The sequence below is a fragment of the Galleria mellonella genome, unplaced genomic scaffold (assembly GCF_026898425.1).
Source record: "Galleria mellonella isolate WM207_F2 unplaced genomic scaffold, CSIRO_AGI_GalMel_v1 utg139, whole genome shotgun sequence".
NCBI lineage: Eukaryota > Metazoa > Arthropoda > Insecta > Lepidoptera > Pyralidae > Galleria > Galleria mellonella.
The window spans coordinates 7684558-7828736 of NW_026441995.1; the positions used below are offsets into that span (position 1 = coordinate 7684558).

At 30.8% G+C, this 144179-nt stretch overlaps 13 protein-coding genes and 1 long non-coding RNA gene across 18 annotated transcripts in view; 6 read left to right on the forward strand and 8 right to left on the reverse strand.

Moving 5' to 3' along the window:
* Positions 1-26986: 26986 nt before the first annotated feature.
* On the reverse strand, positions 26987-34554 carry LOC113511199 (aldo-keto reductase family 1 member B1-like). Its single transcript, XM_026894820.3, has 7 exons — positions 34395-34554; positions 32194-32345; positions 31061-31202; positions 30569-30763; positions 30021-30220; positions 27898-28053; positions 26987-27362 (listed from the first exon to the last, which is right to left on the reverse strand). Exons 1-7 carry the CDS (start codon positions 34467-34469, stop codon positions 27323-27325), a joined length of 960 nt encoding a protein of 319 aa, XP_026750621.2. The 5' UTR covers positions 34470-34554; the 3' UTR covers positions 26987-27322.
* A 591-nt stretch (positions 34555-35145) lies between these two features.
* On the reverse strand, positions 35146-36841 carry LOC113511214 (uncharacterized). The gene is made up of 2 exons (XR_008253886.1): positions 36559-36841; positions 35146-35888 (listed from the first exon to the last, which is right to left on the reverse strand). It is a non-coding gene; the product is annotated as an uncharacterized LOC113511214 (long non-coding RNA).
* A 499-nt stretch (positions 36842-37340) lies between these two features.
* On the forward strand, positions 37341-38551 carry LOC128202622 (glutamyl-tRNA(Gln) amidotransferase subunit C, mitochondrial). The gene is made up of 2 exons (XM_052903557.1): positions 37341-37758; positions 38392-38551. The coding sequence occupies exons 1-2, from the start codon at positions 37466-37468 to the stop codon at positions 38549-38551; spliced, it is 453 nt and encodes a 150-aa protein (XP_052759517.1). The 5' UTR covers positions 37341-37465.
* Positions 38552-38561: 10 nt separating this feature from the next.
* Positions 38562-40757, forward strand: LOC113511250 (DNA polymerase subunit gamma-2, mitochondrial). Of its 2 annotated transcripts, XM_026894871.2 has the most exons (6): positions 38562-38963; positions 39231-39365; positions 39568-39724; positions 39862-39974; positions 40245-40349; positions 40434-40757. In XM_026894871.2, the coding sequence occupies exons 1-6, from the start codon at positions 38562-38564 to the stop codon at positions 40488-40490; spliced, it is 969 nt and encodes a 322-aa protein (XP_026750672.2). In that variant the 3' UTR covers positions 40491-40757. The 2 variants fall into 2 exon arrangements, with proteins under 2 accessions (XP_026750672.2, XP_026750680.2); XM_026894879.2 differs by lacking the exon at positions 39231-39365.
* Positions 40758-42383: 1626 nt separating this feature from the next.
* LOC113511896 (ER lumen protein-retaining receptor) lies at positions 42384-46790 on the reverse strand. Its single transcript, XM_052903556.1, has 5 exons — positions 46650-46790; positions 46301-46560; positions 45783-45929; positions 44781-44886; positions 42384-44115 (listed from the first exon to the last, which is right to left on the reverse strand). Exons 1-5 carry the CDS (start codon positions 46738-46740, stop codon positions 44081-44083), a joined length of 639 nt encoding a protein of 212 aa, XP_052759516.1. The 5' UTR covers positions 46741-46790; the 3' UTR covers positions 42384-44080.
* A 155-nt stretch (positions 46791-46945) lies between these two features.
* LOC113512522 (protein SDA1 homolog) lies at positions 46946-50304 on the forward strand. Its single transcript, XM_026896425.3, has one exon. The coding sequence runs from the start codon at positions 48054-48056 to the stop codon at positions 50232-50234; it is 2181 nt and encodes a 726-aa protein (XP_026752226.2). The 5' UTR covers positions 46946-48053; the 3' UTR covers positions 50235-50304.
* A 1160-nt stretch (positions 50305-51464) lies between these two features.
* On the reverse strand, positions 51465-52162 carry LOC113512568 (ragulator complex protein LAMTOR2 homolog). Its single transcript, XM_026896471.3, has 2 exons — positions 51936-52162; positions 51465-51860 (listed from the first exon to the last, which is right to left on the reverse strand). The coding sequence occupies exons 1-2, from the start codon at positions 52001-52003 to the stop codon at positions 51551-51553; spliced, it is 378 nt and encodes a 125-aa protein (XP_026752272.1). The 5' UTR covers positions 52004-52162; the 3' UTR covers positions 51465-51550.
* Positions 52163-52708: 546 nt separating this feature from the next.
* LOC113512325 (WD repeat domain phosphoinositide-interacting protein 3-like) lies at positions 52709-57772 on the forward strand. Its single transcript, XM_026896141.3, has 6 exons — positions 52709-52905; positions 52988-53269; positions 53839-53990; positions 54317-54520; positions 54986-55223; positions 56223-57772. The coding sequence occupies exons 1-6, from the start codon at positions 52839-52841 to the stop codon at positions 56324-56326; spliced, it is 1047 nt and encodes a 348-aa protein (XP_026751942.1). The 5' UTR covers positions 52709-52838; the 3' UTR covers positions 56327-57772.
* Positions 57773-60690: 2918 nt separating this feature from the next.
* Positions 60691-67322, reverse strand: LOC113513408 (translation factor GUF1 homolog, mitochondrial). The gene is made up of 11 exons (XM_052903555.1): positions 67149-67322; positions 66898-67078; positions 66479-66601; positions 65153-65666; positions 64523-64733; positions 64110-64241; positions 63853-63968; positions 63424-63656; positions 62284-62412; positions 62007-62090; positions 60691-60841 (listed from the first exon to the last, which is right to left on the reverse strand). The coding sequence occupies exons 1-11, from the start codon at positions 67220-67222 to the stop codon at positions 60716-60718; spliced, it is 1923 nt and encodes a 640-aa protein (XP_052759515.1). The 5' UTR covers positions 67223-67322; the 3' UTR covers positions 60691-60715.
* Positions 67323-68675: 1353 nt separating this feature from the next.
* Positions 68676-79403, reverse strand: LOC113513429 (intraflagellar transport protein 140 homolog). Of its 2 annotated transcripts, none has more exons than XM_052903471.1 (11): positions 79112-79403; positions 77107-78327; positions 75464-77026; positions 75181-75355; positions 73544-73722; positions 72387-72572; positions 71077-71319; positions 70418-70490; positions 70247-70339; positions 69556-69672; positions 68676-69329 (listed from the first exon to the last, which is right to left on the reverse strand). In XM_052903471.1, exons 1-11 carry the CDS (start codon positions 79256-79258, stop codon positions 69235-69237), a joined length of 4092 nt encoding a protein of 1363 aa, XP_052759431.1. In that variant the 5' UTR covers positions 79259-79403; the 3' UTR covers positions 68676-69234. The 2 variants fall into 2 exon arrangements, with proteins under 2 accessions (XP_052759431.1, XP_052759432.1); XM_052903472.1 differs by having other exon boundaries at positions 71077-71315; positions 72383-72572.
* Positions 79404-79822: 419 nt separating this feature from the next.
* LOC113510975 (nibrin) lies at positions 79823-82061 on the forward strand. Its single transcript, XM_026894527.3, has 2 exons — positions 79823-79949; positions 80040-82061. Exon 2 carries the CDS (start codon positions 80067-80069, stop codon positions 81972-81974), a length of 1908 nt encoding a protein of 635 aa, XP_026750328.1. The 5' UTR covers positions 79823-79949; positions 80040-80066; the 3' UTR covers positions 81975-82061.
* On the reverse strand, positions 82007-85770 carry LOC113510986 (ribosomal L1 domain-containing protein CG13096). The gene is made up of 5 exons (XM_026894538.3): positions 85248-85770; positions 85035-85173; positions 83852-84278; positions 83006-83156; positions 82007-82163 (listed from the first exon to the last, which is right to left on the reverse strand). Exons 1-5 carry the CDS (start codon positions 85625-85627, stop codon positions 82094-82096), a joined length of 1167 nt encoding a protein of 388 aa, XP_026750339.1. The 5' UTR covers positions 85628-85770; the 3' UTR covers positions 82007-82093.
* Positions 85771-129513: 43743 nt separating this feature from the next.
* On the forward strand, positions 129514-132297 carry LOC128202615 (uncharacterized). Its single transcript, XM_052903546.1, has 2 exons — positions 129514-129639; positions 130164-132297. Exon 2 carries the CDS (start codon positions 130169-130171, stop codon positions 132038-132040), a length of 1872 nt encoding a protein of 623 aa, XP_052759506.1. The 5' UTR covers positions 129514-129639; positions 130164-130168; the 3' UTR covers positions 132041-132297.
* Positions 132298-137064: 4767 nt separating this feature from the next.
* The window catches only part of LOC113512412 (uncharacterized), a 23496-nt gene continuing 16381 nt past the window's right edge, over positions 137065-144179 (reverse strand). The window contains exons 4-6 of one of the 3 annotated variants that reach the window (XR_008253883.1): positions 140548-140663; positions 139930-140467; positions 137065-139823 (exon numbers count right to left, since the gene is read on the reverse strand). Coding sequence is in view for 2 of the 3 variants with exons in the window: in XM_026896298.3 (XP_026752099.1) it covers positions 140346-140467; positions 140548-140663 (238 nt within the window). In the remaining variant the exon portion in view is untranslated. Of the gene's footprint in view, positions 140468-140547; positions 140664-144179 lie in introns of all 3 variants that reach the window. The other 2 variants (XM_031909376.2, XM_026896298.3) reach the window with 2 other exon arrangements.

Consider the following 144179-nt stretch of genomic DNA (forward strand, 5'->3'; position numbering starts at 1 on the left):
ATACCTATGGCACTTCTCATACGTTACTGTACTTTATAATTTCACAACCATATACTATTGTTCAAACTATAGATATAAATAATGGAATAAATTGGTTAGAATAATTAAAATTAATGGATAAGCTTATTGCCTAAACAACCTCTATAAAGACACAATTTGCAAAAAATGTGATGACTTAGCAAAAAACCATACATTAAAGATTAGGTACATTCTTTTATTTCCCCTCCTGCAGTGTAAAGGCACAGAATAAAAGATGTATCTTCAAAATGATAAAAAATAAATAAAATATAACATAAAAATTTATAATAGATATTTATACACTTACAGTAATACTACTAACAAAAACTTAAATATTTGCAAGAGTTGTTAACTAAAATCCGATAAACGCACTAACTTTATTTGAGTTTCAATTAATTATTTGTTTCTATTTCTCTCTTATATATACGAGTATTAATACAAAAATGTACTTCACTTTTCTTTATCCGTTAACTATCAAAAGGAAGATTCAAAAGTCTTCGGTATCGTGTATATATAACATGTCGTCTCATGTATAAAAATGAATGAAGCAAAAGAAGAATATTTAGATAAAGTTTTTGGAAATCTGTTCTCTCTGTCAGTCTTACACCATAAAAGACTTAGCGTAAAAATAGATATATAGGTTTACATAAACTATATTCATTATGGCCATTGATATTAATACGATTGAAATCATCCTAAAATTAAAAATAGAATATACACTAAATGATATGTCAAAATAATTAAAAATTTCAAATACTAACGACTTTATAAAATGTTTAATATAACATATAATTGAAATAAATTACAGAGGAAGGGTGAAGTAACAGGTAAATTTCAAAATCGAAGAGTCACAAGGGAGACGAGGGCCGGTAATTGACAGTGGTTGTATCAGCGCTGCAAACTTTTTATAGCGTCATAAACACGAGATGAAATTATATCCTAACGACCCAATAAACGGGAAAAACTCCTCTCAGCTACCAGTTATTACATGAACGGAAAGGTTCAGCTTCGTATTTGCCTGCTGGCTGTATTCATTTTTACGTTATTACCAATTAGATATTACTGGACCTTCGTAAAATCAAGGCTTATGAAAAGACAGATCCATTGGCTGCATAAGTTATAAATTTATTAAACTAATCTAAATATATTCTTTAGAAATGCTTCAATCTTTTTTTTATAATAGCATGACACAACCACCAGTAAGTGCAGAGCAATGTAGTTTAACATCCTTATTCTTATGGTTTAACACCACCGAAGATATATGGAGTTTCCCTCTCGACAGTAGGTCGGATTATGTCAGCTTACCATGTGCATTTATATCACTAAGTATAATAAAACATTCGCCTTGATGTACTGTAAAACTTGTGAAATTCGCAGACTGATACCTGCCGACAGAAAAGGACTCGGTTAGGTGAACCTAAAAACTTTTTAATAATTCCGTTTTAATATTTGGTGTATAGAACCCCAAATAATAATGTCACTTATAAAGTGTAATTTTTAAACATAAAAAATATTCATAAAGATAACAATCAATTAATTCAACTAACACCAATATATATATATATACATTTTATATATGTACATAAAGATATAAAAGTTTACCACAACCATAGGATTCCTTGCCAAGCCACTGTTGAATCTCCCAATTAGCATTTAATTTAGTTTTTATCCCTCATTTCATTTCGATGCTGAATAACACCGAGCGACCCTCGTCACGAAAGGCTTTCGCGGGGAAATAACAAGACCTTTGTTTATTTTCTTTATCTTTTTCCGCGCGAAATGCAGCTACTAAAGCAACAATTACTCTCGGTAAATTAAAACCCGATCCTTAAAAACAACACTCTGTGCCTTATCTGCGCGGCGTCCACTCGGAACATAAGCACGGAACCCTCGGCTAATATCGTTCCTGTTGTAATTAACGTGGTGATTAATTAAAAGAAGATGTAGCAGGGATACTAATTCCAAATTACACTTCATTAAATTTTAACGTACTCCAAATGGAATTTAATTAATATCCAGCAACTATATGGAATAGAACAAATGACATAGTGGCAACAGTGCATTCGAACTTTGAGCGTCATACTGGCAAACACGGAGCTCAAAGACAAACTTCACTTAAGTTAGACGACTCTTTAAATGAACTGCCAGCGTTTTGTTGGAATTGTCTCTCAGCCATTATTTGATATTTATTTACCAATGTTATTTACCGTAACATTTGGAATGTTACGGTAAAATCACATTGGTAGCTGATAACTTCAAAAAACTTACATCTAATCATTGTCCTTAACAAAAAATACCACAGAAAAAATAATATATAGTGTAAGTACATATAAACTTATCATATATAATAGTATTACAGACGTGAATATATAAATTCACTTATTTTAATTTTTGCATATATACATACTTACAAATTTATTTAAATCTACAAAATACTTTAAACAAAAAAACTGATAAGTTTATTTAATGTATTCGACAAAATGGATAGATAAAAAAATCCCCACTAAGTAGAATCTCATTTTTCAGAAAAACGTGCGCTAAAGGTTTCAATCGTCAATTATATCCTTCAATTTCTCTCATATATATTCACTCATCTTTGTCTCATATATACTCACTAGACACAAATAACTATGTTTGTATCGTCATCCTTTCATTTGACATTCTTTCCACATGTTGAACCAACGTAGCGTGCACGTCTTTTATCATTTTTATACAGACACTTTCTTTTAAAATAATTCGCTCCCGCACATATAGATACGAATGCGGTCTGTCAACCTTACTTACTCTGTAAATTCTCTACAAAAGGCTACACGAAGACTAAACAGTCAAGTAAGCATTTTAATCGAAATTATCAAATGGATCGTCACATTCTTTTAAAAAAGTTTTAGGTAAAAGACCTACATATATCATGATTCATTGAAGTAATAATACACGTCATCAATGGCATGGCGTGGCGTAATTGAAGCATCAAAGTAACTGACATAGCTCGAAGAATAAGCAAGCTGGAGTAACATTGGACTGGTCACATAGCTCGAAGAACCAACAATCGATGGGAAAGAAAGGTTCTTGAATAGCGACTCCGTAAAGGTAATCTTAGTGTAGTACAAGCTCCTACTTATGAAGCGACGACCTCAAATGCTTTGCAGGAAGTCGGTGGATGCAGGTGACTCGAGACCAATCCGTATGGCAGTCTACGGGAGAGACCTATGTTCAGCAGTAGACAGTTAATGGCTAATTTAATGATAATGATATCACTGATTGTATGTTTCACTATATATATATATATATATATATATATATATATATATATATATATATATATATATATATATATATATATATATATATAATCTATCTATATGTATCTAGCTAAATTCTCTTTTTTACCATTAATTAGTAATATTAATATGAAAATTATCTTTTATTTTTACATAAAAATTAAAACCGCAATTAATTGGTTACAAACCACCAATCAGATTAAAATATTTTATCGTCACGAAAAGCAATTTACAGAGTTCACCGCAACACAATACGCGTCAGGAACAGCTTGGATCTGCAATATCTGATCGAGGTAGAAAACACTGCACATTTTACCTCGAAAATAATTTCAACCCGTAGCCATTTTTGTTAATTTCCTGATGTCACGCTATATTTGAGTTGGTAATTTGCCAAATATTATAAACTGTAAATATATTAGGTACTACACGTTTCTTCTGTTTTTCTTCTATTTCTCTGACGAAAGAATCACAAAAGGCGTAATACTTATTACAAAAAAGTAATTAGGCGATATCTCATACTTAGCTAAATGAGTTTGTACAATTCATTATACATATGAACTACATACCTTTCTACGAGTATAATTAGTAATTTTGCTAGAACTTTTAAGACAGGGTTGTATATCTCGAACGCAGTAGTACGAGTATATACCCAATCTTGTGTAGGCGTCACCATCTAAATAAAAAATTAATATAATAAAGCGATTCATTATTTATTAAGCTTTCTTCTTTTTAATGAAAGATATTTATCTCCGCACATTATGTCTTTTGAGACGAGTTTTAAAAGTGGATAAAACAAAGTAAGAATTTCTGTCTACCCCGCAAGAATCTTAGTATAAAAATAGACAGATATAAAATGCGGGAAAAATATTATAGGTATATCAGTATACACTATCTGTCGAATAAAAACAAGCGATCTTATTGCGCTGTTCCAAAAAAAAACTGAAAAGTTGATAAATATTATCTAAAGCCTATCACAAATAAACGTGAATAGGCAAAAACGGGAAGAATTTATCGCCATTTTTATATCCTAATACAACTTTACCCAAGTTTTGTAGCAAATTGACATCTTAAAACAGCTATAAAATGTGAGTTTATTCAATGTTACGGGACCGATCCGTATTCTAAGTTAAGGAGTGAAGATACTCCGCGCAGTCCAAAGATTGCCTGATTTGCATTGATCTGTTATAAATTGATTCCTTTATAGACAAGATTATTCAGGTCTATTCTAACCCTATTACGAACTAGAGATTTTGAAATAGCGCTCAAGTGAGAGTGAATAGCGCGAGAAAGCGACGCTCCTATTTATCTCGACTTAGATAATTCCGCTGAACTGACGTGGGATAAGGGTAAACATCTTGACGTGATTAATAGTAATCCTTAGTAGTTTAATAGTGTAGGATTTAGTTGTTTGAATAATATTATCTAAAGCAGAGAGGGCGGTAATTTGCAAAGCCGTGATGTAAAGTCAATCCTTTGCTAGGCAGTCGAGTTATTTCGCAAATCAAATAAGCAAACTTTATTATTATATTGCACTTATGAAATGTTCATTTTATTTGTTTATCTGTATCTACATTAATTCTATTTATTTACCTATTTACTATGTCTATATACTTAGTAAAATATGTAAATATTCTATTTGTGTATATTACATTAATATTAATGAATTATATAATTCAAATATTAAAAGAAATCCAATTTTACTCAATAAAAAACAACAAGTATCAAAAGATCGTTCTCACTTCTCCTCAAACTTATTTTCTTAGTTAAATCACGAGAAAAACCCATCCCAGTCATAAGTACCAAAGTTCCACGATTATGCCTTTAATGAATCAACCAAGATTTTTCTTATAAAAAAATTTCTTCTAAACTTACTTAAAATTTTCAAAGTGGTAAGCTAATAGCGCATGAATAAATTGTTTGACGTCGGTGAAAGTTCGCCACTCTTCACATAGTCTGACTAATATCATAGCCATGAAAGTCTGTTAAACATACTTCCTCCTAAATAAAGCATGATTTATACTAAGATATACAAGGTCTACTTACGGAAAATAAATTGGTGCGTAATTTAGTAACATGGTGCGCGACAGCGGAACACGCACATTGCGCATTAAACCCTAAAAGTAATCTGCGACAGGTTGAACAGAGTTGTATTTGTCGTCGTGTCAACAATTCAACACATTGTAACTGACAAGGTTATCGTTCAGCTCACGGCGCAGGTGCTTTTTCTATTATAGATTTCACCTAACTCTTTAGGAAATAGATCGTGCATAAATAAGTATTAGCTCCATTATCATTAAGACCAATACAAGCGGTTTGTTTTCTTTTAATCAATAGTCTAGACATATTTTTTATACAGGACTATATCTCGATAACTACTTCAAATACATTAGATAATTTTATTTCTTTACATTTTATCTGTATAATTCCATACTTCTGAAAACAGATTTTTTCAAATGTTTGCAAAACTGCAGACTAAGCAAAAATATAGTACCTTTTTAATTCGTTTAAAAACCGCTTAAGTTGAATTTGGTTGTCCTCGAAGTTTTTATATCTCAGCAATATTGGTACTTACGATGGGTCCGTGATCCATTTTTCCCCTTTTTTCCGGTTTGATAGATCTGCATACATCTGCCTTTGTTCTTTCCATTGTTATTATATACATATATAATGAAGCATATTTTAATCTTAAAAATTTGGCACCTACAAAGTCATTTTAGTCTCGGCGAAATATGGATGACATTTAATAACCTTCAAACACCGAATATCGTTTAGTATTCAAGTACAGTTAAAAAGTAGTTGCAAATATAATTAATGGAGATAGATAATGCAAGTACTTCAATCTTTATAAAAATTGATCGTGTCACTATTAAACAATATACATACATATATATAGAAGTATACATACCATATATGTTAGAAACGATATTTGTTGATGAAAAAAACTCGTTCAAAAATACTATACTATATCAATCCTCTAAACTTTCTTTTATGTAAAGTTTATGTTACAATAAAAGTTTATGCAGTTGTATATTGATAGAAGCAATAGGAATAAAATTTGAACGAAATATGTATTGTAAAGACATTTTATTTATTTATTTTTAACTATAACATTTAAGTCGATTGGTACTGGTATTGGTATGACTGTAACTACTAATGAACTGTCAGTTTTCTCATATTGGGTTTGCTGGAAGAAATCTCTATTGGAGATAAGCTCGCCTTTATGCACTATTATGTTTGTTTTTACATTTTAATAACCTTTTGTGTACAATAAAGAATAAGTACTAGGATAGAAATTATGTTTACGATATAACACTATTACTATCATAACTTAGTAACTCATTACCATCTTACTGCTAAACATAGTTTTCTCCCAATAAGAAAAGTCATTTAAGATTTTAAGAAGTTGGCACATAAAAAAGGTCTCAATGCTAGTACCATTCTCTACTAGTCAACGTTTTTATAAATAGTGGATCACGAACACGGTGCTTAACTATTAAGGTAGATAAATGATATTACACTGAATTTATTTTTAATTTTATATAAAATCAAAACATTTAAAAATAATAATATATAAAATAGTAATAAATCAATTACCATTGATTATGTCTTATTACATCAACAATAAAACAACCAAGTTACATTCGACGTTGATTCAATAAAGTTAGCTTTGTACCAAACAAAACCGGAAACGTGTCTGTTCTTTTGTTACGCTCTGAAACTACATTAGTTAGTGTAATCAATCAATAAACTAATTGAATTTGGTACGCGGGGGATGCTTCGAAATACCACCATGTTCGTACGATACGATTGGGTTTGCGAACAAGCGGTTGCTTAGATAACACTGCAACACAAACAATTTCGTATTAACATTTTAAATACAAATAACTATATTTTGTTTGAAAAGTTATAAAAAAGTACATAATATTTAAATACTGATCATATTCTTCGCCAGAAACTTCTTTCTTCTCATACAAAATTAATTTAATTGTGCTGTAAACACAAACAAAAACCCAATGTCACATAGAGTATTTTACAGTGACAACACATTTACTTATTTACGAACGTGTATAAGCTATTTTGCCCCCTCTGCCGCCTTAATTTTTTTCTTAACAGTATCTATATAAACCATACAGATTACAACTATAATAAGTTTTTTTAAGCTGTTTGTTATTATTATTAAAGCTTTCATTTAAAAAGTACCTAATTATAATCCACAAGATGATGTACACAAATATTTTATTTTTATTACCTGTTTATGTCACAATCAAATACAATTTTTTTATTACTGTACATAAAATGATACTATTCTAGGTAGGTACCTACTAGAATAAATTAAAAATTTCACCGCTTATTACAGTAGTTGGTATAGTTCTCGACAATATCTTTATAATAATCAGATTGTATTGTTTCTCAAACGTGTAATAATGTAAAATTATAGAGAAAACGTGATACGACTATTAACGGTCAATCATATCATTCATATGACAATAAGTACACACGATAATTATTTGTGTCCCTGAATTTGAATGTCCCTTATATCGATTTTTTATGTATTATATACTTTACATTCATATTTAAACCAGATTTTTATATGTAAAATATAAGTAGGTATAAGAAGGTACATTAATGTAACAAAATTTTAAACTGTCATATTAATCAAATATCGTTAAGTAGCATATTTATTTACAAGATTTAACTGGCTTATAAATTCTGGATTCTAAATGGGTAGTATGTAATGTCATCTTAAAAATTTTCACATTTAACCTTTTGATCAATACAACTTCATCTAGCTCTATCTTCTAATTCCTAAATATATATAATATTCACTCAATTAAAAATAATATCCAAAAAGCAGGTATTATTTATGTATAAGTTATTAAAAGATTTACTACTAGTCAAAAGATAAATAAGTTCCACACGTTCACTCCAAATCCTCACTAATCCTCAAACTAAGTACGCAGATATTGTATACTAATACGGGAATATAGACGATAAACATTGAAGGACATAGTCCAGATTATTTGAACATATTAGATTTGATATCACAAAAAAAACAGCAAGGGACTAACATGGGAGAAAAGCCTTTCGATTGCAGACAATAACAGCACTATGAGCCTTAAATAATAAAGTTACTGTGAAACCTATGGTAATACATTATATACCTGCCATGCGTTATAATTCCAGAAGACTATTACCTCTGTCATATTTTTTTTTACAACACAGGGAATAAACAAGCACGCGGCTCACCTGATGGTAAGTAACTACCTGGATAGATAGTATATTATATTGAGACGCGCTCCCTGATACCATCAAGATACTTTCGTCTAAACCTTAATTCAAAAAAAGTTCATGCCCAATTTTATACTTTATCCGAGCAGTATTATTTACTATTCTCATTTTTGTGTCTTATAATATATCTTGTATATGTGTAAGTAATATACTTATTACTGTTATTTATACATATTTATCTATGCATCTGTATCTGTATATCAATAAATACATACTGGCATTTACAAATATATTATATAGTTGATATTATCACCAGTACCGCATTCGAGCATTCTGACACTTTCCTAACGTTGACTTGAGGAGAACGCTTTTAACATTAAGTCCGCCTTATGCACATGTCCTGTACTAAATAATAAATAAATAAAATATATCAAAGCTTAGAAAACAGGATACTTTATATACTGATTCACGCGGGCGGAACTGTGGAATACAACTAGTAACATATTTTTTTTTTATTGGAAACGGTTATCGTGTCCACGCAAACAAAAATCTTGTAGGTATGATATATATTTATGTCATAACATGTAAATATAAACCTTGGTATAAACAGGTATATTATAGTATATACGTATAATACATGTATGTTCGCTGGAAGCACGATATGAGGGTATACAGTGCTATTTGATGTCAAGAGCTTCCTATAGATCACATTCTTTATACAAAAGCATCTGAATTGGCTTACCTTATAAATTTTCTTTTTCTTTTGGTGTCACCAATTTTCACCATAAATACAGTAATCCTCAATCCTCATCCTTTGTGATGGAAATTATCTGCACTAGAGATATGCACATTTTTGGCTCACGCAACAAACTCGCAGCATTGTAACCCTTTACCACGTAACATGACATTTTTTACTGTATTGTTCATTTAACCCTTTGTTTGAGCAAGGCCAGCCCTTTATTTAATATATCAGCATTTTGCAACTCCACGTATTTAATGCCTGTTCATTATTAGGGTCCTATCTGTCACAAGGCGAGTCAAAAATAATAAACAAATTTCATTCGCAAGCTAAAAATAATAAAAGTCATACGTTAATGTAGATTTATACTTTTTGTTAATTAAAAAAAAATAATTTTCTACTTATTAAAGTACCTACAATTTATTTTTGTGCCTTTCATATGATTTCATACAGCATATAGGCAGTCCTTATACTAACTGATATTTTTTTGTTCAAGTAAGAGTTTGAATCCAGCTAATTGCTACTAATATTTTCAAGTAATTATATTTAATCGAAAAGTTTTGCTTCCTATAGGACTCATTCCCACTAATTTTGACAACACCTTTTTCATAGCATTAAAAATCACCTTTGGTTATACATAATGAAACAACAAAATCATTAGCATCCTTTTGAGAGAGCGGTCTACTAGTAAAACTGAATATTTCTCATAAAGAAATATGTATCAAAAGGAACAATATTGTTTACCCTCTGATTCCCTAACTAATACGGTATAATATTAATTCTGATTCATTTTAAATTTAAATTAAAATATAAAAAAAAATATTAACGTTATACGCATACTATCCTGTTAAGTCGTCAGGTAATAGATATCCCTTAAAATTTTGGTAACCACTCAGTATTAATTTACGAGTTAGAAAAATAAATATTTTTATTGCATTAATAAATTTGAAATTGGTTGTTTTATAAGATTATAAAGTTATAGATTTTAGACGGTATTTTTTCTGAACACTTTTAACCCTTCTTGTTAGAATGATTATAATTGAGTAATGGACGACCGAAATTTAAACCGTTCTTCATTATTTTGTAACAAAAATTATACCGTCTTTATATTCTGTTATTGATCGCTAATGACTCTGTATACCTATTTATAAAACATTCATTAAGAAGTGGAGACTTGTTGGTTACTATAATTGTGAAATATTCTTATTACTTTTATTCACTGTTTATTTCCCAAAAAAGATAAAATTAAATTTAAATTTTTAAAATTCAATTTTCATTTTGTTTTGTCGAGAAAGCCACCTACATCAATTTAAACAAGTAGGCACACAGGTGTTGTTGGAACATCCCATAGACCACAATGACGGTGGTCTGTAGCCGGTGGTCATACCCTTGCGACCCTACCTGCTAATTAGGTAACGTATCCTTGTTACAGCTACAATAGTATACAACAACATTCGTGTATACCTCTTAATTAATAGTTTTATAATGATTGTATAGCATTATTTCAACAAACTATTATGTGACAGAAAGACTATATTTACGTACCTACCTGTATTCTAATATTTATTCCAGTGTAAAGTCATGTGTTCTACTAATCCACAATTTAACTATTATATCTCGAAAGTATCTAGATAAAAACCTACTTAATAAATAGAAACTCATTCTATTTTAAGAACGTGCCTATTCGTATGTATTTTTTTTTTAAATGGATGATAATGGAATGGTAACCCCACCCGCGCTATCGGTATACACCGGCGGGGAACCAGTGAAGGATGATAGGTGAGGATGAAGGAGGTCAGTTAGCCCATCGTGACGAATTCAACAAGAATTATTCACGATGGTTTCCAGGGGGAACCACGTGGAGGTTGACCTAATAAGGTATATTACTAGCAATGGGGCTGTCAAACTCCATTGCTAAAAATCCTTTTCTCCTTTATTCGTACGTATTAAAACAGAATATTCTTTAAGTATTTTCATATAGTTATTATAGAGTTAAAAGAGCAGTTATTATATATAATCGAACCATAACATAATTCTAAAATATGGAGGAACAATTAAAAATAATTAAAAAAATAAAGTTCTATTTATCTATGTCATATATAAAATATTATAGATATTTTTTACCCATTCATTTAATACAGGGAAAATTTACAAAACTATTACAAAAATACAATAGAGTACCGATAAAATAAACATTACACAAATATGTGACAATTACTAATTAGAACAATAAAGTAGCTGTAATTATCAAATGTTCTATAGAAATTCTAATACGCTTTCCTCAAATAAATTTTGTAATACACATTTGAGGACCTGTTATAATTTTGTAATTATTTTTTTTTTAATTACACGTAGTGTTCCATTTAAATAGGTCTATTTTTAAAGTGTACACTCAAACCATTATACATTTTCAACCATAAAGTACCCATTACTGTAATAAAAAGCACGTTAAACATTTTGTTACGACTGTGTTCATTCATAAGTACCTATATATATAAAAGTATCATCGCAATATTATGACAAATGTAAAGGTTTGTCCGTTTGAATGTAGAAATAAGTATTACTTTGCTGCTTAACTGCATACAGCACATAGCATTGTGTCAAAACTTATTTGTTTAAAATTACACATTTATATGGATTAAAATGCTTGAAATTCTACGATTTTTATGTATGTACTTACGTAAACAGGTTTTATGTAAAGATGTAATGGCTAGCTACTAATGGAGGATCAAACGATGATAATGAAATTAAACTAGTTAGCCCATCCTTATGAATACGATAGGAATTAACCACGATGGTTTCCAGACAGGACCGCGTGAAAATTGACTTGACAGGGTATATTGTGAGTAATGGATACGTACTAGCGACAATATAATCCAAGAGGGATTAATACTCCACCTGAACAAATTGGATAATTGAGACTTGTATATAAAAAGCATACAATTAATAATTATGGTTAGTAAGAATGAGACATGATGAAACCGATTAGAGAGTTGATCGTTATCCAATTAAATTGTGTAAAACTATTTACAGAAAACTATAGAAAAAATATAAGCAATAAAGGGACAAATTTAAACATAATTGTAACAATAGTGAATTACTACTATTACACAGCCACTTGACAAACAATAATAAATTACTGCTCAAACTATGCCTTGTAGTAGTTTAGAAAAAGAGGTAAAATAAGCTAGGAATCTAGGATATTAGATTTACATTCATAATTGTTTACAAATACCGTCTAATAAAGGAAGAATGATTAGTTTTAATAAAATTATCATTTTTTTTATTTTCAAGGAGTATCATAAGATAAGGATTCGATAGCTTAATGCAATTCCATACCTTACTAAATATTTTTTTTTTATACAACTTAGAATGGCAAACAAGCTGACGGCCCACCTGATAGAAAGTGGTAACCGTCGCCTATAGACATGAGCAGTACCATGGACATAACAGAATATACTGTCTCGCCCATGATACCCCCCCTCCCTCATGCGTTGCCATTCCTGAGGACTCAGGTGTTATTCCTCTGTACCTAGTAAATTCACGCTATATCCCACCCTTCAAACCGAAACACAGCCATGCAAATACAACTTCTTCACGGTTGAAACATGAATGGTACAGAGGTACCCAAGCAATCGAATTTTGTACAAAGTCTCCCTCTATCTTACTAATATAATCTAGTTACAACTAGACGAAGTCTATATATGGTAGATATTTAAGAAAAATATTATTTATGATTATTAATATGAAGGACTTTAATAAGAACAACAGAAGGCGAAACAATAATATTTAGACATTTTGTCTCTCTGTCCATCTGTCAGTCCATCTATCTGTTCCGTCAGTTTGTCTGTCTGCCTATTTGTTCCAGCATCACGCAAAAACTAATACACCAAATTAAATGCGATTTTCATAGTTATGTTTATGAAGATGTAACTTAATCTGGTTTATATTTTATCGTAGTACGTTATTTAGAAAAAGTGTATATCATTGGTTTTCCTACTTCTGAAAAATTAATGCATAGGAAGTAGCGGATAAAAAACAAGTAGAAAAGTAGAATATATACGAGATAGAAACCATTGTAATCTAACTTTATAATATAAGAGACAAGAACAATAAAGCTATAGTTATAGATTTTACCAATGTTATATACTTTTAGAAATATAATATGTACATTCTCTTAAAACTAAAACTAGGAAATATCCTTTGTATTACACTACATTCCAAAATAAAGTAACTACTGAATAGCTATCTATAGCTGAAACTGTAAAAGCAATAAATGTTTTCGAAAGCTAATTCAGGAAACTAAAATGTTATAGAACTACAGCATTACACACGAGGATATATTTCTGAAAGATTAAATTTAATAATTTCTATAATTTACGTTATACATCTTTCATGTACCAGACATACAAAAACGCAGAAACTTCCTTTTTTTTAATCTATCTCCCTTTTACTCCATGGTTACTGTTATTAGAATGTTTGTGTTTGTTGTGCATTTACCTGTAATAATTCATCATTAAACTTCAATGCGTAGACGAATTGAAGTGAAAGGCTTTACACAAACTAAATATACTGGAATTGTTATTCATTAAGCATAGATACTTGCCTAATATTCTTGTTATATCAATATACATTCACCATCATCATATCAGCCTTTAACTATCCACTGTTGAACGTAAGCCTCTCTCTTGAGGACTTTTGCCAATAGTTACCACGCTTGGCAAGCGGATTGGCAACCGCAATCAGGCTTTAGAGACGTTTTAAGAAGGACGCTGCTGCCCATGCCTTGCCCTTCCGTAGTCGGCTTTTACTACACCCACGGGAAAAGAAGGGGTTGGATATTCTATGCTGGAACCACATGGCCAATATCAATGGGATTGAGTATAATTATAGATTCTGTGAAAAACAAGATTTTACTGTAACGTTTATGTTTATTGACAGCTTACTATTAAAATCATATAGGTACGTACACATATTTAATTTTTTGCTCATTTTAGTGCCTAATTGATTACTGCTTGTCACAAAAAAGAGCTATATAAAATTCAACTAAATTTTAAATTTTCTAAGTCCTTCACTACTTTAATTTAATACTCATATTTACATAAACCCTTTAAATGTTTCAATTAAACGCTTTACGAGTATATTTTTGAAGAACTTCCAAAAAGAGGAGGATATCAATTCGTCTTTTCCTCGTTTCTTTTTTATTTATTTATTTTATTTATTAATATATACTTTTGCACACATTGAAAAATGTCTACAGGGTGGACTTAATGCCTGATGACATTCTCTACCAGTCAACCACCACGCCAAACAGAGAGAGCAAATGGCGGTGCACAGGTGCATAGTGCGTTTCTTTTTTACAGCCATGTTATGCCTTTACGTTCGTAATTTTTAACCGATTAATAATTATTAATTGCATAAAATATTTTCTGTATAATATCACTACAAAACATTTCATTTTTAATAGTTTTGTCAGGAGTAAAGTGGCTAGTTTTTTTTTTTTTTTTTTTTTTCAAAACAAAATACCTACTTGGTATGAGTTCAGAATACCTTGTAAGCGAACTCGTATGGTGTGAGCACAATCAACTAGATGTAATATTTATCTATCCTTGTAGGATATTTTTTAATTAGATACATATATATTCTATCCACTTATTTTGGAAGCTACTTTATCTGTATAATCAAAGAAATTGAGATCTTGAACGTGATCTAGCAAAAGTAGCTATCTTTCTTATTTCTTTTCCAGAAAAATAACAACGTACCCTCGTCAAGACGGATTTGTTAACTGAAAAAAGATGTACAATTTGGCTTTTTATGCTTTGTTGTGTCACCTGATCAAGATACGGGGCCAGTGAAAATCGGCCCGGGGTAAACTGCTTTCGGATACCGCCAATTTTATATCCTACTGATGACCGACGACAAATTATATTGTCCCTTTTCCAATGCTCTATTTTTCTATAATATTTTACCTTATTATATTCATTATTCACTGTTTGTGTAGTGATTTCTTCATAGAACTTCATGATGTATACCTCCGTGATTTTTAGTATGCTTGTTTGTTATTTTGATTTCTATGGGAAAAATAAATAAAACATTAAATATAAAAAGTAAATATCGATTACATAATATTTACTTCATTGTTATAATACTTTGTTCCACTGACTTTAATAAAATATTTTTATTATTTATAAACATGATTGATGTTTCAATTTAACTTATAATTACAAGGAAAACGTTTCAATTTCACTGATATCAAGTTTAAAACTAAATTCTGTCTTTCAACCTCGCCATTTTTATATTTTACTTATGATCACGAATTCCCTTGTCCTTCTTCCAATGCTTTATTTTTGTATAACATTGATCTTACTATATTCTATAAAATCTATTATGAATCTTTATTTGTGACTTACGAAAAAAGTTTTTAACTGTTTCAAAAACAATGTAATGTTAAATTATAAATACTTACTGTTTTTTTTATATAATCATCGTTGTAATATTGTATATTAAATGTAATATAAATATATATATTAAATATCTTTTTTATTATAACGTATTGGCATAAGTGTTGTAGCTGTTTAAAAAACTATATCACCTTCCTTACTACCTTATACGTACGGTTGTATTAATGTACGTTTTTTCTATGTATACGTACATATGTACAAAAAATCTAGTCTTATGTCTGCTACTTCATATGCGTGGACTCCAGAAGTAGGAAAACTAATTGAACAGACCACTTCCAAATAGCGTATTAAGATAAAACCTACACCATATTTTAAGTTACACCAGACCGCATTGATTTCGTGAAGTGGTTTTTATAAGACATGAGAGCAAACATATAGACAGACAGACAGATAAAATTTTTAAATATTATCGTTTTGGCTTCTATTGGTCTTATTAAGTCTTCTCACACTAGTTTTTCTTATATATCTTCTATGTACAAACATTGTCTAGTAACCATTTCATTATATTAATAAAATCAAATCAGATACGTTTATCAAAATTGTCTATTAGTCTCAATATAGTCTTTTTTTATGCAACTTAGAATAGCAAACAAGCTGACGACCCACCTGATGGAAAGTCGTAACTATCGCCTATAGACATGAACTGTACCACAGACAACAGTGTATACTGTGTCGCCTATAATACCCTTCATGTGTTACCATTCCTGAGGACTAAGATATTATGCTTGTGTGTCCTTTGTTTTCACTGCCATAACCCACCTTTCAAACCGAAACACAGTCATGCAAACACAACTGCTTCACGACAAAAACACGAATGGAACAGAGGTTTCCAATTAATATATATGATACAATAATTATATATACTTATTATAATGTACTTATATATTTATATATTATTCCTATTTATTTAATAGGAATAATATATATTATATTTAGAAAGATATATACTGAAAACCATATAATAACTTTAATGTTTGAGTATTTCAGAGAAAGATTCGTATAGCTGCACTCCACTGTATTACTTGTACTAAGTAAACGCATTTATAAAATCTCCGAGGTAATTATTCTAGATACCTATCCACTACTGCAGCGCTTCCCCCATCTGATCGTAATAAACTAACTTGATATAAACCGTTTCACTATACTTTAATGCTTCTCGCTTCTTCGTTTTATCATAAAATAATATAACATTTTATTTATAATACTTCAAATTTCAATAACTCATAAATTGAAACAGACAATAAGGTCCCTTTACGACGAAACGTCAAAGACTCTACCTCTGGATGACTTGTCAAAACACAAACCCAAATTAGAGGCTTTTTCGTTTACAAATCTTCCTTGACAAGGGTCGCCTTCCGGCAATACTAGAAATCTACGTAGAACGTATTCACGATGTTACCCCTTTCTGAGAACGTCATGAAAATCCTTACGATAAGGAATAAGGAAACTGAGTATCACAATATTTTATTATTTCAAAGTAACTGAATATTAAAAAATACTCAATATGGTTGTCATAACGAAATATAACTCTATTTAAGACTTCTTTATGAAAGGATGCAGGTACCTAGTTATTTTATATCTACTAACTGAAGAAACAATAAAGAGAAGATTCTCGATTAGACCTTGTTTTATATAGTCATATCTTTGGCAACTGTGCTAGACAAATTTTGATCATTTTTTTAACAAAAATATTTATTCCCGATTTGACACTATAACAATTCTAATAAGTTTCAAATCAAGTTGGCTTTTGAAAATAATTTTAATATTTATTATATAAACTAGCTTTTACCCGGGACTTCGTGCTCGTGGATTTTAGAAGTATATAAGTGAATATTTTGTCTTTACGCACACGAAATAACCGTGTCTAATTAATTTTAAAACTATAATATTCCATCATCATCATCATATCGGTCCACTGCTAAACATAGGCCTCCGCCGTAGATTGCCATAATAAACAGTCCTGAGCTACCTACATCCACCAATGCCATGGAATACATTTTAGGTCTTCATACTATTTAGTGGGGGATCGTCTTACACTACGTTTGCCCGTACGAGGTCGCCACTGAAGAACCTTTCCTCCCCACCGATTGTCGGTTAGCAAAATATAGATCAAAATATAGACTCAAAAGAATAATAATGTTTATCGGCGGCTATTTAATCATTGACGTATTTGAGTTCATGCTCTTATGGAGACCGGGCCCCTAAAAAAAGACGCTAAATATACGCCTTTTTTAAGATATACCTAAGACATACCTTTAAGAAACTTCACTCGCAACCTGGGGTGGGCACCAGAGAATTATGGAATACCCCGGTCCGTCTGGCATCCCCTGAAATACGCCTATGTATTTAATAAATCTATGGAGACAATCATGTTACAACATTAATTTATCGATTATATCTCTCCTCAGCCCTAGTTTTATCGCGTAAGAAAAAAAAATTAAGATCTCTGATATTGTAATTTTTTAATGTTTTCTATTTGTAAATATCTACCAGTTACAATTTTATGGTAACAGTCAGAAAACCAATGACCATTGCATACACAAAAATTTAAAGGAAACCTTTGACTTGTGAAAACCTCAACCAATTTGGTAGATACAATAGTTGTTGGGTAATGATGAAATATACAGATAAACAGACAGACAACAAATGATCTAAAAATTATTACTTTGGCTTATATATATATATATATATATATATATATATATATATATATATATATATATATATATATGTGTGTCTATCTTATTAAGACCCTTTATATTATTTTTGTCTTTAATATCTCTTATGCACAAGTATTATACACTGCTCTTACTTAAAATGTCATAATATAATATTAGCAAATAATGTCATAATATTAGCGTCCCTCTTAAAACATCACCAAAAGCCTAACTGCGGTTGCCATACGCAGCAACTACTAGCACAACTCCCTTTAGTGGAAAGGCAATATTCAGCAGTGGACAGTTAAGGACTGATATAATAGTAATAAATTAATAAATTATCTTACCGTTTTTACAGTATAATTAGGAAGATTTAGCTTTAGATTACCTTCTGTATCATATTAAATCTAAATTCTTCTTGTGCTGTCTGTCACAATCAATAAATAGTACTTCTTTAAATTTACTTCAGTTATATAATATATACTGTTTGCATCAATGAAAAAAAAAGAATATTATTTAATGGTATGATATGGTGAAATTGTAAAGAAAATAAGATCTTGTATTTATTCCACTCAGTGTATTTTAAAAATAATTATAAACAGAAATTTATATTTATTAACGTAAATTTGAAAGAAAATTATTAACTATTCCAAGTTTCAACATATGCGTGGAATTCAAGTGATATTTCCCTATCATTATGATATGGTAAAGTCGACACGAGAAAACGCGGACGCTCGCAAGCTCGCACGCAATATTTACAAGCTCCACGGAGACGTCGTCGTAAAGTTCGCCCAGAGAACGATAAGAAAGTTGCGAGTGGCCCGCGTCGCTGCCACCCGCGATAAACTCCGAATATCCATCATACTTAATTACCTTACTCTTTTAACAGTTTAGAAGCTCGAGAGTAAGAAATTAACGGGAGCTTGTCACGTCGCGTCGCCCGCTGTTTCAGCGTTTCCTGACGTCCTGATAAATCTCAGTTCATATTCAACTTCTTTGCGGTGTCTTAATGATTTTAGACGTAGATTACATTAGGTTACTAAAATGTCCATTAAACAGAATCCATTATTAAAAAATAAAATGATTAATGGAGTAGTAGGAAATCGGTTGAACTCTTGTTGTTGTGTCAGTCTGTCATGACTTGAGACAAGGACTAATGACCCAATTAACCACGTCCGATTGCCTCTCAGTAATCACCCTAAATTCGTATAGACAGGGAATATCCAGATTATAACCAATACTTAATATCCGTAGCAGAGCCACGCAAGCATTTTATAAGGGCATGAGTGATTCCGTTAATCACATTCGGTTGATTCGGCGCAGGTAATCCAGGGTGGGTAAGATGGATAGCGAGACCATCAAAAGCTTTCGTACAACTTACCCTTTACAGCCATAAACATTACTCTTTTTAATACCAACTCATGTTTATTAAAACAATATGTTAATTCTTAACTCAATAATTTATTTAATTTTGGTGTATTCGAATTTTTTATCAGACTAATGTTATAAATTATAAAAAAATTTAAAGTTATAAATAGTGAACTGAAAAATACTCAGTCTAGTAAATATTCAAATGTTATTTCATTTTACTCGTTACCACATTTTACTCGTATAATGTTCAACTTTATTAAAGCGATTTTTTTCTTAATTACTAAATTAAATATTTAATTACGAAACCATTTCCTTTCATTTATAATCTGTATTAGGAAGTATCATCAATTTCAATCCGCTTACTTTTTTCTATTGTATATTACGCGATTCTACTTTAGCGTCGATACCATATATGTTTTAAGCCAATTAAATTATTGTTTTATTTTTATGCAACTTAAAGTGACAAACAAGGAAACGGACCACCTGATGGAAAGTAGTAACCATCACCTACAAACATAAACAGTACCATGGACATAACAGTGTATACTATGTCGCCCATGATACCCCATGTGTTGTTATCTTATTTCATTTAATAAACTCAGTTTTTTTTTAATCTATATAAGTCTATCTCTCTATTATATAAAGACTTAATAGTCTTATCACAAATATATTTACTTACATACAATCATCATCATCATCTTCCTACCTTTATCCCAATTATTATTTGGGGTGGGCGTGAATATGTTTATACATTTATTTATAATAATTACGTGAAATAAGAAATTAACCTATATCTATATTTACTTATCATATAACTAACTACTTGTCTCTGTTTAATAAATGAAACATAATTCTCTTCATTGCTTATAGTACTAGCATCTGTTAAATAATTACGCAAATATTTTATCTATTCAGAACATACATATACAAATCAGTCGCAATCAGATGTAATATTAAAATAAAATAAAAAATCATTGTATAAAAATAGGCGCACATAGGGTAAGGCGCATATAAGACATGAAATGAGTATGAATATATATATCGTCATAGTCGTAGAATACTGACGGATCTGACAAATATTACATATAAAGATCTGTCAGTATACTATGACTATGACGATATATCCATATCTGTACTTACATATAAACAACAAAATAAAAACCGTCAACAATAAGGTATTTTATACAAAAATCTGACTACAAAAGGAAACTATAACTGTAATTTGTATAAAAGCGTAAGATTTCCTTATTCCGACGAAAACTCTTGGTGACAAATTGCCAAAGGACCCTGAGAAAGAAACAAGACGATATTAAAGCAATGGGTCATTTCTGTCCGGAAGAACTTCAACGATCCATCACTCGTAATTGCCACAGTTCTCTGAATGTCCATCTCTCTTGTTATTTGATTATTACTTATCCAATTTCTTTATAATACCTACCTACGTTTTTTTCGATGACTAACCAAGTAATTTTTAAGGTACTACACTTCAAGTAACTTTACATTCAATTTCCGCCTTCGAATTGTACAAGTTAGTTACAAAGCTTCACGATTCGTCAGCACTTTGATGAATTTTTAAACGCAAACACCAGAAATTTGTCGAGAAAAGTCACAAAATTGGCATACAGAAAATCAGGATGTTGGACATCCGTCAGGCAGAAGAGAGAGCACACAAACTTTGAACGAGAACAGTAACCGGATTCACTAACGAGTCTCTGCACGGGTGACGGCGCGACTGCCTCCATATTCCATCCCACCAATCTATAATACGTACTTACTTAGCTTGTTATTTTATACCAAATACTTTGTATCTGTAATATGTAATTTATCAAATATTTTCAATATACAGTTTAATAACTCTGTACAATTAGGCATTCAAACTAATTACTACTAAGTATGATTAATTACTTGATAAAACAGCTGAATAAACATAAGCAAACAACAACAACAAGTTTAAAATAACAAACAACGAGGTCTTCACAGCATGGAAATGCACAGTCCGTAACTCTATATTTGTTGAATCCCGTTGGAGCGTTATCGTGTGCACACAGTGGTCGCAGTTAGGACTTAACGAATTATCGGGCCAGCTGTCAATGGAAGCCAATTGTGAATAATGGAGCATTGAATTTATAATCTCGCGGCCGACCTATCCAGCGGAGGGGGCGCGCGCGCCGCCCTTACCGCCCGCCGTCCTCAGTCCTGACCACTACAAAGCATGGTAGATTAGCGCCATTGTTTGAAAGTGGGCTTAGCAATATAATTTGCATTCACAATAAGTTCTTTGAAATAGAAATAGACGCATGGGTTCAAGATACATATTTGCATTGTTTCCACTATTAATACTGTTCATAAATTCATATAAATTTGATCCACTGCAAAGGAGCCCCGGAGGGTTTTGAAACTGATACTGTATCTGAAGCTTTGATAATTCATGATTATAAATTATTTATGCATTCCTTCGAGCCTTGTAGTTTTGTAGTAATATGGCAACGGCGTTTTTGTTCTTTTAAGATATTAAAATATAAAGAAAAAATAAAATATATTACCAGATATTAAACATATATATATATATATATATATATATATATATATATATATATATATATATATATATTCGTATTAAGTAAATGCATGTATCAGAAAATTAAGAAGGAATTTAGGTTAACCTATAACAGTCAGATAGCAATTTCGCAAATAATTTTCTACTAAATTATACCTAATTTTATATTCTACTTATTTTCAGCCTTTCCTCAATAATGCTGAGGCAATTAATTAATCTGTAGGTAGATACTCCGTTCATTTTACAACATCATAAAACTTCATTATACACATTTCATTAGGTAGGCACTTTATGGTTTCATCTTTTTTGATGCTAATAAATGTCTACAAATAAAATATACAAAAACATTAAAACTTATGTTTAAAACAATATTTATTAAACTAAATACTTACAATGTTGGGTATTCCATATACAAAATTTTAATACCTATATACTATTGTCAAATGTAAATCGCAAAGAATGAAGCTGCGAAACATAATATGAGTTTGTCCATTGTTCTGGCGAAGATTTCTGTATGGATCGTATGGGTTGATTGTCGTTCCTAGTATTTAATACTAAAAAATATGACTTAGATATCCTAATACAAATAATAGTAGTTTATTACCTTCTACATTGTTCATCAATAGAAGCAACCTGTTACCATTAATTTACTGACGTGCGATATTTGAAACACAAACCGCAGGCGAGAGCTTCAAATCACCCGAATTGTGAATTGTATGATTCTCAAATGATACATGTGATACGTACTATACCTAAAAAGGAAACGTACCATACCTAAAAAGATTTGTAATTATAACACAATTTACTTACATATTCCAATGATTATCTTAAATTAATAAAAAGTGATAGGAACTTCTATGCATAATAATAGCGAAGCTGCATAACTATGTTCACCTATAACGCAAAACTGTTACTACAAAAGTTTTTAAATGACTGAAGATTACTAAAAAAAACTTTATTAATAAAGCAATAATAATTTAATTATACTCGATTTTATTATTTATTACACTTACTTACAATAAATTTTATTTTGATATGGTTTAATATAAATTGGGTAAAGACTTATTTTCTTTCCTTTGTTGAGAGAAAAAGCAGACACGTTCAGAAGAAATATAAACGTTATTTCGGAAGTACAAGTACCCACTGGGATTGTTAATAATGGTACTGCCCATAGCTAGCAATGTACCCTGGCAGGTAGACCTCCACGTGGTCCCCCCTCGAGACCATCGTGCTGAAGTCCAAGTGCATTAATCATGATGCGCTAACTGGGCTGCCTTTTCATTCTCACCTATCATCTCTCACTGGTGCACCGCTAGCGTATGCGGTTAGCGCAGGCGGGATTACTATTACATTTTCAACAATAAAAGAAAATTGTAAGGATAAGACATATGACTCATTACTCTATCTTTAATAAACGTAAAGATATGGTCACGAATTTTCAATCAATTACGCGCACGCACGAAGTCAGTGCTTGTACCAAGGCGTGTAATATCTTTAGGAGAAAACAGGTGAGGTAGTAATAAATGGCTAGATAGGGCTGGTCACGTGCAGGTCGTCCCATTTATGCTTCTTGTGAACACTGAAGGAAGTGCTGCAATTACCTGTGATGGATAGTGAGAGTTAGATGCGGCCGTAAGGGTCGCGCCATCCATATAACTTTCTTATCTACCTTCGAAGGGAAACTTTATGACATCTTTACGAGAATCGAAAAATATGGACGATCCTTGACATTAAAACGCTATCCTCGTTTACACAGATCCGCGTAGAAGATGAAGTTTACCGTGACTAGCCGTCGGTTATCGAGCACTCGATCTCGAGTGCATCTAATTTAACTTTCAGTTAAGTTTGTGAATACGATATAAATTTATCTTTGAAGATATTAAACATGACATGGATATTAAGGAAAAATGTATAAAGAACATACATCATACATATATACAAGAGAAACTGTTGATATACAAGTACAGTGTCCATTTGACTTTAAAAAAGATTCAGCCGTAGCTTTTTTTGCTCTTTGCAACCGACTTCAAAAGAAGGTTCTCGATTTGATTGTATTTTTTTATGTTTGTTACCTCATAACAGTGGTAAACTGATTTGGATTTTTTTTTATCTGAAAGAATATTCTTACAGACTTTCCCATGGATATTTTATAAAAATCGGTTCAGTAATTTAGTTTTAAATAAAAATAACTGGTTTTGAAACAACTGAAATCAATTTTTTTTTTGTGAAACACAATCTTAATTATACAACATAATGGTTGACTGGTTAAATGCTGTCATACATTTTTTTATAACATATTAGGCAAACGAGCACACGGCTGACCTGATGGTTAGTGACTACCGCTGCCCATGATCACCCACAACACCAACAGCATTGCAGGTGTGCTGCTAGTCTTTTAAACGGAATATGCTATTTTCTTGAAGGTTACGATATCATATCGATTCGGAAATACTACTGCTGGAAGTTGGTTCCAAAGAGTGGTTGTGCGTGGAAGAAAATGCCATGAAAAACGCATGATGGAAGATCGTCACTCATCTAGATGGTTAGGTTGAAACTTTAGTTTGTGGCGGATTGTACGGTGGTAAAAATCATCAAAAAATTCATTCTGTATAAATATTTAATAGTGTGTAAAAAATATAGAGACTTCCATTTTTAAATATAGGACTTACTAGCTGCCATATTACATTTCAATATTCTATTTACACCAAGTCGCTTGCAGGGTATGTAGAGATAACAGCGTGCCAAAAGCCTCTATCCTTTTATCTGCATCCAACCATGTCTTGCTTTATCTAAATAGATAAATAACTCGTCACGTGCAAAACAGCCTTGTCTGCTCTATCATATAACATACAGTTTATCAGATCGTTGTAATATTAATTAGGGATTACTATCACCACAAATCCAACATATTTTTTAGAATTTTATAGCCGAACTTTATTATCACGTCATCTCTATCACTGTGTCTGTCTATTTATGTGACGTTGTATCCATATGTAATAGTTTCATACTTTTCAGCTAAAGTGAAATCTTCATATTTACATAAAGTTATATTGATAATGGTTTTAAAATATACCTACATAAAGATGATAATAAAATATTTACAATAGACCTTCCCATACCTACATCAAACGATATAACATAAAATTCATCGGACCCTATCCGAAGAAATATCATCGAAAGAATCTTTTTAAAAGTTTTTGATTATGCTGACTGTGATAAAAAGTTTGTTCGTGCTCTCACATATTTTGTTGTCTGAACTCTCACGACACGAGTATCCTAGTTTAAAGTTTGCAGGATAAGTATGATTTTACTTGCATATGTTTGTATTTGAATGAAACAATAAACAAATACATGAAAGTAAATTTAAGCTTAATACAGACTTAGTTGTAACCCACGGCCTTGCCCATGCAACTAGGATAAAGATTGGGATTTTATGTTAATTTAAGATATAATACTTCTGTGACTAAATGTCATTCAAATCTGTTTAACCGTATAAGCTCGTTTAAATATCAATAGCATTGTTCTTTATAAATATTTCCATTCTATTCTATGTATTATAACTTATAACTTTTTAATTTAGTATATATATAAATGATGTATCTTATGAAGCAAATTCTATTTAAACTACTTACGTTTTATAAATAAAACCAAGTTTATTTGTCATACAAACTGAAGTATCAAGTAAAAATATATGTAAGTGCTCCAAATGAAAGGGCCTTAGGGGATCGCGCCGTGATATACAATTTGTAAAATTACATTTCTTTTCAAGTTCTTTCATTCCAACTTCAGACAAAAAGTGTGTAATAGGATGGTCTATTACCAAAATGGATTTGCTTACGAATATACCGGAAAAAATAATCTCTTCTGTAAAGACAAAATAATGTACCTACTATATCAAAAATATTTTAAAATTTTTAAACTCTTAAGTAACATTTTTATGAAATTTACATTTTCATAAAAGTATATTTGAAATAGTATATTTTGATCTAGAAATTATTTTGATAAATAAATTATTGATGTGAAATATATGTAAATATATTTCACATATAGTCATAATTATTATCAATTATAATTAACTAGCGGCCAGCCCTGACTTCGCACCGGTAAAAAAAAAGTAATATACGTGTATTGTATAACCTGTTATTCGCTGATAATATAACTTGCTATAGGTGAAACAATTTTTAAAATCGATTAAATAGATAGATAGTTAAAGAGTTCATTCATTTATACAAATATAAAATATTATACAAACCAATTCACATGCAATTAATCAAATCCTTCCTTTTTATAATATTGGTATAGATGTGTAAATAAGGAATCGACTTTAACTTATTTTCTCTCTGCCTACCGTAGGCGCTTTGCCTAGCCTGAAGATAATTAGAAAAATACTAAAAGATTTTTAGTTTAATTTATTATAAAATCAAAAAAGTTTAATTCTCTAAGCATTACCAATTATAACTAGGTATTTTAATTTTTTTTTTAACTTGAAATGATAAATAAGTTGACGGACGGCCTCTGATGGAATACATATTAAACGTTGTAAAATACGTTACATTGCGACACTCGTGGTAACTCACACGCTTTGCGATTTGTAAAGCCTAGAATGTCATACCTACGTACATATATTGTAAATATATACATAGTGGCTTTGGCACCAAGTATTAATAAAACAATAGTTAAATAATATTGGAATAAATTTATTGCAGAAACACATGCAAACTAACCATTTAGAATTCTGGACATTTACAAAAATTTTAGATGCCTTAGGTCCTTGTATTAGTCATGTAGCATAGAATAAGTATTACCTTATTTTATTTTTAGACAACCCAGTCACAGTCCTCGCTTTCTCCCTTGGTTGATAATTTAAATCTTTAAATGAGTATGTATCAAATATTTACTTATAATATTAAATGATATTGTTCGAACTGTTTCCTTATAATTTATATACACTAATACTAAGTTTATTACGCCATTTTTAACAGGTAGGTATTCTGTTATAATATCTTCATTTATTACTCTTGAGAAAAAGGATAATCTTTGTGCTCCCGACCACTGTGAACGAAGAAAATGTTATATAAATACAGAGTATTTTCGTTTTAGGATTCTATCAAAGGCGCAAGTCGTAAACCGTGATTTCTATATCCTTTCACAAAATGGATAAAGTCGAATAATTTATTAGTCGAAAGAAATTAGATGTTATATCTATAAGATTTTATTATTAAAGAGCACTTTAGATATTTTAGATTTTAGATTCTGTTTAACATAAGGTGTGAAAACACATATTGCAAAGTCGCACGCTTACTAATACATACTTATAGTATCAAAAACAAACAAAACAAAAAAATAATACGTATATAAACTTTACAAGTTACAACTATTTTAAAATATAAAGCTATCAAAGTTCAATTAAATCAAATTTTATGATTACATATTACCTATAGCGAAATCGCTCTTAGCGGTAAGGCCACCCATTATTTCCTCAATGTAATCTTTTCTTGCAATTATTTGTATTTATAATAAGTTTACTATAGTGTACTATATATCTACTTATATCGTAAAATCCAATTAGTAATATCTTTTAACTTACTGATCATGTGGTATGACACGGAAGTTGCGATCTAGTCTGCTAATCTCTTTCTGATCATCGTTACTCAATTTAAAATCCCATATATCGAAATTTTCCGCAAGGCGTTTCTTACTTGCAGACTTTGGTACAACAATTATACCACGATCAACGGCGCTCCTGCAATATAAATCGTGTGTAAACATATTATTATCATTTATCAGCATCATTACAGCCATTTATTTTCTTAAATAACAATATAAGCTGAAAATAGGCCTCCACGCATATTAGCTCCCACGAGTAATATTTTGGAGCCACCTACGTTTTTGAGCCACAAATCCAAAGTCTAGTATAACATATTAACATATTAAGTATTTACATAATCATATCTATTTATATCTTTCAGCCAGATTTTTATTAAAATATTAACATTGTATTTTTTTAATGGGTGGTAATGCAACGGTAACACCCCGCTTGCACTATCGATATACACTGGCGAGGCACCAGTGAAATATGATAGATGAGGATAAACGAACCGCGACGAATTCCACAAGAATTATCCACGATGGTTTTAAGGGGGACTCGAATATATAACAGCATCATTTAATTCTGTTGTTTAATAATTTGTATTTTTTTTAATGGGTAATAATGGAATGGTAGCCCCACCCGCGCTATCGGAATGCACCGGGGTGGGGGGGGCGCCAGTGAAGGATGATAGGTGGAGATGAAGCAGGTCAGTTAGCCCATCATGACGAATTCGACAAGAATTATTCACGATGGTTTCCAGGGGGAAGCACGTGGAGGTCGACCTAATAGGGCATACAATATGGCCCTATTAGGTCCTATTAGGTCGACCTCCACGTGGTTAGTACCAGTGGAGGTCGACCTAATAGGACATACCAGTACTACCTCCAGTGGTAGCAATGGGGCTTTTTTTTTGGTGGATGAAAATGGAATGGTAACCCCGCCTGCGCTAACGGGATACGCTGGCGGAGCACCAGTGAAGGGCGATCGATGAGAATGAAAACAGGCCAGTTAGCCCATCATGATGAATTCATCAGGAATGAATCATGATAATTTCCAGGGGGAACCGCGAGGAGGTCGACCTGGTTGGGTAATAATTTGTATTAGATTACCAGAACGAGACTTTGTATAAAAGTCGTTTGCTTGGGTACCTCTCTACCATTTGTGTTTCTACCGTGAAGCAGTTGTTTGCATGGCTGTGTTTTGGTTTACTCGTAAAGGGTTCGATATAACAGTGAATTTACAGGGTACAGAGGCATAACATCTTAGTCTTCAGGAATGGTGACGCATGGGAGGTATCATGAGTGGTACCTCCCATGCGTCGCCAGTGGTTATCATGGAGTAACAGTATACTCTGTTATGTCCATATTACTGTTTATATCTATAGGCGACGATTACCACTTTCTTATTAGTTATCAGGCGAGCCGTCAGTTTGTTAACCATTCAAAGTTGCATAAAAGAAATTGCGAATGAGAGATATACTTAATACAATTTACAACGATCCGTTTCATTTTATTTTCACCATCTTCCTTCTGATTCGTAAGTTATGCAAACTGAGTCATCTTTTGTAAGTATGCCATCGATGCGAACTCTTTTCCAACTTTGACACCATTTCATAAATCATATTTCAACACATACCTTTCTGCTCACAAGTACATTTAAAAGACTCATATAATACGTAAAGTTATTTATGAAGTTTATTGGTCCATGTCATTTGAAAACTCGAATATTTTTTAATTACATGATTTTTTTAGACTGTGTTGAGCAATACTTGCCTAATTAATAGAAATAAACTAGCTGTGACTTACGGCTTGTCTTATGTGAATTAAGATAAAAAAATATCCTATGATATTAAATATCTATTAAAATTCGTTGAGTGATATCATGTTTAAAAACTTTTAAAAGTTATATTCTTAAATCAAATCTAATTCTTAAAACCTATGGCCTAAGGTAAATATTTTAGATAAGGTGACCGTCTTTGTCATTGTTATTATTATCTGTGTAATTAATGATCAATCAAAACATGTAACTTTATTTGGTAGTAATTTTTTATACGTCTCTATTGAAAATAAATAAATTAAATCAGTGTTGAATGTAAAAAAATTAAATCAGTGTAGTCGTACCTGATAATAACCTGAGCAGGTGTTTTACCGTGCTTGGCAGCTATCTTCTTAACTACAGGATCTTCCAAAACATTAGGATCTTCAGCCTGAGCCCAAGGTCGCTGAGGACTACCGAGTGGACTATATGCTGTTAATACTATGTCTCTCGTATTACAGAAATCATATAATTTTTGCTGATATAAATATGGATGTACTTCCACCTACCAAAATAAATACATGGATTGACTTATAACATAGTATTAAATGTAACATCACATAGCGTGCATTTTAATAGTACCTACCGATCTGAATGAGCTATGTCAAAGTATTATACAAAAATACACCACAAAAATGCTCTTTGTGTATTAGTTTAAACATCTGACTAACTCTCCTGTGATATAAAACATCGTTAATAAAGAAAGTAATAATTGGGTTTATGAACTAAATAATAACATAGTTTATTAACGAGTAATAGCTAGATTAAGTACAATCTTAAACATATTTATTTTCATATTTAATGAAAAGATGTCTACAAAATAGTTATAAAAACTTAATAATAATATATTTACCTGGTTAGTGACGGGTTTAATCTTGGCTATTTCCAAAACACGGTCAATCTGTTTCGTATTAAAATTACTGACTCCAATACTTTTTACTAAGCCTTTTTCAACTAATTTTTCCATCGCTCTCCATGTATCGACGTAATCTACATCAGAAAATATTGTTTTACCGTTTTCATCTACAGGTTCTAGATCATAACCTTCCTAAAAACAATAAAGATTTGTTTATCATATGCGCCATTTATATAAACTCCTCTAATATTAAAGCTTCTATTTTATATCACAACAAAATCAATTTTGTAAGGACAATATAAACTCATTTTCTAATAGATTTAAGTTACAATTATTGTGATTTTAGTTTATGATGGCCCATAAAGCAGTAATTTTGTACAATTATTAAGTTAAAATTAAAAATTTAAGAAACAGGTTTAGAGAAATAGGATCTCAGAATCAACCTTACAGTTTCTTTATTATTATAGTTATGTAGAAATTTAATTTTACCTTATATGCCATTGGCCAGTGTATCAGATATAAGTCGAGGTATTCCAATCCGAGATCGGACAAAGAAAGTTTCACTGCCGTCTCAACCCAATCCGGACTATGAAATGTATTCCATAGTTTGGAAGTTACAAAAAGGTTTTCCCTGTAGATAAAGCGAGAAACAAATATTTAGTAAGTCCCAGATCTCCGACTACCTGGGTTACGTATTGTTACATATTGCTCTATTAAACATTGGCAAGTAGGTAGGCATATTGCTCAATTTATATGTGTCAACATAAACTTGGTGAGATCTCGATTACATTTATTGGTTAGTGCCAAATTGTTAAGTAGTAAAACGACCTTTTAATCGATCATTTTTTAGATAATTTTGAAATTTAACTATTACATTCATGTTGGTTACAATTGAGATAAAAAAAATCTTTCTTAATATCTAATGACAGCCTATCAATCCTCACTGCATCACTTTAGACTTCACAATTTTATTTACAAGATTATAATTATGCATATGTTTCTATATAGATATTTAAGACTATTTTTTTAATGGATGATAATGGAATAGTAACCCCTGCGCTGCGCTGCCCCTAACCTGCGCTATCGTTATACACTGGCGGGGCACCAGTGAGGGATGACAAGTGAAGATAAAGCAGGTCAGTTAGTTCATAGTGACAAATTAAATAATGAATTAATCACGATGGATGGAAACTTGTGAGAAGGTTTACCTGATAAGGTATATTGCTGGTAATAGGGTTGCTATCCCCATAACTAACAATCACTATCCCCCATTTAAGACTATTACGTACATACTAAGATTATTTATCACCAGTAAAAAATAATACTCTATCTTCTACTAGCACATAAAATACATGTACGTATTATTTAATAATAGCTTGTGCCCACGATGTTATCCGCGTGACCGGGATAAAAATAGTAGTATATAGCCTCCCCGGTTCCATATCGTACGTGTACACCAAATTTCATAGTAAATAATTTTACTTTTTTTAAATTTGTAATAATTAATATACCAATTGTATAATTTATTAGTATATACTAAATAGTCATACTAGTAACAGTTAGTAAAAATAAGTCTAATAAATTTATACTAAAACCCTATAAAATAAAATTGAGATAACTACCTCTTGACCACGCCTTGGCTTATCTTTTCCTTAATCGCTTGCCCAACTTCCTTCTCGTTACCGTAGAGATGGGCACCGTCAATATGCCGGTAGCCTATATCAATAGCATCACAAACAGCCTCATAGACCTTGCTTTCTTCGCCGCGTATTGCCTGATAATAGGTTTAAAAAGAATTTTAATGGTCACTGTCTTCAATCTTCCGACGGGTACTTAGTTCAGTCTATAATAAGTAATCTACCGTATCAGGCTCATTTCTCCGTTAATCTCCTAAACTGCTTGGGTTTTAAGCTTCAAGTTATTATAGTTTTGTCCGTGTGATTAAATCCAAACTACCAATTTTCATTAAAATCCAAATATCTTTATAAAGTTTCCCATTTATAATATTGCTACCATTCACCCTCGACCACGATAAATAATAGCCTTTGTCCTTTTTCATCCCTAATAGTAGGTACATACGTATAAACCTAACTTCACGCTTTTAACACACTTAAAGGTAACTAACCCATTTTCACATTTGTATATTAGTAAGGATTAGTAGAATAAAATACCTAAAGAATTTCGTACCAATAAAATATTTAAAAAGAAAAAAAAAACGGTATAGGTGTTTTATGATATTGTCTTATGTAAGTGGAAAACTACGACAAAAACTGGGTTATCAAAAAAATATTCGTAGGTATTGCAATTCATTAATGATAAGTCAGCTAGATATCACTTTTAATGATCATCTTTACTTCGTAGCGATCCATTGTAATTCGATGTGGAGATAAGTACCTACTTGTATAGGTAGTAAGTACGTAATATATCTAATACCTATATCACATATATAACGTTTAATACCTACAAATATAGAAAATTATAAATTTTATATGTCATATACATAAATAAAACATTTATATTTCGTATTTTAGACGTTTTATACTTATTCTCTAGTTTATGGTAAAAACATGTAAAATCATTTAAACTTAGGTTCAACCTTAAAACCTGAATGAATTTAAATGAAATTTAATACACAGAGGGACAAAATTTAACATTAATACTTCTGCCTAATTCACGCTAGCATACGTGTATTTTGAAGATAATTTTAATAAAACCTATCTACAGTTACTATTGTCATTTTTCCAATCGTCATATCAGTCTCGGGTAATAGAAATCTATCAATCAGCATTAACATACCAAAGTCTGCGGTAGACTTGTAAACTATTTCAATTCAAATAATGAACTCGAATATTTTATTAATGAGTATATTACCTATTGTCCCAGGTAATTGTTGCTTCTACTATGTACTAAACAACTGAATGCAAATATTTATATTGTACAGGAATCGAACCGCAGCCATCAGTGGCACGACAGTGATATAAAATCCTACATTAAAATCGACAGCAAAGTTGTAAATTAATCATCCATATAAAAACGAACAATAATCTGTAGAATAATTAAATATAATCTAACAACTAAATTGACATTCATGCATATATACCTATTGGCTACCTATCAATAAAATTTAACTATGCCGCAACAGGGTTCATGTACTTACTCTTCATAATAACACTATAGGAACTCTATATTATATACATAAATGCATTATAATAAATAAATAAATATAACCATGCGATGATCTCGATACGATAACGATATTAAATAAATAAATAATTAATAAAACAAATCATATTGATTTGTATCAAACACTCGTGATCGGTTGTACGTCAATGGATTTGTTGTCATTTAATCTTTCCTCATTCGGTCCAACTTAGGGTTCATTTGTGCCTTGTATTGGCATTTGGTGTTATGTACACCAAATGCCTTCTATTATTAACCAACTTAAAAAAGGAAGAGGTTCCCAATTAAGTTGTATTTTTTATGTTTGTTGTAGTATACGAAACTCTTTCCAAATACTAGTTCGTTTTTCTATCACTGACTTAAGATTGTGACATTCCCTTTCTAACTACTAATGGTTATCATAATACTAATGTATCATTATTTTTAATTGAATTAAACCAATATTTTCCTATGGTCTATATCGTTTTGTATCGACGTCTTGACTCTGTCAGATGTAAACCAATTTGAACAACTCTTTTTAAATACGGGGTTTTACCACAACTGAAATCAGTGTGTCGTGTGTATGTGTGGAATTGGAATTATTTGCATGAGTATGTTAATTTAAAAAAAAATAAAAAATTTATTGAGCAAATAAATACCTTACCTGCCACGTGCCCAATCCCAAAATAGGACAATTTAATCCATTATTGAATCTAACCAATGGAACCTTTTCCGCCATTATTCACAAGAAAAATATAAATAATATAAAATAATAATTTGTATGTACCTGGACAGGTAATAATATTCACTGTTTAAATAAAAATACAATGGTATACGTTTTATGATTATCATGAAGATATTTTATCACTCTTACCAATAGATAAGGCTGCTATTGATTACACCAATATTATAGATGTAACATAAATGGTAAAATAGCCTAGTTTTCCTAAGAAATGCTGTTAGAGGTCTGAAATATATAGTAGAAAAAAAAACGAAAAGCATTATTATTATTATTACCATAAAAATCTAATATTCAGTTTTAAATACTTATTTTTTTTTTGTTAAGCTTTATGTAACCTATAGAACTATTATAATTCTATATATTTCTGGCAAATAAGTCACAGTATTTTATATTAAAATGTGTAATAATATACAAATATTTATTACTTAATTATGCTTATATAATTACTTAAGTATACACATTACTTATTATGCTAATTTGCATGTACAGGTTGCAACAAATCCTTAGTAATATTATAAATGTGAGCTTTATCATAATCTATATATTTTGTTTACTCTTTTTTGTGTATATCGATTATTATTTGTGTGCTGCAAGTGATGCAAATAAATCATATATCTATCTATCTATATGGTATGAAGATGGACATATTTATTTCAATTAAATAAAAGATTAATTGCATAAAAAAATGTTTTTAATTACATTATCATGATACAGAGTACTATTCTATTATATTACATCAGAAATGACTTAGAACTCAAACTAAGATTATTCTACAATGCTTAAAATGCACAATAACAAAGTACATGTTAAATCAATACTAATCAGCAACTTACACTAAATTCTACATAAATATTTTTAATAATATAGTTGAATTATTCAATGTATTTAAAAGAATTATTGAATCTGTTTAAGAGGCTTGTATGTTATAAATTTATCAATAATAACACAACTTACTTTCACAACATAAGAACAGCATGGGGAGCAAAATCTTTGGATTGAAAAAAAAATCATAATTAATTAAGAACTCATAAATCATCAATATGTAACAAATGTTACACATCATTAAAAAATCAATGACATCTAATAAACTTGAAGCAGTACAAATCAGTTTGAAGAGATTTGTAGTTTGAAGATGCCTTCTCATCTATTCTCAACATATATTATTAAGAACTATAAAAACAATAACTCTGACTACCTATTCTTTTAACAAAATTCTATCTGAAGACCCCTCTGCTAGTAACTCTTGCTCAGCTGCTAACTTTGCTGTTTGTATTTGAGGTCTGACATATTTGTAATACTTGTAGAAATGATCAGCAAGCATAACTGAGCCATAAATCGTCAATCCAACACATATTAATACACCCCCTTTGTGTAATCTATCATATAGCAAATTTCGGGCAGATTTCTTCATAGTTTCTGAAAGCGAGCATGTAAAGTATGCATGTAATATAATTGATTGGGGGGAGAAAGGATTGTTAGTAATTGAGATTTTTTATACAACTTAGTAACAAGCTGACGACCCACCTGATGGAAAGTGGTAACTGTCGCCTATAGACATGAGCAGTACCATGGACATAACAGAGTATACTGTTTCACCCATGATACCCCTATGTGTTGCCATTCCTAAGGACACAGGTGTTATTATTCTGTATCCTGTAAATTCATGCCATATCCAACCCTTCAAACCAAAACACAGCCATGCAAACACAACTGCTTTAAGGTTGAAACACGAATGGGACAGAGGTAGCAAACGACTTTTGTTCAAAGTCTCCCTCCCATTAACAACCCCATTGCTAACAATACGCCTTACCAGGTCGACCTCCACGCAGTTCCCCCTGGAAACTGTCGTGATTAATTTTTGTTGTTGAATTGGTTACGATAGGCTAACTAGCCTGCAACATCCTCACCTATCATCCTTTACTGGTTCTCCGCCTGTGTAAATCGTTAACGCAGGCAAGGTTGCCATTCCATTATTAACCATTAAAATAAAATATACATAATTGATTTTCATAAGATTAAAATCTGACTGCACTTGAGGCAATTGTATATAATCATTACATTCTAACAATTTTATAAATATACTCACAATATCGTTTCAATTTTTAATGCAAAATTTGTTGTAATTCTAATATTTATAGTTTTTAAAATTGAAAAAAAATTATATCTAAGCAAAGGAATCGTAAATATATTTAGCTTAAATCAATAGATTACTGTGTATTATTATAAAAATTACCTTCAAATACAATTATTTAGTACAATTTTATAAGCTATTTTCTATTCTTTAAAGGTTATAATCAAATCAAAGAGCAAAAAGTCACTATGTTATAAGAGTTGGCACTGGCCTTATAACAAAGGAACCTGAAAATTCAACTGCATGTTACCTTTTCCAAATAACAACACAAATAAAATTAAAAATAATATTCAAAATGCTATAATTGTATGTATGTTTTTAAGATTATGTATATATATATATATGCCTTCATTCGTTTGCTATAAAAAAAACCTAGCTACTCCATAATACAAAATGTTCAAATTTTACGAAAAACATATACAATAAAACAAGTACTTATGTTTAGTTACTTTATTACAAATTTAAATGTTTTATTTTACCTATATATAGATCTTTTCAAAAATAAAAAGATATTATTATTATTAATCTGTCAATAAGTTGTCAGTTATATTTCAATACTATTACATGATAGTAATCAAGCAATGAAATTTAATCAAAACTTTTATATTAAAGCGACAAAAATTTAAAAAACATTAGAAAAATAAAATTCCAGACAAATTATCATATTGAAGACTAGGCAGCATGGTCTCCGACCTTAGCCTGTTCCACAACGGAACAGACGTACTAAAAAAACAAAACTTTTTTATAGGTTACTTTCATTTCTTTCTATATCATATCTTCATTTGGTTATGTGCTATTTGTCCTGTGTATTTTTTCAGATTTTCAAATATCGGCCTTATTATTTATTAGCTAAATTTTAGCGATGAAATTTAAATTTGCTTTCATAACATTTTGTAAAGTTAAATATATCCAAATATTGTCAAGGAATATTGGAGGGAAAGTACCCACTACGCCTGTAAATACATTGGAAAAGTACCAAAACAAAAAAGTTGTAGTGGACAAAAACACACTTAACCTCTTGGAAAGGCTTTCCTTGGTAAAATGCGACACTACAAAAGGAACTAAAGTATTAGAAGATTCTATTGCTTTCGCCGATAAAATTCTTCACATAAACACCGATAATGTGGAGCCTTTGTATTCTGTTCTAGAGGAAGAGTGAGTTTTATTTTATAACATCGTAATCTAAAGCAGACAATCTCTAAATCATCATAAACAAGAGTAAAGTAAAATAATCGCAGTGATTATCTGCATTGGCATAATTCGTTCTCATTTCAATTGCAATAAATTTATAAAATCTTTTAGATTTAAAAATAACCATATTAAAACTATGTCATCTGTCTCGATGTTTATCCCACCAGTGTTCCTGCTACATTTTAATTTAAAATGTAATATTGTTGTACAATTACTGAGAATATAACCATAACACTGATCCTCAAATACAGTTACCACTCCATTAAGTGTCCCAGTTTTATAAAAAAATAATGTATATCTATTTTATGTGGATCGTCAATTCATGATGCCTGTTTATTACTATTCCTCTTTATTTCAATTTGATTTTGCTTATCAATTTTACGTGTTTATAAATAAGATTTATTAGAATTCTACCATATAATATTGCCAATAATTTTATATTTACTAATAAAGTGTCAAACTATCCATAAGCTCCTACCATATTCTTGTGGTTCTACAATAGCTATTGTAAACTTGTGATTATGAGTAGATTACACATATCTGATAGAAGATTTATCATAAAATTCCAATAATAAAAATAGTAATTATTACTTACAGAAATCTTCATCTACGAACTGATAAAGTTACACAAGGAAATTGCCAAAAAGACATTTTAAAAAATGCTTCTATAACAGAGGATGATTATTTTGTTGCCCCACCAGGGAATATACCATTACAAGATATCAAAGCTGAAGAAATATGTGAATTGACAAAATAAGCAACAAAAAATGAAAACTAAAATTCAAAGAATTCTCTATATGGATATGTTTTTTAAAGTTACACAATCAACAGAACACTATGTTAATTATATTTATAAGAAACCTAGTACAATATTAATGACAAATATTAGAATAAATTGGCTTAAATATATTAACACCAAAACACACAAACATTTACCTGTATTTATAAATGAAAGGACAGCTCGAAAGAGAAATCATCAGACTATACCATTTGGGATTCTTTGTCATGATCACATAAGGTACAATGAAAGTACAATAGTGGAGCATAATTTAAGTGACTTTGCACCTAATACACAATCAAAATTTAATTTCAAATTAATAGTACCACAAGAGGATGTGATGCAATATTTTACACAGTGGCAAAGGTATAGAAAATTTTGGTGGAGTTCTGTAAGTATATAAAAATATATTCATAATATTGATTATTTTGAATACCTGGCCACATATAATATTAAACAAAATATATGCTGCACAGTTTTATTTTGGAAAAAAGTTTATTACAATAAAACATATTGTAATAATCGTTTACAATACAAGTAAAACAAAAAACTGAAAATTTTATCCTTCAATCTCTTCAATTTCTCTCTATCAATTTTTAATTGTAAATGTCTCAATTAAAAATTGATATGATCAAAAATAGGTCATTTATTGTTACAGATAACTACGACTCCTGGTCTATTTTCTATAAATGATATGAAGTTTGGGGAAAACGCAGCAGATGTAAATGTTATAGCTCAGTTCCCATGGGGCCATCAAATTGTGGAAACAATCAACATATATCCAAATACAAATGTAATAATCAATTTATTTCAGTCCTATGTTAAAAACTTTTCTAAAGTTTGGGAAGCCCAAGATCAAATCTCAGTCTCAAGCTAAGAATTTTGCAACTACATGATGTTTTAAAAAGTTATTTTCATTTTCTTCATACTACACACATTACATTAGCTAAGCAATATAACTAAACTATATATAATAATAAAGTATATTTTTTTAGATACCAAATTCAAGTTGTCTCAGCTGCACAATGTCTTTAGAAAATGCTTTATTTGTTTTGTTAATGGATGGATTAATTGGACAAAATAAAACAAATTATTTAAGATTACATAAAAATCTGGCACCTTATAAAATTTCATTTGCTCTTAATTGTAAAGGTATAGTAATATTTTTAATATTTTACTTTATTACAAATATATGTAAATGTATAATTTATTACTAGCTATATATGAAAATAATTATAAGTACATATTCAACCTGTAACTTTTGTTGTAATCATATATTACAATTGCAGATACAAAAGATAAACAAACCCTAGAAGAGCTATCAAAGCTGCTATCTTTAAAACTACAGATGAACAAAGTATCAACATGGGTTCCAGATTTTTCTCTATCACCAGAATCCCAAGTATGTATGAATAATTAAATCACAAAATACTTTTCATTCATTAACTTTAGCTTAAAATGAGAAGCCAAATTATATTACCTTTTTTGTCTTATTGCAAAAAAAATGTAGAACACACAAGTTAAAAATGAATCAGTTAAATTAAGCAAAATATTTAAAATCTTACTAGAGGGAGTAGGTTTCAATTTTTAAACAAAGCACTCAACATTATATATGTAGAGCACTCTACCTATGCATCTATTGTCAGAAACTCTAAAATGTATTATTTAACAGATCGAAAAAAATCTAGAGATGGGTGTCCCTTATACAGCCATCCTGAATGACAGCACGCTTAAAAATGGAATATTTCAATTGATGAACAGCAGTACTATGTTACCAGTAAGTAATAGATATTTTCCCTAACAGTTATTTCTTCATGTTTTTTTTCATAATGGTATTTCATTAATATTTTTTTTATTGCAGGAACAAGTGCATGTAGCTGATTTTGATTCATATGCATCATTATTGTGTAATAAATAGATTATTAGTAATATTATAAATACAATGTCGAGACTTAACATAACGTGATTACAGGTAAATAGTACCTACATACTTGAATTTTATTGCCTACACGTGTCGAAATGGATTGCATCACTTGGTGTTCATGGCAGGACTAGTTGTATTATATACCTTTAGGTACATACTATTTAACTGTAGTCGCCCCGCGTTAAATCTTTATAGTGTACTTAAAATATGTGTCAACAATGCGAAAGTAAACTATTAATAATATTAAAAGAATGAACAACATATAGTGACTTTAGCTTCTCCAAAAAACCTTATGATTTCACACTCTTCGTCCTCGTTACCGGGATAAGTTTATTAACCAGGAGATCTACCATGAAATGAAATTCCAAATTTCGGACTCTTTTTCGTGTTTTTGTTCATACCGAAATCGGCCCAGTAAATGGAACTTAACGTTTCGTTCGTCATAAATCCTACCATAAAAGACCAAAGAAACTATATTTTAACATTTTTAATATTTTTAAACGTTATGTATCATGTAATTCTAACATTTAATTTTTATTTTATTCGGTCCCGAAATTTCAGAAAACGTTTCATGATAGGCCCTCAGGTACATTTTCACTACTACCGCCACCTAACGGATCCATCGTGTCTTATCTGGACAAAACTACCCTCCCGACGCTAAGGCACCGGCTGCAACCCCAGCAAAATATAGCTCTTCGCTTATGCGCGGCAGCGGGCAGATACGCCTGTAATGACGTTATCGCCCACAACTGGTCCCATCGGTCGAGGAGTTCATCGTCGGCATGGTGAGCAAAATGTTTGCTCGTGTCGACGGCGGACCGCAACTCCACCTAAGGGGCCTAACGCCGCTACTTGCGCATCCACCGGACGGCCCTCCCACGTCTAGAAACCTCTTGTGCACAGGCGAAAAGCGACCGTAACACCTCGTCCAATAAGACAATATTCCCATCACCCATCTCCCTCACTCTCTTCTCTTTCCGCCTCCCACCCGTTCCTAATGTGTAATTATGAACACTAGGAACGAAAACAGTTTTGAAAACAATATGATATATAATATTTGAATAAGGATTTAAACAGAAGTATAACATGATGTAATTTTGGTCGGTATTTCTATCAACTTTTAAAATGTAAAAAGTGGTTATTGTGACATAACGATAATAGTTGGACATCTCTATGTCTATACTATTATCGCGAAGTTTTTTGTATTTATTGATATTTTCTTCAATATTGTAGAACATACTTTTGTTCTATCACCAATAGTTTCCGCAACGCACGCGACGATAGATATTTTATAGCATTTTTTTACATCTTGAGTTACTTACTAAAGTTTTACTAAGGATCCCTAATCTTTTCTAGCAATAAATAAAGCCTATGTTACTCAGGGTGAATGAAGCTTTCTAATGGTGAAAGAATTTTTGAAATCAAAAAGTTTTTAAGTTTATTCTTTACAAACATACACACAATACAAATCTTTCCTCTTAAATATTATAAATATTAGTGTAGATAAAAAAATAAGGAGAGGAACTACCCACACCCCTTCCAACACATCCAAAGAAGATTACATGTCGACATACACATACCACCAATATATGTCGGCTTAAAAACCAGCGACCCGGAGTTATTAACCTCCGGGGAAGATGTCGGGGCAATGGGATATACCCCAAAGCCCTCGTCTGCCCTTACCATCTGGCGGGTGTTTACAAGATTCCTCGTAAACTACCCTCTCTCAAATTGAAACAAATTACTTGCTAAAAAAAAATAGGTTAAGTGTATTCCATAGATTTAGTTTTAGGTACAAAGGTGTATTCTTTAGGTGATCGTAAAACACTTAGTCTCTATTAAAAGGAGGCATTATAAAATAATATGAATTTGTTTAAAAAAGGCATATTCACTTCGTAATTTTTATTTATTTAGGAATACTTATTGCAAGAAATTACATTCAGTTCTTAAAAGTATATTAAAAAAAATTTTGTTTGATCTGTTTTACTGATTACCATCAATAGCAAACATGTTTTTAATAAATTGACACTTTTATACCAATAATTTGTCAATACAAATAATATTTGTAGCAATACCGAAATGAAAACAATTATTGAAGTTACTTTCATACTAATCCTCACGTAATATTTAGTGACACAATCATTAACCAGAATCAATAGTTTGTCTATTAACGTGGGCAGAATCTAAACTACTAAGACCTTTTATATTTAGAAAAATTAAATATTATAAAAATGACTTGCCCACATGTCTATACACAATTGCAATCGCCTTCATTGGCTTACATTATAAATAAGAACTTAATTCTTATATAAATATATTTATTTATTGTTGTGTGACAATGTATGGAAGGAATGTGGATTAAGAAACATCCCATACATTGTATGACAGTACTTGCAAAGCATGTCAAACACCATACAAATGCACTCTGATAATATTATAGATAATACTAAACTTATTTATGTATAAACTTATATTTTTACCGATTCAAGATACGACAATAAAATTTCCTTATATAATTTTTATATCGATTAATTATAGGAAAGACATCATATTAAAAAATAAAAATGTTTCAGTAATAAATATATTAAAGATTTATACAAAAGCAGGGCTGGTATGTTTTTTTTTAACTGAAAATTTGTACAAATCTATTTATCTGAAATATACGGTTATATATAGCCGACGACCTGAAGACGTGACTGAGTTTCGAATATTCAACATTATTAAGTAACCCTTTTCCTTGTCAATCTATACAGACGCTAATAAATTGTAAAATTCTTTTATATAGATCTATCTCATTAGCATTATCAGTGATTTTTATAAGCGGATTATTGTATGTCAATGAATTCGAAATTAACAGCCACTATCTTTATTGGTGTTAACACCCTTTCTATTCATATTGAAATTAATAATTCCTGTCACAGGAAGTAATATGCAAAACATCAAGTTATAGCTGCATATATATTATCGCACATCACAAGAGTACACATTATATTATCAATTAATTCAGTTTTTAGAGCAAATTGTGTGAATAAAAATAATATCTACGGGAGTACGGTTTCTTTAATTTTTGAACATCATTGTAAGCCTATGTACATAAATCAGTGAAGAATTACTTTTTTTTAACTACAAATATTTATATGAAAAAATATTTAATGTTACATATTGTAAACAAAATCAGAATATTCTAGTGTTAGACATTCGTTATAAAATTATACACAACATGAATTTTTCTCAAATAAAAAAATTATATCGTCACTAGAAGACATCAAATATTTAATGGAAAAAAATTCAATGCATGTTAGTAACCAGATACAATTCAGCTGTATTTATCTAATATTTATTTAATCATTGGTTTCTCATTATGAATATTGTGCTAGAAACTAATATAGTACATGGTTAGGTTAGACTATTAATTCATCATCATCACACATAACTAACTGCCTTTAGTAATCAACATTTTCACAAGTGTACAGACAATGTACATCTAGATCTTAGGTAATTTATTGGCTAATTATAAAACACCTTCACAGATATTTTCGTCATATTGTTTTTTTCTATTTGCAATGCCTTACATTGCATATAACTTAAGCTGGCAGCTGCAACTTCTTTCCTTTGAGAACTAGAAACAAAAAAATACGCTAAGTCAAAATAATCCATTACTATATACCAGCACTATATGCAATAATTATGATTTGGAAATGTATTTCAAAACATTGCCCAAAAAGTAGTCTCTTACACCTATTTCAGATAATTTGACACATGATTTTTTAAAATACAGTAGTATCTTGACATATGAATTTAATTCATTTTCTGTTAAGTGTTAGTTTGAGGTGGGAGAAATTGTTAGATACCAACATCCTTGTATGTATGGGCTCATATGCAGCAGTGTAATGTGTGATTCATCATATCTCAAATCTTGTTCTCATCTCAAAGCTTACTTGGAGGCTCGCTCTCAAAACACTTGTATATTAGGGCATTTGAATATTGAGGTACCACTGTACTACATTATTTTAAATATACACATTCAATTGCAGCAAATTTGAAATATATAAATAATTCCATTGTAATCCATTCATGTCTTTCACAGAGAAAATAAGAAGTGGAACCCAAAACACTTTTTAAGAACTTTTTTTTTAAATAAATTAAATAATAATTTAACTCTTATGATATTACTACAGTGTAATAAATTGGAGATTCAAATTATAGTTTTTACTTCTATTTCGAAGGATAGTAGAATTTTCCTAAAATCCTATTTACAAATTACAAATAAAATAATTTACCTACCTTTTGTAATATAGAGATAGAAAAAATCACAGTATAGTACAGTCTGCACAATTCCAGCAATAATAGCAATCAACTCATAATGCCCCTCAAAAACGTAGCGGTATACCTGTAAATGTGAAATGTAAAAAGTAAAAACATGGTATAGTAAATAACAACATATAACTTGATAAGTAATAAATAATTTTTTGTTTTGTTATATTTTTTGAGTATATTTCATTTTGTGTATAAATTAATTAATTAAACTATATACTAAGATTAAAATAGATGTCTAGTATGGAATTAAACACAGAAATGTAAATGGAATAGTGAATAAACCTGTAACCAAGAAATACTACTTAAAAAGTACCTTTGATCTTCAAAGATACAAAATATCATACAAACTAAAGATATTAACAGGCTATTTGCACACATTAACCAGTTGCATTAGCATTAGAAATGAAAATTAAAAATATACCTACCCAATTAAAAATTATACAAATGTTCACAAGTATGAATCACCAACTTTACTACAGGTGTTATCATTTCTCTTTTTTTTTCCTCCAAGTGTATAAGCGCACTTTTTTATTATCAATTTAGTTAGTTACCTACTTTAAAAAGTGTTATAAAAGTATTTACAGAGCATGATTTAAAATTTAATGACACAGTTAATGATACAGATGTTTAAAATATTTATTACTGTCAGCTTTTAGTATAAAAAAAACTGTACACCTCATATATAAAAATATAGGAAGCAATTTTTTTATCCTTGTTTAAAAAATTAAGCTCTTAAAAAAAACTATATATATATATATATATATATATATATATATATATATATATATATATATATATATATATATATATATATATATATATATATATATATATATATATATATATATATATATAATTATTCAAAGAATATTAAGTATGGATTTAATATACATATTTATATGTTAAACATTTCATGTGTGTCAAAATAGAAATTTAAACCATATTTGGGTTAATGAGATATTAACTTACCCAATTGAATAGATAAAGTGTTCTGTACATGCCAAGAGCAAACAAATAATGTGATGTGATACTTTCTGCCTCTCCTGTTTTCGATACAAGGAACAGCTGAGGTAAAATAGCCACTGCTTCTAAGTAAATTGAAAATGTCCATAAAACCTGTAAATTGATAAATTTTCAATATAATAAATTATACCAAGTTAATATTTTTTAAAGTACATACCTCCTAATAACTATCAGGTACTATCATACTACTAATATGGATGAGTTTCTATATGTCTAAACTAATATTATAAAAAGGGAGGATTTGAATTTTGTTTGTATTGGATAAATTTATATTATACTTAACCAATTTTCTTCTTTCACCTATAGAGAGGTCTAAGTTAAAAGAACAATCTTAGTAATATAAACTGTATTTTATTTTTCAGAAATAAAAGATCTATCATTCTGCTCGTGCGAAGCCGGGGCGTGTAGCTAGTATACAATATATGGGATAGTTTACAAAATAACAACAAAATCATTCAACTAACCTCCATAACTGTAAACTCATGATGAATAAGTAGTGCCAGAATAAGCGATGGGATCAACAAGAATTCAATCCTGAAGGTATCATGATTATGGTCATATGTCGCTTTAAACTTAACATACATCAAATAAACAGTCGCGTAGGAAGCAACGATGAAGACCACCTTCATTATAGTGTTATACGGCGAAATGAATGTCGTCAACAAATCAACATATCTGGTAGTATATACTACAGAGAAAAGTATCTGAGACTTTCCAGAAATGCCTGAAAACATAAATAAAAATGTTACACTTAGTATAGATACTATATGACTCGTGCCGGCATAGGTGTAATGATAGGAGTAGTCAAATCACCTGCACATGATCTTGTTTTCCAGATTTTAAGTAATAATATTATTACAGCTAATAGGTGAGATAAATCACCACATAAACGAAATATATTCATGATTCTTATTTAACAAAACTTCACTCTAAGTACGCCGCGTATACTTTTTCATTCAAAGCAAAAATGACGTGGCTGTATCATTTCGTTTGACATGACATAAATAACAGTGTTCCCCTACTCATCAAAACAAACCGTAGATCGAATATGAGTATCTATGTTAATTCATATTGCTCCGAAAACCTATTTTGGAAAAGAGTAAAGATATATTTCGTAAACAAGTTTCTAAGCTTTTAATAATGTCTGAACATTATTTAAAAGGATTACAAACGACTAAGACTTAATCAAGCTATAAAACAATCAAGCTAAATTATTGTTTGTAACTGTAATCTAAGTTTATAACATAATAAAAATAGAGCAACTCTGTCTCCATCTTTGTTATACACATAAATACAGTATAACATACTTTCCTTCTCATTTTCCCTCTAAAAAATAGCAATAGATAGAATTAATTCATGATAATAATTTTAAAACTTTTTTTAATATTTTTATATAATTTTAGTAACCCACACTGTAATATCTAAGTTGATAGGTTTTCTATCTCACAGCCATTTTATTCAATTTATAAGCGTGCCATTTTATTTCAAATTCTAGGCAGATATAATCTAAGATAAATATTATTTCAGTCAGCCTAAATAGATATAAATTTTTATTGTGTTAACTGTTTGCCACAAAATAGATAATATATGTTCTATGAATTAATCATGTCCTCTGAAGTGACTATAAATAAGCAGTGCACGTATCAATATGATTTTTTTATTTTAATAATTATTATTCTCTCATTATTTAATTCATCTCATTATACAATTGTGTCGTTATATTTATTAATTGTCTTGCTTATTTTTTATATTGTATAATGCAAATAAACTTCAACACATTTCATAGTTTCGATAACTGATAAATATCAACAATTGCTAATTTTTAGTACATATTCTAAAAATTATCAAAAAGTGTCATTATTTCAATGGTACCAGTGTAGTGAATGAATAAAATTAAGAGTTGAATTAATAAAATTGGTAGTTGATTTAATATAAAATATAGTAATCGAATGGTTTGACACTCATTTGAACTAATCAGGCGCTTAATTCAATTGAATTCAAATTATTAGTCATATTAGTAACTGCGCGCATCGCTACTGCAATTCCACCATAGATTAAAGACCTTATTGGATTCATTATGTCTAAAATTTTATTTGAGGTTATTTTTCATTAAAATGCACGTTTTTTATTGTTGGTTGAATAAAAGTATTTTAATTTTCTAACCAAACAAATAATATAATATTTGTTAGTGCTATTTATACGAAAGATTAGGCCAAAATGGTGCGCCATAATAATCAACTACCCAATAATTTGACGCAGTTACAAAATTTAATAAAAAGGGACCCTGGCTCCTATAAAGAAGAATTCCACCAGCAGCTTGCTCATTTTGAAACAACATTGGAAATTTTTAACTTAAATCCTACTCAGTATAGTAAGAAATTGGATGAACAGGCTATGTTTTTAGCTCAAGTGTCGCAATGTTATCTAAACGAAATGAAATTCTTTCCACAAAAAATTGTAGACGTTCTGAAAACGCACAATACAATTTTACATAATGACATGCGGTTATCGTTGTGTAAATGCTTAATTTTGTTAAGAAACAAAAATTTTATTACCCCATTCGATTTATTGGAATTGTTCTTCCAGTTACTAAAGTGTCAAGATAAATATCTAAGAGATTTCTTAAAGACACACATCATAACTGATATTAAGAATATCAATATGAAACATAAAGATATGAAATTTAATTCAACCTTGCAGAATTTCATATTTTCAATGCTACGAGATTCGAATGCCAGAGCAGCCAAACTTTCTCTAGATATTTTGGTAGAACTCTATCAGAAAAATATTTGGAATGATCATAAAACAGTTAATATCATTGCTGACATTGGATGTTTTTCTAAAGTGACTAAAGTAATGGTAGCATCTTTAAAGTTCTTTTTAGGTAAAGATGAAGAGGAAAAAGAAGACTCTGATAGTGATGATGAGATAGACCCAAGAGATACAATGATATCTAATAAGTTTAATAAAAAAACACGTAAAAGAGAGAAGATGGTAGAAAAGGTGAAAAAGGTAGCAAAGAAAATGAAAAAGAAAAAGCAGAAAGCTCCTTCATTCAATTTTTCAGCACTTCATATTATCAATAATCCACAAGGATTTTCTGAAAAGTTATTTAAACAACTGGAGTCGTCAAATGAGAGGTTTGAAGTTAAGTTAATGATGTTAGATGTTATATCTAGACTAATTGGACTACACAACTTATTTCTATTCAATTATTATCCATTTATTGCTCGGTTACTCATGCCACATCAAAGGGAAGTTACTCGTATTTTACAGTTTGCTGCCCAGGCCTCACATGAGCTGATACCACCAGATGTAATTGAACCTGTTATGAAAGCTATTGCAAATAATTTTATAACGGAAAGAAATTCTACTGATGTTATGGCTGTAGGCTTGAATGCAGTAAGAGAAATTTGTTCTCGCTGCCCTCTTGCTATAGATGAAGATTTACTTAGAGATTTAGTTCAATACAAGAGTTATAAAGAAAAATCTGTAATGATGGCTGCTAGGTCACTAATACAATTATACAGACAATCAATGCCCAATCTTCTTCATAAAAAAGATAGAGGTAGACCAACAGAGGCTTCCTTAGAACTGAAGTCTAAAAAATATGGTGAAATAGAAATCAAAAGTCACATACCAGGTTCAGAAATATTACTTGAAAAATCACAACTTAAAGATAAGAAAAAAAATATAAAAAAACAAAAGAAAGGTGACGATTCAGACAGTGAGGATTGGATTGATGTTGCATCATCAGATTCAGAAATAGAAATACCAACAGACAGTGAATATAGTGACAATGAAGGCATTGAAGAAGAAGAAAGTGATAATGAATGTGGTAATAATGAGGATGAAAATATCAATGAGTCTAGTATAAATAATGAAGACACTCCACAAGAAAATGAATCTGTGAATTTAAAAACTAGAAAAATATTGAAAGCAAAGCATAATAAAACACATGAAAAAGAGGAAAAAACAAAACAGGCTCGTGAAATAGCAATGGAAACAATATTTACAGATGATGATTTCAAACGTATAGAAGCAGCACAAGTAAAAAAACAAATTAAAGGAATTAAACGAAAAAATGTTATTGAAGAAGAAACTGATAGTAATGGCGAACTCGTACAACTGTCAGCAATAGAAAATATACACAAAAAACGTAAACATGATAAAAATGCTAGGTTGGAAACTGTTATGAAAGGGAGAGAAGAAAGGGAAAAATATGGCTACAAAGATCGTAGAAAAAGTATTAACTGTTCTAAAACAAATAGAGAAAAAAGAAAAACAAAGAACTTCCAAATGGTTAGACATAAAGCTAAAGGCAAAATCAAAAGATCATTCAAAGACAAACAAATTGCTTTCCGAAATTACTTGATTAAGCAAAAGAAAATGCGTTAAAATTAGATGATGTATATATGGAAATATATATTACACTAGTAGTATAATAAAGTTAAGAATATATAAACTATTTCGTCTTTTTATACTCTACCTACTCTGTATTTTTTTTTTTTTTTTGTATTTTATTGATAAAACAATATAGTTTATATTCTTTATCTAAAATTAAAACTATTTCAATATTTTGTATTCCTCTTATAAGTTAATAACATTAATACTCTTATTAATTTGCCCCCTTATTCATAAAAACTAAAATGTCCTACAGACCTGTTTTAACTATATTGAAAGCATTGTGGCAAATAACATAAAAGAAAATAAAAATATTTGTTTTTTTTATTATTTCGTTGGATTCATATATAAACTGTACATTAATCCTCAAGAGGTTTGTTTGAATCGAAGCATTTGGCGTTCCATTGTTTCTGCCTACCCTAATGGGAGACTGGGCGTGACAGATATGTATGTATTATTATTATGCAACTGTATCTTTCTTATATTAAATATTATTATTTATTATTATTAATCCTCAGATATCAAGAGCAGTTTGTTCTCTTACTTGAAAAATTAACACACAAGATTCAATAGCTACAATAGTTTTATAAGAGGTTTGACATCTTTATGAATTAGGGGTTTAGTTTATACTTGTTATAAACCAAATATGTAATCTAATAATGAATAATACACCAATAAATTAATAATATATTTGTTTGTCTTTTCCATATAGGTAATACTACTATTGCCACTATTAATGGGAAAAATATGTCAGCTTACTATTCATACTTAAACAGCTGAATCAATTTCAATTATATTTGGTTGGGGAAATCTTAAACATTGATAAAGAATATTGGCTACTTTATTAACTCTAAAAGAATGATTTTTAACATTTATGTTTACAGGGGAACTTCCCAATTTGCATGTGAAATTAAATACTATATTTAATTAGCTCACAGCTCATGTTATTAAACTTAAAAAAACTAATGATATTCAAAACTTCATCTGTAATACTAGTGACCAGACTTTACAAAAGACCAAAATCTGTGTTCTTACAACTTAGTATTCCTTGTGGCATCAAGTATGAAATTGTTTATGTTGAAAACTCAATAAATTATGTCAGCCCTTAATATCAAGATAATGTGAAGTAAGATTGAGAGAGAATATTTAATCAACAACAATTTACATCTTCAGTTTTACCTGTCATTTTATAAATACAAATTAGAGAGAAATAAAACACTCCAATATGATACCACTTAAATATTTAATAAATGATTAGCATTGTAAACCATGTGGGTATTTTCAGTTAAATGATAATAAATATATATTAATCATGAACTCGCAACCTGCTTTAGCGGTCCTTCTAAATACTGTGCTAATGCATTGATCTTTTCTTTTAATATTCCAAAACCCACAGTTTCTTTAGCATATAGGCATAATAGTAAACTGGCCACTTGTGTTATAGCAATTTTTCCATTTAAACAATCCACGAATATAAAATGCAATTTATCTTCTTTAAATACATTACGTCCCTGCTTTTCATAGGCTGACCAAACATTGCTTGCGATAGCAGCAGTGACTCTTGCGTCTTTGTCATTATAACCTGAATAAGCTAAAAGCGCCCCTTGATGATTTAGTAATCTGGAAAAAAATGTTATAATTAATTTTATTACAAAATTAATAAGATAAATATGAAATATATAGTCAAATAAATACAGTGTATTTTCGACGCCTCCAGTATTCGCTTGACTTAACACTTGCGTCAATGCTTTGGGCTTTAACATAATTATTAGTATCGAATAGAGACTATATATCAGTTATATAATTTCCTTTCAATCAATAACAATTATAAAGAAGATTCTAATTTGTTTAAATATTTTAAATCATAAAAGTAAGATGTATGAAAACAATGAAAATAGTAATTGTCAATTCAATGACATTATTGACATAATAACAACATTGACATTGAAGTCGATTCTGAGACGCCATTTCTCTATATTTAAAACCTTAATATCACAGCGAAATTTTTACCATAAGGACTAAAATGAATTCATTTTTTAATAGGTTTAAGTCAAAATTATTATAATTCTGGTTTATAATGGTCTATAAAATACAAATTTTATGAAATAACTAAATTTAAACTTAGCGCAGATAGTTTTTGATAAATGGCGTCTCAGAACGGACTTAGTGATTGCAACAATCTTCATATTTATCTCATTCTCTTCAAATGAATCAAACCATGGTCTTTTAATTATACAGCTTACATCGTCTTATTTAGTTATTTTCTTCTTGTTATAAAAGACATAAAATCATCCCTTTTTCCTTTAATATGTCATGAATTGCTTTTAAATTCTGCACTTAGCCGGAATAATCCTAATAAACTCTGCACCAAAGAATTAATTACAGTTAATTTTCTACAGATTAACATTAATATTTGTCTCCTTGTCATAGATAGATAATATTCCATTCTAAAACTATTAAATAGTCTTATTGTCATCAAGTGTCAAAGTGGTGTCAAATTGCCGCAACGCAAAGATAATTGTTCGATGATGAACTAAATTTTATTTTGTTGTTTCAACAATCAACAATTTTTACAATAAACTTTTACAACACTTTATAATGAATTTATCAGAAGAAAACAATTTTGGGAACGGACTTTTATATGTAGGATTTAATCAAGATCAAGGTAAGTTAATACGCAGATACTGTGTTTACCAATGATTTTTATTAACTGTTATTTTGCTCATTTTTTCTTTCTGTTTGTATAGGCTGTTTCGCCTGCGGAACGGAAAATGGATTTCGTGTATTCAATAGTGACCCACTAAAAGAAAAAGAACGCCAGAATTTTTCCGATGGCGGATTGTCTTATGTGGAAATGTTATTCAGATGTAATTACATGGCTTTAGTTGGGGGTGGTACGACACCAGTCTATCCACCCAACAGAGTAATAATATGGGATGATTTAAAAAAGGATTCAGCTATATCACTTGATTTCAACAACCCTGTAAAAGCTGTAAAATTGAGAAGAGACCGCATTGTTGTTGTTTTAGGTAATATATATTTATTTGATTCTCTAACTATAAACACAAATACTGGAATGATATAATAGGTATACAATTGTATTTTATACAAAATTTAATTAAATAAAGTAACATTTTGTTGTTTGTATCTGCAGGTTCCATTTTCAGTTGAACATTGTAAAGACTGTTCTAATGTTTTATTAATTAAATGTGAAAGTTTGTGTTAATTAATATGTATTATATACGACAAACGAGGTTGGATCAATTTTGTTATTGTACTATAGACTATGTTACATGAATATTATCTATATATAAAATATTGTCACAAAAATAAACAATTTTAATGTGTTAATAATACAGTGAAACATAAAACATTTAATCATCATATTGGCCATTAACATAGGCCTCCTCCATTACAGGAATTTTGCCAATAGTTGCCTTCCTTCTTTAGGCAAGTTGGTATTCACAGTTAGGTTTAGGTGATGTTTTAAGAGAGATGCTGCTGCCCATCCCTTGACCATTAAGTTCCTTTAGTAGCTTCTTACAATAACTTAACATATAGTATCAATTTCACAAAAACTGAAAATTTTCATTTTCAGAAAATCTCATAAAGGTATACACATTTACGGCACAGCCACAATTATTGCATGTATTTGAGACATGTCTTAATCCACGTGGTTTATGTGTAGTTTGTCCAAACAGTAATAATGCTTTACTTGCTTATCCAAGCCGAAAATGTGGGCATGTGCAGGTAAGGTGTTTCAATTATGATTTTTATGTTAATTAACTTTTTAGAAAGTGCATATATTACAAATACTATTAAAGAAGCAGTTAACAGTGTTCTGAAATTTTAATAATAATGATATTTGTTATAAAAAATACTGTTATTAAGTATTTTTTGGAAAAAGTTATATCCTTTGATTTTTATGACTACTTTGTCTCTCTAATTAATCATTTATAATAACATTAATTATAATAAAATAGTTGTTACAATTCTTTATTATTGACTAACATTATTTATAAGCGATATAAATTTGTATTAAATAATAACACGAGAAAACCTTATCACCTTTACAGTTGGTAGAATTGAATACTCAAACAGGCGCAAGTGCTACTCCAGATGGTCATCTTATAAGTGCACATGAAGCACCATTGAGTTGTTTAGCCCTGAACGTTGGTGGGACCAGGCTAGCTACAGCTTCTACAAAGGGCACACTTATTAGAGTATTTGACACAGCTACTGGTCAGAAATTAGCTGAACTTAGAAGAGGTGCTAATCAAGTAAGTATTGTAATTCATAATATTCAATGCCAACCTCACAAGTTGTTAAGATATTAGAGTACTTCTTATGAGGTGTGTTATTAGATACTAGCTTTTACCTGCAATTTTATCCAAATGATCAGAATATGTTTACTGACTAGGACAGAAAATAGCCTATAACTTTCTCCATCCCACATAGTATGTGAATACCAAATTTGATAATGATTGATTAAGATTATGGCATTGTGAGGTAGCCATTAAACTCACATTCACAACTATAATATTAGTAATGATTAAAATTTACTTTTGTGATAAAAATTATGTTAGACCAGCTTTTGTATAATATTTAAAAAAAGTTAAATTGGTCAATTAACTTATTATTATTATGACCTATCAGTAAAAACTTTGAGTTTCATCTTAATTATTGTATATATACAATTACTTTTATGTATTTACTACAAAGTTATGCTATTATTTTACTTTTAGGCAACTATTTACTGCATAAATTTCAACCATACAAGTACCAACTTATGTGTGACATCCGACCATGGCACAGTGCATGTATTCAGTCTTGAAGATGAGAAACTGAATAAACAGTCAAGTCTAGCCACAGTGAATTTTCTACCAAAGTACTTCTCCAGCAATTGGAGTTTCTGCAAATTTACTATTCCTAATGGTCCACCTTGCATTTGTGCATTTGGAGTTGATAAAAGTTCCATTATTGGTAAGTAACTTCAATTTTTATTTGTGCCAATATCAGTAAAGAAAGAGAAGAGGATTATTGGTTATTACCAAGACTATAGAGTCTAAGTCCTATTGTGAGCAATATACCTGCCCAAGTCAACATCCATATGGTGGAGGGGGTTGTTAGTAATGTGAACTACCAGTCCCATTAATCAATATACCCTATCGGGTCGACCTCCAAATGGTCTCCCTTGGATACCATTGTGATCAATTCCTGGTATATTCATCACAATAGGCTAACTGACCTGCCTTTTCATTCTTACCTATCATTCCTCACTAGTACTCTACCACAGTATAATATCCATTAAACAAACCTCCATGTGGTTCTTTCTGGAAACTGTCATCAATAACTCTTAACAAATTTGTCACAATGGGCCAGCTGACCTGCTTTCATTCTTATCTTTCATCTATCACTGGAGCCCCGCCAGCGTATACCGATAGCGCAGGCAGGATTACCATTCCATTATTACCCATTAGAAAAATCAGCCTCATTGTTAGCAATATACACAGGTCGACCTTCATACAATCTTCCTAGAAGTTATTGTTGTTAATTCCTGGTAAATTCATCATGATGAGTTAAATGAACTGACTTCAACTATTATAGCTTGCTGGTATCCCACCAGTAGTAGTAGTAACGTATGAACTTTGTGTCTTCCTTCATTATGCATATGGCCCAGGAGTGGAATTCTCTCTTTGCTTATGTTTTTCCAAGCACATTTAATCTAGACCAATTTAAAGCAGATGTGAATAGGGTCATCATTTTCCATCAGGTAAAATTGTGACCAGTCGTCCCCGTGATTGATCACAATTTTACCTGTTGGACCAATTTTATTTTCAACAGTAAAAAAAAGCATATGCCAATAGCATAAGTGGAGTTACCGCTGCATTTTCATTATTAAAAAAACGTCAATTTATATTTATTTATGTACTTAGTAAAATAATTATTTAAATGTTATTTACATAAATATTATTGTTTCAGTTATCTGTGCTGATGGTTCTTATTACAAATACAAATTTAATGAGAAAGGTGAATGCACCAGAGATGTCTATGCCCAATTTCTGGAAACATCTGAAGATAGATAAATGTGATAATTACGCTGAGGATATCACTGCAAAGAAATTAGTCACTACCTCAGCAGTAATGCACTAATTTCTTTTATTTGACTGGCACTATGCTGTGACATGCTTGCCCTGTTCTCGTTTCTATGAATGGCAGCCAATTTACTAAAATGTTAAAGTTTAAGTAATTAAATTATTAGATTGATGATCCTTTGGCTCTATAGGAAATGTCATAAGAACTGGGTGAGTGATATTTCTTTCATACCTGCTACTCTTAATTTTGAAGGAAGTTCAGTGTTATTTAACAATTCACGACGGTCACATTCTTATCAGTGTAGCAGGTTCTAATATTTCTTTTTTGTGATTTCAATAATTATATTATTTAATATGATCAAACAAATTTTATAACTTTGTATCAATAAAATAATATTTCCTTACATTTTACTATTGTTGTCAAAATTATTTTCGAATCTTTAAAAACAAACTCAAAAAATATATATTAGGTTATAAATGTGACTGTTAAATAATTATTTATTTAAACTGTATGTTTAAGATTATAAAATTGTTGTGATCTAATTTAAATCCGTGTTTTTCGCATGTATTTCTTACAAATAATTTTCTCATCGCATATGATTTCAAACACAAATTACTTATATAAATTTTTTGGAGGCCATAGGAATATTTACACATCTCTACAAGCGACTTTTATATGACGGACATGTGTTCTTTGTTAATGACGTCTTGCATGCTATCTTCGCTTCGTCACTCCATATCTTTGTATAAAACCGCTAATACAGATTGGAAAATTTATCTAGATAATTTAATAATTAAGAGATATCCATTGCTCCATTGATGAAAGAATTATAGTGAGAAAATTCATATAGTACTTACCTTTAAACTTATATACTGTAGGCTAAAACAAACCTACCTATCTTTATCATAAAACGCTGAAAGGAAAGGTCTCAAAATTTTGTTTATAATAAGAATAATTTAGCGTTTTATTGTTATGATATTAAATAAGTTACAAATATTAGCCAAGAAATACTAATAGTTACAATAATGATAGAGATAAACAAAATAAACATACTGTCAAAATTGTCATAATAAATAGAATGCCTATAAATTAACAGATGGGGTAGCTAGAGGACTCTTGCAGATGTGATTGATACAATGTGGCAGGAAACGAACTTACCGATATTTCTCCTTTAAATAAATATGCTAGTTTTCTTTATTATTCTCTGCCTGTACTTGATTTATATGAAGAAAGAGATAGTAATATGAAACAAGTAACATTAGTAGGCAATAACGACAATAATGGGCTGCGTTTATTTATAATAATTGCTCAAAAATTAAATTCAAACTTAATTTAGACTACACAAATTGTTACGAAGTGTTAAAAAATGTGAAACAATAAATATTCTTTGTGATTACAGTAGTGCTATCTCTAAAAAACTGATATTTCTAGGAATTGACGATCGAATCTATTAAGAGACAGTGACGTGAAACTTGAGGTAAGAATTAAAAAAAATTGTTAATTCTAAGTAATTCTTATGAGAGGGATTTTGATTACATTATTTTGGATATACGAAAAGGGCAGATGACCATAATTTACTATGTACTAGTAGAATGGGTTAAGCTTAAACAACCGCTTTTCCTACCCAAGTTTTATACCATACTATAATGCCACGACCGAATATCACTGTCTCCCTTTTTATAATCATCAATAATAATAGTATATATGATAAATTGTTGAAATTGGGCCCGAATATTTAGACAGTGAAAGTAATTTATAAAGTCCAAGACTGATGTTAGCAAAGCGCACGAGAATTCAGTGCAAATAACTTAAGCAAAGTTTTCTATTTAAGGCAGCTGTGGGTCTGATGCAAGACAGCACTTTGAAGTTTTGAACCGAGTCCAATTTGAGTTACACCCGTGGTAAGGCAAATTTAGTTATCTCGGGTTATGTCATATTTTATTGATATTGTTATTGTCAATTGTGTCACGTCATCGTCGAACTGAAACATTATCGATATCTACTTTGAGGGTAAACAACATCAACTTGTTTTGTATCTAAGCACCCAGCAGCAGCTCAAATAGAAATCTTGCTTTACTGAGCAGTAAAAACATTTCTATAATTAAAACTAGTTATGTAGAACAGCCATCTCTTTTAGAAAGATCGTGTATATCATTTAAACATATCCATTAATTTATCAAGCGGTTTCTGTGATCATACTACTTGAAAAATTTTACATCAACTGTAATGAAAGAAATCTACATATTAAAATATAACTGATAAATTTAATTTACGTTTCGATTTCCATATCTATTTGTCACTCTATTATATTGGTGAGCCATACCTACATACCTAGAAAATCGTATAGTTGTAACGCACACACGATACATAAACATCAGCGATTTAACTGCTCACTTGATATCGCGTCCAAATCCGCACACGTCGAATCACAGTCAAATCGACTTTTAGAATCTCGAAATATTTATTAAGTGAATTGCGAAAATACATGTTTTTATTAAGTATAATAAATCGCTAAAACCAGGTGGTCTACCATGAAACGAAAATCCAATTTTAGGGCTCAATTTCGTGTTTTTGTTCGTACCAAAATCGACCCAGTAAATGGAGCTTAACATTTCGTTCATCATAAATCCTATCCTAATAGTCCAAAGGAATGATATTTTAACATTTTTAATAATTTTAAACGGCATGTAATATGTAATTTTAACATCAAATTCTGTTTCGTTCGTGCCCGAAATTTCGGAAAATATTTCATGGTAGGCCCTCTGATGTGTAGCTTCGGAGCAATCGTTAAAATGCAGAATTCTAGTACAGCAACCGAAAACAGTAAATTCGTTATGTAGCTAGTAAAATCGCTGATGGTATCATGTGTAGCTATAAAATATTATGTTAAGCCGTATGAGGCTAAAAATATAAATTACTAAAATAGTTACCTTAAGTATGTAAATAAAAATATATATGAAAATATATTTTTTCATAAATTACAACATATTCTTTCTGGGTAATTTATTTAATGTATTGTCATATTAAATAAATGACTTATGTTTATCGCAAAAAACATGCCAAAGAATACGTATAATACAACTTATAGCCTTGTATCTTATGGATGTAAAATTTATCCAAAAGTAATTTGTAGTCATAGAACACGGCTTATTATATATATGGATAAATTATGGTTATCCATATATTGGTAATCTGTTTTTTTGAGACTTGCAATTTGCAACCATTCTAGTTGTTATAAATTTGTAATTACAAATATGTGAATAACAAAATAACCCAAATTCAAGTTCCATTTCAGTTATTACTTGTTCACTACATATAAAAGCTATAAGAAACGGCCCTGGCGCCACCTATATCTAATGACTTGCTGCAACACATTAAGATCGCCCTACACTACCTGTAAAGTCGGCAGTTGGAAACCTTTTTTCTCAATCGATATAAATTTCATCATCATCATCATCAATCAATCACAGCCGTAATCTGTCCAATACTGAATATAGATCTCTTTCATAGACTGCCACAAGGAACTATGCTAAGCCATCTGCATGCACTGACTTCCTGCAATGCACTGCGTTCGCCCGTACCAGGCCGCCATTCAAAAACCTTTCTTTCAGATCGGTTGTCAATTCCTCAAGCTATAAGACCAATACAAGTTTACATGGCGATAATTTAAAGACCCGATTCAGTCACCAAGCCAAGATTTCTTGTTTTTTTTTTTTTGTATTATACATATTCCATTATTTGTTATCATAATCAATGGAATCAATTATCAGCATTTCAGATAATTGACAATTAATCAATTATAATACCAATTTTAGAAAGCAATAGTTTTGTATCAATGTTTTCCTTTAAAACTAAACTAGCCTTAAGTTTTTACGTTATACTTTCAATTGCCTATAAATACTTAATAATTACAATAAAAACAAATTATGTAAAGTGGAAGTGTTCCACTTAATGAAAGGCTATAATAATTTTTGTTTAAAATTTAGTTGCCCTATAAATTACTAAGCATAGAATGGTCACTGTGAAGTAGTCGTAAGGATCATAATATGTAAATCATTCCTTTACATTTTCGAGATTGTGTTTGAATATGTTATATCGTTTGACATAAGAAATTATATATTAATTGCTTATGAAATTACGTAGTTTTATGTTGTTAGCCATAAAATGACCCTATTATAATCAGCCTTTTTAATAAAAAAATATATTTTCTAAGTTGTCATAATTTCTGACCCAGTTGAACCCTACTGTGCTATAAGAAAATTTACTCAATAATGTTGAAAATCTTAGATTATCTAAAATTGAATTTATAAACTAAGTTAATTGATATTCACTTATGAATAAAGTAAAATCCCACTTACTACTATTTACATTTATTGATTTTATTTCTTTAATACATCAATGAAAGTATTTCTAGGTATTTTAATATTAGCCACGCTTCGCATTTTTTTCTTTCCTTCTGCTTGTTGTTTTAGCAACTTCTTTCTGCGGGTCACATCTCCACCGTACTGAAAATATATGATAAGTAATTAACAAGATATTCTAACTTTTCAAATAAAGATTTATTTAAATAGTTAATATTAATATACAGGTGAAATCGTTAACGGTACATAAAACTTATATTACCGTTCTACATAATATATTAAGACAGAAAGATCGTGAATCAATAATTAAATTTTAAATATCAATATAAATCAAACAATTTATTTATATGATCACTGGGTGGGATTTGCAATCTCCCAATACGCTTACTCAGGAAAGCATCAGTACAATACACATTATTTTATAAATAAAAGAAATAATATTAATAAAATTATAATACCATAATATCACACTATAATAGAAATAACATATCTTAAATATCTGAACATAAACACCGACGAAACTCCAGCATGTTGGAGGCAAATACGTTTAATTATGGATACTGGCTCAAAATATCAATGAGTAGTTTTAATGCAAAAGAGAGGGGAGTTTGCTTGACCAACTCTGTTCTTCGTAACGGAACATCAAATAAGTGTTGCCTACGTGCTCGCATTTAATTACTAGGTGCTTGTATTGTTTTTTTTTTATACAACTTAGAATAGCAAACAAGCTGACGGCCCACCTGATGGAAAATGGTATCCGTCGCCTATAGACATGAGTAGTACCATGGACATAACAGAGTATACTGTTTCGCCCATGATACCTCCCATGCGTTGCCATTCCTGAGGACTCCGGTGTTATTCCTCTGTACCCTGTAAATTCACGCCATATCCCACCCTTCAAACCGAAACACAGCCATGCAAACACAACTGTTTCAAGGTAGAAACACGAATGGGACAGAGGTGCACAAGCAATCGACTTTTGTACAAAGTCTCCCTCTGGTATAATACTAGTACAGTTTGGTTACAGTTTTACCCTCATATTAATTTTAGCAACTTAAATTTTATTTCCATCTTCTAGTGTATTATAACCCACAATACCTAATTTACCGAAATACCTATTTTTACTCTCCTATATTAATCCAACAGCAGGATCTGTTAGTTCGAGAGGCTAAATTTTTTTGTGGTTTTTAAATTTATGTCTTTTGGTTAATATTTTCAGTTGCAATAGTTGAACGCTCTTCAAAGGATTCTATTGATTTTTAATTTCACCTGTATAAAATTTCTAGATTCTTGAGTAACTCATACTTACTAATTTTGCTGTGACATCTTTTCTGTATGCCTTTATAGTTTCCCTTGCGTAAACTTTTCCACCCACTACAGCTTGAACGGCGACCTTATAGAAAAAAAATCAATAATAAAAAAATAACCAGATACTACCTTATTTTCTAAGTAAAACATTGTTTTAAATACAAGCTCGAATTTACAAAGTCACGCTTGAGTTGCCGTAATAAATTATTGCAATCCTTTCATATAAATAAATGTTATAAATTCAACATGTTAATCATTAATCAAAATAAATAAATTACCTGCACCATTTGTCGTGGAATCATTTCTTTTAACTTTTCAGTTAATCTTCTAGCATTGTATTCTAAACGACTAACATGTACTATAGTAGATAATTCTTCAACTAAGACACCGTTCAGCAAAATATCCATCTGTCAACAATTTATTTATTTATATCTACATCATATATTTTTATTATTTATATACAATCTTAATTATACATAAATTGGCATACATATGTACAAAATGTAATGCCTCACTGCCATTTTTTTTTAAAGAATGATAATTTCTGCCTGCGATAACGGTATACACCAGTGGGGCACCAGTGAGAGATGATGGGTGAGAATGAAAAGACAGTAAGTTAGCCCATCGTGATGAATGCACCTGGACTTCCGCACGATGGTTTCCAAGAAAGACTACGTGGAGATCGACCTGATACGAAATACTGCTTGTAATAGGGCCTTTAATCTCCATTACTAACTACCCCCCGCCCCCGCCTGACTCCCAATAGGATAGACAAAAACAATGAAACACCAAATGCTCCGATTTAAATAGATCTCTTTCGCTTCCTTTACATTCATCGATGTATTCACATATGTTCACCGGTAGTATTAATTCTTTTTTTTTTTAGTATGTCGCCCTATTTGATCGACATAATCTAAAGCATTAATAAATATATAATATATAATAAATATATTTAATTTATGATGTAGGGGCCCTACATCATAAATTAAATATATTTTAATTGAAATATTTCATTATTATTGACAGAAAAATTTAAACGACTTAACGCGAAGTCCGTTTCAACTATAAACAAGTATTTATAATAGACACTGCAAACAAGTTTTAAAATCATTTATTGATAAATACGTTTTCCTAGCATTAGCATAAGATAGAATAATTTACGAATTACGCTGTTTTATTCTCTTTTATGAACGCTTTAACAAAATTAAATTCCGAATAGATTCGTTTGCCATTTGTACTACTTACTGCCACTGCATTGGTTATTATTGAAAAATTAAAACTTTGTTACCTCCCTACGAGAAATAAGTATCATTCCGGAATTCATACCCATTAATTTTAAAGTTTTAGATCATTTCTTAAGCTCAAATCGAAACCATTTAATTGAGTTAAAGGTCCTCAATCGATTTATATAAACTTACTCTGATTAATGGGCTAGGATGGAAACCATAATCTTGATAGTCGAAGCTAGCAAAGCCTGAGGTAATGCTTTTGAGAGTATCATGGAAATCAACAACTACTTCAGACAACGGCAATATATATTGCAACATAGTCATTCTATCATCAACTGCGTTTGAAGGAAGTGGTGTGCCTCGTCGGTCTATGCATAGTGATGTCACTGCACCAATATATTCAACAGGAGTTATTATGGTACCTAAAACAATGCAAATAGTGAATAAACATGGTAGTTGTAAATTTTTCATGTTAAATATAGTTTAAAGATATTGGCATATTTAAACAATGCACCACAAAAGGAATGTTGTGTTGATTAAGACCAAAAGAATTTTGTATAAACATAAATTATTCTAGTTTATTACATATATAAGTAACACAAAATACATAATACTTACCTATTACAAGAGGTTCGTAATACTCAGCTATGTTATTAGCATCAGGTAATTGTAAAGGATTTGTGATTATTACTTCTTCGCCTTTGTATTGTTTTATTATTTTTGATCCCTTAACTCTGAAAATCATGAAATAGGTAGGCATACTGTATTATATTCATTCAAACAAAATGTATATTTGCAAAAATACAATAGTCACTTCTTTAAACAAATTAAAATAACTGAAAATGCTTAAAAGCTTATGAATGAAATTTACTTACTTGATTTTGTATGGGACAGATGGCGCAGTGAGAATAGCTTCAGCTTTATATTCTTGCAACAGCCTCTGTGTAAACACATCGAGATGTAGAAGTCCTAAAAATCCAACTCGCCATCCTTGCCCCAAGGCTGGACTGAAATTTTTTTTTATAAAAATTTTAATTTATAGTTCTGGCGATGTCGTTCGCGCGGCGAATATTTTTTATATTTGTCTATGGGTAGAAAGATACCACGTTATCATCATCCTAGAAGTCAAATTATCATCATACCATTCATCAAAATCTATTCACTGGTAGTTTAGCATGATACAAATAGAGACATTGTTTACTTACAATGTTATAAAAATTAATGTGTAATATGTAATAATTTCTTGATGTATGTGTAAACTATTTTAATATTTGGGTAGGAATTTTACCTGGAATCTGGTGTAACAGAAACTGCAGAGTCATTTAAAGCTAATTTCTTTATGGCATCACTCAATTGGGTATGTTGTGACTGATCAGCAGGAAAAACTCCAGCATATACCATATGTCTTACTGGAGCTACTGTTATAGCATCTCCAGTATCAGCACAATCTATTGATAAAAGTTGATCTCCAACTGAACCCCCACCTTTGGGCCCACAACCTTAAATACACATAATACCTGAGCATTGTTATTTTTATGTAACTTAGAATGACTTAATTGACTTGCCCACTTGATTTTTGTATGTTACTAGTCATCTGCTCCAGCTTTGCACAGACAAATAGAAAGATCAATTAATATTCTATATTAATTAATTTTAATAAGGACATTTTTGATACCTTCGGTTACATTATCATAATTTTCATAGGAATTTCTAGTTTTATTAAAGAATATGTAGCCTATGTGAGTACTGATAATGTATAAATTTTTTAAAATATGTTCAATAGTTTTTAAATTTATCCAATACAAACAAAAAACCAAATTATTTCTCTTTATAATTAGTTGAAATTTCTTTAATATAAGTCTTTTCATAGTTTTATTTCTAAATGCACCTTACTACAATTGGTAAATACATCACTTACCTACCATTATAACTTGACCAGCTCCAGCTTCCTCTATAGGTTCTTCCTGAGGCCGTAAAAGTGCCAAGAACTTTACAGTATGCTGTTTAGATCCTGATCTCCATTTAACTGTCTGACCTATTCGTACCTTTCCTGAATGTATGTAAGCCAAACATAGTACTCCTCTGTATTTATCATGCCATGTATCTATTATATGAGCTTTAAAGTGATCATCCAGCTTAACTATTGGTGGCGGAATTCTCGTGATCACAGCTTGTAATAATTCTTCAACACCCCACCCCTTTTTGGCAGATATACTTAAGACTGTAGCTGGATCTATATCAAATACTGTCTTTAATTGGGATTTAACCTTGTCAGGATTAGCTCTGGGAAGGTCCACTTTATTTAGTGTAGGTATAATGAGCAAATTGTTCCTCTTGGCAAGGGAATGGACTGCAACTGTTTGTGCTTGAACACCTTCATTAGCATCTACCAACATTATTACTCCCTGACATGCAGACACACTTCTAACAACCTGTTAATATTATAATATTAAAAAAAAAACCAACAATGTATCAAGATGTATTTTAATGTAGGTTGAAATTGAATAAAATATGTATATATTTATTATATAACAATTTATCGTGAATTAATAAAATTTTAACTTTATGATGTTTTAATCTATTATTGAAGCTGTAAATTGTAATTTTTGTGATACTATTATTACAATAAAATACATTGTGATATTAACCCCTTGAGAGTCAGTCCTTGATGTCGGGGGGAAAGAGATTGTTAGTAATGGGGTCAAATAGCCCCATTACTAGCAATATACCCTGTCAAGTCAACCACCATGTGGTTCCCCCTGGAAACCATTGTGGCTAATTCTAGATGAATTCATCAGGATAGGCTAACTGACTTGCCTTTTCATCTTTAACTATTATCCCTCACTGGTGCCCTGCCAGTGTATACCAATAGCGCACGGGGTTACCATACCATTATCACCCATTAAAAAAGTCCTTGATGTCTAACATTTATCATACTCTATTACAAATATTGTCTGGCATCAAATGTTAACCTTTATAAATATAAAGGTGAAATTTATAAACAATAATTTACAAAACCACAGTGAAAAAAGAATTACATAATACAACAAAACTTTATATTATATACATATATATATATATATATATATATATATATATATATATATATATATATATATATATATATATATATATATATATTAGCTTTTTGTAAAACTTTTTTCCATATCCTGTTAAGAATATAAACAGGGGTTAAAAGAATCTTGATTTTCTCAATTCTAAGAAGTTATATAAAAATTAATACCTCATTAGCAAAATCCACATGTCCTGGAGTATCTATAAGGTTAAGTAAATATTGTTCATTGTTGTGGGTGTAATTTAATGATGCTGTAACAGCTTTTACAGTAATTCCTCTTTCTCTTTCTACCTATAAGCATTAATGTAAAAGAATAAGATAGACATAATTAATTAAATATTATATTAGCAGTAAATTAAATTATAAAGATAAATTACATTAGAGATGAGTTACTTTAGTATTATAAAGCATTGGATGACAAATTTTTAAACTATAAGAAAATTTGTATTATTTATTTAATGTTTGCATATAATAAAAAAGAATGTTTAATCTAATAATATAGCAACCGATAAGATAATTCTTACAAAAAAATAATTATATAGTAATACAATGTTTATAAATTAAAAAAGATTAATCGATAAACATACTTGTAATTGATCTAAAACTTGAGCATGTTCAGTGCCAGGTTTTATAACTCCCGTTATTTCTAATAGTCTGTCTGCTAATGTACTCTTGCCGTGGTCCACATGAGCCACAATACTGAAGTTCCTAATTCTCTTCACATCTGGTATTTTGGTGTTTGAACTACTTGTTCTTTTGATAAAAACTCTAGAAAGAAACCCATTGTCAACATTAATGATAAAAATCCATAACATTAGTAAAACTATTTATCGCATACCTTTGATATAACTTTGTAGAATTGAATGAACAATAATTCTTTATACCATTAATACTACTTATTAATGTAACCATTATTATAATTTTATTTAATTAGTAATTTTATACATAATAACCTCTATTTTTTTATAGACACAATAGAAATTTGACAGTTATCACTTTGACGTCTTTTAACACTGACAAACATGAAAGCACCTGTTGAATGTCATCTCAACTTTGACGTTGAACGGTAGCTGTTTTTTTTTTATTTTACCTCTATTCCGAAATCTTTGGTTTTACCCCCTTATTCAACAAAACGTCAAATTTCTTATAAACTTATTTTAGCTATTGTTCTCTTTTGTCTTTTTCTTTTACACTGAATTATCAATTTGAAAGAAAGTGACAAAACAGTTTAATACTAGGGGGAAAGGGATTGTTAGTAATGGAGATTGAGAATCTCATTGTCAGCAATATATCCAACCAGGTTGACCTCCTCGCGGTTCCCCCTGGAAACTATCATGATTAATTACTGATGAATTCATCATGATGGGGTAATTGGCCTGTTTTCATTCTCAATTATCACCTTTCACTGGTGCTCTGTCAACGTATTCCGTTAGCGCGGGCAGGGTTACCATTCCATTTTCACCCATCAAAAAATAAAAAATAAACAGTCTAATACTTTCCTCAACCTATATCAATGTGCATCTCACCCCTATCATATTATGTGCCCCGACGACTGCTAGCACATTCTATTAGCTCACCACATTTGTCTCTAGAAAATATGATAAAGTGAGATAGGAAAATAGGACATTTATATATTCAATATAAGTAAGAAACTGATTTAGCAGGAGTATCAATGAAATCCTTATTTATTATATAAGTAGTAGGTTCCAGTTAAATGTGCTATTCTTAGAACAATACGTAGTACGTTATACTACATCTCTGAATAAAATAATAACGATAATAATACCAATTGATTATATTAATAAATTGGAATTCGATCTTGAAAGACGAATAAATCTATATGACAATATAAAACATGCAAATTCTTGATCGATCAATAGTTTATAAATTGAAAGTTTAGGGGTAGGTAGGTTTTAGTTTAACACGTTTATATTTATTGGGAACTTAGCTGAATTATTAGCAGATATTTTGCAACAGAATACAATCACATTTATCTGCACAATTCGCACTAGGATCGATCTTAAGATTATTCGATCTATAGAACATAACTCAAGTTTATAAAAGTGTGATAACCAGGTGAATATATAGGTATAGCGAAATCTGTGCAATTTTCGTCGTCATAGGTAGAAGTTTTATCTCAAAAAATTAATTGATATTGTACCTACGGGTTTTATAGTTATGAAACCATTATATATATATATATATATATATATATATATATATAATATTTCGCTATACCACAGGTTTTGCTATACCTATATATTCACCTGATTATCACACTTGTATAAACTTGAGTTATGTTCTGTAGATCGTATAACCTTAAGATCGATCTTAAAATATATATATAGAAAATAAAATCATAAAATTGTGATGAAACATTTAATCAATAATGAAGATGGACGAAACAGATAATTAGTTTATTACACATATGTAACTATATATATATATATATATACATACGCATTTACATTGATAAATATTTAATGTAAATGCTGGCAATACTGATAATAACGTATTGGCAATATTACAACTTGTGAGAGTGGGGTCGAATTCTGAGGCATAATTTCTCTAAACTTATCTCTTAACCTAGTACTTTAATGCTTTCGCGAAATTACCATTTAATAGACCATTATAGACTTAATTTATAATAATCTGCCTTAAATCTATTAGAAATTTAGTTCATATTAGTTAGTTCTTAGTATACAAATATTGCTGTGATATCAAGTTGAAATTTAAATTTTAGAGATAGGTTTAGAGAAGAACCGACGCCAGTATTTACATTGTTATTCTTTACGTCATTATAATTATCCTAAGCAGTCTACTGCTACACATAGACTTCTCCCACAGCAAGGCACTGTACGCGAACATCGTCTCTTAGCATTACATCACTATAATCATTTAAATATTGCAGGTACATAAATGATTTATATTATTTCTTCTATACTTTGTTCAGGAGAATCAGTGGAGTTATTTTCTTCTTCAGGTCGTTTTTGTAATGCTCTTAACTGTTCTTCAAATTCTAAAAAAAAAAAGTTTTATGTTGGTTTAAAAGGTTTACTATAAAATTTCTTACTGATAATAAATAGCTAGCAGCTTGTAATATTGATATATAGCCCCAATGACAAGGTTAAAAATGGCTGAGAAATATGCAAATTAAGAGATATGAGTCTGCATCCTGTTAGATTGTGCTAACTTTTAAACTAATATTTAGGATTTCACAATAAATTATATATGTAATAACATACTTGTGGCATCTGGATGAGTAGCAGCGAACTGTAGGAGTAACTTAAGTACTTTCACTTCGGTGATCAGTCCAGATCGACCGGATAGCGCGCGGAGTAATTGTTGTCCACTTGTCACACCTGAATACAGTAAAGAATACATTTATTAATGATGTAAGACATAATAATATAATTGGACAATTTTTTAAATTCACAAATAGGACTTCTTTTAAATGGCTGTTACCAATTTTTGTAACCAACATCAACACACGGTAAAATAATCTTATTACTGTGAAATCTGAAGATATTGTTAACAATATCACTTGAGTTCAGACTGTATGCTAAAAACAAATGATTTTTATGTTCAAAATAAATTTATTGCATAAAATGTGGTAAAATGATACGAGATTAGGTTTCACACATTTTATCACTATAAAGTGACATGCATTAGTATTTTAAAAATGAGAAATCACCAAGAGAATGCTTTAAAAAAATTTATATGTAAATTTTTTTACCATATTAACCATTGTTTTGAAAATATTACATAGCTATTTATCAAATAATTATTAGTTCAAAGCACAGTTTATAATAAAAGAATTTTAAGCATTGAAATTGTTAAAACTTAGTTTATTTTTTTTTGTAATTTGATTATCATAGATTAAATCTTGAGTTTGTTGTAAGTCGTATGAACACATTAAGAAAAAAAAAAAAATACCAGTATTAATTTCACCAGCCTCCAAAGTCTTCTTCACATCTAAGAATCTTTTAACCAACGTGCTTTGTTCTTGAATTGCGACCGTTTGCGCTCCTATAAAATGAATTAAGTCCTTCAGTTCTTATTATCCCTATATACAGAGCTTAAATCTGTATTAGAATGTTAAGTCACCTGATTCAGGGTCTGATGACTTTGCTAAGCATTTGGCAGCTTCCTTAAGAGCTTCTAGCGCTTTTTCATAATTCTGTAAATTATATTAATCAAGTTAGTGTAACCGAATACTGTAAATAATTAATAATTATGCAAGAGGATCTCAATCCCACTTTTTTGACTCATTAGAAAAATACTTTTCAGTCAAAACAACATAAAAAAGTATTAAATGAAGTACTAAAAATGCAATGATACTTATATGTTTCTTGTGGAATCGTATAACAAAAACTTTTTAATTGGCAGAGGTAGAGTACATACTTGTGATCATGGACATAAAAGGAAATAACTGCTGCCTGATGAATAAGGAATAAAAAATATTTTGAGTTAGGAAAACAAATGTGATAAAATCGTAAGACATGCGTGGTACAAGCCCTCAACATGACCCAGATAAATTAACATAGTTTACCTAAAAGAGAGCGTAAATTTTTGTCTCTTATAAATCTTAAATCATATGAGTGTATCATAGTTAAGTTTATGTAATCAATTATAAATTTTGTTGGTAATCTTTTACCTTTATTATATTATAAATCTTCACAATCTGTATCATTCTTTGAGAAGAACACTAAAGTTTTCATTTATTCATTCAAGGCGAAAATATAAAAGCAAATAGAAGTCCTCACATCGTATTCATCAACTTCCATCTTGGCGCAGTCGGCGTAGAAAGCGGCCAGCTTTCCATAAGCGCGGGCCCTGGTGTAAAAGTGCAGAATGTGTCGTGCGAGATCCGGCCGTGCGCGCCAATCCGCACGTCGCCGCAGGTAATCGGCCGCCATCAGCTGCGCGCCGCGGTCACGAGCAGCCGCAGCGAATACCGCGATACGATCCACATCGCCCGACCGCATCAACCAACGCATCGCACCTGCCTGTACAGGATGAAAAAGAAATCGTTATTCGGTTGAGGTTAGATGTTATTTGACGGTTAGAAACACTAAACTTGAGGCACCCACGATTTAGACAATTCCCGTACCGTACGCGAATACCAATAACAAATTCAATTAATAATCAGTATTTTTTATATAGAGGCTAGATAAACATACCCCTCCTGACAGACCAGGTAACGTGCTCCAAATGTAAGGGTTGCCATCACAACAATCTATACTATGTTGGCGATTGTCACCTTGACAGCCTACAAATGCATTTTTTTACGCCCCGCTTAAATGCTGCAGGATTTTAGGTAGGAGGAAACGCATGACTGGGAAAAGAAATCCAAAGTTTAATAATTCGACAGAGGTATGAATCTACGGATCTTTTGGTGCACGCAGTCAATGCTTGTACTGTGTGTGGGTGTGTTTGAGTCAAGCATGTGTTGTTTTTGAAAAGGAATGGTAAGGAAGGATTAAGTTAAAAAGCTCTTCAGTGCAATCCCTGTGCTATAGACGGTGAAAGACACTTAGACTGCCTGTATCACGATGCTTTTGAAGAGATTTAAGTGTGATAGCAACGTTTGGATTGTAAATAATGCGGATGGTACAATGTTGCAATCTGTAGAGAGTATCCAGAAGATATCGGGCGAAGCCATCCCAAAGATGTGAGCAATAACGGCAAATATGAGCGCACTTGCATCTTATATAAAAAGCAACGTTTGCTCAGGCGTGAAGAACCGCTTCATTCTATTAAGTATCCCAAGCTTTCGGGAAGCTGTTAGGGTGACGCTTTCGATATAGCTCTTTCGGGTCAGATTACAACGTACATTCATACCGAGGATATTAGGGTATGTTTGCTACTCCAAGTTGCATAAAAATTTTAAAGAAACACCTGTAAGGCAAGTGACATAAATCAATGTACTTTATTTATGATAAGTAAAATGGCGCGACAGGTGTACGCCATTTAGCTTGCTGTAAACATTTAAAGGAAAGAATTTATAATTAAAAAAAATTATATAATTAAGCTTTTGAAATGCATAAAAAGATTATAAAACAATTGCACAAGCCTTATCTCCTGCATGAGCGAGTCGTTTAGCGGCCTGATGGTAGAGGCCTCGCGCGCCGAGAACGTCCGCTAGGCGGCGCAGTAGTGCATCGCGACCGCTTGTGCCCGCTGGCGCTGCCAACCGCTCGCTCAACTCTTCCGATAACGGTGCCGATGATTGTTCCATTATGTCTAATGCTTCCTCATACTAAAATAAAAACAACAAATTAGATCAACATGCATATCGCCGATTTCCTTATTTCTTCCATATAGTAGCTATATGTACGATATTATATTGATTTGAAGTGTAGAGAATGCAATTATAGACACGAGAGGCATTGTTATGCCTCGTTTATCGCCTATTCTCGTGCCTTATTGCCTAAGGATTTCCATTCTATAATAACTATTGCATTGTAGCGCTTATTATATTCAGTGACTTCGTAGAATATGACGGAATTATTCATTACAAGCTTTTGCCCGCAACTGCGTAAAAACACATGGATTTGGAATTTTGAAGTAGGTAAAAACGTGTTAGGTATATATTTATTTTATATTATATATAGAAAAGCACTATATATATATATATATATATATATATATATATATATATATATATATATATATATATATATATATATATATATATATATATATATATATATATATATCTTTTTTTTGATGGGTGAAAATGGTATGGTAACCCCGCCTACGCTAACGGAATACGCTGGCGGAGCACCAGTGAAGGATGATTGATGAGAATGAAAACAGGCCAGTTAGCCCATCATGATGAATTCATCAGGAATAAATCATGATAGTTTCCAGGGGGAACCGCGAGGAGGTCGACCTGATTGGGTATATTGCTAGCAATGGGATTCTCAGTCTCCATTACTAACAATCCCTTTCCCCCCACTATAGGTATATTATTAAACACGTAATATTTATATACACTTTTAAAATAATAATCAGTGGATCTTGTTTATAGAATTTAAAAATTGTTGGCAAGGTATATATAACTATTCAGAAGTACTTCCATAATGATATTATTGTATAAGATTTTAGTACCTATCAACGAATATGCAGTATACAGTCATACTTGTATATTTAGTTTATATTATACTGTATAAACATTGTCTTATGTGTCTTTGTACGTCTAATAAATAAATAAAAGGAAATACATACATTTCCAGCCGTTGCTAACAAAGCAGCAGCGTGTGAATGGTGGTCTGCTTTTTTGAGATGTGATGCAAGCGTATGTGCGACTTCTGGATCTACACGGTCACCCAGCGACTCTACTGCCGCAATCATAGCATTTGTGTCTCCACTACTTACAGCTAATTTCAATGCCATGTGCGGTTTCCCTAAAAAAAAATAATTATATATGTTCTGATATTTATATAACTAAAGGGATACACAAAACAACAAAAAATATGTAATAATAATAATTTGAAAAAAATAAAAATGCTGAAAATAATGATAATTATAAAATAACCAACAAACACGATTATTAACTAATGAAATATTAAATATTAACTGGTTATGTGACAATAAAACCTTATTTACCGTTACAATTCCATAAAATTATTCTGTCATCATTTTTGTATGGCGTTAACCATACAAAACTGATGACAGAATCATTTTCTAATCCATATGCGAAAATCAGTGTCTCTCTAAACGGGGCGTTGTAAAAAAACAATCGTACAATTCCAGTTACGAAAGAAAAAGAAGAACAAGAGAGCTTTAAAAATAGCATCATACTGCACCGCTAATTTCTATAATTACAAATCATAACAATAGTTGTATATAAAATGCATTTAGGTATATAATCTATGTATTTTGCGGTGTGGTCCCGGCATAGAATACGCTACCTCTTCCTTTCCCGTGGGTGTCGAAAGAGGTGACTAAGGGTGGTTTATATAATCTTATCATTTTTATATAAATTAAATATTTCCAAACGCAATGCCGCAATATCCTACACCCTTCTTACCTATCCATATTCGCGATTAAACCTGAGATAACATTGGGGGTAGATGGCTACTAAATAAGTATGTAGTCCAACTGTGCGTCAAGCAGATCAAGTTCCGTTAAGATCACAAATAAATTTCCGCCAGTCGCGTACTATTCAACCAGCCGCGATTTCATACAGTGAAATTTTAGCGAATTTTAACAAAAGTGTTGGGTAATTTGAAAATAAAACAAGAACGCATATAAAAAGACATACACGCGGGGACTACGTGAACCAGGTTTGTCCTTCACCCTTATTTTTATCCAACAAAGGAAACTAAATGGTCGAAGGATCCCTCTTAAAAAAAAGCACCTAAAGCCTAACTGAAGTAGCCACGTTTGGCAGGCGGGTTGGCTACTACTGACAAAATCTTTTCAAAGAAAAACATTAAAAGGAAAAGGCAGACAGTTCCTAGTGGCTCCACTGTTCCTGATCAAGATAGCGGTCATGGTAATGGTGGAGCAGGAGGTACGAAGAATTTCCAGCAGAGTTTAGGCTACTAACAAAAACGACTGGACCTGGTAACAAATTATGCACGAACTTTGAGGACCGATGAGAAGATTGTTGAGCTGAAATAAGAGGTGAACAAGTTACTTTGAGATATTGTAAGATTATTTGAAGTCAGAAGACAGGGGAAGGATATGATAATCCTTGAATTTGGTAATCTATGCTACCACCAGGAAGGTGACTATCTGTTCCATGATGGTATCAGGTTCATCGTTCACAAGATCCTCGTTAACTATATCTTAAAGGTTGAGAGTATGTCGACAAGAGCTGAAATAATGATGATGATGAGATAATGTATTTAGCCTACCTGCTTTTTGATACAAAGTAATTGCTTGTTCATTTTGACCAGCGTTTTCTAAAATCGAAGCCGCATGAAGGGCATGCGTAGAGGAAACGGATCCTGCCCGCCAAACAAGATTCCAAGCACTTGCTTCAGCTGCGACGCGGATTGCTGACGATATTGCACCACATTTAATGTACATCTAGAGCAAAAAAATAAGTATTAGATACATAAATAAATTAGGTCCGTAATAAGGTTAATAATTAGAAGAGTATTGTGTTTTTACAGGTAGATACTATATTTTAGTTACCTTAACTGCATTCTCAGTTTTATCTGGTTGCATTTCTAGATAGCGTGCCATTTGATATAAAGAAGAAGAATTCATGTGACATAATTTCTCAGCTTCATCTATTCTGTCCATGTGACATAATAGTCTGGTCTGTTCGCCAAAATCGTTTGCGCGAGCATAAGCCTCCAGAGCGCCATCAAGATCGCCAATACTTTCTAGATAATGACCCCACCACGTTATTAAACTAACATCATTTGATTTCGATACATATTGTGCTAATATGGGAGCTTGGCCTTGAGCTATAAGATTTCGCGGTACATGCGGTACAAGAGTGCCTGCAGCTTCAAATAACTTTAAAGCCGCGCCAGTTTCCCCATTAGACCAAAGAACCTTGGCCAATTTATGTTGAGCACTTTTTATAAGTAAGATATTTTCTCCTTCGTTTGCTCCATTTGTTATGTCGTTTAATCCGCCCTCTTTAGCTGATATGAGACGAGTAATTAAATCTGGCCTCTCTGCTTCTCGGAAAAGACTTTCTGCTTCATCTATCATATCGAGATTAACAGCAAGTATGCCTATTTTGCAGGAGTCATCGATATCGTCAGCGTTCATGGCTTTACGCAACATAAGGGCACCTTTAATATTACCCATTTTGCTCAAACATACTGCACCAACATCAGGTCGCTTACGCGATACGCATTCCTTTGCTAAACTATCCCATATAACTGTATTTTTACCACCTGATATGCTTGAACCTATCACAACTGCTTTCTCTAAATGGCCAGTAGTCATGTAGTAAAGAAAATCTAATACTTGTCTTATATTTGAAGGATCATAATCAGGGATATCTTCAAATTCACGCATTAAAATTTTTTTAAGATTTTGTTGAGAAAGTATTATTAAATGCGGAGTGTATAAAGAACATAGCATAAAATCAGTTGTAAAATTTACCTCTGAAGAAGAACACCAATTTTTGTATTCATAAAGCTTACCTTCATGACAAATAAACAAATGGATTCTATCTATATCAGCTGACCTCATGTGAACAGCAACGAGTCTAGAATCATTATTGTCCCATAGTATAGCTATAGGAACACTCTGATACGGAGGAGTTGAATTCTCATTGCTAACTAGAGTATTTGATATAACATCGTTTGCCACATCCCATAAATAAAGCCGAGGATCTGGGGCCAATCCGGCATTAGCAATACTTAAGCAAATGTATCGACCAGTGGAATTAACAGATGCTCTCATTACCTCTCCAAAATCTTCAATCATTTGGTAGCAATTTTTAGGAGGATATGGCATTCGAAGTCCTTTCTTTGTTATTTCTGCTAGTTTTAGTGTTCCATCCATTGTAGCAATAACAATAAACCTACTGGTGTTCGTAATTCCGATTGGTTCCCCTTCTCCTTCTGTACTAGGTAAGATACCTAAGCTATTGCCTGTTATTGTGTAACATTCAATGTGAGGGTTAACAACTCCCACAAGGATGTCATTATAAATAATAAGAACATCCGTTTTCCATGAAAATGTTCTTATAAGAGAAAAATTTATTTCATTATCTTTACTGCACATCCATATCTGCAAAATATACAGTATTGTTATTAGAGAATTAATAAAAAAATGTATATTAAATTTATTGCTGTTAGAAGTTACATTACCTGTACTTCTTTCCCATCACCTAAAGCCACATATTGATCTTTAAAAGCAAAAGCTCTTACTGTGACTGATGTATTTATAGTAGATGTAAAATTATTTTTATTACAAATAGCCAGTTCATTAGCAGACTTTTGTACCATCCACACATTGGGTGAATATCCCCACGAGACAGGTTGCTCACGAAGAATATATGCACTAGTTATACAATTTACATATAATAAAGGATTCATCAAGCCCTCAGAACCCCAGCTGACTTCCTTTACTGTTCCTTTAACAGTTGTGCTACTAATGAGTTTCCATTGGTTTCTGTGATCACGCCTCCATAGATACAAATGTCCTTGGGAAGTACCACAACAGAGAGTGTCACTTAAATTGCAATAATTAATACTCGTAAAGATATCTCCTGTTGCAATTTCTTCTTTTTCATTTGGCAAAGCGTCATTATCCCCAGTTTCACTATCCCAAACACGGATTAAATTGTCCCCAGTTATAACAGCCACATTGTAATTTCCAGCAAGGACAATGCATTGACCATTCCTAGCTGCCATTCTTACATGGGTATCTGTTGTTAAAGAGCCATCATCTGCAGTAAATAACCTAGTTAAGCTAAGAGCCCCTCCTGATTCCCAGGCAACAAGAAGATAAATGTTACTGATGACTCCCATAAATATTATATTTCCAGAAGCATTGAGAACTTCAGAACATGCTCCTGTGTGGTCAATATATAATATTACACCATTATCTTGAGCAGCATAACAGGCATGATTATCAGGTTGGCTGCCTTCTTTTATTCTAGCAGTCGTGCGGGGACGCCAAGCTGCCAGAGCATCTAGTGCATTTTCATCACCAGCTACTGCTGCCCGGGCGAGTCCTCTAATTGAGGACTCACTGTTTGGACGAGGAGAACAGAATGTAACATGAGTAATGACATCACCTAACTGATGGTGAAAGGAAGTAAGTGGAGCACCAGAAGCTGATTGCCAACCAGAGAGAGAGCCAGCAGTATCAGATGCAAGGAGGCGGCCCCCTCCGAGACTGAATGCCACTGTGGTAAGGGCAGCATTATGAGGAGCTTCCAATCTTGCCCATGAGTATTCCAGCCAAATGTACAGTTCACCACCATCCCAACCCACTACTAGTAATCTTCTCGTAGGATGCCATGCAAGAGCTGTTACTTGATTAGATAACAATATAGGCCACTCACAACCTTCCAGTGGAAGTCCCTGGAAATATAAGAAAAGTTATTGGTTTTAAATAAATTTAACATGATAAATATAAATTACAAAATAATTCATTACAATTTCTTAGAAATAAATTATGACCCACAGTAATCTGGGAGGAGGCATTGTTTAGTTTATATTGTTCCTTTTTGAATTATTAACTAAGTTTTTTACCTTTCTCTTCCATCAATCTTGTGTAGTTATTATTTTATTTCCATTAAACTTATTATTTTTTTAAAGAACTGTATGAAATCTATATTGTTTATATATAAAGCATAACATATATGGTGCAAAATATGATAAATAATAAACTATATTATTATTTTATGGGATTCCTCCATAAAATATTTTTCTCTTCAACTAACAAAAAAAACTTGTTTCTGTAATTCTACAATAAATAGACTTTATGAAACAAATTTGGTGACAAATAATATATATGTAAGTCAAATTCATTTTTATTTAAATAGACTTGTTTACAGACACTTTTAAATAGTTTTTTTTTTTTAAATCTACTGCAGGGTTCGGAATGTTGTTATCTGTTGAGAAGAGCCCACAAGAAACTTAACAATTACTTTTTTAAATCTCTGTTAACATTATATGCATTGATTTAAATGTACTGTCTAAAATTATATATTCGTTAAAAGTTGTGTTTTTAATAATGTTTTAGACAGGCAAATAAGGACTTACATATCGGTAGTCAGCACAAGTGATGATTATTCTTATAAGGGTAGAATAGTCCAAAACAACCCAGAATGTAATAACAAAGATTAATATGTTTTTAACTTACATTTTCATGAAATATTGTTACAAATCCTCCTTTTTCTTGACTGTAAGAACCTACAGCTAAAAGAGGCAAAGAGGGATGCCAAGATCCTACTGTTGATACTACATTATTATCAGTAAAAGTTAACTTGGTATCAATATAAAGAGTCATGTTTTATAAAATTTTGCATTAATAAATATTATTCATTATTTTTCTTTTGTAAATACACTTTATTAAGTAGGCATATAAGTGTAAAAAAAAGAATTGAAAGATAAAAATTTATATTAGGTTCCGATGTTGATGACAGTCAAGTTGACAACATTGGTTTCTATGGAAACGGTGATAACCTTTGGTGATAACCTAAGAACAAGGAATTACATAGAAGGAATGATAAAATAAATACTGTAAATCATATAGTTGTTTCTTTCCTTCTTTACTAATATTATAAGCAAAAAGTAGACGAGAAATATTATATCAGTTATTTTTTTCGATTCGTAGTAGGTTTAGATCTAAGAACAAGAATTACATAGAAGGAATGATAAAATAAAAACTGTAAATTATATGATTGCTTCTTTTCTTCTTATGCAAATATAATTAGTAAAAAAAGGACGAAAGATATAGCATCAGTTGCTATTGTTCTCAATTCATAGCAGCTAGTTTTTAATTTATCATTCCTTCTATGTAATTCCTTGTTCTTAGTATCAAACATTTTCTACACACTAGCTTGCTATATAGGCTAGCCTGTTATATACTAGGTTTAGATATAGTCTTTCTGATCTGTGGTGTAAAATGTTTAATTGTCTCTAATCTGTGCATTACCTCATGTTATTTCTTTAACACTCTTTCTAATCTGTGTTATTGAGTGAGTTAGCTGCTGTTTTGTGTTGATTATGTTATTTGAAAGATAGAATTTATTATTTAAAGATTCTTGTTGTATTATTTTATTTTGCAGTTCTATTAGGCAGCCGTCGTAAGAGCAATGTGGTATTTGACCTCTGAGAATGATCGTAGGGTCATTTATATTCTTCCTGATACAGAAATAACAATTGGCCGAAATGTGGATTCTCAACACAACTCTTTTTCCATACCTAACGATGCTTCAATTAGTAGAAAACATGCTACATTGTCCGTTATTAAAAGTTGCTTGTATTTACAAGACTTGGGGTCAAGATATGGAACTTTTGTCAACGATTCCTGTGAGCAAATTGAAAGCAATTCGTTAATTAAATTGCATGACAAAGACGTGGTGAAGTTTGGAAAATTAAACAATGTTTGGCAAGTTAACGAAGTGAATTTTATTACATGCACATCTACATTGAAGGGTGAGAACCTTCAGAATTTAAAATTGTGTCTTAGTAAGTTCGGAGGCATCCTAAAAAGTGAATGGGATGATTCTTGCATGTATTTAACTATGCCAGCATTAACTTTGACTATAAAAGTTGTGTTAGCATTAGTACAAGGCTCACTCATTGTAACCACAGAATTTTGGAATAAGTGTTTGGAAGCTGTCAATAACAATACATTAATGCCTAAACCAAGTAATTTCACACCACAAATAGTAGAGTCAACACTTAATAAAGATATTGTATCATTTTTACCTAATAATAGTAGGAAAATATTATTTGCTGGGAAAAAAATTGTATTTTTCTCAAGAAAACAATTTGAAATGTATAAGGTAGTGTTGATGAAAAGTGCTGGTACTGCCATATTATTAAGTGATACAAAGATGACAAAGTCCATGTTATGTGAACAAGATAAAATTTTTATTCAGTATAATGTAACTAACTCTGACACTGACAATTTAAAAAGTCAGATAAATGACATAATAAACCATTTAAAGAATAATGGTAAAAGAGTTATTGCTGATGCAGAAATTGGTTTAGCAATATTATATTGTTCTATTGAGAAATACTGTAATCCTGATTTTAATTTTTCATCTGAAGTGATTAAACAAAAACCAAGTGGAATTATGCAATCAGTTACTGTTCTTGCACAAGAATCGCAAGATTCAAACAAAATAGAAAATAAAAAAGATAATGTAGTAATAAATGAAAGTATGACATCAGAAATTAATCAGAGTAATCTTTCAAAAAGAAGATTAAGTAATGATGGAGATGTAAGTCATGGTAATGCAATGAAAAAATTAGCCACTGAAAGTGTAACTGCCTGTAATAGAAGTAATAAAAGAAAAAATTGTGAAGATGTAAATGGACAAGAATCAAATCCTAATAAAAAACTTGCTTCCAATAATCATAATAATGATGATGATCTTTTTAATTTTATTACTCCTGTTCATACAGCTAAAAATCCAGAAAAAAAACTTAATCTTTTAAAACCAATTAAAAGGAAGCAAGACATGAGAGGTGATGATGAAGATGAATTATTCAATTTTATTGAGGATAAAAAGCCTTTGCTTGGTGATAGCACAAAACATGGCATTTTTAAGACCAAGCATGTGCATAGTAACTCAGATGATGAAATAGAATTTGATAGTCCTATAGCTCCAAAAAGTAAAAGTGCTGAATGTAGTGATGTAGACATATCAGCTTTAAGGGGTTGTAAACTTGAAGAATTAAGGAAGAATAATATGAATATAACTTCTAATATTAACATTCATAAACTTAAGCAAGAAATGACTGATGATTTGGATGAAAAAATGAATAAACTTGATATAGGCACTATTGTTGTGACTGTTAAGAAGGAACTAATTGTCAAAAAAGAGCCCTATGTTGTAGATTTGCATAATAATTCAGTGAAAAATTTTAAGAAATTTCAAAAGGTGTGGCCTTTAAAACATCAGTCAATAACTATTACAAGATCATCTATGAATGTTATGGTTCCAAATTTACCTAATCAGCAGGAAATATGTTCACAAAGTTATGATTAGCATTGAGGATAATATTGTAAAATAAAACTTCATTTTCATTTATTTCTTTATTTGTATACAATACAATAAAACATTTATAATAATCAATGTTTCTATAATTATATATATATCCTTTAGAACTATTCACTGTCATCTTCAGATTCTTCTAGTTCATCACTTTCGTCAACTTCATTTATAACTTGGGATTTACTAAAATAAAAATGTTAGAAATTAGAAATCTGGATATAAAAAAATTGTAGACATGTCTAATTTGTAAAATTAATATTCCTAGAAAAGCATATTTTTAAATTTTATTAATTTGGATATAAATTTAACTGATTAGTGTTTAGTTTTAATACTACACACGTTTGTAAAATATTGTGTATGTAAATACCTATCAGGTCAATTTCCAATTATCATCCTTGGAAACTTTTGTAATGAATTTATAAAGAATTACCTTGGGAACCTATCAGTGTGGGGGAATAGGTTGTTAGTAATGGGGTCTCATAGCCCCATTGCTAGCAAAATACGCTATTAGGTTGACTTTCACATGGTCCCCTCAGGAAATCATCATGGTTAATTCTTGTGGAATTCATTATGATGGGCTAACTGATTTGTTTTCATTCTCACCTATCATCTCTCACTGATACCCTGCCAGTGCATACAATACATATAGGATTACCATTTTATTATAGTCCATTAAAAAACCTGTCAGTATAACCTAATAAAACAAAAGTTATCATTCAATTTTCATCCATACAATAAGGTTGTATGTGTCGTTTTTTAAGGGTTTTCTAAGAGTACCTATCCATGTGTAAGAGCTTAAAAAATATTTTTATAATAATAACTTAATGACATTGCAATGCCATAATGTTACATAGTAACATATTCACACATTGTGACTTTATTTGTTACATTACTTGAGCAATTTCTATTAGATTTCGACAATTTCAGATTAAATCTGATACCACATATTATGTTTATAATTAGATCTTAGATGATTATGTCTATGCTAAATTTGAATGCAGTCAGGTATATTAATAAAAATTCACCTATTACTATTTGGCCTTTTAACATGCACTGTGCCATCTGGAGCTACTTTGACTGTACTGTCTGGAATAGTGGACAGTTCGTCTTCCACTACAGCAAAATTTTTCGGTTTCTTGTGCACAAGTTTTGGTGGATTAATTAGGTTAGATGGCCCTGTAACAGAATTTATTATATATTTAAATAACTTTATTGACTATAAGAAAATATGGTACAAAAGGCGGATTTAATGCTAGTTGCATAGAATATAAAATTGTCAAGGAATTATGTGAGTCTTTTAAAAATGTTGATATGAAAAATAATTTACTATTGAAGTGTTTTATAAGAATTTTTTTTTCATTAACAATAAGGAACATTTAGCCCCACCATACTAAAATTTATTACTAATATGTGACAGGAATAGCATCATGAGTATTAGCTTGAAAGTTATATTGATATATATATATATATATATATACATACATATATATGTATTTCAAATATTTATTTCAAGCTCATATTTATTGTAAGTATAAATCTACAAATATTTTAAAATAATATTATAAATATTAGGTTACAGTGAAATTGATTTTGAGGAACCATTTGTCTAAACTCATCTCTTGACCTAATCATTTAATTCGATAATTTCTCAGAATTACCTACAGATGTATAGACTATTACAAACAAAATTTTTAATATTTTTAGTTTACTTAAATCTCTCAGAAAATAGTTAACATTGGTCTCTATAATAAAGATTTAGTTGGAATATCAAATTGAAATTTTAGAGATAGGTTTGATTGCTCCTCAGCTTTTTATCTCAGATCAAAGTGTTCTTTTGAAAGTTCTTTGGAAACCAGGTTAATATTACTTACTTAGTGTTATGTATAAAGGCAATGATAAAGACAATGGAAGTTTCAAAGCAAGTGATCTTATATTAGCTTCTCCTCCAGGATATTTGTTTTTCAATTGCTGAATTAGGGAAAGGACATTTTCTTTTATTTGTTCTCTTGGCATGCCTGTATGTCCTACAACAATAGTCGATGTTGGTCCAATATTCAATCGAAGCATAGCTGTTCTTAAACCAATATCAATATCTTTTTTAATTTTTTCATTTTCATTTAGTCTAACAGGTATAATCATATTATGTTTTTTGAAAAACATTTTGCCCAAGAGATGTGATACATGATTTAATACTCTAGTGTCGACCATGATGAAGTCATGCTGTGTTAGTAATCTTCGTTTTAATTCATACTGATCATATTCAACTTTCAACTGCCTCACTGGAAGTATAGTTTTAACCTGTAAAATATATAAAAAATAGGTTTAAAACATGATGTAATATTTATCACAGTTATACCAATTACAATATTTAAATGTATCTTATCATAATTTTATTATTTCATTTAAAATATGATTTCAGTAATAATAGGTTGGTTACTTAGCTCGAAGAACTAGTAACCAATTGGGAAGAATGGTTCTTGAGTAGCAATCTCATATAGGCAAATGCAATGTAGGATGGATACCAACTAGATGGAGGGACAACCTCAAATGCCGGGAGTCAATGGATGTGGGTACCATGGGATAATTCTTTATGGCAGTCTATGGGGGCCTATGTTCAACAGTGGACTGTTAATAGCTGATATGACGATGTTTTGAAATAATAATAAAATTATGGACAGTGTCTGTAGACATATTTTAAAAAATTAATATTAATGTAAATCATTATCAATAGAACAATTTTTAAAAAAGCTTCAAAAAGGTGCTTTTTATTCACCTGTTGTTTTTTGTATGTGATTAATAGGTTTAAAACTATATATTATTATGATTGAAGTATTTTATTCATTGTTGTAGGTATGTATATCAATGTGTAAATTTCTTAAAAATGGTTTTGATGGAGCAATTTGTAATTTTAATGGACAAAAATTATAGTATGATGATAACAAAAATTGCACATGGGTATTTATAATAGTGTGATTTATTTTGTGTGAAAATGTACATATATCCATAGTATGATATAAAAATTCCTATTTCTATTACAAAATAATAACTACTCACTGTTGTAACATTAGCATTTCTTAGTAATTCTTCCCAGCGGTCTACAGTTGGCTCATGGTCATGCTTTCTTCCTTTTTTTATGTCTGGTGTCACAAGGCAGACCTCATTAGTTGAGAAACAAGTACTGTGAGGAAAGACACTGGAAAAAATATACATATTTAACTAAAATATATAAGATAATATTTTAAAGTAGAGAATGTTATAATTACAAACAATTTAATGTTGCCTTTAGAATTTTGAATTTTAATACAGTTTATTTCAGCAAAAATTTGTGTTTCTTCATCAAATATTGCATTCTTCTTTTTGGTATTCATTTTTAGTTGTTCCAAGACTAATAAACACTGCTCGACAAGCTCATTGGTGATACTTTTTGATGGCATTATGTATTTGGTTTTCTTTTTCTTCGTTATTTTAGTTATAGAATCTGATGTTTCTTTTTTCTCCTCGTTTTTAGTTCTCAAATAATTTTTATTCAAAGATTCTTTTTCACTGACAATTTTGAATGTTTTCTTTTCAAGTTTTTCTATTTTGAAGGACTTTTGTTTTTTGTTACGCTTTGCAATTTTGGGAGCAGATTGCTTTACAGAAAGCATTTTTACAATTAATATTTGTTGTACATAAACAAATTATTATATTTAAACAAAACGAAACCACACCGAACACTTTGTAGGTTATAATTGAGAATCAGATTACAGAGCAATTGAATATACGCAACGATATACACGTGAAACTTGAAAACATGCTTGAAATTGACAAGAAGTACAGAGCAAGTAATCACTACAAGAACAAGAACAGAGTACCGTAAAACGGGGTAAATAGAATACATTAGGTGAATAGAACCGATTTCGGGAATTTTTTTTCAAAACAGAATAACTAGATATTGGCAAGAAAAACAATCAGAAATCTAATTAACTTTAAAGATAAATATATTTCTTATTGAACTGTTAAAAGCGATTTTTATGGAGTCTCGTTAAATATTTTAAAAATATATTTAAAACTTTTTAGTTACTTCGATTAGATTTAACCCGCTTTAAAACTTCAAGAGCGTTAGTTAAACTTTAGATTATGAAGTATGTAGTATGTTATACTAAGTCTATGAGCTAGATTCAAGTTTATGGTAGTGCTAAAAAGCTTATTAGGAGGACACAAGCCTAAATAAAATAACTTTGAAAAGGCGAGGTTCTCAATTTAGTCTGTATAATTAATTTTGCTCTTCAAAAATACGAGTCGTGCTTTAACATGTTTCATATCTCTTCTTAAGGAGCAGAAAGTTTGTAAAGGTAAATATCATCATCATCATTTCAGCCATTATGTGTCCACTGTTGGATATAAGCCTCCCTTGCGAGAGCGAGAGCGAGCGAGATTGCACTCAAGAACCTTTCTTTCGAATCGGTTGTCAGTTTTTCGAGCTGTAACCTGCCCATTGCCACTTTAGCTTGCTTATCCTTTAGGCTATGTCGGTTATTTTGGTTCTATTGCGGATATCCTCGCTTTGGATTCTATCACGCAAAGAAACTCCGAGTATAGCCTTCTCCATAGCCCGCTGAGTAATTTTTTTTTTATACAACTTAGAATGGCAAATAAGCTGACGGCACACCTGATGGAAAGTGGTAACCGTCGCCTATAAATATGAGCAGTACCATGGGCATAACAGAGTATACTGTTTCGCCCATGATACCCCCCATGCGTTGCCATTCTTGAGGACTCAGGTGTTATTCCTCTGTACCCAGTAAATTCACGCCATATCCCACCCTTCAAACCGAAACACAGCTATGCAAACACAACTGCTTCACGGTAGAAACACGAATGGGACAGAGGTACACAAGCAATCGACTTTTGTACAAAGTCTCCCTCTGGTAATTTAAAGCTTTGGCATACAGAACCATGTTTTGGTTTCATAAGTCGTCATTGGCAACACGTACTGGTTAAAGACCTTCATCTTCAAACTTTGAGGTATTTTGGATGAAAAGATATAGCATAGTTTTCTGAATACCACCCAGCCGAGTTAGATTCGTTGTTTGTCTTCTCGGTTGAAGTTAGACTTACCTATTCGGATAACTTATCTTAGGTAGGTATACATATACTCGTCGACAACTTCGAGCGTAGTGTATCCGGTATAGGAATCATAACCGGTATAGGAGCGACATGGACGTTAGAGTTCACTTTATATTTTTGGAAATTCAACCCCTAAGAAACTAAAAATTTATTTAAGATTGATTTAATGAATTTTATGGTTCATTAACAAATCAATATAAAATGAAATCTTATGGTGTGTCCCTGTCTGTCCGTTCGTCCGCTTGTCAGAAAAATAAGAAACAATATATTTTATATAAATCTTTTATAATAAATAATAATAAATACATTTGTGTGTACAAGTTTCTATTTACATATTTAAATAAATTTTAATTAAAGACAACACAAATATTTTTAGGCATATATTATTTTATTTATACTCGTAGAAATTTCGCTGCGGGATTCAACTCGCGCTAACTGATTTGTAATTTAGAGTCGCTTACAATAGTATAAGGCTCAAGTTCGGTCACATATGGAATACTGTTCTCACCTTAGAAAATCAGCGCCACAATATCAGCTTTTCCACTGGACCGCATTCAAAGTCGGGCGATTCTATTTATTGATGATTAGCCCTTCCTACGAGTATTTAACTCGACCTACTGAAACTACGTAGAGTTACATCTCTATATATCTTTTATCAACAGTAGTATTTCCGAACTGATACGACATTATAACCTTCAAGAAAAGAGCATATTCCTTCAGTGAGCTGTGTATCGTATATATATATATATATATATATATATATATATATATATATATATATATATATATATATATATATATATATATATATATATATATATATATATATATATATATATATATATATATATATATAAAGTTGTAGTCGGTAGCAAGAAGATATGAATAGCCGGTCTCACATTTAAATTTTTTTGATTGTTAATGCAGAAAAAAAGTCAGCAGAGGTTCAGGAGAGCTAGACAGAGGGGACAAATGTATATCATTAAAAAGGATTAGGAAAAAATCCGAGGTGAAATGTTGCAAACGTGCAAGATATGCACTACCGGAGAAATTGAGGATAAGTTAACTATGAACTCATATCACTGAAATCTATCTCAATAAAGGTGTACAAAAACATTTTACACTTATTTAAACTATTTGTATAAAAGTGAGACAATCATTTTTAAAAATCATAATATGGTGTATTTTAAACGACTTCCGAAGTAAAGAGGTACCAAATTAATCTAATCTTTAAACAATTTCCAAAAAAAAAAAAAGAATTTCAAAATCCTTTAAGCAACTTTCAAATTGCTTTTTGAAAATCTTTTGAATAAATTTCGAAAGATAGAGTCTCCTATTTCATTTCATTTTCAAGCGATATATAATGGTCAAGCAACTTCCAACCTGCTTCTTTTTTGCTCAGTAAAAACGAGTTGTTACGAAGTGTTTGGTTTATTCTCAAATAGTGCCATTCGGAATCACGTGTAAAAGATAGAACTAATTCATACTTCCTAAAACGTACTTTCGACGCAGTGTCAATATTCACAATGATTGATTGTCAGACTTTGTCAGATTATTAGTTATTGTTTATAATCTAAGTTATCGATAAACTATTTCATATTGTGTAATTTGGAAATAATATTTTGGAACTTAAGCTTAATTTTTTAAACTTGAGATTGAACGATCAAATCATATTTAGTTTTGCATAACTCTACGTGATTGTACCTAATGTATATGGATTAGAGGGTTAATGAAAGTAAAATACCTAGCTTTTAATAAAAAATAATTAAAATGTAAACATGTGAATAACTGACTCGACCATAAGGCAATCTACTGATGTCCAGTCTAAATCATAAATTGACTGCATGTCTTAATTAGTCACCAATTTTTTAAAAAGAGTGATTATCTAATAATTTTACAAAACTTGAATACTTTTTTATTAAATTCTATTGATGTATAACATTTTAAATGTGCTCTCAATTATTTAAATCGCAATCGGTTGAGCGTTTGGTTGGGTCGTAGATAAATACTAAACGACAAATAAAGATAGTATATAGGTACTTATCATAAAAATCATAATTCATACTTTATTATCAACAGAAGTGTGATATTAGTTTATTGGGAGGAGCATAAGTGAGAAAATTCATCGCTTATTGAAGTTAGAAATTTCATTGTGAATAAAGAAAATCATTTCGTAAATTAATTAATGTAGATACGAAAAACATTTCTTTTCTTCTACAATCGGATAAAAATGTAACTGTGTATCTAGTTATAACTACTAGTGCAGAATATATTAATATTTTTAAGTTTTAATATATATGCTTAAAATACGAGTATTACTAGAGAGTGGCATGTTTTACTAAATAGTTAGGGAGGTGCGATATTGCTTTAGTTTTCTGGCAAAGATCCAAAAATCAACACCTGTATTTGCGAAAATGCATTTGCGGCCATACCTATCTGCCGATTGAACAATTTGTGAAAATTGCTTCCTCCATAAATTATAATATTTTATTAGAAACAATTTTACAGTCTATAGTAGGTACTTACATAGATACCTACAACAAACACTTGATAAAGTATTGAGTCTATCTAATCTAGGTATTAAATTGTAAGCTTCATTTTACGTTTTTGAAGTGAAAAATAAGTGTTCTTCTATGTGTGTGTTCATATAAACACCTTTAACAGATATAAAAATACTATCCATTTAGAAAATCAGCTTTCATAGACATTTTTTTAATAAGATGAAAATGGAATGATAACATAGATAGCACTTTCTTCTTAGAGCACCTGTACTAGGTGCATCACCAGTGGGTGACGGTATGCGAGGGTGAAGTTAGTTAGGCAATTATAATGAATTTATTAGGAATTATCTACAATGATTTCCAAAGAAAGCTGCATGGAATTTGATCTGACAGGGTAAGTACATATATATAATTTGCAGTAGCAGTTTCGTATGATAGCCTGTCGTAGGCTATCATACGAAATTGTAGTGGTAATAATGATTTTAGCGATATTTACGATTTTAGCGATTTTATACACAATTATACGGAGACGCCTTTTTTCTGTACACTTCAAAGATATAGTAGGTATATAGATTATATTGTGACTGTACACCAATGGCTTTACGTACGTATATATCAATTGAAATATGGAGCAAGTAACATTCAGTATCCAAAAGAAGATTTTGCGTTCTAAATGCAAATATTTTATAATGTGTCTACGAAACATTGGTCGTCAAGATTGAAGTGGTTTTTTTGCTGAGCAAAATGTATTTTTACTCTTATCTATTCAATCTTTGTAAGTGACTATTCATCAAGTTTAACCAAACATTTATAATGTTTCATTGAAATCGGCTGAGTAGTTTCGAAGATTTGTTGTAAATAGCAAGATGCAGTAATAAAACATATATGTATTTGAAATATAAAATAATAAGTTTAGTGAAAAAATACGAGACATGACTTATAAAAATCTGACATAGAACAAACTTAAAAATAATACATTGTTCTAAAAAACCTCAGTGTCAACAGCCAGTATTAAAACTCCAACAAGATTAGCATGGATGAACTATAATCTAAGAAATGAATCTAAGGAATGAACATTGTGACACAGTTCTTAAATAAGATGATGCAGTTAGAGATCTAAATCAGTGGACAATCAGAAAATCAGTGGACAATTGATTTAATTAATTTGATGATGGTTTTGTCAATTATAAAAAATAAAAATCTGTTCCGAATCAAAATAGGTCCAAAATCTCCAAACTGATTTTGATAATTCTTTTTGTGTAATGTTTATTTCTGTGGCGGTCAGATATTAATTTTGTTACAATAGGAGTTTTTTTTAACCAAACAATTTCAACATGCTATTATAATAACTAGATATAATTAAATAATAATAACCAGACAAATGTATATAGTCAGACAAATATATAATTGCATGTTTTTTTAAATTATTTTTACATACCTAAAATCACAACTGCTATAAAAAGTTACACTCCCGATACTATTGAGCAGTAGATTTCTATTCTACATAAGTATGTACTTACATACGTAGGAAAACAGAAAAAGTCGACGTACGTTTATGACTGGTGTTATGGTGGATGATGGTTATGGAAACACCTTATACAATACTTTCTCACTTTTATTTTTATTATGTGTAGAACAATTTGGCTCGGGATTTCTTTCATCTATTTTCTTACGAGTATACCTAACTATCAAACATTAAGGAGATGGGATTGTTAGTAACGAGGAAGTAGTCCCTATTGCTAACAATATATGCTGTCAGGTCGACTTTCACGTAGTTCCTCCTGAAAACCATTGTGGTTAATTTTTGCAAAATTCGACACAATGGGCTAACTGACCAACTTTCTTCAGAAAAAGGTTTGTTAATGTATTATTCGTTGTTATATAAATATGTATTTTTTTATATAACTTAGAATGGCCAACAAGCTGATTGCCGGTGAATGACGGTATTATGTACACCGGTCTTTTAACTTTAATTTATACGAATACAATGCAATTTTATAATGCGACTTGTTTATACTAGCGGGTATCAATGAGGGACGAAGATAGGTCGGTCTGTCTATTGTGACGAATTCACTAAAAGCTAATTACAATGATTTCCTAGGGGAAACGCGTGTAGGACGACTAGGTAGGATTTATTTCTTGCAATTGGGCTGTCACATAATTATTTTTATTATTATGTGCACAGCAGCTGCGGTATATTAAAACATTATAATTGTTAGCAACCACTTTATGAGCACAACAAGACATTTTATATAATTGACGAAAACAGAACAGCATAGACTAAATTATGATTGACATTCACTTTGTGTAACAATTCCAAATGAATCAATACTTTCTGAGTAAACTTTAATGTGAAATTATTAAAGAATTGATAAAACAAAACAATAACGTAACTACTTTAGAGAGTCAAACCATATTTTAGAAAATATTCTTAAATGTGTTCAAATGTGCTAGTAAAAATAAAAAAATAGATAAATATACTTACTTGTATTAACCTACGTTGGTATTCATTCTCCCTTTGTATTTGACATATATTACCAGTAACAATATTATATTTACAGTAAATATAAAAGTAGGAACTGTAGTAAAACATGTTCGTTTCTGTTATTTTATGGGAAAGTGGAAATTTTATTTGTGTTCCAATAGGGAAGAATTTTATTTACGTTTATTCTGAAACAGTCAAAATTTATGTAGGGGCTTGTATGGTAAAATAAATTTTATAAATTTCTAATTTTTACCCGCGACTTCGTACGCGTGGATTTTGGAAATTTGCCTCCTCAGGGGTATACTATTTAGATACGCTATAAAAAGATCCTATCTGTAAAATTTCAAGATTCTAGAATCAGCGAATACGGTTGTAATTTTATATATAGGTTAGTTAGCCAGCATCCTCTTTTATATTATATATATTTATACTAAAAGGAGACTTTGTACAAAAGTCGATTGTTTGGACACCTCTGTTCCATTCGTATTTTTACCGTGAAGTAGTTATGTTTGTATAGCTGTGTTTCGGTTTGAAGGGTGGAATATGGCAGTGAATTTACAGGATATTGAGAAATAACACCTCATGAATGGCAATACATGGGAGGTATCATGAGCGAAAGAGTGTACTCTGTTATATCCATGGTATTGCTCATGTCTATAGGTGACGAATACCACTTTTCATCAGGTGGACCGTCAGCTTGTTTGCCATTCTAAGTTGCATAAATATATAAAATTTATGTTACTCTGGAATTTGTTATCATTACATAGTATAAAACAAAGTCATTGTCGTTGTTTATCCGTCCCTATGTATGCTTAAATCTTTAAAACTACACAACGGATTTTGAAGCGGTTTTTTTTAATAGATAAAGTGATTCAAGAGGAAGGTTTATATGTTTAATACATACATAATATCGTAGAGAAACACTGACAAATTTAGAGGTTTCTAATGTGATGTTCTAAATAATAATTTTTTTTTTGCACTTACATTGCAAACGCTGGCTGAAACCCCACGAGATAAATCAAAATAATGTACTACAGTATTGTACACCTTAAAAAGGTCAACAAAAAAGTCTGCGATGGTATATGTCTATCTCTTAAGGATAACCCATAATAATAATTTTTTATCCTTTACATTTTACGGGAAGAAATGGCTTATTTACGAAGTGATTTTAAGTTATACAGCATTAATTTTTATCCAATTAAGTACCTTAAATACATTGTCCATTTAATATAGATCAATATCGCCTTTTACAGCATGTAATTTAAATGAATATTTCCGAAGATATTACAGTTTTAAAATGCAGAGAAATATCGTTGCGGCAGTATCGGCCCGGCCGGCGGCGCGTGCTTGTAAAATAGCGCGTCGATGGTCGCGCTTCGCCCTATAACATTTTATCATGTTTGTATTGTCTAATTACAAAAAAGCTGTAAACGTTGTTTATAAGGACATTCTGTAGTAGTTATATTTAGTATCAGCATTGCACCCGTGCGAAGCTGGGGGGTCGCTAGTACCTTTTATACGAGTATATTCAATAACTTTGATGAAAAATATAAAATTTAAACATGAACATTTCTTAGGATTACTTAAGTAATAGTATAACAAATAAATCGATTTGACTAACTTTATCTAAACGTATATCTAATCTAAGCTTAAAATATACACTTCCCTGAAAAAGCTTTTTTAAGCAACTTAGAATGTGAAGTAAGCTGAAGGCTCACCTGACAGAAAGGGGGAACCGTATGTAAAGACATATAAACAGGTAAAGAGGTTTCTTCAGGGTGTACGCGCGTAATGCGCCTTGTATTGCAGGCGTTCATAGGCTATGTATAGCATACAGTACCAGCTTACATAAGGTGGGCCATATGCTTACCACCGCGGTAATATAAAAAATGTTACAGCACCATGGATATCATTGAATATAGTGTAATACCCATGGTACCTAGGCTGACACAGTCTGAGTCTCAATAAAAATAAGAATAAAACCTAAATAAATTTTCCCTAGAGATTACAGTATGGGGTTTTTCAAAAGGTTTATTGTGGTGTATTAAGGGTTCTTCAAGGTCGGTAACACGCATGTGTCAATCCTAGTATGGCAAGCGACCGTTTATCATCAGAAGGGCTGTATGCTTGTTTGCTACTTTCATAGTATAAAAAATACCAGTAATCATACCTAACAATTGTCTTTGTTTTTAAACAACCTCAAATATCCTGTAATACGAGAAAACCAGATAATGAAACTTCTTGCCAGTCCAGAACCTCCAGTAATAAAAGTTCATTTTCTAAATTTGATCAACCGAGAATGAAATCCGAGATTTAATTAAAGCTAGGTAATGTCATGTCGGATGTCAAAGTTGTTTTGTTTGTTCTCTTTTTCAAGTATTTATGTATTACTTAGTAGTGTAGTGAAATTGAAGTGTCATAAATATTACAAAGTATATATTAGTGTTAATAAAGTAAATTTAATTATTATTATAAGATTAAGATATTACATAACATAGACATATTTTGCGTTATTAAAAAAAATACATTATTTTCCTATTAGTCATTATTCTTTCATAAATCAAGTTATACAAAAATTATTAGTTACTTAATAATGATCATCTAATATAATATTCATCAATCATATCAGATTTCAGAATATGTCAATTTCTCTTTATCGTTCCGCACTTTGACACTAAGAGTTTGATGAGTTGGATTGAACACAACATTTAAGTATACCGGTATCTATCTTGGGTGTAGAGGTAATGTTTCACAACAGTACCTCTACACCCAAAAAGCTTTCGAAACTCTTGTATCGACTTCGCTAACTCCCCGATCAAACATAAATTTATTTTGGGTGTCATAACTTACTTTACTGAACTTTATTATGGGTTCAAATAAATATAGCATATGCCATCTATAAAATACATAATACAGTCGTAAGGGTAGAAATTTCGGTAAATTGAGACTTTATGCGAGGGAGGCTAAATATACGATATTACGTAAAAATGGCTAAACAGATTTCAATGAAATTATGTGCCAAGATAGATATTTATGATGGATGATAATGAAGTTTTAAGGTCGCTTTTCTTATTAGTCATGCTAGCGAATTATCAGTATGTGATGATAGATGAGGATTAAGTATGTCACTGATGATTCTATCATTGATTACAGTTGAAAGGATATTAAATTTACTAGGTATATTTTTATTAGGTGACATTTAAATTGTACAATGAATAAAAATATATCGAACGCGATCGACAAAGTCATACGCAGTTTGGTTATCGAACGGTGAACACTAGGCGATCTATTAATTTGTCTGAAGATGCCTCGTTCAGAAGCGAAACATGTGTCGCAAAACGTGCGTGGGCTGAATAGTGGTCGGAGGTTAATGGTTAACATGGAAGGTTGTAGAACTTCTAGATAATAATAATAGTAATCAATCTTTCAGTGTTGGCAATCGCACTAATGGCAGTGGAATTAAACAAAATAATTATAATCAACTAACCAGCAAAATTTTACGAACTATATTGTTTTACAAGTATAACGTTCATAAATATAAAAGATATATCTATCTATTTATGTTTAAAGTGATAGATCCAATATTATTGGAGACCATTAATCGCAAATATATATAAAAATGTATCAAAATTTGTTTTATATTTTTCCTTACGATATACTTAGTTATTATAGACGTAATATAACGTAGTACGTAGCGAGTATTTATATATATTCTACAAATAGAATTATAGAATAATAATAATCTCTGAGCAATTATCACGACTTTGTTTATATCTACGTTTAGATATTTTATAAAGTACAATATTTATCCTTATGGTGCTCCCGGTAAATGAAATAAATACATTTCCTTTTTTTTATCTTATCCATGTCTACTAACTACTAATTTACTATTTTATGAAAATGAAAAACTCGTTAAATATTTGTTTTATGTATATTAAAGTGCATACAGGCATAATCAAGTTTTAAAAGTAAACTATAGACTAAACCAGTGTAATTATGTCTAAAGGAGCTATATACTCTTACATTGATATGGTTTTGGTTGATGTTTAATTGACATTTACTTTATCACTTTTAAATAAAATCACATTTATCATTTTAAATTTGGTAATAGTCTTAATTAAGCACTATTTTATTGTTTACTCAACTGTTATAGGTACCTAACATCATTAACACTAGTTAAGAGCAATAAGAGTCTAGAAGTCAATTAGTCCGTTTTGCTCTAGTGCGTGGCTTGGAGCCAAGTATGTTGGCTACAGTCCATGCCGATGAAGTGTATAATACTGAGGTTCGAATTTGGACTCTCTCAATTAATTTCACTATTTTTTTATTTATTTATTATATATAATATTTATATAAATAAAATTATAATATTTACGCAAATTATAATATTTACACAATATTCGTCGTCAACAAAACCTATAGTTATAGCTTTAAATTACATATATCAAAAAGAATAATATAAAAAAGGCCGGTTGGCCAAGTTTGCCAGTGATACCAAGCAAGGAATATTATGTAAATTTGTAATATATATAAATAATTATTACAAGCATGAACTACACGTATCCCATGTGGAGTAACTTATAATAAATTAATGGGTCTTTATGGCTCTATAATTCTGTCAAGGTATGGTGCGATGGCTTAATCAATTAGAACTTTGTATATAAAGTGGCACCTAATAAACTGAAACGTGTACTTAGGAACATTATAATAGTTTGAATCAGTTCAATAGTGTTCTTGTACCTTCGTTAATCATTAAGAAAATGTATAAACTTGTATGTAATTTAAATATTTAGCATATTATATATTTTAAGTTCCCATAGTTTTTTTATTAGCTCATCTGTACTTATCGTGTATAATCGTCAATTTTGGCATACACATAGTATTTGAAATGGAGGATGTAGATTACTATTCCGGTCATGCAGACGAAGTCACGTGCACAGCTAGTTTCGAATATGTATGGGAATATGGAGGCATTGGGGGTGACACTGAGGTGCCATTTCTCTAAACCTATGTCTAAAATTAAAATATTACAACAAAAACTTTATTGTAAGGGCAAATATGAATGAATTTTCTAATAAAGTGAAGATTATTATAAATCTGGTTTATGGCACTACATAAAACAATAAATTTTCGAAACTATCGAATTAAAATATTAAGTTAAAAGATCAGAGAAATGGCACTTCAGAATCGGCCTCATTGAATATTGATTTAAACATTAGTTTATTAAGTAGGCATTTAAGAATGATTTAAAAACTTTCATACGTCTTTGTAAAATTTCACATTTATAATATTATTAGATATAGATAGATACTCTTTATTGTACACGAAACTCTGCTCGTTTTTAAATATATATAGTGATATGCATACGTACAGTATAATGAATATATAAGTGTATATTTTAAGTTACTACATTTTAAGTTATTACATATGTATATATGTAGTTATAAAATTAATTTAAATACGAATATGACAACTTGCTCAGATAGAAGTCCTAAATTTTTATTTTAAAACTTGGTAGGTACTGTATAATTACAAATATACCTAGTTATACGCTACAGTTTATTATTTGTGTATATGATTACGTTTGCGGAGAAATTTTATTTTTTATATAGTATAAAAGGCATCTTTTTGGCTCTGGTTACGATATACATTGCACATGCAATTTCTCGAAATAACACTAAGAAATTGCCACACTCCGTATCCGTAAGCAGAATCCTCGGCTGAATTGGCAGTTGAGCCTGCTATTGCTGGAATAAAAATATACTTTGGCTTGAAATATGTTGTATTTATTCAAATGTAGAAATCCTATCAATCAATCTTGATCAATTGTTTATCAAAAACGAGATTATTACATGACCTAGGTATATTTTTTCGTATTTTCAAATTAGACAGCTAATACAAAAAAATAATAGAATTTAAAATTAAATTCAAGATATCAAATGATAGGACAGGATCTTAATAGCATACTACTACTTATCTACCCACATACGTAGGCATTATAATAATAGACAATTATATAAAATTAATTACTAAATGAACAAATAAGTTAATAGTTTAACAGCCAAGTAATAGCGCTTACCTTCACGCGACCGAGTATTTATTATTATGAAACTCCGTCTCGCCTTTGTGAGTGCTTTTGTAATAAAAAGCAACTACAGAGTGCCTGAATTTCATATAGGCTTAAACTGGATTTTGTTACAGATACATAGTTGTTCAAAATGTAGGCGATACTATGGACTGTATATTCTATTTAGTGTAATGAAACAATGGGTTAAAAATGGAAAATAACTATAACTAAGAAAGTACAGTAGTACAAAAAGAAACAGACTGTGAAAGAGAAAATGAGAATTAAAAGTAAAATATATATTTTACTTTTTTATTTGAGTTTGCAATATTATCAATATTGATCATCACATAAACATCCTTATTTTACTAATGTTATTCACCAATTGTCACGAAATTTGGTACATGTAGTATTTGGGATGGAGAAGAACGTAGGTTACGTTGCATTCCAATCAATAAAGTCCGATTAAGCGGGCGAAGTTGCGGGTAAAAAATAATATGTATTTCATATATCGTTCACTGTTGAACATACATAAGTCTCTCCACATAGTTCCATCTCATATTTTTAAGAATGGTCTAGAGACACCGGCATACATAGATGCCTTAAAAAATATGTTGTTTCGTCTCTTTTATAATGTGTTTCCCTATATGGAGTGGACAGGCAAACTTGACTCAGTTTCACCTCATTAAGCATCTCTCGACAGCGGTTATTGGTTCCTTAGCTTTTTTTTATATACCTATTGGCATAACATATTGACTTCATACTGTACTGTAGATACATAATATATACATAATATATAGCTGACGGTGAGTGATTATGAAATTTATCGATACAAGGTTGCACCAATTTCGTTGGCTTTACTATGCCAGCTCATATAAATAGTTCTTCCTGCCTCTCTTGAAGGTTTTTAAGTCGTACTTGATAGAAAACACAGATTCTGAGAGAGAATTTTTAACTTGATAATGCAACAAAGAAAGGATCTATTAAACTTCATGTACGAGTTATGTCGAATATTTCATTTTCACGTCACTGTTCAATGTAATATCAATGTAAATATTTAGAAGTGAATGCCGCCAGCAATGTTGATATACTATTTAGATATGGCAGTATCTATAGTGAGTGAATGCCTGTATCTATCTGTAGCCTATGCTCCGCTGTGGATGGCCGGGGGCTAACTCCGTTCGGGCATTACTCTCTATCGTGTTCCAATACTCGGCTTTCAAATGTTTAAGAACTACGAGTATCTATTTAAATTTTTACGCCTGATTCTTTACGTAGTTAATACAGAGTAGTACGCAGTTAATATATATATGTATATATATGTATGGCAAGTATTTATTATTTTATTAATGTCTACTGTCTGATGTGCCAGAGCCTTTTTTTAATGAATGAATTTTATTATAAAATTCATGCTACGAACTCCAGCAACGTGATATCTTAAGAATTTGTATATTGTAGATACCTTTCTATGAATAGTTTTTAACAGAAAGACATCAAAGACATAGTTTTTAGGACCAACATCTTAAAATGTATCAATACAAGGATTTTATTCAATATACAAACTGTAGATAAATATTTGAACAATAAATGAAATTTGCGAAATGAACTCGTATTTTTAGGCGAAAGAAGATTGAAAGCGGAAAATAATTATTGAATAAAACGATTGCCTTTGGAAATATTTACTTTTCATTATCGTAATGTTTTTAGGTGGAATTATTGATTTTATATGTCTGAACAACATACGTATGTATTGTTTTTATAATAGGCGGCCTTATATTGATTGACATTAATTATATTAATTTCTACTATACTAGGTGCTTGCAAAATTCATTTAAGGTTTAATTTAACATTTACAAATAAGGTACCATGATAATATGGACAGTAAAAGTATACCTATAAAAAATATTTATTACATTCTTAATTACGAGAGGTAACAAATATGTGCAACAGATAGTGATTTAATTTTGTTTGATTATGTTTTTCGATGTGCCGTCATTACCACCTACAGTTGTTAAGAATGACTAAATAATACACGTATAATTATTAATTTTATTAAATCTAATTTCATAAGTAGGTAGGCATCTAAACAATAATACAATTTATTTATTTTATTACAGCATAAAATTCTGACGAATCATATTTTCATTCTTATTAACTTCCTAATATATATGTGTAAATGTTTCATACTTCACATTACAACTTGTAAGGAATAGATTAATTCACCTACCTTTGTATATGGAGAGAGGAGACTGATTTAGATTTATTTCTTCGACTCTAACGTCCATAAACATCGCTCGCTGAGCTTCATTCGACAGATTATACTATACTTGCAATTAAAAAATAATACAAAATTCACTTAGCCCATGATCCGCAAACGTTGAGATTTAATAATTTTTCTAGTGTATTTTATTATTTACTAGCGACCCGCTCCGGCATCGTACGGGTGCAATGCTGATACTAAATATTTAGTTTCTACTTTTTTTCTTCTACCTACTACAGAATGTCCTTATAAACAACGTTTAAAGATTTTTTTGTCATTAGATAATACAAACACGATAAAGTGCTATTCAATGCGCGTGTTATAGGCACGCGCCGCCGGCGGGGCCGGTACCGCCGCATCGCTATGTTCCTGCATTTTAAAAGAGATAGACATATACCATTGCGGACTTTATTGTTGACCTTTTTAAGGTGTACAATACTGTAGTACATTATTTTGATTTATCTCGTAGGGTTCAGCTAGCGTTTGCAATGTAAGCGCAAAAAAATTTTTTTATTTACGACATCACATTAGAAACCTTTACCAGTGTTTCTCTACAATATTATGCATGTATTATATATATAAACCTTCTTCTTGAATCACTATATCCATTAAAAAAACCGCTTCAAAATCCACTGCGTAGTTTTAAAGATTTAAGCATACATAGGGACGGACAGACAGCGACAACTACTTTATTTTATACTATGTAGTGATTCTCACTATCTTTATATATTTACCTGGTTTCGAATTTTCAATTTTTATTTTATTCATCATATCTTTCATAATTAAAAGCTTTCGCTTTTCTACTGCACTTTCTGATTCAAAGTTTTATAGTGGTTTCGTCATGTGTCAAGCCATTCCTCAGCTCACCTGCTCAAATTAGTACTCACGTTACATACCTCATATCCGATATATTTGAATTTAGTGCCGGTATCATTTGTTTATAAGTAGATTTTATTTTGCAGCAAGCAAGATTTTAAGTAAAGAAAAATAGCGGCATCAATTATCACAAAATGAATATTTCGAATATTAAGAGTAAATCGAATCGATTACAAAAAGAACTATAAAAATCAGTTCCGAATTAACGAAGACGTCAGAAAAAATAAAGACAAATTAAGAATCTCCTCCTTTCGAAAGTGTTAAGCAACTTAATACAGGTTAATATTTTAAATTATTAATAAAGTCTCTTAAAAATGCTTATTTTTAAATATTCCGTTTTTATTTATTCGTGTCACGTCAAAATGACACATATATGTAGCGTTTACAGATTTATCTGCGGTATACGTAAAGACAAATGCGGTAAGGTAGGTACGTGACCGTTTGTTCATACCTTTGTCTCAGCTAATGCTTATATTCGGGTAAAGGCACGTGTCCCAACGCCTCGTAAAAGTCGACACAGATCTCGGACTGCGGCCTTCATTGATTGTGTGCTCGAACTGTTGTCTCACAGGAGTTCTAACTAAACAAAACATGTTTCCTTTGTGTGGATGCTTTTATTAATTTTTGTACGTATTGTATTTTTTTTTATACTACTGAGGTGGTCAACAAGCATACGGCCCACCTGATGTTAAGCAGTTACTGTAGCCTATGAACGTCTGCAATACCAGAGGTATTCCGCGCGCGTTGCCGATCCTGAAGACGTATTGTATATTAGCTGTGTCCGCAATTTTGTTGGGGTCACCATGCTTAAAACGCTACATGTATATCAAATTTAATCATGATTAGTGATTATTTTTTTTTTAAAGAATAATAATGAAATGTTTAATAAGAGGAAGACAAAGGCTCGTCAAATATTTGGCTGAAGGTAAATTCAAAAATCTTCGAGACTGATTCGGAATATCTCCAGATCTTTAATGTAGGCAGCAATCACTAAACTTAGGATAGGCCTGATGATTATCAACCTCTTATTCCAATCGGCACGAGAAGAAGAAGAAGGAGAATGCAATTGTTACTAGTGAGAAATAATTGCAGAGAAAGAAGTCAGGTCAGTAAGCCTATTGTGAAGAATTTAGCATCGATAAACCCCAATGGTGTTCAGAACGGATCGCATGGAGGTTGGCCTGACAGAGCAAATAATGTTAGCAATGCGGTTGTTAGGCCCCTTTACTGTTAATCCCACCCACCCACCGTTAAAGTAATAAGACCAAGAAGAAACACTATCATATTTATAATATATTTTATTAATATTGTAAATCTGTAAGATAAGCGAGGATTAAAGCTGTATGGTACTTGACAAGAATCCAGATGTATAATGCATTTTATTATAATAAAAAGAAATTACAATGGAATCAATCAAAACAAATTTTATTAATATATATCTGTTACAGACTCTTGTCATACATCATTTTATAATTATTATAATTACTTTATAATATAATATTAATTAAATTATTAATTTATAGTCATAAAAATCAGAATAAGATGAGAAAAAATATACAATAATTTTACACTTCACATTAATACAATGTAAATAAAACCCCATGAATTGTTCTTATTTAAATAATAATTTATTTTATAAAATGCATATTATATTAGTACAGAGAGTCGTTTTTATATATATTTTAAATTCTGTGTTATTTAAATTTGAAACCTCGTCTGAAAGTTTATTTTTAAAACGTATATAGTGTCCCATGAAAGATATACTTACTTTTCTAAGACGCTAACTTGGAATATTCAATTTGTTTTTATTTCTTGTATTGAAAGTATGTATGTCACTGTTTTTTTTTAAACTGACATATATTTTTAAGTACGTGCATAATATTTCCGTAAATATATTAAGAGAGGATAATAGACATACCTGTTTTAAAATGTACTCAAAAAGATTCTCGAGAAAGCAAATTAAATATTAAACGAACCGCTCTATTTTGCAGATTGTATCGATATCAGCGACCCTTCCTTATAATATAATGTCATATGAAATTATACTACTGTAAAAGTAATTAAATACACAAGCATACTACTGCTGTTGAATCAGTTAATTTTTGGATTTTTCTAAGAGCATAGAATCGAGCAGCTGAGAAAAGAGCAGCTGAATTCAGTCTACTGCACAATTCAAATATATGGGAGTTCCATTGCAATCTGTGTTCCATTACTATACCAAAAGTCGTTTAATTCACAGAGTCTAAATGCTGATAGTTTAATCTAACTGAAATTATCTATATGGAATTCTTAGGAAAAATTTGTTATTTAATTTTCAGTCTATTTATTATTAATTTTTATACAGTGAATAATAATCTCAATAAATAACGAAATAACGATCTCAATGTCTCATTTTAGCCTCAGGACAACCATTTATAAGCAAGGTCATTCAGACCGCGACAGATCTAGGCATATAATATAGAAAAAAAAAACTGAATGTCCTTTTTCTTTTATTTGTAACTATTTATTTTTTTATTAATCTCATAAGTTAGAATTAGTATGTAATGGGTTTGCGTTATATTAACTGAAGCAAAAATATACATAAAGTTACAACATAGCTTTTAAATTTTGATTTGGATTTCATATATATTCATATTATGATTGTTACTATATTATAATTTAGGGAATTAAAGAACGTATAAATGATTTTTGATAGAGGACTCTAATTAAGAAGAAGTATCTATCTAATATTTTTTGAGAACAGAAATATATAGCAGTATATAAATAATACAGTTTTGAAAGTGGGTTAAGTAAAAAAGGTTTACATAGGTAGATAATAATTAGTTTAGAAAAAAATGGTTAAATTTATTTCAACAATTTTTATTACAATAAGTAAGTGAAAATTAATTACATATATTATTTTGATTTCATATTTGATCAACAAAATTCTCTTGCATCAACTAATTTACTGTTTTGCTACCTGACTAAAATGATTCAAACAGCAACAATTTGACTAAATGACTATTTTATTTGGTCAAATTGTTGCTGTTTGAATCATTTTAGTTTCCTCTTAAACACAAAACGGATTGTAAAAAGACTTATCTTAAAGGAAGCATGGCATGGATAGATAGGCCATAAATTGGACGGTGGAGAAAGCCGTGGGGTCCACCCCTTTCGGTCTCTTCGCTATTTATCAAATAAACTTGCTTCCGATGGTTCTATCAAAGTTTTATGATACGAATAACTAGAGATTTAAAGGAATAACAATGGGTTATACGATAATATTGGCGAATAAAAAATATGACTTTTTTATCCGTTTTGAGCTTATATAATGAATACTGATATATTTAGTGAATGATTTTTGAATCATACAAACCTTAGGGGCATGGTACTCTGGGGTACCCAAAGTATCTAGGCCAAAAATAAATCGATAGAATTCAAGAAAAAAAAAAAGTGTCGAAGGTTACATTTCATTCATGTATATGCGTATGTATCCATACGTTTATGTAGATATTTTTTCAATTGGATGTCTATGTAAAATATTTATTTATTAGTAAAATTATTGCATAAGTTATTAATTTGTTTTTTTTTTATTAACTGTTTCGTAACAATATTTAAATAAGATTTGAAAAAATGCGGACATCATTATGGCATTGCTTGTCATTTTATTTAGAACTATTGCACCCTTTTCGATTTAGATGTAATGGTATAATGATGTGATGAATTCTTCCTTTGAAGGAGGTGGTTAATTTGAAAGCGTGAATGATTTCTTTCTTTTCTATTCTTCTTTAATAGTCATTGTAAACGGAAAGCGAGAAATATAATTTCAAAAATTTTATTTAAAAAATGCGATTCAACATAGGTATTGCTTCTACATTGTGTTATGTACCTACATGTGGAATACACTTGGGTGCATGACGATTTTGTTGAACCTCGCTGAAAGTGTAAACAAAACCTATAGCTATTTGCTCACAGTTCTAGAGAGATAATGTTTTATTCAAGAGATAACGCTGGCCTTTGTGTTACTTGGTAGAAGCTCAAATAAATTATTAAGAACAAGGTAATCACTCCGTTTGCCAAGAAAATGTTACGTACGATGAAAAAATGTCTTTCAGCGGCTACGGAAAATGTATAGTACATTATACATGAGTATGTACGGAACTAAAAAATAGTATGAAAAACAGAATGCTAACGATTTGTTTCGAAGGCTAACGTCGTAAATAGATAGTATGTGGCCGACATTGCAAACGTAATTTCCTCATCGTCCTATGTAAGGGTAGAAACGGTTATAAATTTTACAGTTTCATGTTACCTTTTATCTTAGCTGTAGTTATGGTTGTACTGGCAATATGACTACTTAGATATGGCGATGCATGGCGGCGGCGCGGCGCGATGCGCTTCGAATGCCTGTAGCTGTTGGTACCGCAGGCGGCGCTCCTAGTCGACTATTCTCCATTGACGTCTGAGAGACACTCATTTTTACTGCAAGCTTTTTAAAATTTTACCATTGAATTAAAGTCTCAGACAAAAATAAAAGTAACTGGGTTTTCGCTGCTATTGTGTTTTATCTCGGTACTTTGTATGAACATTATTAAGCAGCATTTAAATTAAACTTTTGTGGCTAATAAACTTGCTATTTATAAACAGAGTTTTGATGGTCTCAGCTCTTACTCAATATAAATATAGGCTTTAGTGTGCACGTCAACTAATTTGGCGTATAGTAAATTAATTAATCAGAAATACTAATTAATATAAATTTCTTGCTTATATAAAAATATAAGTACGAAATAAAGCGATATAGAAGATATATCGTAATCGTTTATCCTGAATGATTCATCAAGGCAAATCCTATAACACAGGGGTTGTTAGAAAGAAATTATTGCAGTTGATACATTTTAAGATGTAAATGTCCAATAAGGACAGATTTTTGTAACTTCCATTCCTAAAGGGATGAATAGTTGTATGAAAACCCGACATTTTTAAGTCATGAAATTTTATATACAAGCTTCTAGTTAGAAATAAACAAATACGTTTTGTTGTTTTTGTAAATTCACCATTACACAGGAGTTCGGGTGAAAACATTGATATAAAAAAAATCGATTTGCTTGAAATTTACTACATACTTATGTAGGTATTTTAAAGTTTTTGGAAATTTCACTTCTCAAACGAGAAAAGGGGTGGCAATTTATTTTTGTTTTAAAGATATTAATTTATATTTGTTTATACATGTCTTTATTTTTGCGTTGGTATTTGTTCAAAGCCAAATGTCTCAATATCAACTCCTAGGGGGGTGTAAAGAATACGTTTTCTTTATATAAACTTAACTACCATAGTAAAGTTTGTATAAATAAAACCTATTTCTTTAGCGGATTAATGAAAATTAAACTCTGTATATAAAAGTGTGCAAAGAATAATAAAATGCAGTAAAATGATTTTATGTAACCATAATGAAATTTCATGCTTCTTATTTTGATAATCGCATGCAACTATTTATCTCTTATTTATTTTTATGGGCAAGCAAAACGGCGACCAACAGTACTGTTTAGATATGGAGCATCACCATTTAAAGCCTATAATGTTCCACTGTTAGGCAATGGGTGTAGTAACTCCCAACTGTTTCAGTCTTCCAAGGTCATCGGCCAAGAGGTACAAGTTATTGTTGAAATGGTCGAGATTATATTTCTATTGTATACAAGGACGACGGCAATACATTTTTGAATTTGTAGGGAAACAGTATGTACGAATTAATTTTGCATTGGGTGGGCTGGAAGAGCTCTTTTTTAGAAATAAATTCACCCTTGCTAACAAATTGTTAAACTAATCGCTGTATCTTTTTTTTCAAGTGCAATAAAGAATGCTACCATGTTGCACTATCGTGCTGATGCAGTATAAAAGCGATTATACTAAAGTGAAACTGTTAGGACATGTGACGCGCATGTCAAAGAGTAAATGAAGCAAACTTTATATTTACAAGTATATATTGCGTAGTATGTTTTCGGTTATTGTATATTAGTTTTAATAGGTACATAAAACCAACCTGGATAATTTAAATATGTATTTGTAATGTATTGTAATGTAATGTATATGTAATGTATTTTAATCATCGAGTTTTAGTGCATAGATGCTTTTGATATTAATTAAATTGATGTAATAGAAAATTCGGATACTAGAGTACTATCACAATTTATTAAAAGAAATAAGTAACCAGCCTATTTTAAAATATATTATTAAGGGGAATCTTGTTATAAAAATTATCTGCGTGGTAAACGACCTCACTCGTATTTAGCTGCCGGGTCGCTATGCTTGCACAGTTGTGCTTCGGTTTTAGAAGGGATATAGCAGTGAAATTACGTGAGGATGAATAATATTGGTCGTCAGTAATAGCACTCATCAAAATTGGAAATTGTCAAAATAACATAAAAAGCAAGGCATCGATAAATCAATTAAGTCAATATTATTATTTTTATAAAATATTTAGGTGATAGTTACTATTCTATTACTCTTTACCAATATAACTGGACCCTCACCTTGATTGCTATTTCAAGTCGTATAAAAATATATAGGAGTCTACACTCGAAAAACATTGTTTTCCTTTTGATTAATTAAAGTTAATTTCATTTTTTATTTGTGTATAAAAAGTATCTATTTATCCACTTGTCTTAATTACTTGTATTAAATAGAATAAAGTACCTACCGAAATTAGAGTTTCTTGAGGAGTAACCTGAGCTGAAGATTAGAACTAGGGCGATGTCGTTCTTCGTTGTGTAGTGAACTTTATTTAATTTCCTGATTGCGCAAACGAAAACTAGTGGGGAACGAACCGCACACCCGCTGTAATGTTGTTTGAATTTGCCTTCAACTACAATTTGTATAGGGGTACCTTTATTTGTATTTCTAGCCACTGCGCTACGATTTGCATAAGTACTACTAGTACACGTAACGTTTCTGATGAACATATGTAAGTAAATATAACGAGATAATGATATGCCAATTCATACTTACCTGCGGGAACATTGGATGTATTTGATATTTGAATGATTTTTTTTTCTGATTTATAACATATAATAAATTTAGAAAAATATTATTTATAATTTATATTTAATAGAGAATGAATTTAAAATCATGTATAGGTATGGTAAGTTGATATTTATTTATGGTTTGGTACGGTAAATATATATTATAAATATAATATATTATATTTGTTCAAGGTTTGTTCCAAAACAATATGCAGTAATTCAGGCTGGATAAGTGCATACCTAAATAATAATATTTTTATTATTCTTTATTCTGTACGAGCAACATAATTTCAAAATTGTAAGATAAAAATTTGCGGAATGGGAGAAGCTAAGATCATAATTTTTTCTTGTTAAATAATGTTATTGATTTGTTCGAAATACTTTTAGGTATTGTTAACTCAGGATAGTCAACACTGTATATCCTAAACTATTTTTGATATTTAAGATTTACTGGAATGAAAATAAAGACAATTTTTACAGAAGGTATATAACGTGTGACATACAATGAATATCTGACCTACTAATATTACGAATGATAAGTAGGTAACTGTTAGGTATACCCAACAGTTACCTAGCATTATCATACTATACATACCTAATTGAAAATATGTTTGAATGTTTGTTACATTCATATCGATTACATTAATATGCAATCAAGCAGAACAGTCTGAAGTTGAAGGAAATTGGCGACAGTCGGTTCTGATCCAATTTACGCAGACGCCGTCTGTGATTAATTTTATTACTGAAGCTCTATTTTTGTTCACTAATTAACGACAACAAAAAATATCGGTTCATGAAGTAAATGAGGAAGCTTATAAGAAAGTCATGGTTCTTACCCAAAATAAGATTGTAAATTTCTTTTCATAATTAACTTAATTAAAGGGGCGAGGTGCTGGGGAAGCTTTGTTGTAAAGAAGATTACGACTCTACTCGGTCATCCTCCATGCCGTCCAAGAGAAGAAAATTTGATAAAAATGCTATACCAAGCCTGTCTGCGTAGTATTCGTAAGCTAATATCTTTTATGATAAGTTTGGTCACTTCTGTTGCGTATTATTTACAAATATATTTACAAATACAAACTAAATTCAATGTTCATTTATAATTTATTGTTGAACAAGTTATTTGATAATATACAACGAGCATACAATAAGCACGGATACCTCGTGACAGATTAATTATTCCGTTTGTCGGTTTTCACTGTCTGGCGACTGCCGCCCCCTTTTCACCCCTTTGTCACCTGGGCAACAGGATTAAATTTGAAACTTTTTAAATTCATAGATGCTCTAATGTTAAATAAATAATCTCACAGACCACAAAATTACACAAATTTTGAAAACGAATGACGAAGTTCTGTCTTTGCTTAAATCCATTATTGGTGTAACGTCATAATTGTCATTTATTAATTAAAATACAGTGTGATGCATGGAGAAAATTTGTAATATATATGAACGGCCTTTTGCTGAAAACGGTAATGAAGTAATTATTTGTTGAGTCGGTGTTTTTTTTTTATTTTATGCGTACCTAAGATTTTGTACACAAGAAGTCTGTCCGTGTAATACACAATATATAATAATAATTAAATATAATAATTATTATTATATCAGCCCTTAACTGCCCACTGTTGAACATAGGCCTCCCCAATAAGGTGGGTTATGCCAGTAATTGTCACGCTTGACGGCAACCGCAGTTGGGCTTTGGTGATATTATATGAGGGACGCTGTTGCCCATCCCTCGATCATTTAGTTCCCTTAGTCACCTCTTATGACATCCTTTGGAAAATATAGGGTGGCCTATTCTATGTCGAGAACACACATCTATATTCTAAACAAAAACTTGTACTAATTTTATTCAAACTCGTTCTCATTTTTAAACTTAAATAAAAATTACGTATAATTAAATATATTAGTTAATTATTATATGTAGATACATAAATAAGTAAAAGTGAGATAAAATTACAAATATCCAAAAGTTTTTACCAAAATTGCACATAATTTATAACATTGGAAGAATTGTAAATATCTAAGGACTTTTTCATGTGGGAAAGTGTGACTAAGCGGAATGTGGTGACGCGAGGGGACAAACTAACACAAGTTTTATCTGAATCGGTAGTTGGGATAACTTTCTTTTCTTATTTTTGTCAGCCTTATGCTCAGTTTGTAATAAATTGAGGTAGTGTGCGACTTTGCAAAAATTAAATTTGTATCTAAGAAGGTTATATAAAACGCGTACGAAAATTTACCTCCCTTAATCATAAAAACGTCAAACCTCTCATAAATCTATTTTAGCTATTTAACTGTTTTCTTCTCTTTTTTTGCGCTAATTTTACTATTGGAAAAACCGTAACAAAACATTTTAATAGTTAAAATAGGATTGATGCGTGTTTTAGTTTTTATGTAAAAGTCCCCTTTACATAAAAACTAAAACATGAAATTAGTGTCGTTCGTGCAATAGGGAGACTTACCAAAAACTCTGTTAATGCAGCGTTATCGTAAATGTAAACAATAGCAAATATTAATATGAAGTCTAGTGACAACCATAGTAGTGTAGAGGTTTAATGTCCACCTTACCATCTGATGCTTTCAGGCTCGATCCTCGCACGATACACAAATTTGTATTTATGATTATGTGTTTGTATATTTCTTTTTTTAAGTATTTACCTAATTCTATCAGTCGATTAGTATATAGGTTCTGCTTAACGTGCGACTAAATGGTGCTGTGTAATAATGTACATAATAATGTACAATGATATTTATTGATTATTATACTATTACACATTTAATGCTACATACATATCAGAGGAAGACTTTGTACAAAATTCGTTTACTTGGGTATTTCTATCCCATTCATGTTTCAACCATGAAGCAGTTGTGTTTGCATGGCTGTGTTTCTGTTTGAAATTGCAACGCATGGGGGGTATCATGGGTGAAACAGTAGGTATACTCTGTTATTATCATATTCAGTCTATGGACGACGGTTACTACTTATCATTAGATGGACCGTCAGCCTGTTTGTCATGCTAAGTTGCATAAAAAAAAACTTATTTAAAAATTTCATAACAGTGAGAAAATTAAGTTAAATTAATAATCAATAGTCTGTTTAAAATGTAAACAAATGAATAATTGTCTCAAGTAATAGTCGTTAGATATCCAATAGCAGTATAATTAAATAATACTTTTATTGCTTAAGTGAAACGATTTGTTTCTAATTAAATTTAAAGAATGTTTCTGTAATATTTAAAAAAAAAACTTCGTTGCGTTTTCATTAAGTTCTACTGAAACAGACTATTATTTTGTTTAACACCGAGGGCAAACGATCATGCGGCTCAATTGATGGCAAGTGACCATCGCCGCCCATGATCACCTGCAACACCAGAGGCATCGCAGGTGTACTGCCGGCCTTTTAAAAAGGATGCTATGCTCTTTTCTTGAAGGTTATGATGTCGTATCGGTTCGGAAATACTGTTGCTGGAAGTTGATTCCAAAGAGTGGTTGTACGTGGAAGAAAGTATCTTGAATAACTCAGGGTGGAGGACCGCCACTCATCCAGATGGTTGAGATGCAACTTTAGGACTTACTAAAATGTACACATTATATATTGTGGGGTTTTCTTTACATACATATAATATATATAACATCATACCAGCCATTAACCTCCCTCATAAGAAGGGTATTGCTAGTAGGTTCTATGCTTGGCAAGTGAGTTAACAACCGCAGTTAGGCTTTCGGTGATGGTTTAAGTGGGACACTGTTACCCATCCCTCGACCATTTAGTTTCCTTAGTCGCTTGTTACTACACCCACGGGAAAAGGAATAAGTGGCTTATTCTACACCAGGACCACACGGTAATATACATAATAATATGGTAATGATAAAATTTATAAATAATTCATATATTAATTTATTATCACTTATCACCATCAATATTTTAATAGGTGTGTAAATCGATTAAGTGAAATTTAAAAATATGATTCTGTAAAATATAAATATAATAAAAATTAAAAAGCCTACAATTAATTATAACAAAATAAGCCAAAAATCCAATCCAATCCTTGATATAATAAATTGTTGTCGAGTTCCTTCGTTTTCCATAAATATGACTGCCTTCAACATGAACTTGTTACGTATCTACTCAAGAATAAGTAGCAACATTTTCCGAACAATTTTACCTATCTGATCTTGTAGATACATACTTATGGCATATCTACATAAATACTGTGACGATCAATTTTTTTTATAATGTACATATGATATCAGCACATCGTCTCTCTGAAAGCATCCGTTTGATTAACGGATTGTGTTCTGCGGAACTGTTTGAAATGATACCTACAGCCACCTTTTATCATCACACTGCTCGCTATTGACAAGAAATTCATTCTCATACTTTTGAACCTAAATGGTCACGTACAAGGCAGTTTCATAGAAATTTTCCTCCACAAATGCTTAGGTTGTGAAATGAGCTCTCTGCCGAGGTTTTCCCTAGTGACTACAGTATGGGGTTCTTTAAAAAGGGTATATTAACGTTTCTTCAGGGTCGGCAACGTGCTTATGACGCCCCTGATATTGCACGCCTCCATAGGTTACAGTGACCGTTTACCATCAGACAGGCTGTATGCTTGTTTGCCACTTTTGTGGTATTTTAATTTAAATATTTATTATATTAATAATAATAATTTAATAAAAAAAATTAAATCAATATTTTAATCAAAACTATTACGAGTAGAATGAAATTGTAACTAGACGATGTCCATACATAGACGATATTAAAAAAATATATATAAAGAATCTTAATAAAAGCAATTGAAATTAAAACAATATTCTTTTAGAATTTTAGTCAGTCTGTCAGTTTGTATGTTTGTTTTGGTATTATTAAAAAACTTCTGCACCAAATTAGACGCAGTTTTATTCAAAACCTAACTTAAAATTTCATGTATGTTTTATCTTCTATAAATTATTTAGAATCGGTTACCTTTTCCAAAATCCATGCGTACGAAATTGCGGGCAAATATTCTTATTTATATAATATTAAGTATATTAGGTAAGTAGATCGTAAACATAAAGAAAGTAGTTTGAGCACAAAAGTGGACTTTATATTTCTTGCCTATATAACATCTACTCTTATCCGAATGGTCTACATCGATAAGTACGAGTACATAGTGGTTTGAATAGGATCCAAAACGGTATTTATGTTTGGAACGTGATGGGCTTCAGTATTGTCATGACAACATTATCATTATAATATTATATTTGTGCGGGTTTACTAACTTCTAAATAATAATAAAAAATGAATTATACTAAAACCTCTCCTCCATCTATTTCTTTTATAACACAGGGGGCAAGTGTGCATCTGGCTCAACTGATGGTAAGTACTATTGCCACAACAACGGACGAATTGTAGGTGTAATGTCTTTTAAAAAGGAAAAAAGAGTATAGTCTGTTTTGAAGCTTACGATATCGTATCGATTCGGAAATATTGCCGCTGGAAGTTGATTTCAAAGCGTGGTTGTGCGTGGGAAAAAAATATTATTGACATTTCGATGAAACTATAAATGTAGATCACACAAAAACTGTGTAGTCAGAAACTGCGAAGTCCATCAGAATATAAGGACATCGCGATTAACTAGCAAAAAGCACACCAATGTAATGGAAAAAACTCAAAATTTTATACCAAACCACCTGGTAACATCGGTAAATTCGGGGTTCGGACTTTTATATAAGTAAAGTCTTACAATAAAAAGGCAATGAGTTGATTTGATATAGATACAGAATGGCATATTGTGCTAGATCAATTTTCGCAACAAAAATAGATTTCATAAAATATACAACAGGTTAAAAAAATATATTGTTAAGGAAAGTGTTAAGAGCTTTAATAATACGACATTGATAGAAAAATATGATATGCTTAATTTTCACGATACAAATAATATTAGATAAAGAGATTTGTGTCGTCTGTCTTTATAATTACGACGTCTGTGGTCCTTATCTACCTATATTTTGTTTTGCCCAGGGAAATTGAGAAATAACGCGTGTTGACTTGCGATGGAATTTCACGCGCTGACGGTCCCCAAACATTACTTTCCCAAGTTTATTGTAATCTTATCCTTGTTATTTATATATTTTATTTTGCTTTAGGATTTTTATGTAAGAAACAAAGGTGACTGAAAGATAATTAATTATTTTTCTGTGTTAAAAACACTTTAAATATGTTTGTATATATTTAATTCAAAGAATAACAAATTGAATTACTATAATATTTCCTTCTGACCTATTTATAACAAAGTACAATAATGTTATCATACTATATTTGTAGCGGATTCTGGAATCAGATTGTGAATGTGCTTGGCAGTGTCGTAAATAAACACAAATAATGAATATAATCTTGAGAGTTATAGACCGATAACTCTAATGAGGTAGCTCGTTCTACGTCATTCCCCATTCCCTTCGTTCAACATCGACCTCTTAAAAAGCTAAAAGGGAGAAAATGCCACCTGTCTCATTAGATAACGAGCTATATCATTCAACGAAATCAAGATATTTATTGCATTATTATGCTTCACGTTTTATTTCCATGGAAAATATTAACTTGGCGAAAAGAAAAGCGTAGGTATATAAAAAGAGAAGTTTTACTACATAGACCTAATTTATTAAAATTGTTTCATATTTGGCGAAGATACGCGTAATATAAAGCTATATGTACCTATAACACGCGAGTCTCAATATGTAGGGTATTTTAATATTGTATTGTTGTTTTGATTAGATAGTACATACGATTTAGAACTAACACCATCTAGGTTTTGTTTTTTCTCGTATATATGACTTTTAAAACTTCTTTCTAATTATTTATCTTTTTCTTGTGGTGGGGCAACAAACAGACATCAAAATTTAATTATAAAATTATCAGATTTGAGTTACTTTGCATATTCTCTTTGCATATGTCTCTCAAGCTGGGAGGAAGGGGGTTGATCTCCACATGGTACCCCCTAAAAACCATCGTGCTGGATTCCAGGTGTATTCATCATGATGGGCTAACTGACCTGCCTTTTCATTCTCACCTATAATATCTCTCACTGGTGCCCCGCCAGTATATACCATTAGCACAGACGGAGACAACCATTCCATCATGATCCAATAAAAAAAGGTTCTCAAGCTAAATTTCTGCAAAAATGTGAATGTATAGATTTTAGGGTATACATACATCTCTATTTCATTCATGGAACCTACATTTTGTAAGAGCATTATAAATTTTTTAGTAGGGTATTTTAAATTTTGTACCGACTTAACGTAATTTAGATATGCTGTACAAGGAATTTTTATATTATTTTTTATTAATTTATCCTATATCTAGATTATCTTGAGCAATAATTGATAGACTAATAAATTACGTATATCGTGAATCGTTGGAATTAGCAATTTAGTTTCGAATGTATGAAAGATATGCTAGGCTTTTATATTTTAGATATATCCATTGAAGTCCACATTTATTCAATAATATGTACATTTTACATACCCTTCGGTTTATAAAGCTATGTCTAATCCATGCGTTTGGTCGCCTCTGGTGACCCGAGCTGAAACGTTTCTCGTTCAACGATTAAGCAAATTATACCTACATATGTATATATGGTACATTCACCGTTTGTAGATAAATATCGAGATGTCACTCGGGTCAAATTTTATACATATGATTTGAGTGTGTTTATAAAGATTTTTTTTACAACACAGGGGGCAAACGTGCATGCGCTTCACCTGATGGTAAGGGACTACCGCCGCCGATGGTCACCCACAAAACCAACGGCATTACAGGTGTGCTGCCGGCCTTTTACTAAGTAACTGAATTTCCTTTCTATTTATTTTTAAGTCAAAGATTATTATATAAGAAAGCGGAATTAATTATTAAGACATCAGTAGTGTTTCTACTCTATGACACAGTAATATTACTGTACGTAGTTACTGATTAATTTTTAGATGGTTATATATTTGCATTAAATTATTTTAGAATAGTGATATTAACAATGTTCCTCATGTAAAATGCAAACAAGAGATACCACTCAGTTTCGAGATGCCCGGCCGAGGTACGGAACTGCGGTTGTCTCCTTTCCACTACATAAACACATACTAACACTGTGCTCATTCTGCAGATTATACTTTACTTCATTATTTACTTTTACGGATTTAAAATTTTTTACTAAGGAAACGGAATAGGTTATTTAATATTTTATCCTTCTTTGTACGTAACAAGGAAATCGTGAGCCGCTAACTTTATGAGCAAAAACGCAAACGGCTAATGAGAAACACGATGTCCTATTATGTTTTGTCAGGAGCACAAAAGGGAATGTCAATATTGCGTGCGGGCAGAGATAATTCCATGTTCATATAAGTATAAGGTATTATTACTATATATTCTTGTGAGTGTAGGTGGAATAAGTTATATAAATAAATAGTTTCTTCATCATATAAATTCATATCTATTAATGTACATAATTATAGGTACAGAATGAAATTGTTCATGACTGTGATTGATGTCGTCAGCACCTAATTATAACGCTTCTGTTAGAGTTCTTTATTTTCTTGGAGCACTGTAATTTCATACTTATTGAGATTTCACAAATGCATATATAACTAGATTTATAAATAAGAAAATTAACCAGGAAAACTGTTTGTACAGGGAATAAGAAAGTGTGTTTGAAGAGAGCATAGAAAGATTTGGTAAGCCTTTGATAAGTAAGTAGATTGTGTCTGTTCGTTCACTATAGCAGTAAATCATTGGAAGGGGAACATGATGGCTAAGAGCTGATAAAAAGGAATTCGTACTATTACGTGCTATACGACAAGACAAATGTGAAACGCTACGAAATTGTTACGCAAATATTAAATCTGCGATTGTAAGTCTTTGTAAAGAACTTATATAGAAATCACGGCTATTTATGAATTATTTAGCTATGGTATACTGAATAAACTAAGAAAACATATTTATCAAATAAAAAATACACTATGTTCTTAGCAAGTTTCATTCAAATTTCTAGATTCTAAGATCTTTTAGATCTTAGATTTTTAGATTAGATTTTTCTTTAAACTTATCACTTAACTTGATATTTTAATTTGATAGTTTCGTAAAATTATTGTTTTATTAACCATCATGAACTATTATAAATATATAATAATTTTGTTTCTTAAAAGTATTAGAAATTTAGTTGTTTAGTATAAAGATTTCACTGTGATATAAAAGTGAAATTTTAATTTTAGAAACAGGTGTATAGAAATACAGCCTCAGAATCGATCCTATTGTCTTTTTATACTGTACTTACCTATATGTAAAGCTGTGAACACAACTTTATTCGCGTAGTTAAAACTAAAGCACAATGAAATAAAAACTAAAATCATTCAAGGTTTTTTTTAAATATGACTATCCTATTATTTCTACATTCTAGGTGTGTCCATACAGCAAAGGGGTCAACTCAAGCTGTTTGATTTACTCTATCGTTTTTATTAAATTTAATACATAATTTTTAAAATTGTTAATTCAACACTTAAAAAGTAGTAAAGTTTCATTACAACTTATTTTGCTGTTTTCTCATGACTAGATGCTAAACATATGAACAGGTAGCTATTTTAAAATTGGCATATTTAACCATTCTCGTAATAATTCTTTCGACCTTTATGATATTATTATTTCTGTATATAATGGTAGAGTAGGTATTGACTGTAGGCTTTCCGATCTGATTCGTCTGTCAGTTTAATAGATACAGCTCTTAAAGCTGTCAAACGTCGCAGCGGCATACGGTTGAGCTATAGACGAGTGGACTTACCCTTGTTATAAAGCGAGTGTGATGCGTGTGATGGCATGCATGAATATCCGCCGCATACTGAGCCACTTGAATATTTATGAGAATTATAAGAACCAAGAATATACTAGTTAAGCTTTCATTTAATTCGCAGACATATAACGCAGCAGCGTAGACACCTTTAATTGCGACATAAAATGCGGCAGAAGTTTAATTTCTCTTGTATGTAGTTATTATCTTGTAACAAAATGTGTGATTAATGGAAAATAATTTCGTTTTTATTTGCGCACCTGACGATTTCAGAATATTTGTATGCGTGTAGTAATCGGCTCTTAATAAGTAAAATAAAAGTAATTAAGCCCAAATGCACGTTGCTTGCTTGCAAATGATATATTTTGTAATTAAATACGACAATACAAATCCTGTATAATATGATTTGGATAGCCTGCGATTCTAAAAATACATCTACATTTGTATTTTTGTAACCAAATAATTCTTTTTCTAAGCAGTTTTATTAAATATTTTTGTTTAATTTTAAATGCGTTTATACAATTTAAATTTAAATTACAGATTGGTAACATGTAGTCTCGACATCAGATATTGATACTTTATTGATACACGGTTATTGATACTTGTACACTAAGTTACACTTATTATTATGCTTTCCGTTATAATGCCAAATAATCAGTTTTATACAAGTTGTTTGGATTTCATTAAAGCTCTACAGAGCAAAGAGACAAAGAACAGATTGAATTTTCAATTTCTTTCTATTAGAATTTATTATAAGAATAGGATTGTTACTCTAAATAATTTATTACGGGCGATGTGGGAGAGGCTTTTTATTGCAATGTAGTAGGGTAGCTGTTATGAACTTGGGGTATAAGTTCTCGGGGCAATGTACTTTCTCATTAGCAGTTCGACGTGCACTGTAATGTCCGTAACTACTACTTCATAACTACGTGCCTGGGATCCGTGTTCGACACAATAAAAATATAGAAAACTCCACAAACACTATATTTTTAACCAAAATGGAAAAGGATTCTCAATTTCATTACATATTTATTTCGTTATGTTTATTTTATTTTGTTATGTTCGTTTTATTTTGTTTGTGTCTGTATTTTAGTGCATATTGGTCCTATTATAGGACTACTAACATAGGACTGCTACGAGTATCTTATTTATGTCAAGCTGAAGGTTTTCTTTGAAAAATTATCCTAATTTATATGACCAATATTAATTAGCAAGTCCGTTATTAATTACGTAAATGAGCAGTAGCTAAACTTCTTCGTTATATAAAAATTGAAGATTAAAATTTTAATAAAAGAATTTTTATTTTATTAATTTTAGATTGTAAGTGTATGTAAAAACATATATTAGTGTATCTGACATAATAATGTCTAAACAGATGGATGGATTTCAAGATGTTTTTTTTTTATTTTTGTTTATATTACTATGATGACAATAAGATGTTAAACGAGGTTTGAAGGATAGTTTATAAGTAAAAATCAGACGGCAACAATGTCAGAGAATCGAAAGAATGTATGTAGGTACATTCTTCAACATTGACTTTGGACTCGATGCCATTATAAGACAGAGAGAGAGAGAGAGAGAGAGAAAGAGGAGTAGTAATCGTATTATTAAAATTTTGAACTGATTTAATATAAATAAAATAAATACTGCTAATCTAGATAAAAGCCCATAGCGCTATTTAATCGTATACAAATTACCATGTACATTATGGGTATATGTATGTCTGTATATGTAGGGCACTATTGTGTATTCTATATATCATATATATGAACAAATGCTACTAATAAAAATAATTCATATAAATTTTGTAATAATGAGTTTATAACTCATTATTACAAAATTTATATGTTTGTATTGATGAAGATGGATGCAAAGATCGATCCCATAATAACCTAATAAATAAAGTAACCCCTTGTTTATGCATTGTACACAGTGTGCTTAGTTTAGGATTAGATAGCGTTGTACGTATTATATACATACAGTGGTATTAATATTTGATTTATTTTTATATAATCCTTATATGATATGTCATATTATATTAATATACAAGTTTACAATTAAGATATCTAAATACAAAGTAGTGGTTATAATTCTCAATATATGGATATTTATCGAGAATGTTATAATAAAATATATGTATATTTATGATAGGTATATAAATGTGGAACCTATTTTTGTCCTTTCCATGCCAATTTATCGACTACGATTCCTTCTAGTTAACGTCTACTTGAATCTGAGCCAAAGTTCATCTTTTGTTGTTCGTGATATGTTAGTTCAATTTACCAGTACAAATAGTTTGATGACGATTTAGTTTCGCGTTCTTTAAATGAGATCAAACAATTCAAATAAAATTTATTGGAATTGTTTGATCTCATTTAAAAAAAATAGTGTATGCATATAAATACTGAAAGATAAAAACGAATATTATTTTAATTATACCCATTTCGTACTCTAAAAAAATTCTTTAATCGTCACAAAAATAAATTTATTGTCAAACAATTTGTGATGTAATTCGAGTGTTCTTATAATATCAATTAATATTTGGATAGTAGATACATTTTAGATATTATAGAAACCGTTAAAAACATATTGCAATATATATATATATATGAATTTCATGAATATTTTGTAAACTAGTACTGAATTTTTTTAATAGTATTTGTAGACATTTATCAATTTTACACGCTTCCATTTTTTACATTGAATGAATAAGTAACTTAATTCAAATATTAACTATAATATTAAGCACAGCGATTCAACGACAAAGAAAATATACTTTAAAAAACCCTGATATATAAAAACATTGTGTATATTCACTATTCTTAATCAATTCTATATATAAAAAAAAAAAAAAACTGGGTGTTGTTTCAATTCGCTGTTGATTAATTTTATAAAAAATTTTGTCGGTAATTTTTCATAGTTATTACTACTACTACTTACTATGGGTTATAATATTTTTTCATTCAACCTTTAAATTTTATTCAAACGTTGTTTTTCAGAATTGCGTTTGTACTCTATCGTGACTCAAATGGCGACGGCTAGCCTCGTAGATGTTGTTTGTGAATTGTGGGACATCGCTCTCTTCAAAGTTTTCCTACGCAAGGCAGGCGCGTGGGTGTACGCATACGCCTCCAACCAAAAATGATATCTGCCTACTATTCTAACCTTAAAAATTATATTCTCGTGGAAAAGTAATAATTTCTATATAGGTGAATGACTTCGCCGTGTGGTCCGGGCGTAGAATAAGCCATCCCTTCCTTTCCCGTGGGTGCCTTAAGAAGCGACTAAGGAAGGGCGAGGGATGGGCAGCAGCGTCCCTCTTAAAACATATCCAAAACCTAATTGCAGTTGCCAATCCGCCTGCCAAGCATGGCAACTACTGGCAAAATCCCAAAGGGGAGCCTTACGTACAACAGTGGACGGTTAAAAGCTTATATGATGATGATGAAATGACTAAGATTTCATATTTATTACATTATTGAAGACATAAATATTTATAAGTGAGAAAACATTTATAAAGATTTACGACTAACACCATACATAGATACATAAATATTTGTCACGCCTTACATTGAGTCAGAAAGGAAATGCGTAATGGCAGAAAATATATTGTACCTATCAGCAAGTTACACAAAACAACCTTTTCTTCATTCCTTTTTGTCTTATAATTTATAATCTTAAATTACTTTTAATTTGAATGTTTATGATACTAAGAGGCATACCATTATCTAAATGAGGTACCTTCGTGATAATTAATTTTAAGATTGTCTAGCAAATATGTAAAAAAATATTTTAATAAATTCTTAAATTTTTAGTAAATGGACGCTTTAACTTTTTGCACGTATTAACATATTACACAATACGAACAATTTCGCCTGGAATGTGAATAGAAGAGAATCACATAATATGCAGTTTTGTTGATGAATACGGGATGTTTTCAGACATTTTTTCCACTGAAAAGAGCTACATATTCATGCCTTGTGTGTAAATGTTAGCGAACTGACATTTTAATGCTTGTAGCCGCTCGTCGCTTAAAAGATATACCTGCAAAAAGAAATGCTGGGACAAAAATTTGCGCATATACAGGTAGGAGATAACGAAAATATCTACATACCTATTTCTTTTTATCATATTTGTCCTTTATTATTCAATTATATTGTATCTAATTTATATAAAATTCAAGAGTGTAGGCTACATACACTACCCACAGACTAAATGTGTAGGAGCCTAACGTTCCAATTTACGTAAAGTAAAAGGAAGTTACTTTTAAATAAAATAAGGGAATTTAATCGCGCATAAATTCACGGAGCCATAGTCGCGGTTGTAGAGCCAGCTTCCTCATATTAAATATGTAGGGACGCCGATACAATTAACCCGAAACGGCATGCGAAAACAAAAAGAGTAATTTTGTATTGTATTTAGGAACATTTGCTTATATTATTATGGAACGAAATATTCAAATCTGTCATGAGATTATATTTAAAAACAAAACTCAAAATCAATTGTGGTAAAACCAGTTATTATGGTTACAAAACTAAACTATAAAATAGATTTTGAATTTTTATAAGATCGATCTGTAAGTACGAGTATATACTTTCAGTTAAAAAGAATTTATCAAATCAATTTATAATTGATGAAATTATGAAAAAAAAAAAAACATAAAAAAAAAATACAATCGAATTGAGAACTTCCTTAAAATATAAAATCGGATAAAAAGAATAGATCTATCTTCAAAATTGTTATAAGATACGTGTCTAATTATAATTGCACTATCAAGGATATTTTCTTTTTGACCTATGGTTAATTGTAACAGAACACCTTAAGGTGTGGCGAACATAATACTTTTAACTAAATTATACTAAATCATGCAACCCGTTTAATGGTAAACAGGTACTATTACCTATGGAGGCCTGCATTACGTTAAAATAAAATTTTCTTCTTTTTGAAGGCGGTTAAATATTGTTGTCGATCATTAGCAATTACATTTTTATTTTATGATATAATTTATTACGGTCACAATTGTGTACGCTTTATTATTCTGGATGATCAGTATATCGTTAACATATTGATTAATTGGGATGAAAAGCTGTGGAAACCTGTCTCCTTCTCTATCCTATATAATTTGTGAAAGCCAATTTTTAAGAAGATTTGCCCTAAAAAGCAACAAAAAATTACAATTACACAACCTCAACCAATTGTCATTTGGTAGGTAGACATGTGGATTTGGCGTGGAAAATGATATGGGCTATTTATTATCTAGTCACCAGGATGAAATTGCGGGCACACGTAGTTTACGTACTTATTTATTAATGCTGAAAGGAAAAATTCAGAATGACGTCACAAATAGTATAATGTTACTACGATATGTAAAATTTAAAACAGATAAGATTATAAGTAACAGAAAAAGTGGACAGTGACCCTCCTATCTTTTTACACAAAGCTACTTCTATCAGACATTTGCATTTCGCGGAAATAATGAACTTCACTCCGATTAAACTGTTTTACAATTGTGATATAAATGGAATAATTATAGCCACAATCTTGAATTGATTTGTGTTATATTTGAATAGACAAATATTTTAATTGAAACCAGCGACCCTCGACTAACGAACCAAATCTGTTACCGTTGCATTGAAGTGGTCTCTACGTTAATAAAGCGTATACAATATACAAAACTTTTTAGAAGACCTGGAAACATTTATAAGGTACTCTATGCTATTTAAAACTTTTTCTTACTGTCTTGAGTTGCGAAATTAAAAGTTCTATAGTTACTATTATTTCAGAAGGTGAGACAAATGATCCAAAGTTATTTTATTAAAAAGTTTTATTCTATGCGATAAAACTACGTTCAAGACATAAACTTGGATGCAAGTTATTTATTTAAAAAATATTTATTTAATAAGAACACCTTATTTTATTAAGCACTTAAAGTATTTTATTTTTTATATTTCAGAATAAATTTAATGATCCATATTTGGGCCTACACAATTATTCCGAAATTACAAATATCCGCAAATTAAGTGTAAAAATCCATAAGAGATATGAGAGCGTCCCAGTACATGAATTTAGATAAGTATTAGAAAATTCCATGTACATACATATATACGCTTATATTATATTGTTTCACTTTACAAATGATTTGCTGTCTCACGCTGCTAGTTGTGTCAGTCATGTGAGAAGCACAGCAGTATGCAAATATTGTTAGGCTTGCAATATTCGGCTTGTTGAGCTATGAATCAGATCAGCAGTAATGTAGGTAATGGCGCAACCCTGGCCGCCCGGAGCGATGAGTTACACTCGCAATTCTGCTGAATAATGAATTTAACCAGGCCACGAGTTGGCCCGTCCTTAGTGAAGGCGGCCGCGCCTGTTCCCGTCATCCTTTAACAAATACAACATAAATGAAAAAGAGCCTTCAATTTACACTAAGTGCTCGCTTAGCCTATCTATAATGGTAAAGTAAAAAATGTGTAGAAATACTGCAATGAACAAGTAAAGTAAAAGAATTAAGTTCTTATCAAAAGGGGATATTCTGTGGCTAAATTCGAAGAACAGATTGCAGCTAATTGGTAGATTAAGAAAGGAAAGTAGTAGCAATGGTACATTTTAGTAGTTAAAATGTAATTCATGTTTACGTTACGTAAGCCTTGCTAGTATGACGTTTGCCTACGTCGCAATCGTATTAAGATGGAGGGATGGAGGCTCGGATATAACAAGGGAAAATGTGTGCAATCAGGATTGACAATTGAGCGTAGTGTTTTGTACCTCAGGGAGTTTGTTTTATTATTACCTAACTAAGATAGGATTTTCATGGAATAAAGATATTCCATAAATTGATTTACATAATGATATAAAGTAGAAATATTTTACAGAAGGCATTATCTGTAATAGATATTAATAGTGATTACTTGCTCGCCGGTAACACTATAAACTTATTAATAACAGCGAATAGATATTGGATTTTACAGTAGGCATTACTAGATTCATTTACACGTAGCATTTGATGCTTTTTGTCGTAGTGTTTTGGTGCAACTTCATTAATGACATAGTCTTTGAAAATCATACGGCAACCACTTTTTTCGCCATCGAGTTTAAGTAGCTGTTAATGTTCTTGTCCACATACTAATTTGAAATCGCCAGCTAGTTGTCGGCGACAAAAATCGCTGTGTAGATTGGGTATTCTATTTTACTGTAAATGCTTTATGGTACACAATTTGCATTGGACACATTAAAAAGATGTAATATACAATAGCGAACTTATTCCATAGAGGGATCTCTTACAACTACCTTTTCTACCATGAAGCAGTTATGTTTGCATGGCTGTATTTTGGTTTACTCGTAAAGGGTGGGATATGGCAGTGAATTTACAGGGTACAGAGGAATAACACTTGAGTTCTCAGGAATGGCAACGCATGTAGGATATCATGGGCGAAACAGTATACTCTGTTATGTTCATGGTACTGTTCATGCCTATAGGCGACGGTTACCACTTTCCATCCGGTGGGCCGTCAGCTTATTTGGCTTTCTAAGTTGCATAAAAAAATCTCTTACAGTCAACCTTTAAGAAGCTGAAAGAAAACTATAGAATGTTCGAGAGTAAAAACTGTAGGTGCAACCAAAGATAAAATTTATTAATACCTAGTTAAAATTAAACATTATATATGTTTAAAAGTCTAAGCAATCGCTTTACTGTCAACACTAATCTTATAGTAGTTCTGAATACTAAAATATGTTATTTTAAAGTAAATTTGCTGAGTATTTTGATTGTACGTTTGGAATTTGTAAACTTAATTGAAAGGCGTTGCCTTTAAATTAATGACTGAAACATCAAAGCAAATATTATTAAATTACTTAAGTATCTACTTCAACAAATTTATTTTGTTCAAAGTTGAGCATCTGAAAATCAATCTGCCTGGTTTAGTACCACAACAATTTATTACACAATGACATAAATAATTCAACAAATCAGCAATGACTTAATAATCTGTTATGTTTTTATTTATGATGACATTGTTTTGTGCATTATTACATTTGTATTATTCTTATTAATATTAAATATATATAAATGTGTAAGTGAATTTGGTCAGTTAATTGTTACCACTTGATACCTTAACAGCTTAATCAATCGCCATGTAATTTGATATGCTCTTAGTATTTAGGTTGAAGAAGGATATGTGCTACATTTTTATTTCGGGTAATCAATACACCTCAGTCATACGAACGAAGCCGCGGGTAAAAATTAAAGTAAATATTATAAATTAAGATTACATACTAAGGTAATTTGAATTTTAAATACAATTATAATAATTGAATAATTAATAATTTATGTAATAGAACATATTTTTACTTCAGTTGCGTTGAAGAAAATTTTAAGAATTTCGGATTGTTTTTTTTATACCTACCCTATTATAGAACTTTTTCTTTATACAAGATATCCGAAGACAACAAGATATAGAGAACAAGAGATCTATAAATATCGAAGGGAAAGGATTGGTAGTTAAGGGTACTAGCGGCTCCATTGCAAGCAATATACCCTGCCAAGTTGGCCTCCATCCGGCTCCCCTTGGTGGTTAATTCTTGATGAATTCGTCTCGATGGGCCTACTGACCTGCTTTCATCCTCACCTATCATCCCTCTCTTATACCTCGCGAACGTAAAGCGCAGGCGGGGTCACCATTCTATTCTGATTTATAAAAAAAAATCTACAGATACCTATCCAAAGAGTCTAATTTTTATCTTTAACTTTTTTATGTATGTCTATTTTATTTACTGATTAAATCTAACTTATGTATTTATTTTATATTTTTTTTTTTGTATATATGTAAACATATCAACATACACAATCACGCAAATATAATATTATTATTATAGATTGGGTAGAACACAGCTCTATTAGAGCTAGATTTCTCTCTCGGTAATGAGAACTGCCAGCGCCGACTGATCTCCGACTATAATTCGCTCAAACACATTCCTGTTACCTAATAGAAGGATTCTAGAAGGTTTAGGTATGCGTGTAACTAATTCAGTATTGCAGGTGTCCATGATCAATAATAAGCGATATCCGATGGCGAGTTCTATTAATATGTGTTATAATAGAAAAAAAGTCGGTCAAGTGTGAGTCGGACTCGTGCAGCGAGGGTTCTGTACAAAATCGTCAATTTTTTTGTGAAATAACTACAAATTTACAATTTTTGGATGTTTCCTTTACATGACATTGATTCTTGCATTTCATGGTCAACAGAAAGGACCCTATAGGTTTTGATTCTTTTTAGGTATGTTAAAATTTGCGATATAAATGTAATATAAACGACACGAAATGTAATATAATTAATAAATTGCAGACCTGAGTATATGATATTAATTGGAACTTGAAACCTCCACGCGTCCCTAAGAAAAATGATCTTCACAGACAGACGGACGGACAAAGTAGTGATCCTATGTATAAGGATTCCGTTTTTTCCTCTGGAGGTACAGAACCCTAAAAAAAGTTAATAGATACCTGTTGTAAACAGAAATATTTCGAACAGAATAATCGAATAATTGCTATCCATCTACATATTATTTTACTGAATTATAGGGCATACTTACCATCTATAATTGAATCTATTACACATAAAGGCGTTTCACGTTGGTAATAAAATGATAAGTGAGGTTAAATGGCAAAAGGTAAAAGAATAACATCCATCAAACTAAAATTCATGAGACTCGACAAGGCTTTTAAATGAGATATTACCTTATCAGAATTTCTCCTCTTCCTTCTTTCACACAATAATAAAATTATATCTAGGTACACGGCTACGAAATTGAATAAATTCCTACTGCAATTAACTTATTTATGTGTATATGTTGAAAGTTTTTATGGCGACAAAATACTAAAAAGGACACGCAGACAAAATTGAATGAAAAATAAATTAATAACTGACCTGACTAAAAGACTCCTAATGTCCAGTAGTTTTTTTTTTTTTTACTTAAGGGTACCCTCTTGTCGAAGGATCTAATTTATTAGTTGCTATTACAGATGGGCAAAGCACCGGGTTTAAACCCGGTGCTTTGGTAAAAACCCAATAAACACCCATAAACTCCCATAATCACCCAAAAAAATAGGTTTTTACGTATTTTTTTGAAAATATGTAAGTAATACCAATAAATTATTTTTATAAATTGTATTGATCAATTCTACAATATTAAATAAAACGTTAACTAATAATATTTCAGGAAATTTTAAAAATCTATATATAATAAAATGAAAGTAATTAATTTTCAGTGTTTTCATGTTGCAGTTGATCAACATGTTGGCCTTTTGCTTCCCGTAGATACTTTAAAATTTCTTCATAACACCTCGTTCGCACACATGGCCGTATATATTTAAATTCTTGAGCCACTAACAGTCCGAAATACTCATTTCTTTTATCCTCTTCTCCATAAATTAAGCATTTAGAACAGTTTGTTTCTTCTTTCAGTAAATTTTCTTTTACTTTATCCTCGTTTTTTTCTTTGTTGCGACGACGCTGGGTAAATCATCTGGACACTGGGTCTCACTATCGCCAAATATATTTGGAGATCGGCTTCGGCTACGGCTTGGCAGACATTTTTTTCTTTCTACAATTTTAAATTAAATTTATTAGAATAAATGCTTCGAACACACGCGATCTAAGTACCTTTTGTGTTTATTATACCTTACCTACCTAGGTATAAAAAGAGTACTTACGTAGATTTTCTTTTATTAACTGTTTTATACGAAGATCTTGATCTCTCAAATTAGCATCCATTTTACTTCCAGTGATTATCAACTAAATTAATAATCCACAAAGTATTAAATAACGTTTTTATGAAATATTTAGCACAAAAACAATACCCTTTAAATATCGATCGTCAGTAACTGTGGCTGACTTACCTATATTCTAGCAAGCAGGACTGCCAGATGTGAAGGGGAAATCCCCAATAAATTGTTGCATGTGACTGATGATGTGAGCATGTTCGTTTCATAATAAAAATGTTGCCAGGTAACCAAAAAGTCGTATGTTTTTGTGCGAATTACGATCATAATCTTTACGATCGTACATTAAAAAATAGACAAATAATAGTATGAGTACGATTTAAATCGTATATCTGTCAACCCTGCTAGCAAGACAGCGACAAAATCACGTTGCATAACAATGTAGCCCAAGCTTATATCTTATGAAATATACGGAAGAGATACGGACTTAGAAAAAACAGAAATGTTGTTCTTTGTGGAAGTCATTGATGAAATTCTATGTATTTTAGCCCGCAAACTTTCTTCAAACAAAAACAGCGCCATCTAGTATCGAGTTCTGTAATTATCTCTTTGTTTATGGATTTGAAGTAAGACCGCCACGCATGCAATACATTATGACTGGGGATTCCCCTATTCGTCGACGCTGAATATGAGACGACGACAATCACTGTCAAACGTGTTCACTATTACTCTGACTCTGGTAACGTGACTTCCTGGTAACGTGTTAGGTAGGAAAAGCAGTAAAAAAGTGCATATTAAGGGAGCAGATTTGAAATAATATTTATACTTAACAAGAAATAATTAAAGGTAAGTGGATTTTTGAATGATACAATTATATCATGATCACTTAACAATTTTAACTTAAAATTAGATGTATTATTACAAGCTTTTATTTAGCTTGCGTTATGTAAATAAAAGTATGTAGGTATGTTCGTATGTTGATGCAATTATCCTCAATCCTCAACCGACTGGGATAAAATTTTCCATACACGTTTATTTTGGATGATAGTGCATAGTTAGCTGAGAGTCGTCATTGGATAATAATGGTGGATAGCCTAAGATGTGTACTAGATATTTATTTTTAACATAATATGCGTAAGTACCTAATCGAATTAAAGAAGTTGCTGAGAAAAATACAGAACAATACGATAATAAACTAGCGTCTGCGTTTAATCCTCCGAGGAGATGTAATTTTACAAAGGTTTTTTGTATTTATTTTATTATTTTTTTAATAAATTTATTGTAAATAACAAGAAATAATCATTGTAAAAAAATAGGCACTCTATTGTTGAATTTTCGTCAGACCAACTAATCATCGTTCATTTTTTTAGGTTCAATGGGGAGACCTAAAGATTTACGCATATGGGAGCACTACCGTACTTTACCAAACAAGTCTGTTTCTTGCAAGCTTTGTAATAAGGTCTACAAATTCAGTAATGCTGCCAAAATGCTTCAACATCTTATCACTTGTCCAAAATCTCCAGAAACATTAAAAGACTCTATGAAACTTATAAAAGATAGCTCGTCCAAAACCAAAATGTCTGGACTGTCAGAGATAGAGACAAATGATTCTTTTATAAGCCCCTCGTCGTCTGCTAACACTACAATAAATGCTGAGTTTCAAGACACCGATGATCATATAAAAACAGAATTAGCGAGAGCTATATTTGTAACAGGGACGCCATTATCGATGGTGCAACATCCTTTATGGATACAATTTTTCGAAAAATTGCAACCAAAATTTAAAATACCTTCACGTAAAGCTTTAGCGACAAAATACTTAGATAAAATATATAGAGAAATGCGTTTTGAGTTAAATGAGGAACTAAATGCTTGTAGTTACTTACACCTTCAGTGCGATGGCTGGTCTAATTTAAGAAATGAAGGAATAATAAACTTTCTTATATCAAAACCTCAACCTGCATACGTTAAAAGTTTGAATACAGAAAGTAATCCTCACACTAGTGAATACCTTAGCCAAGAAGTTGAAAAAGTAATGAAAGTGTATGGAGCAAATAAGTTTCTTGTACTTATTGGCGATAACGCTAGAAATATACAAAAGGCATTCGAATTAACAAAACTCAAATATCCACATGTTGTTCCTCTCGGTTGCTGTGCACATATCCTTAACTTGTTGTGCCAAGATATTGTAAAGATACAAGAAGTATCTGTGTTTATTATGCAAGCCATAAATATAATAAAAACTGTTAAAAGGAGTCAACGATTAAGTTCCTTGTTGATAAAATCAAGGCAGGGTGAAGATTCTACACAAACACTAAAATTGCCTTGTGCTACAAGATGGGGAAGTCATGTTACTTCGTTAAAAAGTTTGAAAGCAAATAAGATAGCTTTGCAAATATTAACAGTTAGAGAAGATGTGGTAATTTCAAGAGATATTAAAGATTTAATTCTAAGTGATGATTTCTGGACGAAGACAGGGGAATGTATAAGTATTTTGGAACCAGTCACTGAAAGCATATTTTACTTAGAGAGCGACCAGAATCGTTTGCATCGCACATACATTACATTTAGAGATGTACAAGCTAAGATACGTTTTGCATTAAATGAGATTTCGACATTGAGCGAAGAAAGCAAACAGCAGATTCTAACATCAGTATCTTCAAGATGCAATATGGCAATGAGGCCAATACATTTTGCAGCATATATTCTAGACCCCAGGACTCTAGGAGTCGAACTTACTCAAGAGGAAGAACTTAAGGGTATGGAGTTTATCTACAATTTAAGCCAACACTTAAGTTTGTCAAATGTAATGGCAGATTTGGCGTGTTATAAAGCTAAAGAAAACTTTTGGGCCAGAGGATTTGTATGGAGCTCATTAGATAGCATTGAGCCCCTAATATGGTGGAAAGGTATTTGTGGTTCCACTGAGTTAAGCAAAGTAGCGATTCGTATTCTATCAGCTCCCTGTACTTCGGCAGCCACTGAGCGTTCCTTTAGTATCCAAGGCTACATACATAATAACAAAAGAAATCGACTTACAACTGAAAGAACTGAAAAAATTTCATTCATTTGTTATAACTGGAATCTTAAACATAAAGCTGAATGCGAGGACATTCAGTTTAATGAAGAAAATACCTTAGAAGCTTTCATTGAGCAAGTAAATGAACATAACAGTTTAGACGAAATAGAGCCTATCGAACCTATACAATTCATCGCTTGTAATAACTCTGAATCTGACAGTGATTGACTGTAGTTTTACATTTTACTTTCATCTCTTTCTTAATAAACTCAAAATCAAATTAAAAGTTTTTTATTCTGTAGGCTGCATAATAATATTGTCTATGTCCAGTATAGTGGACGTCTTGCGGCTGAGATGACGATGATGAAGTACAAAATCATAAACACCCAAAAATTTGGGTGTTTATGGGGTTTAAACCCAATAAACCCAAAACACCCGGTTTTTACCCACCAGACTTTAAACCCACCCAGGTGGATTGCCCATCTCTAGTTGCTATTTATGGGATTATAGTGCAGTAGTTTCTCATCTTGCTTTCTACACCGTAGTTCAAAGACCGATGTGTCGCCCTTTGATCGCTGACTAGAAGCACTTCTCTTCGTTCCTTATTTACTGATCCTTCTTTATGTACTGGTGTTAATACCAATAGTAGTACAAATAAAAAAAAATAATCAATTGAATATTTCGATTTGTTTTCACACTAGGGAGTTGTTTCTCATAAGAGAAGAAAATTAGCTTACTACCACGTTAGCCAGTCGACATGGTAAGCGTTTCGTTCCAATTTCGGTGTATTATGCTTTGTACTCTTAGTTGCCCGCCCTCCATAGTGTGGTGATATCCTTACTCCATTAACTTCACACTATAAGAACTAGAAGAAGAGAAGAACTCCCGCCTACGCTAACGGTATACACTGGCGGGGTACCAGTAACGGATGATATATGAAAATGAAAAGGCAGGTCAGTTAGCCCATCAAGATAAATAAGTTTGGAATTCAGCACGATGGTTACCAGGGGGGGGGGGGGGGGAAGGCAGGTATATTGCTAGCAATCAGGTTCTTAATCTCTATTAGTAACAATCCCTTTCCCCCGGTGATAGATATTAGGATACTTATTATCATGGTTAAGCTACGTTTCATGTTTAAGCGGACGATGTTGTTGAAAAATTTAGTTTATTGTAGGTAGGTATAAAAATAAAGAAACAATTTAATTTTATTTGGATTCGTATTTAATCTTATAATAGATAGACATATGCTTTTTGGAAAGAGGGTGAAGGATGGAGGGTCATTTTAATAACACTGATATTTTAGGTGACAAAGTAGCGGTATATAAGAGGAGATATAAACCAGAATACCCACACCTACTATGTGAATAATTAGACTTTATTACTTGAATTTATCTGACCGCGAAAGAAAAACGTTTGCCGAGCGTCACAAATTAAATACAGATTAAAATGATGACAATATTTTTACGTAATGATGAGAATATTAATATTTTATTACAGGTTTACCTAAACATTATTTAAAAAATACCTTGTGATCCTATTATCTCATACAACGGTAAGTGAAATCAGAGTTCCGCTCCTGGTTTTACGGATTAAAATTACAGAGGATGGACAGCCTCACGAATACTTTATGAGCGTACAATACAAATAATTTACATTTCCAACGTGGACCGTGAGCACTAGCGAATTCTTGCTATAAACTCTCTGCCTAAGAATTTGTTACAATGTAACTTTATTGTTGGATACTCTGCAGTATCTAGGTACTTACTTCTTCTATTGCATTTTTATTTTATGCAGAAACTGCATATTAATGTGTTTAATTTTAAATATATGAAAATAATTTTAATAATATTTTTTTTTAAATATATGAAATTTTAATATATCATTGTACACAGTGTTTATAGTATTAACTTAAATAAATATTCTATAATAATTTTACCATACATAGTTAAGCATACCACCCATACTACTATATCTGAAAGATCCAATTTATTGATCTAAATTCAACCATATTAAAAAAGAATAGAAATGAGGCTACCATTTACATTTTTGGATACGATTTTTATAAGGCTGAAATATAATTGGAAAATTAAAAATAGTGAAATATAAATATGCCTTCAGCAAAATATTTTTTACAATTGAAAGGTCAAGGTAAGACATTCTTATTCTTTTTAGATTTATTTGATATAAGTAAAATATGGAAATAAATGTAAAAATAGTGAGGATAGCTTACGAGTCCTTCAGTCTGCATACTAGTAATGCAAATAGAAAAGATCTGATTTGTATTCACTTTATCAAAGAATAGATGTGAACCGAAATAGCGGAGAACTAAAGGCTGTCCAGTGAACGTGGTGTATAAGTACGTGTTACCTAGATGTTTCGAAGCTGATACCAGACGGATATAGCGTGTCGATACGGACCATCGCGTTTATAGCTCAGCTCCGGCCGAGATTACACTCCGCCCTCTACGATTTAACGTTGCGCTGGTTCAGTGGCATTAAGGGTAACGAAACACCCTCTATAAAATGTCATTTTTATATCCCAATAATAGGTGTATATTGTTATATCCACGTCGTAGGAGAATAATAACAGACACCCAGAAGGACCGCCAAAGGAAGTTTTTATTAATCACAAAAAATAAATAATCCAATATAGTTTTTTATTTATAACATTTATATATGTAACTAATTTTTTGTTCACTACTTCGTGCATGTGTATTTCAGAAGTAGGAAATTCAATGAAATAGATTACTTTTAGAAATGGTTAATTTAATCGGTGCATCAAGATTAAATATATATTAGATATTAAGTTACACCTTCAAGCAAACTGTGAAAACCGCATTTAATTAGTCGCAATAGTTTTTTCGTGATGCCAGAATGAACATACAGACAGGCAAAATTTCTAAAAATAATTGTTTTGGCATCTAATGGTTTTCTTAAGATCCTTTGAATTAATTTTTCTTAAATATATTCCATATACAAATATCGTCTAGTTACAATGTTATTATATTAGTAACATAAGATATTTTAAACATATTCGAAAATTATAAAAGCTATTACAGTTTTTTTTATTGTATCGATCTGAAAAAAAATTAAAAAAAAAACTATTTTTATTTTTTTATCATATATATCAGAATCATATATCATATTGAGAGACATACAAAATCGTGATATGTGCTTTAAATTTAAACGTTCATTTAAATATCGAAGACAAATAAGTTTGAAAACTAGTAGTCATTATTATTTTTAGGTACTGAATAAAATAAATAAATTGTAGACTACTACGAGATGTTTATCAAATTGACAGTTGACCTACAAGTCGATTGGGAAAAATCGAACAGGACAGAACAAATGTTGCAGAATTTTATATATGTATAGGTACATCTATTCTTACTTCAATTGTATCTTTTCTTTGTACAAAGCATAACATCTAAGTGTAATACAAATTTATTTGCTAATCTCAGAATAAAGGCTGGAACTATGCTCTGTGAGAATTTGTAAGTGTGTACATTATTTTAAATGTACATTCTACATTTTAACAAATAATAGTTTTTAGTATAAGTAGGTATAATACTCTAAGAACTTACATGTTTCGCGAGGATTAAGATATCGTTAAAGGAGACCTGTGTAATGTAGGTTGTTCATTTATATATAACTTAAATTGTTCCTTATTAAGAGCTAATGAAGTAGGTACTATAATACATTTTCCTGGTAGTATATAGTTGGTAAATTACTCAACAGTTTCGTTAAAGCATAAAAAAGTCGTTTAGACGACAGCTACTTGACGCCGCATTTGTATAACATCTCATTCCTCGTTAGAGCCATTGAGTCTAGAGCTTGAGATTTTTTCAAAGGACAAAGTAATGCCAGTAAATTTTTATCAAGAAAAACTATTTCTTTTATCATTAGAATAATGTATTTTGTTTTTAGGAATAAAGACAATACCTACAATCTTTATTCTTGTAGATTATCAGTCACATTGTTCTACTAAATGGAATGAAAAACAAGCTGTCTGATCCCCTGTAATGGAAAAAAGTTGAAAACTTTTGCATATCGACATGAACACGAATGATTTTTTGAGTATAAGTATAAAGATAGTACAATGTTTAGTTGTCAAACTTTTGGGAAAAATATAAAAGCATAAAATATTTAAATTGTTGAAAATTGAATTTAAGCTTTTTTTATTGGTTAAGTCAGTAAAGTTCAGTTACTGGTCTTTACTGAATACTGAAATACTATCAAAAAGTCATATTTTCTTCAAATAGTGTCTTAATATTACATAAAAAAAAAACTTTTACCTTGTAATAGATAATTAATTTACAGACAGCGAACCTTTTATATAATGAATATTCGTATATTTCGTCTATTTACCTATACTTTGATTTAGAAATTATATCTGTAATTTTAAAGTATAGAGTGTGGTTATGGAGAGTTTACGGTTTACAGTTAACGTAGAATTTTGAGGTAAATTTTGTTTCGGAATTTTCCATTTTTTTTTTACAATTTATCAATTCTTAATTAGATAACATGGAAATTTTGTCTAGTATATATCATAGTAAATGAGATAATATTAATGGAATTTTAGTGTTCAGTCGTAAAGTTTTAGCTTGGCAACGGTTTCCATCGACTCTTATGTCTATCAATATAAATTTATTGCCTCATAGGCAATAAAAAGACTGTTACTTTACTTTTCACTGTAGGTTTTAGACTTGTGTTATAAGGTTTCCTTACCCGTCCCCTTTAGACAAGAGTCTTGAGTGGATTGCTGTACAAACAGTGACAGTTCTTTTAATAACGCAGATGAGTGTGGTACGTATAGGTATACGTTATAGTGTCTGACGAGAAAGCCTTTTTGTGTCATCGTCGAGTCGCGTAGTCGCTGCGCGGATACCATCATGTCCTATATATTCTATGGCTCCAGTTTATGTTCTAAACATACTTTGTAAAGGTCTTACATCTATCTGATATTTACTACTGAAAATACTATTGCGAAGAACTTTTAAAATCGAGTTAAAATTATTTTACTTACATTCGTGTCGTAGGTATAAACAAACAAATTTTGTTAGCATAAAAATTATTAAGGGTAAAACATCGAAATTGGGACTTTGTTGGATACACTCGACCGTAGTCCTGCGGGCCAGTTATTGAACATATATATGTAGAAATGTACCTTAAAATATATACTGTACTCCATTAAGTAAATAGTGTATAAGTGATAAATGTTCGTATATGAAAGGGATTTTAAGTTAAAAACTATTTTATATTATTACATTTATTTAAATTTATTCGTGACAAATGATGACATACAATAATGTATATGTTATCGCTAAGTATTATTTTGAGCTTATGAGTTCTCTCAATTCCTAATTCAGCCAAGCCAACCAGACTTTCAAATATGAAAAAATTAAAGGAAATAATTTACGACATACGAGAAATATAAAATGTAAGTGAATTATTATATTGTAATTATAAACCACCGTATAAGAACCGTAACATAATATACGTTGTATACACTACCTAATTTACGACGAGAAAATATATTTTAACACTAATAAGTATAAGTAGATATATCAGAAGTGAAAATGCTCGACCATAGAAAAATAGATACATACTTATTAAAATATTTTAATAGCTTTATAATACATAGAATATGAATAGATCAAATTTAAAATTATACACAATAAGTGATTCCTTATATACTTATTTGAAACTTAATAATTTCAGTCAACCACAAGAGAGAAAATTTTAATAAATAAAATAGGCAATAACATTCAACTAGACACAGAGCCTGCGTCCCATAAAATGTATGACGTGAAAGTTAACAATATCCACATACACAAATATATTATAAAAACAGATAATGGAATGTTTCTAATCGACTGAACACGGGTACAGACTCCATGTCTACGCATCAAAAACTTTGCTGTTCGCTCGAATAAAATGTTTATCTACATTTTACTACTCTAACGTCAATTTTTACAATGCGTAAAAATGTTGACTATTCAGTCGGGTTCCTTAATTCTATGATGAATATTTTAATGTAAATCAACATACTTATTATTGTATTAGTGCAAAATATACACTGTATAATATCGTATGAGCTTGAGTCAACTAAACATGAGCATTCGATATCTTTATTTACATATAATAGAAACACGACAAATACTGACAATGAATGTATAAGTACGTTAAGACGTTTGTATAACAAAGAATTTAATTGTTCGTTTTCCTGTCATATCTAATATTTTTATTTCATCTATATATTTTATGTTAGGACAAATATCCTTTCTGCCACTCTTGAATCAAGTCGTTGACGAATATCTTGGCTTGTAACTCGAAGAAAAAGCGACTTGTAAAGGGCTCTAGCGTGAAGAAGATTCATGTAGTATCTGTATATAGGCGTATAGATTGTACAAGTAACATCATAGGTATACTTTAAAATCACGGACATAAGGGACACCTGACTCAGTAAAAATGAAGCATTTAATCCTCCTTGCATTATTATAATATTACAACACATTACATACAGTCGTTCAAAATCACAAAGCGTTCTTATGGCACAAATAAAAACTTAATTGGGTTTATACTTAGGTTAAAATGTCATGCCTATTAACGACTAAACGTTCGTGCGTTTTTGTATAGATATTGGTAAAATCTAAAAGTACTAAAAGCAGTTATAACCGCAATGAGTTTTAAATATTTAAGCCTCTCTAATGTCATCTTTAAATTCTATCTATGGTATTCTAGAGATCTACGCGTCGATTGATCTTATGAGTATAAAATATACAAAGGTTTAGCTGTGTTGCCGCTAATTAAGTGAATATGAGGCAACCTATAATGAAGATAAAAATGAGTTGGAAATACATTTAGTTAATGTCACATCCTTTGTGTATTTACTTTATTTTTTATTTTTTGGCACATTGTAAGAAGACAAGACAAATTATTTTAAATATCTAATTATTTTAGAAAGTTAAGTTTGAATTAAATGAATATGATTTCAATGTAGGTATACTTTAAATTGTGTAAATGACATTATTTTCAGACGCGGAATCTATTACTGTCCTTTAAATTCTTTTATTACATTTATATTATAACACATGTATCGAACAAAACTCATTTAATTTTTTAATTTATTGTAATAAGAAATCAGAGGAATACAATAGGCATAGCTGTTTATAGTGTCATTTGATTGGATACGGTTATTAGTAAAACGATTGGCATATTTTAAAAATTATGTCTATCTACTTATAATTTTGATTTTTTGGACACAAGTGTATGTGTAAGAGGCTAGATTATTTTTTTACCAATAAACTGCAATACACAAATGTACAATTATATTATGTGAGTATGTATACAAAATTGCCAAAAAAGTATCGAAATTCTACATTAGTCATGAATTTATGTCGTTGTTATTCAGTTACATCTTATCCTATTGTGATGGTAATTTCGTAAAGATTTATCCAATTGACGCACGTTTATTGAAAGACTTTTTGGTCCTAACTCACTTTCCTCTATTATACATACTATTAACTGCGTCTTAATTATTACAAAACATAACAAACCAAGCTGGACATTTTACAAAAATACAAAAGTAATCGTTGGTAGGTGACCCTCCATCGAGGAAAGCGTATTTTAAAAACCTATTGTTAATTACGTCCCTCTCAAAGTCTATAGAACGGTAAAGGCACGGTCATGATGTGTATTGCACTTATGGGGTTACTTGTCTGTAGTACTCATACAGACAGAGAGAAGATATTTCTCCTAAATGTTTCGAAACACGCTCTATACTACAAGTCAAGTCGAGGAAAGCGTTTCAAGGCACATACTTTTAGAAATAATAGTTAAGTGGTACATTGAAAGGGAAAATACAGCCGCACCACGTTCGGATAAGGTTACATCAGATGAATTCAAATTAGAAAGACCTCTAAAAGCGTACCCTACGATGACAGATCCGATAATAGTATAGTGAATCCGCTACATTACTAATCCCGAGCGCTGGGTACATCACGTAGTACCTGTAATACAATTACAATACATTTTACATACACTATATAATAATTAATAATGAATAAGTACATAAAAATGTAATTCGAAGCTCTTGTAGTTCACTTGAACTATTACCTGCACTTTATCACTGTTTTCACAAAATGAGATCACTCCCCGTGTACTATGTACAACGCATGCACGATATTAAAAGCGGAGCAATAATTCCGTTACGTAATCAATTCGTTATCGCAAACTCCACCGTTAGCTATTGTGGGAATATGATTCCCATTAGTTTTTTCGTGAACATGACAGGAGCGGTGCAGGGGCTCCGGTCAAAAAACTGGAGGATTGTGTCTCCTGTCACAGGGTAACCGGAGGCAGGTGCCATTGCAGAGGTGTCGCGCGGCGTGAAGGAAGGCGGGCGCGCGCGCGTGCGGCGGCGCGGGCGGCGGCAGCACCGGCGACAGCGAGCCCGCCCCCGAGGGACTGTCCCTGTCCGGCGCCGCGGACGGCGGGCGCTACACGTGCGTGCACGCGCCCGCCGCCACGGGTCACCCGCCCGCCAGCGCGTCCTCCGGCTCCGGCGACCAGCAGTTGTCTGATAGCCAGCACCCCACCACTACTGTCACGAATCCTATCAGCAACGCTAGCACTATGTATACCTCCGCGTTTCCTGTATTTAATTAATTACATTTTAATAGCTAAGAATATAAACAATATCATAATACCTTAATAGCAGTTATTTATTCTCACCTAGCTGCTTCCGAATGCCGAGTGGCTGCCGACTGCGCCAGAGTGAGTTGATAAGTGTCGGGTCCCCTCGTGTCCGCCAGTCTCGGTATCCTCGCCCTCTGGAATACTGACTGAATCTGTGTACAAATACGCGCAGTTTAAAAGTGTTTGCGTAAATTTGCACAGATATATTATTGATTTTTCGATCGTAGCTGGATTAACATTCCGTTAGCATTATAACTTTGTTAGTTACTATTACTACAATAAGAAAAAGTCGCACCATCCCTCGTAATAAAACAATAAAATAACCGAAGGTGTTACGATCGCAAATCTGGCGTGGAGCCAAAAACTTCCAATGCCGAAGCTTACAGTCCATACAAATTGGACGTTGATGACAGCAAAAAAGCGAAATTGAATTGTTGCGTTTTTTCGTCCTTGGGATACCTATTTTGATTGTGTAATCGTGCATAAAATCTAAATACGTGTATCATGCGAATGCAGTTATAGCTCTACCGTGACAGAGGTTATGAAAAACTCTAAAGCGGATCAAACGACATTATGCATCGTAAATTACAGAATATTTTTTATACATTGTGTCTAATATAACGTATATTATTATACATTATATTCAAAAATGATGATTTAGTTAATTACTTGACAAATCTCAAACAATTCAATTTCGCAAATCATAATAATAATAATAATATATTATAACAAAATGAAGTCATAAAGTAACTACTATATTAACTTATGTAAAAATAAAAAATAAAATTGCTTTTGAAGAAAGCAAACCTATATTATTTTGTATAAGTATAATCTTGAACTTGTTGGAAAATCCTAGCAACAATACCTACTTGGCTTCTACAATTCATAAATCAGTATATACCTCGAACTATTAGATTCTCGCTATTAGATACCCTACATAATTATAATACATACTACCGTACATATCATCGAAACGTGCAAATAATTTTAATTGCGTATTAATATCATGCAGCGATACTATACTTAAATATAAACATTTTTTCATCGGCAATAATCGATGATTTTAAATAAATCAGTTTTATTGGCTCCTAAAGTATAAAAAACTTTCTGTAATTACATTTTCTAGGCGGTAAGTTACTTACATTGTCTCGTCGCAGCCGTTTCGTTGCGGATAATAAAATGTGAATACATAAAGTAATATTCAAGGAAGTATTATGTATGTTTAAAATAATATAACAATAGAGTCCGTAAAAGAGAGCAACATCAAAATAATGTAATGATTGATATGAAAATGGGATATAGTAAAAACAACAATGGTGGGTACATAAAGTGATATTTTAAGAAAGCTTAAGGCGAGCTCTTATAACAGAGCCCGGTAAACATCGATTACCCTACCTACTATTTATACAGTTGCTTGTCTACTAATGCCACTAGGGATGTGTTGTTAGGCTCTAAAATATTTTACGTACAATTATAGTGAAACTTTATACTAAACATATTTCATATTACATTTATTTATGAAAGAATTTACGTAGGCGCGTTGAAAAGGGTTCCTGGTTTTGATAAAGATCGCTTTTATCACAGTAAAAATTTTAAAATATTTTATTTACATGTAATTTTTTTATTATACCAAAGACTGACATCGCAGTTTGGTCTTCTGTTATTTCCCCAGACAGTAATGATAATTATAATGTGTCAAATTTGTATTTTTAATATTTTATCTATATAAATATATTATTTGTTTTAGGCATATTATAGTACTATACACTTACTAATAACAGTATATGTAGCTGTGCTTTGAAATTGTGTTTCACAACACACCTGTGCTGCACGTAAAATGTTTGTCGCAAATAATTTTGTAGAGCTTATTGGTTACCAACTATGGGTTTTATTAGAAATTTTTGCATATAGTGTTTAAAATTATACTCACGGTTAAAACAATCAAAAATATTTAAGGATAAGATTATATATAAAATATGTAGTAATAATGAATTAACCGGTGACAGCAATAGACTGCCCCCTGACATGTTGGATAATATGCACCACAATTTTTATTTGTGCAACTTAAAATGACGAAAATACTGTCGACCCACCTAATGGGAAGAGGTAATTTTCGCTTAAATGATATCCTATGCCAAAAAGGAAATTTGGGTATTTACTAAGGACAATCTTTAGCTTAACGATTTAGGATTATTATATTTATTTATTACATATAGTAACATAACATTAGATCATGTCCGACACCCAGATATCAATAAAGATTAGATTATCTAAATAATTCGATTCAAGTGCGAATATAGCTGTGATTAATAGTCGGGTAAGAGCAATTTCGAAGATGGTAGCGATGTAGGAAAATTTGTGTAGTGCTACAGTCAAGGGACTTATGCTATGAAATGTAATTAAAAATAATTACCTACATGCTAGAAAAAAGTAATTGTAATCCCACATGAGAAAATTTTACAGTGTACTAACTATCAGAGGGATACTGTACAAAAGTCGTTTGTGTGGGTACCTCTGCCCCAATTATGTTTCAAACGTGAAGCAGTTGTCTTTGCATAGCTGTGTTCCGGTTTGGAGGGTGGAATATGACAGTGAATTTTCAAGGTACAGGGGCATAACACCTCAGTCCTCAAGAATGGCAACTTATGGGGGTATCATGTATGAAATAGTATACTCTGTTATGTCCGTGGTACTGCTCATGTCTATAGGCAAAGGTTACCACTTTCCATTAGGTTCCATTAGGCATTAAAATAATTTAATAAAATATGAATTTTAGGAAACTATTGTGAAATTAAGCGTGAACCAAAGTGGTTACTCGAGTGCCCTGGTGGTTAGAATGAACTACCATAGAGCTACAATGACTACGTCGGATATCTCTTAATTTTTTGTTTAATACTATCAACAAATAAGACATGTAATTAGTAAATTAAAATTCAAAATCATTAATATTTTTTTATACTTGGCATATTTAGACATGTATTTAATCATATCGTATCCTTCTTTAAATAAAAGCTTTTCTATAGTAACTATTTATTTATTTTTGTATTTATTCGGATAAAATCACATCTGGATTGTTTAATATAATTGTATAATTATAAAAAATAGATAAATATCTCTTTTGATACTGAAGACTGTGGACCTTAGTAATTAAAATTTATATTAATTAATATAAGGATGATATATTTTAAATAAAGGACAACAAAGGCTGTAATGATAAAAGCAATAAATTGAAAACATTTATACTATCTTATAGATAATATATGCCATTATAGTTTAGCAGTTTTTCGTATATACATAAGTAATGTCTATGATAATTTTCGATCTTTAAAATTTACGATAATACATGTTGTTTAAAAACGTACTAAATACAAAATAAGGTTGTTCACTGTCAGTAAGTAATAACAATTTTTTAGCTTCAAGGCTACAAATTCGAAACTAGTCATATAGGCGGGTAACATTCTTTCATTTATTACTTAAAACAATCGTAATTGCATATTATTACATATTGAAATATATCTACAATCTTTACTTATCCTGAATTTTTTGACATTGTCATAAATTGCGTAATTCGGCATTATATTCTTTTCATGTCTTTTTTTATTTAACAGAATACTGAAACTTACATTTAAATACATTTTTAACATCATGTACTACATTCATAGAATGAT

Bases quoted from the DNA above. Each gene is read 5' to 3' on its own strand.
- LOC113512522 (XM_026896425.3), top strand. From the start codon at position 48,054: ATGGTGCGCCATAATAATCAACTACCCAATAATTTGACGCAGTTACAA.
- LOC113513408 (XM_052903555.1), bottom strand. From the start codon at position 67,222: ATGGTTACATTAATAAGTAGTATTAATGGTATAAAGAATTATTGTTCA. The intron at 63,657-63,852 runs GTAAGTATTATG...GCATTGTTTTAG, and splicing joins TTACGAACCTCTTGTAATAG to GTACCATAATAACTCCTGTT. The intron at 60,842-62,006 runs GTAAGTATGAGT...ATATATTTTCAG, and splicing joins AAGATGTCACAGCAAAATTA to TACGGTGGAGATGTGACCCG.
- LOC113511896 (XM_052903556.1), bottom strand. From the start codon at position 46,740: ATGAATATATTTCGTTTATGTGGTGATTTATCTCACCTATTAGCTGTA. The intron at 45,930-46,300 runs GTTAGTTGAATG...ATCAATTTACAG, and splicing joins ATGAGTTTACAGTTATGGAG to GTTTTATGGACATTTTCAAT. The intron at 44,887-45,782 runs GTAAGTTAATAT...TCACATTTACAG, and splicing joins CACTTTATCTATTCAATTGG to GTATACCGCTACGTTTTTGA.
- LOC113510975 (XM_026894527.3), top strand. From the start codon at position 80,067: ATGTGGTATTTGACCTCTGAGAATGATCGTAGGGTCATTTATATTCTT.
- LOC113512568 (XM_026896471.3), bottom strand. From the start codon at position 52,003: ATGTTAAAGCCCAAAGCATTGACGCAAGTGTTAAGTCAAGCGAATACT. The intron at 51,861-51,935 runs GTATTTATTTGA...ATTTTTTTCCAG, and splicing joins GGAGGCGTCGAAAATACACT to ATTACTAAATCATCAAGGGG.
- LOC113512325 (XM_026896141.3), top strand. From the start codon at position 52,839: ATGAATTTATCAGAAGAAAACAATTTTGGGAACGGACTTTTATATGTA. The intron at 53,270-53,838 runs GTAATATATATT...TTTCATTTTCAG, and splicing joins CCGCATTGTTGTTGTTTTAG to AAAATCTCATAAAGGTATAC. The intron at 54,521-54,985 runs GTAAGTATTGTA...TTTTACTTTTAG, and splicing joins TTAGAAGAGGTGCTAATCAA to GCAACTATTTACTGCATAAA.
- LOC113511250 (XM_026894871.2), top strand. From the start codon at position 38,562: ATGAAAACTAAAATTCAAAGAATTCTCTATATGGATATGTTTTTTAAA. The intron at 39,366-39,567 runs GTAATAATCAAT...ATATTTTTTTAG, and splicing joins ACATATATCCAAATACAAAT to ATACCAAATTCAAGTTGTCT. The intron at 39,725-39,861 runs GTATAGTAATAT...TTACAATTGCAG, and splicing joins ATTTGCTCTTAATTGTAAAG to ATACAAAAGATAAACAAACC.
- LOC113510986 (XM_026894538.3), bottom strand. From the start codon at position 85,627: ATGCTTTCTGTAAAGCAATCTGCTCCCAAAATTGCAAAGCGTAACAAA. The intron at 84,279-85,034 runs GTGAGTAGTTAT...TATATTTTACAG, and splicing joins GAAATGCTAATGTTACAACA to GTTAAAACTATACTTCCAGT. The intron at 83,157-83,851 runs GTAAGTAATATT...ATTCTGTTACAG, and splicing joins GCCTTTATACATAACACTAA to GGCCATCTAACCTAATTAAT.
- LOC113511199 (XM_026894820.3), bottom strand. From the start codon at position 34,469: ATGGCGGAAAAGGTTCCATTGGTTAGATTCAATAATGGATTAAATTGT. The intron at 28,054-30,020 runs GTACGACTACAC...TTTATATTGCAG, and splicing joins CCTGCTCAGGTTATTATCAG to GAGCGCCGTTGATCGTGGTA. The intron at 27,363-27,897 runs GTAAGTTAAAAG...CTTCGTTCACAG, and splicing joins CGTGTCATACCACATGATCA to TGGTCGGGAGCACAAAGATT.
- LOC113513429 (XM_052903471.1), bottom strand. From the start codon at position 79,258: ATGACTCTTTATATTGATACCAAGTTAACTTTTACTGATAATAATGTA. The intron at 71,320-72,386 runs GCTTGTGCAATT...CATCCTGTACAG, and splicing joins TCGCTCATGCAGGAGATAAG to GCAGGTGCGATGCGTTGGTT. The intron at 70,491-71,076 runs GTGAGGACTTCT...TATAATTTACAG, and splicing joins TGGAAGTTGATGAATACGAT to AATTATGAAAAAGCGCTAGA.
- LOC128202615 (XM_052903546.1), top strand. From the start codon at position 130,169: ATGGGGAGACCTAAAGATTTACGCATATGGGAGCACTACCGTACTTTA.
- LOC128202622 (XM_052903557.1), top strand. From the start codon at position 37,466: ATGAAATTTAAATTTGCTTTCATAACATTTTGTAAAGTTAAATATATC. The intron at 37,759-38,391 runs GTGAGTTTTATT...TATTACTTACAG, and splicing joins TATTCTGTTCTAGAGGAAGA to AAATCTTCATCTACGAACTG.